Raw genomic sequence first — 138,697 nt, 5'->3', positions numbered from 1 at the left:
GTGTTAGGAGTTAGGATCACCTGCATGAGGTAGAACGGGGGGGCAACAGTTGGGTGGGTGTTTATGTAATATACAGCCAGCAGCGTGAGGAACACAAGCAGGACCAGGGCTGCAACCACGCCCGCGATAATCGCTGTGTGCTCTGGAGCTTCCTCCTCGCCAGGTGGACCTGTGTGCAAGTGGTGGGAAAAAAATCAAATAAAATGAGAATAAAGACAAAAAAAAAACGAGTAGCGCTGTCAGGCGGTATACGTGTTTGGCTGCCGAAAAGAAAATACTGTAAATGTTCCTCGTCCAAACAGCCAGGGAAGAACTTCTGAATGAACAAAAACTCAAAAGACAAAGATTGAGGTTCAGCGCGACATGTTTACGGGGGCCGGCGAGTCAGCAAAATGGCCAATGGCAGTAAGGAGCTTGTCGGAGGCAAATGTAGCGTTAGCAGATAGCTAAGCTGTAGCACGCTGCGTAATGAAATATACTCAGGACAATGGCTGCATTCAAATTCAAGCTTGAACTAAGGTGTGTTTTAGAACACTGGGTTCTACATTATATATTACATAAGGTAATGAAAGCAACCACTGAACTGAACTGAGATTATTAGGAACCACAAATAAACCAATAATCTCATCTGCCACAAAATGTTTTTATGAGGTCAGGTCCCCTCCTCTTACTCACATAAACATCTGCTTAGCTAATTTCATGCTGTAAACGAGATGTGACCACGCTAGGAGCAGCAGCAGGCTGGCCAACTCACCATTGCCATAATGGTGAAAGAGGAGTTTGTTGTCATCTGCAGAGAGAGTGTGTGTTGTACGGAGAGACGGCAGAGCGCAAATGGAGGCAAGAACACCACAAAGAGCAAGTTTAGCAAAGCGCTCATGCAAAAATGCATACAATGCACACAGGACAAGAACAGCTAACATGTTAATGTACATCTTATAAGATTTCAGAGAGCAAGAACAAAGGTAAAGTGTTGCTTTCAAGACAACTTCTGCATAATAAACACAGAAGGCAATAAATGTGCTTGATTTGAGACCCAGCAACTAAAAGCAAACCACTGTTAAAAAATGTAAATGGAGAGAGGCCTTTGTCTAACGACCTTTAGGAATGAAGGCCTTTGACCGTACGGCTACTTTAAACATAGCTGCCATAGACCAGTCTCTTCATGTCCAGCACAGAATTTCAAATCCCAGGGTGTAACCCCATGGAGAGAAGTGCGAGTGGTCCAGGTCTCCCATCCAGCACTGTTCAGACTGTGGCATGACAGGCTGGGCGTGTGTGTGTGCGTGTGGAGCGCTCACCCTCGGTGACAGGGCCACCCGGCCTGGCCGCAGGGGAGGGCGTGGCCTCAGGGGCGGGGGAACTGTATGGGCTGATGGAGCTTTCGGCACCTTCATGAGCGTAGTCTTCACACGTGCCCTCCTTTGCCTGGCGTGAGCAGGTGTAGAGAGGACCATGGAGTGTTAACTGCTCTACAAGTTCGTGCGGGATGTGAGTGGATGGCGTGGATGTAGACATCATCCTACCTCCTCTGAACAGCTGTAGTCAAGCCATTCCTGTCTATGTCTGTCTATTCCATCTGAGCACCTTAAAAACACACACACACACACACACACACACACACACACAAGCAGGGATAAATGGAACGGCACTTCCGTGATACACACTTCCGTGATACACACGTTATTGGCCGGTACCTTTGGAGGACATTGCACCAACCGCAGCCGGACGTGAGGTTGGAGCGGAGGCACCGGTCACAGGTGTTGTGCTGGAGGCAGGCTGAGTGAACCAGCATGGAAGGAACAGAGTAAACATTAACCCAAACATACGTGCCTCTCGCAGGGCAGAGGGGCTTCCGTCTAGAGCCCGGAGTCTACGGCGTAACACGCACTCACTGGGTAATGGGCTGAACTTGAATGCCGAATGGCTCATTATCTTGGTGGTGTCGATTTCCACCCGATGGTATTCGTAGATTGTCCTCTTCTTGGTATCTGCTGCGGTAAGTGTGATGTAACGTATAAAGGCAAAAAAACTGGAGTGCAGAAGATGTTTTGGAAAGACAGAGAAGAGGACGAGGAACTGACCTGGAGCCTGTGGAGAAGAGAGTAGGGCCATGAAGGCGTCGGACAGCCCCACCTTCACTGGGTGCTCCGTTGAGTTGATCTTCTCCACCGGTAAAGGCACCTGAAGATAAAAGACCCACACCAGAGCATCTGTCCAGAGGACCCAAGATGTAGGCTGTATGACGCCTGCGTTATCATTCTGCCAAAGTAAGTGTTACTCATTTCTCTCACTTTAATTAAAGCGATTAATTAAATCCACTGAGTAATCTTTCTCTTTTTCAGGGCAGCCATGGAGTGGGAAAGGTCGCAAAGGCTGACCAATCATACCGCAGCCCTGGACTGACTTTGGGTAAGTCCCTCACTTGAGCAGACAAGGTCAGGGAAAGGGCCAGGTCCGCCTGGTTCGAACTCGCTCGGGGACGGAGTCTGGAACCTTCCAGCTCCAGCATGTTTGAGATCCTGGTGCAGAGGCCTAACGCACTGTTGCCAAGTTGCCTTTTTTCCTTCTCCTGGAGAGGTTTTTATGTGTCTTGGCCCTGCTTCTTGGCACTCACGTCTCTGTAGCCAAAGACGATGGTGCCGTCTCGATGAAGAGCGGCCTGGAAAGTGAAAGCTCCCTCTGTCTCTCTGCCCTGCAGCCGCACTTTATCCCACTGCACCACGAACACCTCTCCTGGGGGGTCAGGTCAATGGTCAGGTGAAAAGTCGCAGTACTCATATCGACAAGGCCTCTGGCTGGCGTCACTCACCGATGTCCAGGTAACACACAGTGGAATTTTTGGAGAAGCTGGGGTCAAAGTTGGCCATCAGTGGAGCGATGTATTGAGTGGCGGTCAACATGCGATGCGTAATCTCACCAGTGAAAATGAAGCCTGAGAGAGGTCAAAGGTCCACAGGTTAGAGGTCCTCATTCAACACTCATTCTGAGCGTTGTGATTAATCAAAGCCATTGTTACCAGTTCAAACCACGTCTTCATAATGTAGAATAATGTCTTACTAAATATTATATTCTTTGGTAATACAAATTTGTTTCCTCTTGTTAATGTCAAAATCATTGTTACAGTGAATTAGTGGTGCAGACTTGTGCCTGGGATTGATTGGGATTGACTGGGAGTGATTCAGATTCACTCTCACGTTTCACATTAGTGAAAAATGGGAGAGAACAACCCTTTCGTTAAAAACCCCTGCTTGCTAGCTTTTCATTTTTCAACCCTCCCTTGCTAGTTTTTCAAATGGGAGGACCACTGTGAAAGTTACGAGGGCAAACTCACACTAGCCTGTAAAGCTTAACTGGACCATCTACCACATTCCTAAAGACACCGATCAAACTCTGTCATGCGCGAGCCCAGCTTCGAGCCTCCAGTACTGTTTGACTTGAACCATCATCCCTCCAGACACACAGAAGACAGGCACCAATGTCCATACAGCTGAGTCTCTGGTTGTCTTCAAACTAGGACTGAAGACTCACCTCTTCACTTAGTCACTGAGCACTTAAACATGCACTTGTCCACACTAGCCAGGCCTGCAGTCTGACAGAACTCTTTAACAGTGCAACGCAGTGGTTAAAGACATGATTAACGCAGCGTGTGCTGTTGCTACAGTGCATGCAGCCCATATTGACCTGCCAGCACTGAGCCCGCAATAACAGGGTCAGTACGGCTTTAGTCACCAGGAGGCCAATGTGGGTTTATATCTAGAGAGGTTTTGTATGTGGTTGGTTTAAAAGTGAACTGGTTGAAGCTGCGTCTGGGAGGGACGACCTCTCTGGTGAGCCTTCTGGAGGTGTCGTGGACTTCATTAGGTGAAACACAGACGAAGGGAGGTGCCTACCTGATGACCCTGTGAAGAACTTGTGAGGTTGTGGTGTCTGTTATGAAGTGGGTGGGCAAGGCCTAATGTGAAGCTCCAATGGTCTACCAGAAGATTTTTGACATGCTGTGTATAATTACAATTACACTGACTGATCTCTTGTTACATGAGGATGTGGATTTGATAGAGACTACGAAGTACTTCTTTAAGTCACTGTGGACAAGGGTGTCTGCCAAACGCCATAAATGTAACTGTAAACTATAGCTAATAAAGGCAATGCAAAGTTGCAAAAGCTCCAGGACACACCCAGAACCTGGTGTCCTTACATGCACTGACATGTTAGGAGCCACAGGTTCACTGTGTGTCTGTGTGTGCTACCTCCGGTTGCTATGGTGATCTGCCTCACTTGGTGTCCGTAGAAAGGGAAGTCAAAGGGGAGAACCACCCGCTGGAGGGAGAGAGAGAGAGAGAGAGTGAGAGAGAGAGAGAGAGAGAGAGAGAGAGAGAGAGAGAGAGGAAAAACAGGAAATGGATGAGTGGATGTAAGCATAGTCAGTGTAGACAATATAATTATGAGGTAAAACAAGACTGTTTGCCCACACATTCATCTGTTGCTTCTAACCAAGGCCATGTGCCCATATGTTAACATTTTACAGATGTATATTTTTAGGTGTGTATGTGTGTGTGTTTGTGTGTGTGTCTGTTTGTGTATGTCTTACTGCTGCCTGTCGGTGTGCGTTAGACAGGATTCCATGTACTTTGACTGGACCCTGCTGCATCGAATGCAGGTCCACCCAGAGCTCCTGAGTCTGTCTGTCACTTGGTCCATAGTACTGCCATGAATAGTACCTCTTAGAGTCCTCCTGAGATGAAGAGAAGGAGGGAGAGATAGACAGAAAGAGAGAGTTGACGTAAGAGAAGCAGACAGACAGACAGACAGAATACACAAGGAGAGAGAAGGAGCCCCAGACCCAGATCACTCTCCCTGCTCCAAACCAAACTGAATTTATTCACTAATGGGACGTGGAACAGGTTCGCTCACATATGGTTTCAATTGGATGCACTCAACACAAAAAAAAAGCACCGCAGTGAATTCTGCTTCGAGATTAAGAAACGTCTAAGTCACGAACATTCTCCGGTCACTGCACTAAGGCAACAAACGGTTCACGTCAGACGCAAGCAGTGAGGTCACCAAGGACAGGCTTTGAAGCGTAGTGGGCCCTCTAGTGTGGGGTAAAGCACGTGTCTCACGCTGCCTGCCAAGACGAGAGTGAGAACGGAGTGTGTTATGCCAAATGAGCGCGTGCGCGTCAAAAGTGCATTCAGTTCCAATCTCCGCCGCGTTAAAAGTGCTCGCGTGTCCAGCTTTCCGCCGTGTTATCGATGCGTTCCCCGGCTGAACGTGATGAAGAAGGATCGCGCCTAGATGGAGGAGAGGTGCATGGAGCATGGAGGAAAGTGGAGCACTTAAGAGAATCCTCTCGGTGCTCCTTCGCTCTTCCCACACGCAGCAGTGCTCCATATAACAGCCCGCGACCCAGATTCTCCGATTCTGTCCCCGCAGAACGGCATCTGTTTCTGGGGGAAGCCTCCAGGTCCAGAGCGGCTGCCATCCTCTCCTTTCACTCTGCCCAGGGACGTTTGGGCCCAAAGCTCCCCACAGAGTGTTTTAGGGCTACCCAGAGAAGTTGGAAAATAGGAGCATAAAAGTCCCACAAAAAACTGTAGAAATGATCATCGCAGGGTTAGTTAAGTGAAGATGTTTTTAAAAGTAAGGTTTATAAAAATGTTTATGTGCAAAGGCAGATGCACACACCCACACACACAGATGAAGCTACATACACAGCTACACGCAAGCTCCAGCATATTTAAAAATTGGCAAAACCAATGAGAAATCTGGTTTGAATTTGTTTTTTGAAGAGTGGGAAGCATAACACAATTTATGAAAGTTATCATTATGTGAATGTTAGACACACACACACACACTCACACACACACACACAACAGAGGAACACTAATAAAGTACAGAGCGGAGGTTGGTGGTAGGTCTCTGTCCTCCCACCAGTATATATAAAGATTTCTTGTTCCCGTTGGCAGGCAGCCTTTCATCCCTGTCAGCTCACGATTCCCCTTACTGGAGCGGCGATCACTGGTTCCCGAGCAGGCAGCCTCGGGATTGTCCGACCTGATTAATACAGACTGTTGATGCTCTTTGGCTGTTCGACTGTTTATGTGGACGGAATAGTTCAGCTGTCGGTGTAGTTGGTGCAGATCTGAAGAATCAGAGTCTGAGACGGCAACTCTCTGAGCTGAACAGCCAGCAAGAGCCAAGCACCCGTTAAAACGCCCCGTGTGGAGTGAATGTTACGGCCGCAGCTGAGCTGAGCCCCCTTGCGGAAGGTGGCATGTATGAGGGGAGAACCTGCATTTGGGGCAGCAGGACAAACCCAAGAACACTCCCCTCCACCTTTGAGGATGTGAGAGAAGACGTAAGGGAGGGAGCGGATGGAGAAAACAAGGGCAGAAGAGAAAGGAAGAAGGGAAGAGAAGAGAAGAGGAGAGAAGAAGAGAAGAGAGGAGAAGAGAAGAAGAGAAGAGAGGAGAAGAGAAGAGAAGAAGAGAAGAGAAGAGAGGAGAAGAAGAGAAGAAGAAAAGAAGAGAAGAAGAGAAGAAGAAGGGAAGGCGAGTGCACTGGTTAGCAGTAACTCAATACCACTTTCGTCATGTTGTCAGGCAGTGTGTCGATGGCGAGGCCGTTCAGGGTCTCCTGCGCCGCCCTGATCTGTGCGCGTCTGGTGCTCGACTCCTGCTGATCTCTCCTGGCTCTCTGCATGTCTGAGGGATCTCCATCCGCCTGCACCGGTCGCCCTGGAGAAACACCAGCTGTCTTAGAAAGAGCCCATGTGCATACATTCCCACCAAAGGACAGTGAGCAGGCGATAATCGTGGGGATGACACTTCAATAATGTGGCTGAAGATTTTGATCACATGCGGTAAAAAGCAGACGTCTGGGAGCACATATCCCAGTTTACAAGTTAAAGAGAAATCCCTGACTTTGAACTTTAAGGCAAAGCCCATTTAGAATAAGAGGTACTTAATTCCTGAAGGGCCAGCCACCCTATTGTGTGTTTCCTGTGTGTGTGTATGTATGTATGTATGTGTGTGTGTGTGTGTGTGTGTGTGTGTGTGTGTGTGTGTGTGTGTGTGTGTGTGTGTGTGTGTTATAGGCTGAGGGAAGACTGGAGCACTGTGTATACAGACTACAAAAACCAGACAGACATGTCTCTTTGGCATGTTTATGTTCTATTGATGATAACACTGTGGTAACCTCATCATAACAAGACTAGAAAAGAGGAGAAGCTCTCTCTCTCTCTCTCTCTCTCTCTCTCTCTCTCTCCCTCTCTCTCTCTCTCACACACACACACACACACACACACACACACACACACACACACACACACACACACACACACACACACACACACACACCACCCAGAACATAGCTTTGCTATTTTCTGGCAGGTGAAATTATGTTTATAAAAGGAATTTCAAAACTGAACTGAAGAACAGGGACTGCAATTAATCTGGCATGCTGCCAAATCCTTTTCACAGGAAAGGGAATGACATCTATTGCAAGGTTTTGCTGAAATCATTTCCAGAGCTTCCCATTACTAGACCTTGGCAGCAAGTGCTGCTGTCCACTGATCATGTCTCCGGTCGTCTGTCCACTGTCTGTCTGATCGTCTCTCTCTTGGTCTCTCTCCTTCTCTCCCTCCCTTTTGATGCAACGCTGATGGCAAACGCTAACCTTGCTGTGAAGGGAACAAAACGTCTTTTAATGTGGTGTGCGGCCATGGCAAAACAGCGCGTGGGTGCAGTCTAATACCGCGTGGCCACACTGAGTCGGTGTCTGGACAGAGAAATGTCGACCTGTGGTGTCGATAAGCCGGATCTGCCGTCCCCATCCTAAAACACCGCCCAGCGCCACCCTGCTCGTAAGCCCTTCAGAAGCTGTTAGTCTGCGAGGACTTGGCCAGAATGTGCAGTAGCCTACATGCAGTGGGCACTTATCACGGGTTCCACTGGCTTTGTGGGTCTGGAGAATTTAATCAACTCTGCTCTTCATGTTAAGTGTAATTAAAAGCTTGGATTTGTGGTCCGGTCCCCCCCCCCCATGCACACACACACACACACACACACACACACACACACATGCACAAACACACACTCAAACACGTGTTCTCTGTGAAAGTGGGTAAGAGCCTGTTGTTTACATCTGGTGTGTGTGGGTTGGCCGGTGGTCCTCGAACTGAGCTAAATGCACAGTTCCTTCTCACTGTCCTGTGAGGCAGCTTGGGGGCTCTGGGGGGTGGAGGGGCAGAGAGGAAAAGAAACCATGCAGGAATGAAAGTGTATGAAAGTGAATGAAAGTGTAGTGCAGAGAGTGAAGGAGCAAATAACAGGAGATGTTTGGCCAAAAAGAGGCTCTGGCGCACACCGTGAAAGGCCATTTCCAATCTCCTCGAGATCTTGCCTCCAGATGGCGGGTTCTGCTTGACCACCTTATTAAAAGCAGATGACGTTGGGCAAGAGCCCCTGGGATGTGGTGTTTAGCCACTAATAAAGCACGATACAGGGTGGGGGCGAGGGATACGGCTCAGGTGCTGTCTTCCCTGCAGAATACCAAGGAAAACACAGGAAAACCGGAGCGACGTACTCTCTGACTTACTCTCAGACTTGACTTAAACAGACAGTGTACAGTGAACGTACAGTGAAGAGGAAATGGCTTGACCTTAGCCTACGCTTTGAGAAAAAACAAAACAAAACTTTCCCTACACAGTAGATTGCAAACCAGCCAATGAATTCCTCCGGCATACGCACTCAGCAGAACAGCAACAAGTGCAATGGCTCGTGTCGAAGGAAATCTAGGACAGAAGTAACACCTCGTTCACGCGTTCCGCAACGAGGTGGACAGTTTAGCGGAAAGCAGACATGATCACAGGTCTGTTCCTGCAGATGGTATTACCGCAGCTTTTCACAGACTGCGGCCCACACAGCGACTTCGCTGTGTTACCACGCAAATCCCAGACAGCAACAATCCATTAGAGCAGGTCTCTGTAGCTTAGATTAAAACGAAAGACTCATATTTCAGGCTGAATGCTCCTCTGGGTGGGAGCACAACACAAGAATGAATAAGGGAAAAACTGGGGAGGTGGTTAAGAAAACGGAAGGATTCATAAGGCCGGGAGGTGGCGGCAGGGTGGTGCTGGAGGCTGGGGAGCTGATTTTAATAACGGGTCTTGTTTGATTTCATAGCCAGAGAAGCTACGCTATTTGAAAAATCAAAGCCTCCTAACTGGGTCACTTAGGCCACGGTGCTGTGAGAACAGACATAGGAGAGAGACAATCAGCCGGAGACAATGAGAGGCCAGGCGTGATGAGGCACAGAGTAGAGCAGGAAAAGAATGGACAACAGAGTGATGAAGGTGGGGATGGAGGAGAGGGGGCACAGTGGAGTAAGAGTCCTCCATAACGCAGCTTAGCCTTCCTGACTACTGCTCTCCCTGCCGCGGTTGGCGTTGGCGCGACCCTTCGGACGGCCAGGTGTGTCAGTGATGGTGCTTTGATGCGCACGTCTGGCCACCAGGGGCCCTCATACCCAGAATTCTAGTGGTCTCCATGGTAGCTGATCTCACTTCACCTGCAGCTTATCTTCATCACTGCTATATAAAGCTTCCAGGACATTGTGAAGTATTGCCATCAGTCTCCATTTGCATGCCAAGCCATTGTGTGTATTTTCTGCAGTTTTGCCTTTCGAACTTGCGCCTGTTCTCTGATTCTGGATTTGTCTGATCCTGGTATATTTTTACCCTTGCACATCTAACCTCTGATTCCAGCCTCTGGCTCTTGTGTGATTTGTTTAGTAAAGATCACTGCACACTCTTCTGTGTCTGAGTTTAATTTGTTACAACGTGAAGCAGCACACAGGCTGACTTGAACTTTTCCTCGATGCAGATGAGCTCGCGGGTCCACGTTGCATCAGCTTCCAGAAATGTCAGCATGGCTGAAACGCAGTGCATGCTCTGGTGGGCCTCTGCAAATTTCCAAACTGAACGACATCTTAATGGTAAAAGTACAGGCTAGGGTGGCAAGGGACGTGCAGAAGACGCACTGCACAGGAAGCGTGAGGGCGCGCGCACACACCCACTTACACACTTGTCCTGTTCTTTCCACTTCAGCAAATCCTAATTGAATCAAACCAACAAGGATCACTACGCTCCTCCCTCACCTATATCCACTCATTTTTTACTTCTACAGAGGAACAGCTGGGTCTTTGGGCTGGTGTGTGTCTGCTTTGGTCCATGCTCTCTCCCTGTGCTCTGCCGAACCGTGGTGCCGTGCCCCAAAGGTAGCTCATCCTGCTGGCTTTTAATGTTCTCAAGTGCAGGCTGCTGTAATTCTACTCTTTAATACCACGCTGTGTATAGTTTCAGGTTTAGAACCCTTTGCGGCATGGCCTGAGAGCAAAAGAGACAAATAATGAGAGAGAGAGAGAATCATCCCCTCAAAGAAAAGGGTTTTTTTGTGGTCTCATAGGATGGTACTTGTGGTGAGTGGGCAGCGGTCTGCTAAGAGGGAACACAGAAGAGGCCTTTATTCCAGCAAGGCTCTTCAGTGAGGATGTAGCTTGGGGTGTTCGGTTCCTAGCGGAGATATTCATGACTTGTTTATACTTTCATTTATTTGCGAACAAGCAAATTGCAGTAGGTCTGCATCTGCAAAAGCTAGAAACTTGATACTGCTTAAAATAATATAAAATAATGTAAAAATATTAGCTAGCTAGCTATCAATCTCAAACTACAGGCTGGTTAGCTAGCTAGCATGTTTGCTGTTCATAACAACTTTCCGATGTGTTTTAATACGTTTTATAAAATTCGACGTCATTGCCGATATCTTTTATTGGATGTGACATGAACTACTTGGACAAAGTCCATCTGACTCACAGACTTTGGTTTGCGTTTGTGGTGTACTGGATACCACACTACTACAGGAACCAGTGCCCGGTGTACGTCGGCTAGAGCCGATGACTAGCCACCGTGTCTGAGAGCTCCCAGTACACCCAGTATACCCAGTATGGCACACACACGCTGTAAATGCGCTAAACATTGCATTGACAGTGCTGCAAGGGGGTTGTGAATTCATCAGCGCTTACATGCGCAAAGCATCCCAGCTCTATACGCGCCCATATTTAATTTATTTATTATTCTTTTTTACATCAATATCGCGAGTTATGTGTTCTGCACAGCAGCTGCATGGCACACGAGAGATCACAAACAGAGTCAGCTGCATTGATAAGCGAAAAGAAGAGAGAAGGCTTGATCGCAAGCTCACTCTGCCTCCAACAGCCAAACCAAAGCTCCTCATAGCGCTACATCTGCTCGTGTGCAAACGGGTTGGCGGAGCTGGAGGTGGAGGTAGGGGTGGGGTGCGGGGTGGAGGTGAAGGTGGGGCGTCATCGTTTGAAAAAAAGAAGGCCCTGTGATCCACATGGGTCACGTGGGCCCGCCCAGCTCGGGCTGTCGACGCCTCTCCGCCTCTCCGCCTCCTGCGCGTATGCTCGGTGTTGCACGGGCCCAGGTTCGGGGGGGGTCGTATGGGACATATGTCCATATAGGTCGCCGGCTAATGCGGGTGCTGCCTCAGGTGTCTCTGAGCTCCCCGGTTTCCCTTTATGGTCCGAATGAGAGCTGCACAGGTCGCCTCACTAAGTATCAAACTATGTCACATGTATGCGCATGCACAGTGGCCTGCACACATATGTTATTTCTCTCTCTCTCTCTCTCACACACACACACACACACACACACACACACACACACACACACACACACACACACGCACAGGAGGGACAGAGGCCAGAGAAAGTAGAGCAAAGCTGCCTGGCAGAAAGAGAAGAACCAGGACTGCTAAAAATACAGCATCTCCAAGGAGGACAAAAATACACACACACACACACACAGGCACATACTCACACACACACACACACACACACAGGCACATACTCACATTCACACACCTATACAAACATCTACTCACATCTACTCAGAAACACACGTGTGCACACCTGCACACACACACTCACACACACAAGGTGTCTACCTCTAAAAGTGTGGATAAAAGAACCCACATGCCTACACTAATCCTAACTCACCTGTTATATACAGTTTTCTAATTATCAGTATACACACTTTTAAAAATGGAAAAATGTGTACAAAGGATGTGGTGTGTTAACAACTGTACTGTGTTCAATCAATCAAGCCTCTATCACCTGGTTTACCTTTACATATCTGAGAGTGTGTCTAGCTTGGCATCTGGAGCACGCACACATATGCACATATAGCATCCGTGTGACTGTGCATGTTGGACTGAGAAATGTTCCCTATGCGTCCTTGTCAGGCCGTCGCTGAGACCGGGACTCTACACACGCACAGCCTTTAGTCCTGAGCTCTGTACATCTTTTCTGAGTCACACAGCTCTTCCAAGAGAAACACACAGGGATTTATACAAGCACTACACACATGCACGCATACGCACGCGCACGCACACACACAGATGCACTCCAGCACACATGCTGAGCAGAACAAAACCCATGCACTCTCAACCAAGAATGTACTAACCCAAACACATAACAACTGCACATGTCATTACTGACCCTCACATGCTGTTTCTAATTTCATGCTGTGAAAAGGCAGGAAGTTACTGCAGCTGGACAATGCAACTCAACCCGCGCTACCTTTACCGTTCTGCCAAGACCGTGTTCGTGAGATGTTCGCCACATGTTTTACGTGCGCTGCTCCGCTCACAGGTCTGTTACCTGTGCGCTCAGGTGTGTGTGTCCAGCTGTTAATTATGTAATTGAGTTCTTACCTGATAGTTCCTGAGTCCACACCCTGGCCAGCTCAGCCTGGGAAAGACAGATGAGTATCACAGCACAAAGACCCATGGTCACCTTCTCTCTGTCTGCTCTCCTTCGCTCGCTCCTCTCCTCTTCTCACTCCTCCTCTCCTCTCCCTCCTCGGCGGCTCCCCTGTCACCTCGCTCCTCTTCCTCTTGTGGGCTTGGACGGACGCTCTTTCTCTTGGACTTTACTCCCCCTCTCCCCCTCTCCCTCTCTCTCTCTCTCTCTCTCTCTCCCTCTCTCACTCTGTCTTGTCCCCCTCTCTCTTCCCTCCCTCAGCTTTCCCCTCCTCTCTCACCCTTTTCCACTCAGAAAAAAAAGGAAAGACGGAGTGTTGTCTACTGTTGATTCCCTGCTTCCGTGCCTTCGTTCACAAAATTCTGGGATTTTGTAGTCATGGTAATGAAAGAGTTCAAGGAGGGACAGTCAGGCAAACAGATCAGGAAAAAGAGTTCTCCTCCCTGTGCACCTCTCTCCTTCCCTCTCTCTCCCTCCCTCTCCATTTCTTCCTCTCTTCCTCTCTCCCTCTCTCTCTCTGGATTTGGGGCAAGCCTGAGATTACCACACATGCAAATATTTATATATTTCTGGTTTTCTCTTTCTTATTCAAAAACAAGACTAGCTCGAACTGGATCTGTAACTAGCACCACCTTGTGGAAATGGGATGATGAAAAGAAAGAATAGAACATCCATCCATCCATCGTGCTGTGTGAGAGTCCCTTAACATCCCTTAACAACAACATGTGTAGGTTTGCATGGAGACCATGTTAAGTGCCTTTCCGAATACAAGCACACTGGTGTATGTAGCGTGTATAATTCACACACACTACCTATGCTAGATTTGTTGTTGTTAAAGTCACCATTTGGACCTACATGTGACAGGACAAAAAGGCCAATGAAAATATTTACCCACCCCTCACGCTGAGACACAGCATATCACCATGGCGACAGTGTAATTCCGTACAGCTTCGCTGGCACAACGAGTGAATCAAGTGGAACAAGTCAAAAGAATCCCACACAGCTGCTGAGTATGACAAACGGCAGTACTCCCACAGAGGGATTAGACTTCCAACATCAGGCACACATACGCACAGTCATGTATTCTCACACACACACACACACACACCCCCACACACTCTTTCAAAGGTACAGATGCAAATCTTAGGTGCCTTTCTCATTTTTGTGAGGGGTGAGTGAACAGGTTGAAGAAAACATTATATCCTGACAAGGCTTTGTCAGAATCTCAATGGTCACAGCAAATCCAATTTATAGTGAAAAGTCAACAAAGAAATGGATAAAAATAATAGAACGCAATTAACTGTCCACATCAAATACCGATGGTTGATCTACCCACCGCATCTGAGAGAAATATGTGGAAGAAAAAACAAATCAAAACTTGTAAAAGCCTATCTAAGATGCAGAAGGGCAATGAGTGTCACTGGGGTCTGTGTAGTTCATGACAGGCCACAGTGGATCGACGAGTTACGCGAGGGCAAGCCTCCCTGTTTCCTGCTCCTTCTGTGTGAGGAGTCTTAGTGTGACATGTCCCTCATTTACTCAGCATGCACGGCTGCAGAAAGGACCATACATGAGCTTCCCCCCCAAGCTATCTGCTCCTCAGAACTTACTTGTATCATGATAGAAGAAACACGAAAACTAGTCTGGGACGAGCATAAGGAGGAAGCACACATGGACGCCTTGTGCTGGTGGAGCGGACGGACCCGCGCTGTCTCCCGCCGTGGGAAACGTCAGATGGCTGTTGTTGGACAGACAAGAGTGGATCGGAGGCGAAATATATTTGCACCCGGACGGGCCCAGCGCGAAAAATTGGGGCATGATCTGTGATGGAGTGAGCGAAACGAGGTCACGCAATCCTCTTTCGCTCGCCCAGTTCCACGGAACGTGCTGCCTGGGAGGGGAAAGGGCTTTTTACAAGACTTCACAAAGCAGTAAAATAGCCCAAATAGTTCCAGGTCAGATCACGATGGCGCAGAAGTTGAGAAGAGTGACTGCAAGTTGCCGTCTTCAGCAGAAACAGATCCAAATAGCGAGGGGCCTGGTTGACAGGTCAGGAGGCCCTCAGAACCGCACTTTAAATCACAGTCTTCCCTTCGGGTCCAGATGACATGGTACATTTGTACGCCTGACATCCGAGCCTAATGACGTGGCGGTCTATGGCGCTGCCATTCCCTGATGCATAAAACTCGATTTCACATGGACGGATGAAGTCAGCTGTGTGAAGTTTTCTACTGTAACTGAAACTCACAGTGGTCACTGGAGTGAAGCAGCTCAGGCAAATGTCTTAGATCCGAGCAGCTCCAATTCAGAGCCAGTCTGCAGCACCTCGAGGAATATTATCATCGCATCAAGTGGTGAAGCCCCCCAGAGTTGTTGATGGTGCTGTGAGCAGAAGCTGGACTGTGATCTGACTACTGACTCCACCCCCAACCCCTCCCCAACCTCCCCACAGTAGCAGACAGTTGGAGCAGGATGAGGAACGGCCACAGGTGCCAGAACTCCGATCGGTCAGAAGCCTGGCCCGGCCCGGTCTCGTCTCTTTTTCCCACGTTGACCCAGCAGAGCAGCATGGTTCCGATTAGAGCAGGAATCCCACTCACCCAGCCATTATTGGAAACACGAAAAGGGAGGCTTGAGCCAGCCCTAGTGCTGGAGCAAAGACGCCAGCAAGCATGGCAGTGTTCCCACTGGAGGACACCCATAACCCTTACGTGACCCGCTTATTAAACCAGTAGAGAAATGTATTGCTACGCAGCCTGTTGACATATTCATTCACATCTGTGAATGACTTATTAAAAAGATACATAATCGTCACTTTCCTAAAATAATGGCCTGAGCCATTTTTTGACCAAAATTATTTTTTGCCTAAATCACCTCCTCACCATGCTGGCCACCTCTGGTAAAATCACCTATGTCCTCAGTTTAACAGATCGTGTGATTCTACCCCTGTAATATAATGGCCTATGTCAAGAGTGTGACTTGGCAATTTTATTTTGCCCAAGTCAAATGACAATTTTAGATGCTTTTCAAAATGGCAGCTGCTCTAAAAAGAACAAAACTCTACCTAGCCCATGAAGCTATTTCCAGGACTCAGGACTCATCCCCTATTGGTAAGTGATGACATTTCCTATAAGATTAATAATACTCTAAATATTATAAATCTTTTTATTCAGTCTCTTTAGCCAACATTTTAGTTAATAAACTAGATAAATCCATGAAGCATTTAGCAAAGAAGAATCTGGGGCTGTGACATGTGATAGGCTTTTTTGTTAACACTTTCTTTTCTGTATTTCATGCACAGTAATAATATTTCTTTCCATATTAAATTTTATAAATCTTGAACATGGTATTAGTCATTCTAAATAAATAATTACTAAAATAATTTGAGCAGTATTATAGTACACCTGTTTTTACAGCTTGCAAGCATGTTCTTGATATAGCTTAACTGCAAATGTATACTTTTTTTGTTTTTAGGAGAATTACTTGACACTGATCATGCTTCTTCCATGGAAGATGACAATGAGACTGTCATGGAAGGGATGAGGCAGCATGGACCAGGCCCAGAGTCTGTTTCAGATGGAGTAGAAAATGCCTTAAAAACACCTATTGATATGGTTGAGAATGCCAAGCAGACAAATCCACAACATGAAGAGGACGTATCTGATGACAACGACGTCATCCGGGATCCAGATTATACGCCATCCCGTGCTGAGTCCTCTGTGCTTAAACATGAAGACAGCCTCACCATGGTGGCAAGTTCTCTAGAACAGGAGCATGTTGATTTAAATTCAGCCAAAAGGTAAATAAATAAACAGCTTAGTCTGGAAACATGGAAGCAAAATGAATCCAAGGAGAAACGCCTCAAAGGAACGTCTTACAGGAGCAAAGGTGGGAAAGAAATAAGTGCCGAGACTTTGGGTCCTCCCTGCGCTTCAAAATTCTGTCAGCGAGCCTCAACTCGAGACTGCCTAGCCATTAGAGAAGAGCAGCGGCAGTACATGTTTCAGAGGTTTTGGACAATGAACACCTGGGAGAATGTTGATTATATGTTACAACAATGGTCACAAAGGTTACCACAAAGCAAAATAAAGTTGCTGAGGGATCCAGACGCAGTTCTTCATTGTCCTACCAACTAAAGATCCAAGATGGAAGGAGTATTAAAGTGTGTTAGGCATTGTTTTTCTCTACTCTTGGTCTCCCTGAAAGAACCATTACACACTGGCTGAACAAAGACTCCATCGTACATGACGAACAAGCAGCAGCACCATCTAAATCTGGACCTCAGAGAGGCAAGCATGCAAAGCTTGAAACTGATGTCAAGGATTTCCTTAAGGACTGGTCGAGGGACCTGCCAACTGTTGAGTCACACTACTGCAGAAGCACAGATACCTACAAACACAAGAAGTTCCTTCACCCAGGCACAACCATCTCCCAACTGCATCGGCAATATCAACAGACAGCTGCAACTGCTGGAGTGAGAGCCGTTGGGATACGATATTTCACAGATGTGTTCCATGAAGATAATTATTCTATATTTATTCCACGAAAAGATCAGTGTGATATTTGTGTTTCATTCAAGCATGTGAATATCAGTATGGCTGACTATGATACCCATGTTACCCAGAAAGCTGAAGCAAGGCAAGAGAAATCCTGTGACAAAGATTCTGTGAATAATGAGAAGTCAGTTTGGACAATGGACCTGCAAGCTGTGCTACTGTGTCCAAAGACCCAAGCCAGCAGCCTGTATCACAAAACAAATCTGCAGGTCCATAACTTTACACTCTTCAAGTACAGTACAGGGTACTGCTACATTTGGGATGAAACAGAAGCCGACCTCAGTAATGAAGTGTTTGCACACCTTCAATATCGCCATTTTGAACGTGTGATTAAAGACCATCCGGAACTGAAAGAGATCATAGTGTGCAACGATGGTTGCGGTTATCAGAACTGCAACATATGTGTAGCCAATGCTAACAATTCTGTGAGCCTGCAAGGAAATATGGGGTTGTAATAACAGAAAAACCTTGTTGCAGGGCACACACAAATGGATTGTGACAGCATGCATAGTACTATTGAATGCAAACTAGTTACTGTTATCTTCACCCCGAGTGACTACCTCATCATACTCCAGAATGCAAGAATCAGGTCATCACCGTACCATGTGAAAATGCTCAGACATGACGTGTTCCTGAAACTGAATGCATCTTACTTTATTAGCATCACACCAGGCAAACAAACTGGAGATCCAACTGTGCATGATTTGCGGGCTCTTCAGTTTAGCAGTGAAGGAAAGGTCCATTTCAAGCTATCCTTCTCAGAAGCAGTGTGGGAAGACCTGCCACAGAGGATACAGGTACCAAATGAGCCAATAGCATGGATTACAATGTTTCCATGTGCTCTGCCAATCAAGGAGAGAAAGTTCCAGGACCTGCAGTCAATGAAACACATACTGCCCATTGACTGCCGACTTCTTTGACAGTTTGCCACATTGAAAGGCATCAGTCAAGAACCCAGCAATAAAAAGCTTGAAGAAGTGATAAGATGCTCATGTTTCCTCAGCATTATGCTTAGTCAGTTCGTTAGTTACTCTTCATTGTTCACAAAGTTGAAAGTTTAAAATGACTTAAGTCACAAAGTAATGTTCAGGAATTTGCCCAAGTTATTTATTTCTCTTATGTTGCATAATTCTTATACATTCTTATAAGTATGCAAAAAGTAATCCATTGTTATTCCCCTTTTCAGTGAAAAAAAGAATAAATATCATATTTTCTATATTTTGTTCAGTTTTTTGTGTTTCCTGAAAAACTTGAAAAAATGACTTTATTTTAGGAAGGTGTCAATATGTTTTACGAGTATCTTATACGCTGGTTTCCTTAGAGGAATACGCCAACATTATTCCTCGGATATCTTTGAAATATTTCGCTTTTATTTGGATGTTGTGAACACTGATGCATCATTTCCACCGCAGCTTAGTACATCAGCATCAATATATTAACACTGAAGACAGTGTTAGGGACAGAAGTATAGGAGAGAAGTATAGGAGATAAGAATGGGCAGAACACCAGATATAAAGGCTTAGCAAGTTTTTGGCTGAATATGTTAAAATATTCCTTCATAAATCACACTAAATTCAGAGGTAATATCAATTATGTGATGCCCTTTTTTTCTTCTTGTATAAAATTGCATAAAACGTGGGGAAATGTGCAGAAATTCTGTGCTTTGATTCAAAAACCCATTTAACATGTTCACAGGAAGTGGTAACTAAAGCTTAAAAATTCATTCATCTGTAATTATTCAGGTTGCCCTGCTCTGACCTTCCCGGCACCGGCCCACAGAAATGTTATCCACCCACCCTAACCAGCCACAGATAGCTACACGGCATGTGCTGCCATGCTCGAGGCAGCGCAACAAAGGCAGATCGGAGGGGAAATATTAGGAGATTCGCAACTCTTCATGCAGTGTTCATGAAAGCCATACTGCCTGTCAAATAAGCAAGAGGCCGCTAAGATAGATGAGAGGGATCCGTGCCTGGAGAAAGTGAATCCAGACAGCGGAGTAGTGCGGCAGCTGAGCGTGCACAACCATGGTGCAATTACACAAGCGCGTGACACGATACGCGGGAGCCAGTCCACTCCTGCAGCTCGATAGAGAGTGCGAGCAACCCCTAGGTCATGGGTTCGATGCCCTCTGAGCACACATACTGTTGTACTGACAAGAGATGTAAGCCGCTCTGGATAAGATCATCTGTCCAATTCTGAAAATGTGATGTAAGCCACTCCTGGGCTCTTACAGAAGACACGACGTGGGAACTGGAGAGATACCCCTCGCGTCCTAACAGTCTGTTACATCATCCTTCCGAAATAACACCACTGACATGACCTGTGGGGAGCAGGGTGTGCCATTATTTTCAAGGATGCGTCTGGGGGTTTTACAGCCGTGGATGAAAGCGCTTGTGATGTTGTCCTGCGATTTTGCCTGTAAAGATGTCAGAGACATTGTGTGCTTGCACCTCTCGCGTTCCAAGCACCAGGGTATGGTTTCCATTACACAGTTATTACTTTAGGTCACAGCAGTCCAAATTTCCCATAAGCTGATGCCAGTGCTGACACACTTGGTTCAAAGCATATAAAACCTTCGTTAAAGAAAAACAAAGCTAAGAACTGAGCCACAGAGCTTAAGAGTTGGTTACCAACAAAGACAAATGCACTTGGTTGTGTTGAAAAAGTGGAAAAACATTTTCTCTCTTCTGTGCCTTCCTTGTAAGCACAAATGCACACAAATCACACACCCACTGCAGGGGCTGTGGATGTATTATATTGGCTTAGTAAGACCGTTGTGTGCTGATCTCTGTCTGGATAACTGTTTGTGAGTATTTAGCAAGACATTTATTACAATGAGATCCGGACCATTACTGGCCATTACTCCACCACAAGGTGCCCATTACGCTGTGTGGGATAAGTGGAGAGAGGTAGAGATAGAGAGATAGAGAAAGAGAGGGAGAGAGAGAAAGAGAGAGAGAGGTTTGCTAAGCAATGTTTAACAATACATTTGCTAAAGTTTGTCTTAGAATGACTTTCATGATAATGAATTTGCACATGAAAATCAACTCTTTCAAAAACCTACTCTGTGAACTGGTTCTCATTTCAGCCTTCATATAATCATCATCACATCTTCATGAGATCTAGGACATTTATTTTGTATAACATAAAACACGTTTAAATGCCAGTGACAACAAAGATAATGCGTGAAGGCCCCAGAGCCTGTGAGCACACTCAGAAACAAACACACAATACACACATTAGCCTACCCATCAGCATAACGGATTCCAACTGCTTTACAATAGCTAAATCTACAGGTTATTTGGAGGTCTCTGACATAACGTTTGCTGCAGTGCTACCTGGGTCAGCCCTTGCTGTGATAACCTAACGAGTCACCGGGTGAGAGCATGCTTAAGAAAGAGTGCTAATGCACCCTGGAGGTCTTTCCCAAGGAAGGTAAACATCTCAGCTTCGAAGATGCGCTGCATCGATTTATTGTCCTGTGGTGGGACGCCATTGTGGGTCCATCCAAATAAACAATCTGCATTGGATTGCACCGCTGGCAAACTTCACCGCTGTTCGCTCAGGAAGTGCCTGTCACCTCATAAATTCATGCACTGTTTACAGAGACACAAACTGTGGCTCGGTTTTATTGTTTTGGTGTCATAAAATCCAGGATGCCTGTTGTGTTGAGGCAACCGCTTAAATTTGCTTTGAAAGATACAGCAGGTAGATACCCTTCTTTCACTGTAATTGTTGTTTTTTTAATATTAAAGCACTGAAGCACTGACTTCTAACAGTTGTAGTCATGATGGCTTAAGACAGAAAAAGATATCCACACATTAAAGACCTGAATAGTGTGTCTCATCTGATGACAGAATGAGCTGCCAGAAACTATGTAAAAATGTATCATTTTTTAATGCAATCTACATAAAACGTGGATATTTTTTTACATTTTAAAAACATTATTATCCGAATAAATGTCTCATTCTGCATGGTAGCCATGATATTCATTTCTGCATGGTAGGTATGCCTGCTAGACACCGTCTCTCACACACACACAGACGCGCTCACACACACACACACACACACACACACACACACACACACACACACACAATATATCTCCCTCGTTGTCAGCACGGTCGTTGTCAATTGATAAGGGCTTTTAATTGTCTCCTAATGAGGCGGCTATGTGGTAGACAGGCTGACTCTCCCAGAGTGGACAGGAGCCTGGTAGTGTCTGTGGAAGGCTGGGACACAACACACACATTTCACACAGCGATGTTGCTCAGGAGGTTTTATCCACGCACTGGTGCTCAACTGCATACTGCATAACTGACTGAACGACAAGGGAACCAAATGGTGCTTTGTTCGTTAAGGTCTGTCACCTCCAGGGACAGGGAGGTGTCCACAGAGTGCTGCTCTGTGCTTTTCACTGCGATTGCATTTCCTGTCAGTTGCTTCTGTAGTCCAAAACATGCTGGACATGTGACATAATATAAAAAAAAACAAGACCAAAAAAACTGGTTAAGCTTGATAGGTGCTGGGAAGAGCAGGCAAATCAGCCAGCGTGGTTTCCAATAGTTTTATGAAGCTAAGACATTTGTCATAGCATTGGTATTCAGCAGGACGGCAGCAGGAAAGCACGCAAAGACATCAGTGAGCGAGAGCGATGCCAACGCTTCATCTGCTCGCCATAGACGAGGCAGACAGGGATCACGTGCTGCAGCTGATAGCTGTGGTAATATCAGCTCCATACAATGAGAAATATTCTTCATCAAAGCTTTTGATGTGGCACTGGAGAAGAAAGGAGAAACTAACTGAAAGAAAAGCAAGTGCTACCTTTTCCACTCTTAGTTGGCCTACATTCTTGAAGAAGGATTACGGTTGCAAATAAATCAATGCTGATCGTTTTGCTGCTAAGACAGATCTGCCTTCAAAACCAAAAAATAGCCTCCTGACCAATCTACCTCCTGCCCCGGTTGGGTACTGCTAAAAGATGCTGATAATTATGTTTAATGGGATCGCCGGGGTTGTCTGGAGAATGTGTTTTGGCTAGTCAATCCCAGCATGGAGATGTTGGGTCTATGGGGGGTCCGTGGCAGGGCAGAGGGGGCTGTTTGTCCAGAGGCAGGGGGATACGGTCAACAGCAAGCAGCCCCCTGGATGGCTCCCCATGTAACTCTGACCCTCTCCATACATGTGTGTGTGTGTGTGTGTGTGTGTGTGTGTGTATGGAGGTAAAGTGATTGTCTGTCTGTTTGCGCAGACAACTGCCCCTCCCTCTTTACCTCTGCAGCTGATAAATTTGCCACCGTGTCCTAAGCACAGGGGGTCAAGGGGGTGGGTGCAAACAAACTTGCTAATCCACTGATGACTAATTGCCTCCTCTCATCCCACGGCTACAATAAACAGAAATACGAGCGGAAGGTTGGCTGCGTTTGGCTATATATAGCAAAGGGGACGGGGACAGTGGTCAGTGGTACGCAGCTGACACAACACGCGCAGGGAACATCACAGGAAGGACAAGCCACTTCTGCTGACTGGCTTTCACTACAGCTTCCCTGCAGCTTTCGGATGGCGCGAGGACTAAAGATGAGCACAGCACCGAGGCTCTTGTGCGTCCTGTGCGTGTACGTGTGCGTGTTGGCTGCGCAGGCTCGGATCTGGGCCTGGATGCTGTCAATACCCTACAGCCCGCCGGAAAAGGGACACGTTGGGCCGACGGACAGGGACACAGAGACGCCCCGCAACAGCTCCAACGGAGACACGGTATGTGTTCTGTGTGTGTTGGAAACAGGATGAGAATGATCTGTGCTATCTGTTGATTTGCACTAGTCTCCCTGAAAGTTAATCTAACAAAAATCAAAATGTGACCTCATTTGTCCTTTACATGCTAATGAAAAAATGTGCCTGATAACCAATTAATAACCAATTAATATTATAGATTATGGGAAATGATCAATTCATTGCCTAGCAGTTACCCTAATTATAGGCAGGTTATTTATTATTTGTAGCTTGCATTACATACAGCAGAGAAATGGGAAAGAAAGAAGAGCTTCAGACACAAGTCAGTCCTGCAATGGGAGGCAGCGACTCCAGCTGCGACACGGAAGTGCCACCGAGCATGCGTGTGCTCGGCTCACGTGCATGTCGCCCTGCTTCAGTCATAAACATGCGCACGTTTCAGGTGGCCTGCAATCAGGACCGTGCTTGTGGGAAGGGTTTCTCCTGTGACCGCCACTTCGGCCTGTGCGTCCCTCTGCGTCAGGAGGGGGGTTACTGCCGGCGAGATGCGCAGTGCGTGCGAGGCCTCGGCTGCATGTTTGGCCGATGCATCCGGAGAATCCCGGAGGGCCAGGAAGGTAAAGGCAATGCTCTCGTCCGTGAAGACAATCAAATCTCCGAGGCCGTAACGCTACGCAGATAAGTCTCACCTGTCGTTGTCTAAGACCTGCCCTTTGCTTTCCCTTGTTTTTAGGGGCCCGGTGTAAAGTAGACAAGGACTGCGAGGCTTCGATGTGCTGTGCCCGTCATCACGGCGAGAGGGTGTGTAAGCAGCGGCTGGCATTGGGCGAAAGCTGCTTCGTGCCAGATGGAGGACTAGCCTTCAGCATCAACCAGATCTGCCCGTGTCAGGAGGGTCTGCTTTGCCGTGGAAATGGGCAACCGAAGAAAAGAGGGTGAGTTCTGTCACCATAGAACTACAACATAAATGACTGTGCAAGAGTTTGATAAGCAGGGCTAGTAATCTGATACACTGATAATGTCTGCTATCATGAAAATACATGCAAAGGTCATTCAAATGAACCAGAATCTGACTAAAATAACATTGTTTTTCCCCTCTTAGGATGGAATTTGTATACTACCCTGAGTTAAATAACTGGACCTGCCAGGTTGCAAAACAGTGAAAACATTCTTCGATAAACTTTATTTATTAGGTCACTGTATATACTGTTTGTATATTGTACATATGAATAAAAGTTTATTCTTTTAAGCTGTGTCTAAAATTTTATGTGAGAAATGCATTATTTATTTATTATTATTTATGCTTTCTCGTTAATGAAATGGTGAACATTCTCATTTTTGTGAGCATGGGCTTTTAAAGCTTACCATACATTTATTTTCTTTACCCATTACATTTAATGGTATCTGAACACTTTATAGTAAGGGCAATTTGATACTTCTAAATTATGTGTAACTACAATTCAGTACAGACATGCCCCTTTTTAAAATGTTATACTATTAAACACTTGAAGTCATAAAATTGTTGTGACAAAGAAACAGAGCTGTAATACAAATACTGCTTCTGCTCCTCCTCCTCCTCCTCCTCCTCCTCCTACTACTACTACTAATAATAATAATTATTATTATATTCCATTTTCAATTCCTTCAGTGGTCCCTCATATCAATGAACATGTAACCAAATGAGAACATAGCCTATATTAAATATAAACCAATTTTTAGCTTTACGAAACAACTGGGAATCGTATTTTTATTAAATTAAACTTGGTGCATACCCGTTGAATACTGTGCGTTTTCTTTAACATCTACATAATCGAAAAATTAAGGAGGAAGCGGGCTATACAGCTATACTCATATATGTCATACGCATGCCTACAGTCTGCTGCTACGGCGTTGACTTTTATTTTGAAATGTGTGAGTAGAAAATAAGTATGTGGATTTTGAGGCTCACTTCACGCTTCCTCAGTGTGGCACTCTCCAAATAAACGCGTCCTCATCCGGTCGCCTGCAGTTGTAACGCCGAAAACAGTGACAATGTCGACGGCGATGAATTTTGGGACCAAGTCGTTCAAACCCAGTCCCCCGGACAAAGGATCGTTCCCATTAGATCATTTCGGTAACCGTAGGAAACGCCTTTTATCCGTATTGGTAATGTCCCTGAGCGAGGACTCTGATACAGCTCACTAACGCGTGAATGTTGTTTGCACTTACAGGTGAATGTAAATCTTTCAAAGAAAAGTTCATGCGGTGCCTCAGAGACAACAAATTTGACAATGCGCTTTGTCGATTACAGTCCAAAGAATACCTGGAATGTAGAATGGACAAGTAAGTGATCTGGGGAGGTGAAATAAACTGCAGTTCATTTACTAAGTGTTTGAACAGAGTCCTGAACCTGCATTATCTGCGTGGTTTAGGCAGCTGATGACTAAGGAACCTCTAGAGAAGCTTGGCTTCAGAGACCTAATGGACCAACCCAAAGAGGACAGCAAAGAGCCAAAAATCTAAGTTTATTATGTCGCTTATTTAGAATTTTTTATTCTTGAATTTCATTGTGAATGTAACACTTAAGTTTGTGAATTGCTGGGCTTGTATAAAAATGTTATTTGCTTTTTCTTGCCGCATTTCCAGTCATTAACTATTAACTGCTATACTGATTATAGCAGTTAGTGTACCTGATGATTAAATATGCTTCCATATTTACAGAGCTGCTCAATGAGGATATAAAACGGGCTACACTTACTACACGTAAGGAATCAGCTCAGGTGGTTTTCTGTTGTGGAGCAAAAGTATGTAGTGGGAAAAGTCAATGAAAAATCCTGAAGCAGTTTGGGTTTGCTCCAGATTATAACAAAGCAGGAAATCCTCTTATTTTTTTCCAACATGCATACATGCTGTCGGATCCCAGAACTGTCTTGTATATTCATTTAATCCTATTTTAAGATTTAACAAAATATTGTCACACATAAATTGACACCCAATATCATGTATTCTGGACAGTATGCCTCATTTAAACACAGTCTACGTTATGCAGCTAATTTAAAAAAAGAACAGGAAATAAACTGAAATATTTACATTACACAAAGCAAGCACATCTACAGTAACTCTTTCAAAACATATTTGCAAGAAGGGTGCAAATATAACCAGGCAAAAATATTAACGAATAAACAACACTCAGTGTTTTGGAACAAAACAAAGCACCCAAAAACAGATGGGGACTTTTCCTCTGAAATAGACTCCAGCCAGTACATGGTGTGGAGAAGATGAGGAGGCATCCAGCTCATCTATCGCGAAGAGTTGGAACTGGAGCGAGACCGGTGCCGACGGCGGCCTGGGGATCGGGAACGAGACCTGCGGCGTGGCGGGGAGCGTCTCCGTGGAGACCGTGACCTATGGCAGCAAACGGAGGCAGTCGGTTAATAAGGCCTCCAACGCGGCTGAACTAAAGCTTGTTCTAAAATAAAGAGTTTTGCTCAGGTCTGGAACGTTCATTAGCACACAATTCCTTCTCATGCACCAAAACCCACAACAAGCACCGGCGGGTCGGACGCTGGGTTAACCTGCGCCTCATGCGGGGTGGGGTTCGTCGCCACATGGGTGGAGGTGGGGGCATTCTGCGCGGGGGGGTGAGTCGGCGTGGAGGAGGGCGCACCCTGGGGGCCAGCACGGCTGTGGCGGTAATCTCTTGGCCATCGATTTGACCTGTGCAGGGCACAGGGTCACTATAATCAAAAACTTTGCCTTCCATGCCAAGTTCTCTCTAGCGTCCACAGTGCTACAACAAGTGCGATATCAGTATTGACCAACCTCCATCCATATGCCTGAGTGCCTTCTCGGCCTCGTCGGCAGTTTCAAACTCCACGTACGCGTAGCCCTTGGAGAGATGAGGGTGCAGTCTGTCCATTGGCATGTCGATCATCTTGATCTTTCCATAGGTCGAGAAGATCTCTTGGATATGTTCCTTAACGAGACGATGAATAAAAGACGATGGGGATGACCTCTCAAGGCAAAAGGCCTGTGACTGTAGGAGATGTTTACATTCATGCAGGCATGTCAAGGTCTTACTTTGATGACGTTTCTAGTTAGACGGCCCAAGTAAACTTTAGTGGGACGGGGACTTGGACTCCTTCTGCGGCGTTCTTTGTCATCCTTCTTGATTGACTTCGACCTATTAAATGATGATAATTAGGCGATCAGTGTCATGGAGAACCATGAGCGTGGGTCAAACTTAAAGGTCACAACATACTTGGAGCGGGAGCGTCGTCGGTTGTCATGCCGACGCCGGCTGGGGCTGGGAGAGCCGGAGGAGCTGGAGGAGCTGGAGGAGCTGGAAGATCCGGAACGACTGGAGGCAGACGAGGAGCTAGATCCGCTCGAGGAGCCAGAGCTGGAACCAGAGCTGCTGCTGGAGCTGGAGCTGCAGTGGTGGGGAGCACGTCACACACACACACACACGTTATCAAAAGATCTTGCAGTAAAATCCCCGGAGGAATAAGAACACTTGTCCCACTGCTCTCCTGGCACGCACTCTTCAACCACCACCATGGAAATGCAGGACTCGCCCTCTGACTGGGTGGCAAGCTTGAAGACCAACCTACTGCTGCCACTAGAAGCGCTTCTCCGTTTCCGGGCCTTCTCCCGACCTCGCTCCTTGTTGGTGTTCTCTTTCGCTCCTGCTTTATCCTTGCCCCTCACCTTGGGCTTGTCCTCAGAGCGGTCCTTCCTTTTGGTTGGAGACGGAGCCCTGACAGGATGGAGGGGCCATATGACGCTTAAATGCATGAACATGGTCTTATGAGCAGCAATACAACTGGGTCACACCAGTTGGGGAAATGCTCTTGTCTTTAACAACCCTCTGCTGGGTTTATGAGGCTGATTTGTTTGGACATGTCTTAGACCTTTGCTTAAACATGTACCATCTCCACGATTAGCTAAACCCTAAATGTCTGCGCTGCAGTCCTAAACAATGCCTAATCTACGGCAGAATCATATAACATGATGTGCTTGTGGCGACGCGGCCAGAGCACTCTAAACTAACCTATGTCGGAGGTAAGTAAGAGAATGCAGCTCTCGTTAGCCAGCCAGCTAATGTTAATAGGGATAAGTCAATACGAAGATGGATTTTTCATTCATCAGACAAACTAAGCGAGTGTAAACAACCGCAACCTCCACACACAGACGTCAGACTGCTGACTGGCCAGAGCTGCAAGATTTCAGTTCAGCGACACAAAATACACGACTACGGTACAATATAGAAAAGGAGAGACAAGCATTCCGCAGCGTTTAAATTTAGAGACTAAACCCCTGTGAAAGATTATAACGGATGACATTACAACTTACATTTCTTGCCACTTTTACGCCTGTCGCACTTTTACATGACGCGGGACGCGCGCTTTTGAATAGACGTCACTTCAAGCGCGCCTTTCTCCGAACGTCTTTTATTCGTGGTTTTGCAGTTAGCTTGTCTAGCGTTTATTAACGTTACGTCTTCACGACTGAACACGTTATATTACATATTCATTCAGAGGACCGAGGAACACCTAAGCAGAGTGCGTTAACCTTGCTGAAACTAGTCAGCATGTTGAATTATGAATGTATCCTCTAAACCGCGAAATCCATGTCAGAGTTTCTGGGGCCCGGAGCCTAAATCCAGCAACACCGCAGCTACACATCAGATTATTATGAGGCAAACGAAAACGTTAGAACAACGCGTCTTTTACACGGTAGCGTGGCCGAGCGGTCTAAGGCGCTGGATTAAGGCTCCAGTCTCTTCGGGGGCGTGGGTTCGAATCCCACCGCTGCCATTAACCTTATTAACTTTTCTTTGACAAATATGTCACCTGTACTGAATAATGCAGCTGCACACTAAATTTGAATGCGATTTCAAAGCCATGCTTTACTGTTCTCACGGTTAACCATGACAATGTTTTTGTAGCGCAAGTGGCAGCAGTAACGACTTTTATTTTGAAAAAAGGAAGCTTAGGTTAAATTTAGAAAGTGATTTTGTGTCTACCTTCATTCCACAGTGTGAAAAAGCCGTGTGAGCTACTTGGTTGATTATTAGGTGGTTGGGGCACTGCTTGTCATTATGTATGACTCAAGCTTTTATATGTAACTCCTTTATTTATTTCAAAAGTTACCTTTCAGTTCGTTTTTTTTTTAATTATTTAAAATGAGTAAAGCTGGTAATGACAGAAAGGGTTGTTCTTTGACTCTGACACTGACCGTGTGTGCTGCTGCTATTGGGGGGACCTTTCAGTATGGTTACAATATTGCAATCATCAACGCACCTACTACATCCATTCAGAAGTTCATTAATGAGACGTGTTTGGAGAGATGGGGCACGGCTCTGACGTCCAGCAAGGTCACGCTGACGTGGACTCTCATTGTTTCTGCGTTCTCGCTCGGTGGGCTGTTGGGATCCTTGCTTGCTGGCCCCATGGCCATCCACTGCGGGAGGAGGCAAACGCTGCTGCTAAACAACTGTTTCCTTATGGCCAGTGCTGTCATGGCCCTGAGCAGCCGGCCCGCAAAGTCCTTCGAGATAATCGTCGTGGCTCGCGTCCTTATCGGCGTGAATGCAGGCGTGAGCATGAACGTCCAGCCCATGTACTTTGGGGAGAGCGCTCCCAAGGCCCTGAGGGGCGCTGTGGCCTTCTCCTGTGCCGTCTTCACCGCCATGGGAATCCTGCTGGGTCAGGTGGTCGGTCTGACCGAGGTGCTGGGCGACGAGGCGCTCTGGCCGTACCTCCTGGCCAGCAATGCCATCCCCGGCCTGCTCCAGCTGCTCACCCTGCCCTGGTTTCCAGAGAGCCCGCGCTACCTGCTCATCGACCGGGGTGACAGGGAGGCGTGTGGCCGCGCCCTCGGCCGCCTGCGGGGCCGTGAGGCGTCCGACGCCGAGATGGAGGAGATCCTGGAGGAGCAGAAGGCCACCGGGGAGGCTCGCGCCAAATCCCCGTGGGAGCTGCTTGCCGACGGCGACCTCCGCCGACAGCTGTGTGTCGTCATGGCAGCCAGCAGCAGCATGATGCTGTGTGGGAACGACTCCATCTACTTCTATGCCTCCTACATCTTCCAGGAGGCTGGCATCGGCGTGGAGAAGATCCAGTACGCCACCATTGGAACGGGCGCTTGCGAGTTTGCCGCCGCCATCATGTCTAACTTGTTGATAGAGAGGGTGGGCCGGCGGAAGCTCCTCCTGGGTGGGTACGTGCTGATGAGTGGCTGGGCTGTGGTCTTTACCCTGTCTCTCTCTTTGCAGGGCAAGGTGGCCGGCATGCCTTACCTGAGCATGGCGTGCATCTTTGCTTACATCCTTAGCTTCGGCATGGGTCCGGCGGGGGTGACCGGGATACTGCCCACCGAACTCTTCGACCAGAAGGCCCGGCCTGCAGCTTATATGCTGGCTGGCTCTATGATGTGGGTTAATCTTTTCCTGGTGGGGATGGCCTTCCCTTTCATAGTGAACAGCCTGGGCCAGTTCTGTTTCGTTCCCTTCTGTGGGATCTGTGTGGTGTCAGCCATCTACATTAGGCTTACCCTACCTGAGACCAAAGGGAAGACTCTGGCTGAAATCACAGCCGAGTTTGACAAGTGCAATATGAAGGGTTTATCCAGTTCAGCACAGAACCAGTTACAGCTGCAGGAGACCCAGCACAGGACTGACCTGACTTCTGTGCATTTGGAGATTGAGGAGATCTGATCAAAGGATAATGGTGTTTCTACACTTTAGCATTTTGTGCTATCTTATCTGGCATTAAGAAATAATTTAAGAAATTATATACACCTATATGCTGAATTATTTTGGGTAACGGTACAGTCAAGTAATTTTTCCCCAATTCTGTAGCCTCTAGAATGTTAGTGAACTTTATTGAACATGGGAGGGAAACTCATGTGAAGCAGCATGTGAGGTATAACAGAGAAACAAAGAATATAAATAAATATGCAAGAAACAAATATGTGCAGAATAGATCAAAAAGACCAGTTATTAAAATGACCAGTTATTGCACATTATCTTGACTGTATAAGTAATGAACAGTGTGTAGTGCACATGTATTGAAGCCCTACTGGAATGGAAGTAACCTGGGATGAGACCTTGGGACTATTCTCTTCTTTAAGATAACTGTAGCACGCCTGACCATTTGGTTTTTATTCGCTGGTCTTCAGTTTTAGACACACTTTATTGACTCTTAGAATTTCATGTTGGATGACATGAATCAGCTTCTATTTATTTATTTATTATTAGAAAACACGAATGTGCCTTTAACCTTTTCAGGTAGCACTATTGTGTATGAAACCTTAAGGAGTCAGGCATGCTGTATTTACATGTATGCACTTGTAGAATATATGTTGGTTACAGTTTGTTACAGTGAGACCTCTCTTCAGATGTTCAGGCCAGGGTGCTGGGTGATGTCTGCTTCATGCCAGGTGTAGTCTGGCTTCCTGCACTAGGAACGCCATTCATGCGCTAACAGAGTCTTGGAATTTGGATGTACTTTAACTGAATTTAGAATAAAAGATTAAGGCTCTTACACTGAAACTACTGCATTTCTAGTTATTCAGGCACTGTGTGCTCTTGAATGCCAAGGCATTGTTTGAATCGACATTTTAATACTCTTCCATTATTTGTTTTGAACAAGTAACATGAACTTTTAACTACTTTTTGACACCAAATGGTGCTTTCCACTTTATCTGGGGTAGGTTTTTATTTAGAGGTTAAAGTGAGGTTTTTAAAGTCAAAGATGACCATTTCAAACAATACTGCAACCAAATGCAACCTTACTGTATATACTGTGCTTTTATTTTTCTTCAGTAGGTGGCGGTGTATCCCAAAGGCACTCTGTCATGCTTGTTGCCTCTATTGGCACTTTATTACTGCGTATGATTGCTGTCTCATCCTGTGAACAAGGTCACCCTCAGCATGCCAGTGAGCTGCCAACAGATGACAGGTTAGCAGGAGCGGAAGGGTGCGTGACTAAACACGCTCATCTGCTCCGCTCTTCCCCTGTAAAGTTGGCCTGCTGTCTCCATTGTACCCCCTGTATGCACAGCAAATGTATTGATTATACTCGGATCAAACTATAAAGTCAATAAAGCCTTACATGTGCACTACATGTCAGAGTCATGTGGTCAGTCAATGAGTCTTCTTTAAAAGAAAGTTCAGAAAGTTCATCACGCTGAATGATTTCGGTCCATTTGCTTAGGCGTCCGTTTCCGTGAGGTGTCTGTCTTTGGGACAGTCTCGCACTGTTTATGCTTAACTGTTTTGCTACAACCAGGCCACTGATTTTGACGTGTAAAGTCCAGCGACAAGGACACTGCAAAAACGTCCCGACAAGCTCTTTGGCATCGTTAGCAGACAGAGACCCCAAATCTGGAGTCGCTGAGACCACATAATGTCAAGAGAGCAGCGGAGTCTTGATGTCGTGAAGCAGAGACTCATGCAAAGTGGCAGAAAGAGACCAACGAGAGCCTCCGCCACACACCACCGTAGAACGGAAGTAATCTGGGCAACATCTTCACACTTATTACAGCTCCGGGCTCCTGTCACGGGGGAGAGAGAGACGAGAACAGAACCTCGCGGTCGAGGCATCCGGACCACGCCGGACGATCGTCTCCGGCCTCCGTTTGATGTGAAATCTTGAAATCTAATGCGCCTCCAGCTAAGGGAGCTGCACTGCACCAAGCCTCTGACTCATACCTGGGTAGCTCGTTACATCACCCGTGCACCTCACGCTATCGCCCAGTCAATTTTAGCCACAAGGCTGTGTAAGAAGTTAAAGGAAGACCCTCTTTAATCACTGCTGATGGCATTGCTTGATTACGTGCTGCATTCAGAAAGGTCTTCTGTGGTGTTTGTAATGCAATCAGGAGGCGAAACGTCCCGGCCTGCTCTGCATTCTTCATGTTTGCCGAGGTTAATAACGAACCGGAAAACGTGTCTGGGAGCCCAGACACAATGTACCGAAAACGGAACCGTTCGGGCTTTTAGTCTTGGCGGTAATGCCAGGAGCTGCGACAGTACCCAGACAGAATCGAAAGAACGAGGCAAAAATAATGAGGAACACCAAAATAGTGTGTGATCTACTGCAGGACCTGATGGTCCTTAGCTTTGCGAAAGCTCCGCTGTACTTGACTTGAACAGTTTGTAATGAGCGGTCCAACCGTTGTTTAGGAAGACTTCACTGACTGTGCAGCCAGTAGGAACGAACACGTGGGGTAGTGCACCTTTTGCCAGCTGCAATGCTATAAGTTGAGTTGTTTTAATGATGGTATTAAAATGGATGTAAATTAGCTGTAACATATTGAATATTATAAAAAAAAAATCTATGTGGAATTATTTCTTTATTTCTTGCTTTCAGGAAGAGAAAAGACAGCAAAGCACAAGCCCCGCAAACCCCGAAACATAAACAGTCCATTCCATTCATAAAAATGTTTCATTGACTAACTACAACAACAAAGCTCAAATTGACAAGAAAAGTACACAAATCTATTCTTAGTCTCATGGCCTGAAGGAAAAGATAAAGGAACACCAAAAAATGTCGTTTACCTCCACTGACACATGTATTTGAAAGTACTTGTAGATGACCAACAGCTCAGCCAGGCTCAAGTGTACTAAAATAATATGAGTTTAAAACCAGATGCTCAGTTTCTTCTCCCTATATCAATTGTCTTCCTAGACTCTTGTGTTAATAATAATAATAATAATAATAATAATAATAATAATAATAATAATAAATAATCAAAAAACAAATCAAAACATCCGTACAGAAAAATAAGTTGCTCTCATTTTCCCCCTACTATTTCATATCCCACCTAAGGGTGATTTGATCACTTCAGGTTGCTGTATTTGGTTGAGCTCCTTTTCTCATGTGGAAAACGTGTGGGCACGGTGGTGATGAGTATCCCTGATGGAACGACCGTGGAAGGGAGGGGTTGTGACCTTATGCTGCCCAAGCCTCCAGTAAGCCTCTGTACTAATGGCAGCATGGTACAGATGCTCAGAGTCGGTCTCAGAACAGCGAGACCGCTTGAGCTGAGCGGAGATGATGGAAGATGCATTAACACTGTGTGCCGCTTAGCTGTATTGCGTTTACAGATAAAGGATCTCCTAAAACATGTTCTCACAATGGAACCAGAACAGAAAGCAGGGGCATCCCTGGCAAAATAAAAGTGTCAGTATACAGAGATAAAGGAGGCATTTTAACATGAGGAATCACATTTGCCTCTTGCAATAACCCCTACATACATTAAATCATACTTTGTCTCAAGAAACCATTTCTCGTATTAGTGTTATATATTTCTCAGAGAGTGATAAAACCCCATCTTCCACATTCAGCAATCCACGGCGGAGTTCTGGCTCTACTAGTTATCACCATCATAATTTCCATAAACTGTAAATGTGCAGACAGCTCCTCTGCCTAATTAGTTTCTCGAGTAGCTAGGAGTGTCATTTCAGATTCGGAGCCGTGGAGAGGGCACAGAGTGGTATTTCTGAAAGCCAGCCTTATATGGATTTGTTTTTACGCACTTAGCCTGCTATGGCCCGTGCCTGTGTTGCTCTGCCCGTGATGTTGCCATGACGGTGCGTCAGGAGGGGGCGGGCTTCTAAGTATGCCTGCGCCAAGCAGGTGACCAACCCGCAGCCACACTGAGACGTTCAAACGGAAACAAAGAGATCGCTTACTTATAGATAGACGGACGGAAAGGCTGACAGGCAGACGACGGATGGATGTCAGGCGATCAGTAGCTTCATTGTCCCCGTGAAGAAATCTGCCGTGCAGCCAGGAGAGATAATATAGGGAGACACATAAAAATAAAAAAAAAACCTGAAGAGGAGGATAAATGGATTAACCTTAATGCAGAAAATGTAAATGACAACACCTCGTAAACATCAAACCCAAGGATCATTCTTAGAGCTTTAGCAGCTGCACATGTTGAGAATATATATATATGCATTCAAAAGAAAATCTGTAACTAAATTCTGGTGTGAGCGTGAGGGAGAAAAATGGGGAAATACAGTGATTGATAGTTGTCTCCACAGCTCCACGCTGACTTAGACTGACAGACAGAAAGTTCAGGTATGACTGCCGGAAGCTGTGATGTTCAGTGCAGGTGTCTATGCTGAGTCTGTCAGTGTACCCCTGGGGCACTGGACCTTGGGCCAGGAGCTATGTTCTGCCTAGGTTCTGCTAGGATATACTAGGTTCTCGTAGATTCTCACAAGATTCTCACAGGTGAATTTGACTATCACAGGAAGGGGTGTCACTAGATATATATGAATAGGGGGCTAAGCCCCTGAGGAGAACTGCAAAAATGGAAACTAATCAAGGCATTTTAGTTGGCTCTTTAAGTAACAATACATTAGCATTTGTTCATCATTTTAGCCCCACTGCAGTTCTCAGGAATATTTAAGCCTGAATGATTTTTGAATGAGGCACAATGCAGGTTAGCCAATCAGAGCAGATTTTTTTTTAGCTCAAAGCCATCTTAACGGCACAGTAACTGAAACAGCAGGTTTAATACTAAGAGATAATGGTTGCAAAATGGTTGTGTAAGATGACTTATGACTGTTTTTGGACCATAAAGCCACACAAACGTCGTAAGTGCACATAGAAAAATATAAAATAAAACAAAAAACTTTAATATGCATCAGTGACAGGAAGATAATTCCAAATGTGTTTATCCAGCAAACCTAATAGCTGTATTTCATACAGATGTCTCTACTTGCTTGTGAAACAGTGCTTCTCAATCATTAATAATAAATACATGATGACTTATCTAGCAATTCCAAATCTAGAGTCCTGCATTTTGTGGCCCTCCCTGAGGTAAAAGTAAAACCAATACATGCCTAACGTGAATTTTTAAAATACCTCTCGTCCTTTGCCTTTTTGTTAAGACACACTGGTGTTGACTACTTGTTAATTGTATGCAAGCAGGCTGCGTCTCCTGGGTTCCTGGGACGGAACAGACCGGATGAAGCTGTGTTTGGAGGTTACAAAAAGCAAAAGACCAATCCCAAGACTATAGCCTGCGGAGATCATCCTCGATCTGCTTAATAAGAGTCAAGGCCTAAATGTCACTTGAAAAAAAACGTTTATCGCAATTAATGTGTCAACATTTTTCCAAATGTTGAATATAGAAATTGTACAAAAATATGTAAAATAACACACACACACACGCACACATACATACACACACACACACACACACACACACACACACACACACACACACACACACACACACACACACACACACACACACACACACACACACATATACACACACCCCCAAAGACAGGAAACTGAAGGTTTGTGGAAAAAATGGTGAAGATATAACTCTGGTGGAGAGCTGCAGTAATGAACCTCAAACACAGGGCAAGTTTTTTTCTCCAGTACATCAGAATTGTTTTGAGGGAAGCTGTCAGTTTTAAAGGATATCCCTAAATCTCTCAGGTTTATACGCTGTTTACTGCCTCTGCTCAAACACCATTCCAGCTCAAAACAAGTCAGAATGTCTGTGTGTTTGGGTGTAATTTAGTTTAGTATAATTTGAGTTATTGGAGATGAATCACCACAGGCTTTGGTTTCTGATCTGCACCGTAGCCAAAGCCCTATGAATAATTGTACTGTGCATATATGAGTTTGCATAGACTCACCACCCACACCTCTTCTCCCCATCCATCTACACCCAGTGACGCTTATGAGGATCTGGGCTTCTGAGTTATCCGTTTACCTCTGAAAGACCCAGGGAAGAGATGGTATGCAATGCTAGGCCAAATACTGATGTAGGACACCCTCCAAGGGGGATGTGGAAAGCATGGCATTAAGATCATTAATAAGAGCGCTGTTTCGAAACTCGGAGTTACTGCTGTACTTATCTTGATTGCTTATAGAAGAGTGCTGAGGCATTAGGGGAATAGCATCCCAGTTGCAATGCCATTGGATCCATTTGTAGCTTTCCGGTACAACTTTTGGTGCAGGAAGAATGAATGAGTTGATCACAGATTCTGTGGATATTGCTTAGGTTAATCTAGTAATCCGTCTGATTACATTTTAGCTCTGGACTCTCCTAGCTGGGCTCTGGGCTCCCCAGGCTGGGTTCTGAGCTCTCCAGGCTGGGTTCTGTGCTCCTATCTGGGATTTGGACTCTCCAGGCTGGGTTCTGGACTCCTACCTGGAATCTGGACACTCCAGGCTGGGTTCTGGACATTCCAGACTGGGTTTTGGACTCTCCTGGATAGGTTCTGAACTCTCCTGGATGGGTTCTGGACTACTATGGCTACTATCTGGTTCTGGGATACTATCTAGGTTATGTACTCTTGTGGACAGGTTCTGTGATCTCCTGCACCTCTGGTACAGGCAGCATGTGGCCTTTTTGAAAATCTGTCTGTTCTAGATTTGTGTTGTGTAAGGGAGCGTAGGTCATGAGTCACGACTTGGCAAAATATTTTATTTTGGTTTCTGACCAATAAATACAATCTTAGCCACCAGTGATGTAGAATTCAATTACATGGAAGCTGTATCAGAACTTCAAGGTCACCTGTCAAGTCCTATTATTCCACAGCACATCTGGCTAAAGAACGATGCTATAAATTCAGACAACTGGCTCAGGAACGGTGCTACAACGTGGAAAAATAATCTCAAAATTATGATCTCAAAGTGGGTAAAGGTTTGGATGCAGCAGAACCAGAACTGCCCGGCACCACTAGAAAACAAACCTGTCCGAATGCCTGGACCTGGTGCGTTTTCCACTACTCCCAGTACAGGGCAGGGATGCGAGTGCAATGGAAATAAAGGGGGAGTCATACAGATGTTTACAACATTGTCGTGAATGACTCAGCCATCACATGCTGACAACTGTAATTACTCATTTTAGACTGGAGCAAATGTGATCAATCTAGGCACAATAGTCAGCACATGCAAATGGCATTTTCACCCAGTTTTGCTCCTTTCTTTTCAGCACACAATGACAGTTGTTTGGTTTTTAGAGGCCTTAGTCTTGCTTTCCTGTGTTATCTACAGCATGAGTGGAGGTGGAAGTTATGGTAATGGTTATCGCCATAGCGATCAGACAAGTCTTAACTCAGCCTTCACCTGCCTTCTGTTGCCTGCATTGATTTTCCTGTCTGCATATGATAAAACACGCAGATGCATGTAATTAGTATTTATGGATTTTTGCATTTATTGAATTGTAGGTGGTTTTATTTATGCATATAAAACTATACAATGTAACAGTATTTCAGTCACTACCTCATTGCTTTAACAAAAGCATAGAAAGAATGACATTTACTGTTTTTTTTTCCTAAATAATGTTATTAACCAAAATACCAAATTATTAACCAAAGTGCTCTGCTTTATATTACATGATTTCTGTTTCAACAGAAGGCACAATGGCTGCAAATGTACAAAATTGAGTATCCAGCAAACTGGGGTCAAGGGCGGAAGTAGAGGGTCATGGGTGTGTTCAGCTAACCAAAACACTGCCTGTGTATTACTGAGCTTACTCTCCCGCTCCAGCTGGAGAGAACCACTGATACCAGGGCCCAGCGGCCTCAGACATGCACACAGCCCTTTCATTTCTGTATTAACCTTTTAGGTTTCTGCCTACGATCTGAGATGCCAAAGCATGCTAGATGAACCTAGCGGACAAATGGAAACTGGTGTATGTTTTTTTTTCTTCTTGAAATTAGGACATGTCTGGAAGCGTGCCCTCTTGGCTGAGGACACTAGGGCAGAGGAAATATTTACAAGCAAAGTGTAATAATAATAGTGAGATTATGGAAGCTCATTAGACATAAATGAATTGTAATCATGGCCACTGGCTTCCAGAGAAGTGCAGGTCCATAACAGAATAAGAGGCCTTAATGGTGAAACACAAACCGGAGGTTAGTGACCTTTTACCCTGACTTGTTAAAAAGACCTATTTGTTGACTAATCGATTCCGAGACGCCGATCCGCTTAAAAGCATTTCAGACCCATTAGATTTTTTTTGTGTGTGCACATGCCAGGGGGCAGACTGGCCCCTATTCAGCTCACTACATCAGACTGGATGAGGAGGGAGCCATAAAACCTGAGAGGGAACTCTAACCCAGCAGCTCTGTATATCTGCCTCACCCTCAGGCTCTGGGCCTTTCTGACACAGGGGAAGAAAAAGGCCACCCTTCAGGTGACTGGATTTTAGAAAAAAACTATTTAATTCATGTGCTCACTTCGTGCATAAAGTGCATGTGCAAATCTGAGCCTTGCCTGTCTGTGTGTGTGTGTGTGTGTGTGTGTGTGTGTGTGTGTGTGTGAATGGGGGGGGGGGGTACAGTGCAGATATGAAATGACACCTCGAGCTGGGCTGTGGTTTGGAACAGAGCATGCTATAATTTTATATATTTGATGCTCGTTCCATTTTCCAAGTAGTGTTTTTTCCCCCATTTGCAGCATTGTTAATGTCAGCTGTATTAGTGCAAGTCCTGTGTGCATTTGGCACAAATCCTTTAGCATGTGTCATTAATCCTAAACGAAAGAGTTCATTTTACCCAAATGTAATGATATCTGAAAACTTGAACAGAAATGCGGTTTGGACCCTCTGTTAATATTCTTACTACCTTTTCCCTGAAACCCAGCTGGAGATCTCATCATGCTGTCCTAGGCAACCCAAGGACATAAACACAAGCCACTGATCGACACACACATTTCCAACCTTATTATTAGAAGTGCTCTTGATAATGAGTAGAGCAACTCTCAGAACATGGACAAATTTATGTTCATGATGTCCAAACACAGTTAACTGGAGCGTAGTTGCTAAAAGAGTACCAGCATACGCATTTGATTGGAAAAAATAAACATATGGAAACTTGACATAATACAAGCAGGCAAGAAAAATAAATGGATATGAAAAATTTATGTCTCATGGTCTCCTTGGCAAGTAGTGAGAAATGAATCTCAGAGGTCATTATATGTAAAACCATCTCCCAACCAACTTGAAATATTGTTTTCATTATGGTTTAATTTGTAGCCTAGTCTCATAATGTTATAAAAATAGGGAATATGACCTTCTCATTTGAATAGAACCAGAAAATGTCAATAATAATGTGACTTGCGTGCCTCTTTCTGTCTCCAGTGACATTTTCACCAACCACCCCCTCCACTGCCCCCAACCCCAACACCCACCCCCCACCCCCAAGGAACTCGGCGCATGTGTGTGAGCGTAGCGACTCAGAACTCTGAGTGCGTGGGAGAGGAAGGGAGCGAGTAGAATTAAGCGTGTCATTAGTGCCAACGCATTGACTTCTCTTCTCTGAGTGTCGTTGTTGAGGGGCGGAGGCGTGCCGAGCTCAAAAGCCTGAGAGCCAGGAGAACATCGCACCGGCCGTGGTGCGGGAAGGTCGGCTCTCTGTGAGGCTGACAGGAACGCAACACACCATTTTCCATCTGGTCTGGGCCAGGGAAGCAGAGGTCAAGGATCATCAATGCCAGAGGGAGGAAGAAATTGGAGGAAGAGAGGAAGAGAGGCTGAGGGGGGAGGAAGAGGAACAGAGATAGCGGAGCGCACGACTGAAAAAGAGAGACGGCAAGAGAGGGACAGAGAGATAGATGGGGAAGAAAGAAGGAGGGAGAGAGGGAGAAAGGAAAGCAATTATAAGGGAGGGACAATATATCTGTCCAGAAAACCTCTTGAAAAATAGCCTTCTGTCTCCGTAATTATAGGGAGGTAAGCATGAAAGCGACTGTTTTCAAGCTGCAATGCTTGGACCCCCTCTCCATATCTCTCTCTCTCTCTCTCTCTCTCTCTCTCTCTCTCTCTCACTCTCTCTCCCCTTCTCTGTCTCTTAATTAGTAAGATTACTGAAGCAGAGGATGGTGTTGGGATGAATTCTGACCCAGAATCACAGCCGTGCCATGCAGACGAGTGACATCTGTCATTTGCTAGGGGCATTGCTGCTGACATACAGATTCAAAAGCATTCCTTCTCTCTCTCTCTCTCTCTCTCTCCCTCTCTCCCTCTCTCTCTCCCTCTTTCCCTCTCTCTCTCTCCCTCTCTCTCTCTCTCTCCCTCTCTCTCTCTCTCTCTCTCTCTCTCTCTCTCTCTCTCTCTCTCTCTCTCTCCCAGCTTACTGTTACTGTCAGTCTAGAGGGTGAAGACAGACACCTGCCTCCCCTGATGTAGGAGCATGAGATTTGCCACCATCTATGTTCGGTCTGGTTGCTAGGCCACATCACTAGAGATTTAACACTGCTGCTGGCGGTTGTAGTGGCATTAAAGATATTCTGTTCCATCTCCTATCAGCACTGGAGGTTTAACACTGGTGGTGCAGTGCTGGATCTATGGGAGCACACAGCCAGCGGGTGGAGTTGTTGGCGGCTGGGCAGACTGGATGTGCCCACCAGCATTCAGCACAGACGGGGCTTGAATCCCCACATCAGTGCTGCTGCCTGCACCACTAAAAGGGTTACAGTGGTGCTTATAACCCATTTTTATAGTGCCCAGTGCAAGCAGGTGCCTTCAGAGCACACTGGATGGTGCGATGAAACAGACGAAGCAGAAAAGGAGAGAGCACATGACTCACCGTACTGACACGATTCCTGACATGGTTCAGCAGTTACGTCCCTCAAGCCTGGTAACGAGAAGGCCACCAAACCGGCAGAGCCACACTGTAGAGCTTCTGTAGTCTCGCCAAGACCAGGCAGGGGAAATTACCACAGCACATCAACCCAGGCAGTAGTTACGCTCTATGACTGATCATTGTACTACACTGGATTAGCATTAAATTAGCCTTAAAATAAGCATGGACAGGAATGCTTTCAAAATGCTGTTCTGTACAAATTACCTTTTACTAAAACTGCCATCAGTAGTGCAATCGGAAGGACTTGCAACCTGCTGGAAACCACAGTATTTTCTTATAGCTGGTGAACAAGTGGCTCCCTGCTGAGTTTTCACCGTATTTCACTGTATTTCCCAGCGGTGGCGACGCATCTCATAAAATGCAAGCGTTTCTTAAGCATTCCTCCATGTTCATCATAAGCCAGCAATGACACCTCATTTTAATTTAAATGGCCTCTTATCTGATTATACGTTGGGAGCAGGGAAAGACTTCATAATGCGGTTTGACAGTTAGTTTGAAAGCAGGGACAGATGCATAATGTTGCATTAACACCAAAATCACTTCCTCCATATGTTATGGTCAGTTAATGCTTACAGTAGTTTAACTAAACAACATGTACTGAGTCTTATATTCCAGAGAACTACTGCCTGATCATGGCTTCTTTACAATAACTATTAGTTCATTACTGATCACATCAACATGAATCGCGCATTTAATGACTCTTACATGCAGCCTGGTGAACTGAATTATTCAAGTAGCTTATTCCAACACTTTGATGTCTAAACACATTTGATTATCTTTATTAATGTGAGCACAAAAAGCGGAGAAGCAAGGGACACCTTACTTTCTACTCATCAGCCTCCTGCCTGTGATTTTTGATGAGCAACCTTATAAGTTTCTGTATATTTGGCGCTGTGTGCATCAGATATCAGCCTACGCATGGAACACTTGTCAAAATAGTCTGAGAATTTGCCTACCTCGCTGTAGTTGGAGAGTTTGCCTACCTCGCTGTAGTTGGAGAGTTTGCTTACCTCGCTGTAATTGGAGAGTTTGCTTACCTTGCTGTAGTCGGAGAGTTTGCTTACCTCGCTGTAGTCGGAGAGTTTGCCTACCTCGCTGTAGTCGGAGAGTTTGCTTACCTCGCTGTAGTCGGAGAGTTTGCCTACCTCAATGTAATTGGGGAGTTTTCTTACCTCGCTGTAATCGGGGAGTTTGCCTACCTCGCTGTAGTTGGAGAGTTTGCCTACCTCGCTGTAGCTGGAGAGTTTGCCTACCTCGCTGTAGTTGGAGAGTTTGCTTACCTTGCTGTAGTCGGAGAGTTTGCTTTCCTCGCTGTAGTCGGAGAGTTTGCCTACCTCGCTGTAGTTGGAGAGTTTGCCTACCTCGCTGTAATCGGGGAGTTTTCTTACCTCTCTGTAGTTGGAGAGTTTGCCTACCTCGCTGTAGTTGGAGAGTTTGCTTACCTTGCTGTAGTCGGAGAGTTTGCCTACCTCGCTGTAGTCGGAGAGTTTGCTTACCTCACTCTTTTGCTGTAAGCGTGCCTGTTTCTACTGAACAGTTATCCTTGGAAGACATTGTTAATAGGAGATGTGTCATGGGAAAATATGATTCACTGTATGTTATGTCTTATCGCCAAGTTTTTCAGAAAATCTCTTTTAAAATATGACCAAATGGATAAATACTCTCTGTTAGATAACAAATGAGGTGTTGTCATGTTCTTCCTTAGGAGCTGATAATGAGTTAGGGTGATACAAGTGAGAACTCACTGTTAATGACAGCGGCGTCACTGCGTTCTTCCTTAGGAGTTAGTGAGGAACAGTATTAAAGAGCGAAAGACCTGTTACCTGTTACCTTGATTTCCAGGCAGTGCAACAAAAGCATATTTTGGGGATATCTCCTTTAGTGACTGACATGCTTTGTTTCTTTCTTGTTTTTCAGCTAACCGTGGCCGATCAGACGTCCACCGCACAGTTATATAGCTAAACACCTATTGTTCTCTCAGAAATGACCTAACAGACCATAGAAAACACATCTCCATATATAAATTAATTCTCTTCATTTATAAATCATTTTCTTATTTATCTATACTTAAACTATTTATTATAGAAGTCAAAACCATGTCCAGTTTCACATGAATATTTTCCCTAATTAATGATCTACAAATTACTATGCGGCATGCAAACAAACCCAAAGACCCATTGTTGAGAATCAGTGTTGATGTCTCAAGCAGGAGACAGGAGTCAGCGAGGTGAGATCAGAGAGCGCAAAGGCCAGAGAGTCCAGCAGTTCTGATGTCACTGACAACACACACGTACACACACACACACAGACACACACACACATACAGAGAGAAAATGTTCTTCAAAGATATTCAATGATACATATTTTTAACTCTTAGCGAAACACTGCTCTACTCAAAACCATTTCTACCATCTCCAAGGTATAGAGTCAGTTGTCACTGAACTCCCATTTCAAACCAGGTTTATTTATGGACAGCAAAATAAACTATGAAATATAAAATAAAAGAAAGAAACATTGTGTGAATAACAGCCATCGATTTATTTTTAATAAGACAGTAAATCACTAAAGTAACTTGGTTGAATTTCTTGCAGAAAACACATTAACAGTCAGTTTTAAAAATGACTAAGAATATGAGCTTCTGTGAGATAATCCTGGGGATATGTCACACGCTCACGAGCTGTTTGAAGCTAAGCAGTGAACAAGATATCGAAATTCAATTATTAATCAATCAACAAGAACAATAATGTGCCTTATGTCATATATCATACTGACATCTTTGGAAATAGTTAAATGTTATCAGAGCATGTGACCCTATGTGTGTTCATGTGTGAGTTAACAAAGTTAACCTCCTGGGACCAAGGTCACAGTGAAACCAAATTTTAAAACTCTACTTATATAAGGATACTCTTTTTCACAAAATTAATTCTTGCTGCGTGCCACACATTTACTGTGCGTGCATGTGTGTGTGCATCTGTGTGTGTGTGGTGTGTATATATCTGTGCGCGTAAGCATGTAAGTCAGAGTGTGTGCATAACCCTGTGAATGTGTGCATGCAAATGCAGATTTCTGCTTATAACATTGTATAACAGGACTGTCTGTTCTGCTTTTCTGAAGACCCCACAGCCAGTGAAACCAGTGAGAGGATAAGCATTCCAGCCCAGCTGTCTCTCCAAAGGAAGAGGGTGATCGCTAAAACAAACGCCCACAACTTCTACGTCACACACTTGTGTCATCCTCTGAGGTGCCCTCAATCAACCAGCGTCTGATAGATTTTGGTCAAAAAGTCACTCTACCTAGGTTGATGCGTTGTGCGCGCGTGTGTGTGTTGCCCATTATGCGGCTATGGCTAAAGTCTGTTCAGAGCAATCACAGTAGTTATTCCGGGTGTCACAGGAGCGGAGGGGAGCAGGGTTGGCCACCACTGCCTTAGTAGAGCTTATGACAGTGTGGGATCTTAGTTACAGGTTTTCTATTTTAGAGCGGAAGTGTGATTTCACATCATAAATCCTGTTTCTGCTGTTAAGACATTAGGTAAATTAGATCAGGTAGAAGTAATGCTCAGACATGCTGAGGAGGCTAAAGATACAGTATCGTGGAAGGACTTTGTTTGGTCAGAGCGAGATGTAATCGTTCTATACTTGAGGTTTTTCCATGGTAACAAAGAAATGGAGCTGAAATTCTCTTTCTCACACACACACACACACACACACACACACACACACACACACACACACACACAAACACACACACACACACAAAGTGACTTTAATAACAGCAAAAGTTAAAAGAAAACAGCAGGAACCTGAGAAAGCAGAGATACGACAGTAATGCCAAACAAGTAGCTGGTGTAAAGTACAGTTGAGTGCAGGTAAAGTAGAGGTAGACATATAAATGCTTGAGTTAATTTTTAAATCAAACCTTTAACTGGATTATTTTATAATCCCTTTTATGATGACATTTTTCACTTGAAGGGGGTAAAAACATCACAATGAACAGCAAGAGAGACAAAGGCCATATCTGAATTTAACTTTTAACTAGAGATTTTTTCCTGGAGATATTTTCTAGTGCCAGCATTATGAGCAGTTGCAATGTGTGAACCAGTGGAGATTACCCAATTAATAAAATGCACACACACACACACACACACACACACACACACACACACACACACACACACGCGCACACACACACACACACACACACACACACACACACACACACACATACACACACACACACACACGTACACACACACACACACACACATACACGCACACACACACACGCACACACACACGCACACACACACACACGCGCACACACGCACACACACACACACACACACATTCTTTAAAGTGCAGATTTTATTATACAGAATTATTTTAAGAACACAAGCATTTTGTAGAATAAGCACTCTGTTATTAGTCCGGAACTTTTCTTGTTCCAGAGCAGCAGGCAGTGGGACTCCCACGGGAGTCATCATTTCTTTGGTGTGAGTTTGCCTGGGAGCCTTGTGGGAGCTCAGAGGCTGAATTGCACAAATGTCTTTGCGCACATCTGCTCATAAATTCAGAAAAAGTGATTTATGAACGATGTGCGTTGACAGTGCGAATGCTTTACGCAGCCCAAAGCCCACCAGCGGCCCTCCATACTTGCACACCCATGAAACTGCAAACACCTTGAACTTGTTTATTTTGCTGCCGTGGTGACAAGGAACTGAGAAATCTCATCAGCTGTCGGAAATGTGGAGGGAAAGATGTCTGTGGGTGTTTCCTTTGGCTCGATAGCTGGCAGTGCCAATGAAACATGAACATCTCTGACCATTTTACTGCTTTTCATAACACTGGCACTGATTACCTGTACGGACAATTTAAATGATTTGAGTTGAAATCATGGAACCTTGAATTCAAATCATGGAAATCATGGCTCCAAACTGGCCATTTGTACTTCTAGGCTAAGGGATAAAAAATTTGGACCCTGATAACTTACAAATCCATGATATAGTTGTTGGTTAGAAGGGCAAATAGAAAAAGAAAATTAGGCATATTGGGAGCAGTGACCTAAAACCACTTAAAAATGAATGATATACAGAAACAATGGCGTTGTCAAAGGTGAACTGTCCAGTGGCAGTTGAGTTCAGAAGAAATCATGTTACTTATGATTTTTGCCACACTTATTGTGGGCTTTGCTATGCTAATCAGGACCCAATGACTAGAATAAATACATGTGCAAGAAGGCAGAGAAGGCAGCTGCAGATCCACGCTAAACACTCCGTCTACCGGCGCCTCTTCTCAGGCCCACTCTCACACTTTAACTCTTCCTCAAGTGGCAGGTACATGGTAGGGAACAAAGGGAAGGTTGTCTTAAGCACCTTTAGGCTTGCTGGACTCTCAGACATGCAATACAGTCATTCTCTCTCTCTCTCTCCAGCTGGGTTGCTGGGATATTTTTAGCATCCTCCTGAAGGACCGAGCCGGGCTCTGAAAACAGTCTTTGTGGCTCTCCATGTGGGGGCGGAAGAAGAAGTAGACTCATGAATTGTGATGCCCATGTGAATTTTAATGGGAACACAAAAGGGGCGGAGAACTCAGCAAGGCAAGAGCATGCACAGCATCGCTGGCCCACAATGAGACCTGAGAGAAGCGCTTATCAGTTAATCAATGAAATATGAATCAATAATTAAACTATTAATAAAGACAGGGACACAATTTGATTTCTCTTTGCGTCTTCATATTTAATACTTTTATTGAAAAGTCAAAAATCTATAAATGCATCTATTAACATACACTGCTTTAAAAATAAAAGTACATATATAGATACAGTGTCTCAGACATACTGTCTGGAAGCAGAAGACCTCCATTGTATACTCGTGGCTTAAAAGCTACATGTAGCATGTCTATTCCTAATTCATAAGTTTATATGGTTGATATTTCAGTTTGGTAATTATTTCTGTGCATGGTTATGTTTTCAAGCTTTTTTAGATTTGCGATGTGAACGCGTTAGCTGCAAAGGTTCAGTGCATGACCTTGTTCACATCTTAGCAGGATTTATGTTGTTTGTGTGCATTTTTGGCCCTTTCAGAAAAGCCAAGAGTACATGTTTACATTAAGTGTGAATCATGATTAGCATGTGTGGTGCCTGTGAAACATAGTGAACACATAGTGCACACATAGTGAACACATAGTGCACACACAGTGAACACATAGTGAACATATAGTGCACACATAGTGAACACATAGTACACATAGTGCACACATAGTGAACATATAGTGCACACATAGTGAACACATAGTGCACACATAGTGAACACATAGTGAACACAGTGCACACATAGTGAACACATAGTGAACACATAGTGCACCACTCATGCCTGGCTTTCTACTTATTTATATTCCTATCAGCAGGTCCATTTCCGGCTGCCGTTTTATCAATGAGTTCTCATGAAGGTGCCCCCTCCCTCTGGATACTGTGCTCTCTTTCTCTCTCTTCTTCCTTCTCTCTCTGTCCTGCTGCTCTCTCGCTCTCTCTCTCTCTCTCTGTCTCTCTCTCTCTCTCTCTCTCTCTCTCTCCCTCTCTCTCTCTCCCTCTCTCAACAGCTGCAGGAACAACAGACAGATATAGCACGACAGCCTCAGCACAGGTTATGGGTATGTATGTGAATCCCATTTCCTTGTATCTCTTACGCTGAATGCAGGGTTCTTCGGTCATTGCTCGGAGCTGGTATTATTTTTAGATCAAGATCAATTAGCCCTAAATGTTTACAGAAATGAGACTAGCCACAGCTTTTTAAGAATACATCTAAAAAGACAATGATAGATAATAGATGCAAAGTTTTGTTAGGATGAAAAGACCTGCTTCTAAAGTATGTACAGACACCCAAATACATTCTGTGTTGGAAAACCAAAGATGTGACATTCAAATACATATCATTATTTTCTGGAATGTTGTACTGTTATTGTACTATTGGCCACAACAGAACAGCACTAATTTAATTACCCATCAAGCCTTTAATGAATTAATTTGTTTGCAGAGATGAAATATGCTAAAAATATGCTAAGAGGTAAAGGGTAAATATGCTAAAATAGATGTAATACTTTTTTAAAATATAAAATACTGGCGTTAAAGTCTTGTTTGCCAGGGCTCAATGTGGAGAATAAGACCTCTGTGATAAAGTACTTCCCTCTGTCACTAACCTTAGAGCAAAAAAACCTCACAGGATACCTGAGTGCTTTCATGAATACTGTACACTCATGCACTCATGCTTTTTATCTTTCCACATTGCCACCAAAAATATATCTCAGCAAGGAGCCATGTAATAACACACACACACACACACACACACACACACACACACACACACACACACACACACACACACACACACACACACACAAAAAAAACGTTGTTCTCCAAAGTCACGTGGACTAGCGGAACTGACAATTAGCACGTTCTTTAATTCTGATGACACTCCCACAATGCCCTGGCAAAGTTTCCGTGTTTCTCACATGCTACGCCATGTGGCCTTCTCTTAATTATAGAAATCACCACATGGAAAAAGGAGTTGGTTTTTTTTCCGTTTTTTTTTTTTTTTTTCCTTTCAGCACTGGTTTTAATGACTTCAGTCTCCTTGCTCACACCTCTCTTCCACTGATCTGCTGTCGGCTCATTACTGAGACCCTGCTCTTCCGCTTATTCCTGTATTCTCAATTTCTGCAGGCAATGACCCCAGGTCAGTGTGCTAAACAGCTCACATCTCATAGTGGAGAGTTTCCTTCAGCGGGGGAAGGCTGGAGCCTGCCGTGTGGCTTTGATCCCACCGTTCCATGGGAGAGACGCCCACAGCAGCGTGAAGGAGACTTGCAGCATCGTCAGGGACCCTGGGAACATCATCACTGGCACTTCCCTCTTTGTGACCTCACATCGAGGTCCTATAATAAGGACAAACACGCAGAGCTAAGCACATCCCCACAGTGTGCGCCTTCTCTAATTCAGCGGCAAGAGCAGTTAGGTGTATTTCAGGCGACACCCTTTTCTCAAGCTGCTGTGAGTCACCTTTTCCTCCTCTCGTGTTTATATACAGCACAGCGAGAGTTTGCAAGGATTCGCGCCCTAAAGACTAATGGGTATAGCGAGCCGTTGAGTGTCCCTTTCTGTTTTGCGGGTACAAAACTTACCTCACAATGAGGCCAAGTTCTCTTCGTCCAGGCCAAGCACAGATGTAGAGGATCCTTCACACACAAAAAATAAAATAAACAACCAAAAGAGCGGTGTCCACATTCCCCTGCTCTGAAACACCCCCGTCCGTTTCTAAACGTAGGTAAGGGTGTCACAGGGTGCCCTGCTCCGAGCCGAAAAAGCCAGTCTCCTTCCTCTTTCTCTTCCGGGCCTGGTGCACCCGCCAGCAGGCGGCTGCCACCAGCAGCATGATGAACCCCATGGCCAACAGCGCCAGCGACACCACCTTGGTCTGCGGCATGGTGTCGAAGGTGAACGTGACGCCCGTACCTGCCATGCCAATCACTAGAGAGATCACGCCGAAGGGGAAGACGCAGCGGTACCAGGACCTCTCGGTGCCACCTGTGGCCTGAGCCAGCCGCTCCAGCGTAGACAGGTGCTCCGGGGTCTGGGGCAGGGGACTGGCGGCGGCCGACATCCCCTCCTGGGTCTGATTGCAGTCAGGGTCCAGCGTGGGTAGCTGTACGGGGGCCGCGGGCTGGCAGGGCGGCCGGCCAGAGGAGCAGCCCATCTCACAGCTGTGATCCAGGGGGACGTGGACGGGGACGCAGCTGCCGGTGTCCAAGCTGCTGCCCAAGCCGCTGCCTCTGTTTCTGGTAGTGTGTCCGCTGCTGGTGGTCGTGCCTGCCTGTCCTGTGTTCGTCAGGAGCGTGCATTCGCCTGGGAGGGGGAAGAAATCTGTGTCAGGGATGATCAGTGGGAATTAGAAAAGAGAGGGATGTGGAGGGAGAGAGGAGAGATGGAGGTAGTGAAGGAAAGGAGATAGTATCATGCCAGAGGGAAGGGAAACACTCACGCGCACCATCGCTGGCTGTGTGTGAGTGGTGGTTGTGTGTGTGTGTGTGTGTGTGTGTGTCTGCTCTGCTTGTAGAAGCAGCACATTGTATGTTTTCTAGTTGAGACGAGTAGAGTATAAGGAGCCAAGGGGTGGGTGGAGCCAAACAGAGGAGAGAGCTCTCAGTTGCCTGATTGGCTGCTTCGCAGCTATGACATCATGTATGGGGGCTAAACATAAGTATAGTGAGCTATGACGGTGCTATCCACAGTGCCCACCACCTACACTACCCCAATCTCTCTCTCTCTCTCTCTCTCTCTCTCTCTCTCTCTCTCTCTCTCTCTCTCTCTCTCTGTGCTTCTCATCCTATCTTATTTTCTTAATGGAAATAATTATTCTTTCACCCCTTTGATACATCATACTGTCATCCTTTCATCCTTTTTATGCCATCTACCTCCAGGTAATCTAGGAAATAAAACTCCAAAATACCCCCCCCCCCCCCAGTGCTATCTCTCTCTCTTCTTTTCTTTAGTATGAGATTTCCCTTAGTCCCTGCTAAGTCCTATTTTGTCTGTCTTAATCTTGAAAAGGTTGTGGATTTTCTTAATACAGCAAAAATATTATATTTTGAAAACATTCTGTGATTTCCTGAGTTGCTACAAAGCCACGTGTAAAAGATAACAAGAGCCTGGCAAATGACCCGCAGAACGTGTATCAATTCCACAGATATTCAAGAAACAAATTAAGAGGGGATTGATATCTTGGCCCTCCAGGATTCCTGCCAGTTCCAAGAAATAGTAGAAAAGAATGGAGAAAATTCATTTTATTCATATCACACCCTGTAAGCACCCATCCAAACCAATTCACACTAATTCATCACACACCCTGATCACTTCTCAGATTCCTATCGCTCACTTATTAGTGTTATCACCCTCACCAGTCCCCTGTTTGTTTCATCCTATTTATTCCTGAGGTCACCAGCCCTGAAGCTTCACATTAGTCTGTGCTCAGATTAACACTATGCTGCATTTATCAATGTTCTCCCCACTCACTGGACTAGTTTCCTTTGTCTTTGTTTCTTTTGGTTTATTGAATAAACTACATTTTCTCCTGACACTCATCCGGAGATGTCACAGAATGCAAAGCCCAAAGACAGAAATGTAGCAAATGTACCATGTACTACCGAAGCATTCAGCTTGCAAAGTGCCACAATAGGTCGCCAACAGCAGGAGCTGGGGGAGTAATGTCTGCAGGTGTGCCAGCTCCAAGCAAGTTTTGAGCATCCAGCTGTGTGGAGGCACTCTCTGTGAGTCCAGAGATCAGTAGCCATGCAAGTCTCGCTGCCTCCGAGTTTCACGCGTACCAATTTACCATCCTGGAGGTCTGTGACCGTGACCGTGAGGGTTGTGAGGGCTTCCTGGTTCTATATTTACACTTTGTATATCAGCCAGTCCTGCCAGAGCATGCCGGAGTGATAAGTCTTACTACGACTCAAACAGTGGTGGAGTTTGCTCTGGATTTCCCTACTGTGGCAGTTGCTAAATGATAGACCTTTTGGGCATGTTCGTGGAGTGCAATGTAAGCCAGGTCCTTAGCTCTATCCTGTGCAATAACTTATATTTCAGGTTGGAGAAGAGTGACTTCCATCTTCCTCGGCTATGTCATCAGCAAGGCATGTTCAAGTTCAAGTTTGGTTTATTTGTCACGTACATAGTCATACACGGTATAACTCACAGTGAAATGGTTTGAGAGTGCTCTGTCCAAACTGAGGAAAAAAAAACAGGGGTGCATAAGGAAATATACATCTCTCTCTCTCTCTCTCTCTCTCTCTCTCTCTCTCTCTTTCTCTCTCTTTCTCTCTCTCTCTCTCTCTCTATATATATATATCTATATATATATATATCTATATATATATATATATATATATATATATATATACACACACAAAAATATATATAACAATATATGTACATTACATATATATAGTATGTATATAAACACAATGTACAATGTATATATGGATATATGTGTATGTATACAATGTACAATTCCATCTTACAAATTTATAGATTTACAGTCACAAGGTGGTGGGGGTCCCCACAGTTTATGAGTTGCCCTGATTCAGGGCCCGAATGACCTGTGGGAAGAAGCTCCTCTTCAGTCTCTCTGCATTGGTCTTCAGGGAGCGAAAGCACTTCCCTGACCTCAACAGAGAGAAGAGCCTGTTGTTGGGATGGGTGGGGTCCTTCACAATCCTCCTGGCCTTGGTCTGGCACCGCTTGTAATAGATGGTCTGCAGGTCAGGAAGTTCCGTATGAGTGATGCGCTCTGCTGAACATGCCACCCTCTGGAGTGCTTGTCTGTCCTGCTTGGTGCTGTTCCCAAACCAGACTGTGATGTTCCCCATGAGGATGCTCTGGATAGTGCAGGTGTAGAAGTTCCGCAGTACCTTGGAGGGAAGTCTGAAATCTCTTAGGCATCTGAGGTGGTAAAGACGCTGACGAGCCTTCTTTGCCAGGGAGTTGGTGTGGCGGGACCAGGACAGGTCCTGTGAGATGTGAACTCCAAGGTACCTGAAACTGTCTACTCTCTCCACCGTGGTTTCATTGATCCTCACAAGTTGGTAGTGCCGCTCCTGCTTCTTGCTGTAGTCCACAATCAGCTCCTTTGTCTTGCTGACATTTAGGAGGAGATTATTTCCCTGGCACCAGTCTTCCAGGTGTTTAATCTCCTCCAGGTAGGCCCTCTCATGGTTGTCCGAGATCAGGCCCATGACGACGGTATCGTCAGCAAACTTGACAATGATGGTGGAGCTGGAAGTGGCTGTGCAGTCGTAGGTGTACAGTGAGTAGAGCAGGGGGCTTAGGACACAACCCTGAGGAGCTCCAGTGCTGAGGGTGAGGGTGGATGAGGCACAGTTGCCCACCCGTACTGATTGTGGTCTGTCTGTTAGGAAGTTGGAGAGCCAGTCACATGTGTAGGGTATGGATGCAGTCTAGCAAGGTTGTGACAGTTGGCCAAGAGGATTACACCAACAGCTGGGCCAACCAACATTAACACTGCCCTGCTGGCAGGCTCTGCATCTCCCTTCAGTCTTGCCCATCTCACACCTTCCTGGGGACCAGGTCATTCAGGAGCAACACATAGGGGCCACTTGGTGTCAGCACACTATTGACGGCTATCCATGGAAAGAGACATTGTGAAATATGCTGTGATATCTACCGTTGCTATACACCCCATCTGCTGACAAGCTACTACCTCTGCCTGTCACCTGCTTTTCTAAGATGGTTTGGTGTGTGTCTCTTGCTACTCTGTCTATAGTGCTCAAAACTTCCAGTTCCTCTTCTTAGCCATGTCTTCCAGCATTTCGGGCTCCCAGAGGACATTGTCTCAGACTAAGGGATACATTTCACATCACAAATGTGGAGGGAATTCTTGGTACCATCCTCAGTCCAACAGTCACTCTAAACAAGTTATCCAGGAGCATCCTATGACTTGACAGCCAGGCTCAGCCTTCCACCTGGAGCACCTACCTGCCCCGGGGAGAGTATACCCAAATCTCCCGATGACACTCATCCGCCAACTCACCCCATTCAAACGCATACTGGGCTTCCATCCCTCACTGTACTCCTGGAACACTCAATCCTCCAATCACCCAGCTGTCCAGGTGTGGTTATATAGACAGCCAGGAGTCATGAAAGGGTGCACACGAAGTCATCACTTCATACAAGACAAAGGCAGATTGACATACGAAAGAAACCCCAGTACCAGCCAGGAGATCACTTGTAGGTGGCCATGCTGGACAACAGGATAGGTCCAGTCAGTGATCATTCCAGGTATGTTGGCCCCTATACCATCCAACACAAGTGGGATGAAGCCAGTGGTTCCAGGTTGCTCAGAGGATCCCAGTCACCTGGATCTTCCACAGCTAGAGGTGGAGGATGACCCATCCTGCAAGGTTAATGCACTGCTGGACTCTAGGAGATGAAGGGCTTGGCTTCAATACTGGGAGTGGTATGGACCTTCCACCTTGCTCATCCAACTAGGCTCTAGTCACCCTGGTTGTCCCCGCACCTGGGCCTTGGAGGGGCCCTTGGGGGGACCCTTGGTTGGGTGGGTGTCATGCCCGGTCAGCACCTAACCAAACCAATTCTCGCACATCCACCAATCACATGCCCCAATCACTTCCCAATCGGCCACTTAGTGTTATCACTGCCACCTACAGTATGTTTGTTTGTTTCACCCTATGTTTGTTTCACTTCAGGTCCCTGGGCTAGATGTTTGCATTAGCCTGCGTTCATACTAATGCTACACCGTGCCTATCAACAGTCTCCTTGCTCGTCTGACTAGTGTTCTCTCCTCAAACCAGATTCCTATGTAATTGTTTTGTTTTGTTTTTTGGCTTATTGAATAAACCACGTTGCTCCTGACACAAGTACCTCGCTTCTTGATTCACTCCCTCAAGTATGTCACAATTCGTTTTGCTTTCTATGTAGAACAACATGAAAAACACAAAATTGTACCATAATACAATATCTCAGAGGAAAAAACCTTTAAGGAAATCATCTTTGTTATGAAAGGGATATTTGCCACAACTATTAATAAATAAATAATCAGAATTATTGGTGCCAATACACCAGTACCGGCTGTTTTGCCAGTATAACACCACTGAACCTTGCTGTACATGGTCCATAACTTGCTATATAAGCTCTGATGAGGATGAATAGCAGAGGCTCAAAGATCATTAATCCAGGCAATAAATCTCCGTTTGCCTTTTGATCTTTGAGCTTTTAGTCTTTGCATATGCAGTCCCCCAAGATAACGCCACAGATCATCGCAGTTTAGGTCAGTTTTCCCTCTTCACACTTCGTGTTCACATGTTTTCTCTGCTGTAGCACACTGTTAACCAGATTGATTAGGCTTGTTAGAGCAGGAGATTCCTGGGAGGACCATTCTTGACAAGTTTAAATCAGAGGAGTAATAGAATGTTATTGCAAATGAGCATGGTTAGGATGACAGTAAAGCCTTTTTGAGAGGATCTGGAGACATGCTTGGATCACTGTTGTGCAGAGGTTTTAGCCACAATGTGAGTGCAGTAAGTTGGACCTCATGCAAGAAAATTTTGTGTATTCTTATTTTACATTTTCTTTACTTTGGTGATAAAGTCACTTCATACAATGGTGCCATGTCACATTCAGCAAAGACTCTTCCGTGTCTTCCGTGTTATATCTATTAATAAACATATGTTACTGTTTTACGTGACTTGTCCCCGCATCCTGCTTTGCCTCCATGCGTTACAGAAACACCGACCGACGAAGGATGTCGGGGAAGGGGACCAAAAGAAGGGAGGAAATGCCCTTCCACAGCCTTCGCAGAGAGACCCTCCATCATCCTGACCTCACTCCATACTCCCACAACAGGAGAGAAGACTACTGGTGGATTTTGGGGGGGCCCTAAGGATTACGGGGAGCAGTAGATTGAGGATCAGTACTCGGAAGTGGGCTCTGCTGGGTCCTACAACCCATACATGGACTATTGTGAGGGTTATGCAGATTGTGGAGGGAACGAGGAGTTCAGCGACGTTAGTCTGCGGTCGGACTTGGGGTTCAACTGTGTGGAGGAATCATCCATGGAGGTGGAGGAGACCCTCTATGGGGATCCTCCCACTGACAGTGGCATTGAGTCTGCAGTCTCCAGGAGTGATGAGCCTCTGGCACCTAAGATACTGCCCAAGGCTCTGCCCAGGAGGTGCCGCTCTGGAGCAAGCAAGTCATCCCATGCGGTGCACATAGTGGCAACCTCGTTGGAGGAAGAAACTCCCTTCACTAGGGCACACAGCCCCTGAACTTGTGTGCCTGTACCTAAGCCTCATAGAGGCAAGAAGGAAGCAACACAAGTACCCACCCCAGAGATGGGCAAAGTAGCTGGTGCACTTCCTGAAAGGAGTCAGTAAAAGTTACTGCCCCCCAAATCGGCTAGGGGCAATCGTCTGTGTGGCCACGCCCTCCCTGTGTTCCACATCTGCTCCTTGTTATGTGTCATTAGTATGCGTGTATAAAACTCTATTGTTTATGTGTGTTGGTGTTTGACTTTGATAGCCTGCAAGCTATGTCTTCCGTGTTATATGTATTAATAATCATATGTTTCTGTTTTACGCGACTCGTCCTAGCAGCCTGCTTTGCCTCCACGCTTTACATTAACAAATTGTCATAAATTACCTTCCTAATCAGTTATGTGTGTACAAACGAATACTTCCATAAGAATTCTGATTGAGAATGATTGATGCTCCTTATAAAGCTAAGCACCCTGCCTGATTTATCCGGACGTACCATTCATAAAAAACAACACTGTGACAACATGGATAATGAAAATAAGAGTTAACAAAGGCAAATAATGCGAAACAAATGTTTCTCGAGTTATTCTCTCCGTTATTTTAGGTTCATATCATCACATACATAAATATGATTGTGTAATAAATAAATAAATATAGCCACAAGAGCAGAGCATGCTTTAGCACGTCTTCCCAACTTGGCAGATAATGTGATAGCACCCCATATTGATGCAAGTTCATCATTCCTTGTTTATTGTTTTGGTGTTTGGCATCACAGGAGTGTTTCCATTTTAAAACTGGCAGTTTTTCTCTATTTATTGTGTAGTCATAATCAGATTTTATAATAATTCTAACGTGGTGCAATCATGAGGTGGACGCATACACTGAGAAAAGCGAGATTTTTTAAGGGCAAATCCATAGTCAGAGTCATTAGAACAGCCCAGGGTCAGTGAGCCAGTATATAATACATAATATATACATAATACAGTGGCGTGAAAAAGTGTTTGCCCCCTTCCTGATATCTTATTTTTTTGCATGTCACACTTAAATGTTTCAGATCATCAAACAAATTTAAATATTAGACAAAGATAAAACAAGTAAACACAAAATGTAGTTTTTAAATGTTTTTTATTATTAAGGGGAAAAAAAACCCCAAACCTACATGGCCCTGTGTGAAAAAGTGATTGCCCCCTAAACCTAATAATTGGTTGGGCCAGCCTTAGCACCAACAATTGTAATCACTTTTTCACACAGGGCCATGTAGGTTTGGATTTCCTTTCCCTTAATAATAAAAATCTTCATTTAAAAAATGCATTTTGTGTTTACTTGTGTTATCTTTGTCTAATATTTCAATTTGTTTGATGATCTGAAATATTTAAATGTGACAAACATGCAAAAAATAAGATATCAGGAAGGGCGCAAACACTTTTTCACACCACTGTATATCATAAGCAAAACACACGATGACAAACAGGAGATGGAGGCAATAACAAAAATACAAGTAATAAGAACTACCAACAAACACTAGCAAATACAAACAAACACAGAGGCTAGTATTTAACACACAGAGGCTAGAACAAACGAAGACTGGAATTAACTAAATGACCAGCCAACAAACGGAACAGTGCGTGGTTTAAATACACATACTAATAAGACTTAACAAGACACAGGTGCTGAAAAGATGGGCGGGGATAAACGAAACATGGAAGCAAAACAAGTACACGAGACGGGGAGAACCATGGCGCCCTCTCGCCTTCATTTGACTGGGACATGAGGATGGGCCAACCGTGACAATAATAATATCATTTTATTATAATATTTTATCATTATTTTGTATAATTATAAATAACTTGTATAATAATAATAATAATACAAATAATTGTATGTGCCTTTGATACAAAACTGAAGACTACAGTACTCTCCAAAGGCTGATTTGAAACACACCAAGTTTGGTGACAATACCACATTCCATGGCCAAGTTTTAACCAAATAATTATGAAAAGTCCTGGTCTTGGAGACTGATATGTAGCAGCCATGATTAAGTGAATGGCCAATGACTAGTTTTAAAATTCGACTTGATGAACAAATGATTTAAGACTTACAGCTCTTTAAGCATACCTTTGAAGGACTGATTAGCATGTAGAGGTCATGCCATGTACAAATGTGAACAAGTTTTAGATTAATCAAACTGTTTCTTGTGAATATTTGATAGCAAATTTGTGTGGACTGGGGAAAAGACAACTTTGCAAAAGTAATTTCATTGCATTTTATATAACGCAAATTTTTTAAAAATCAGGTATGGCAGACAAAAAGTGCATTTATTGAAAAGGTCCCTGGAAATCAGAAAAAAAATGAATGGCTTTATCAGCAACTGTATGTTATTGGTGAGGTCTGACCTTTGGAGACTCCACCATGCTGCTAAAGCCTCACGCATGCTTTCATCCTCCTCTGTACAATGCTCCTGCTCACATGTTGACTATATTCTGGTCGCTAACAAGCTTCATTAACGACAGCATGCATGTACCTCCCAATTGTAATTTTGAATTACGCCTGAATATCTTTTAAGAAAAGCTTTACAAATCATCCCCTCCTCCTTAAACAGTGGTGAAATAACACACAGCCTATTCTTCAAGGAAATAAAGTGAGAGGTGATCAGGCTTAATGAGACATCAGGATCGATAGTGCAGATAGATGCTCAGTGTGCCCCTGTTCACCCCGGGGGCGGATTCATTTAAATACAGAATGTGGCTCACCTTCTGCATCAAAAGCAGAACAAATCCTTTAAGAAGAGAGACGTGTCGTGTATGATTGATTATGAGGCACACAAACTATTAACACATTAGACACATCATGGGGCCCCATGTAAGGTTATCACCCAAATCACATCTCCTTTTCTATCATAGTTTCAGAAAATAAAGAGATAAATAACCGGCAGCCCGAAATGCTGAAAAAGCTTTGGATCGGGTAGAGTGTTGGGATAGCTATGCAAAACGTTGGCAAAATTTGATTTTGAGTATCTTTTAATTCCTGTATAAAGGATCCACCAATTGCTTGTATTCACAACAAATTACACCTTTTCAGACTATTTTTATGTATAAAATGAGAAAATTATTTGGAAATCAATGTTTAATGTTTGTTTTAAAGAATTTCTTGATTTGTGTGGTATACGTTTATTTAGCATGGTCTGTGTCCTTTAGTTCAGGCAGTATTTCTAGAATGTCACACTCTTTGTGTGGATCTGTCTTATTAGCTCCTCCCCTCACTCTCCCCATTAGTCTACAGTCTTTCCTATTGATGCCAGGATTGTTCAATAAACAGTGTGTCTATTATATCGAAAACAGCTTTCTCTGGCTTTTCAATGCTGAAGGCACAAAACGGTTCTTCAAATGCGTGGTCTGATTTGAAATACCTGGTAATCAGTATTACTTCACACATCTCATATTCTTTTCCAAGCAAATTATCTCCTTCTGTTAGAAACGAGCAAACAGGATTACAGGTCCAACTTTTACCCTCACAGGTCAAATTAACCTCATAAAAACGATTGTCCAAACCAAACTGGATACAGCAGAACATCATCATCACCAACATGAATAAAAACTAGATCAGCACTCTCTCACCTTCCACTCAGTATCTGTTCAGCTCAGCTTTACAAATCGTCCTCTCTCACCTTTCACTCGGTTCTTCGGCCTGCTCCCAGCCTCCTCTTCTCCCAGGAAGCATTTTTATCTTCACATCCTCTCTATTCATTCACCTATACACTTAAAAGTTTTCCTTTAAATCACTCCTCAAAGATCTGGCATTTTAGCAGTGCCACAAGATCAGGACTGTTTGTTTCAAAATGGAACATTTTTCTTTTTTTTTTTACCAATTTAATCAAATATATATATTATACAACCAGACTCACTTTTTTAAAATTATTTGCTGCATTCTCAAAATGACCAGCAACCACTATAGTGGATATTCTGCTCAACCCAAACTGTAGTCTTAAAGGCTTAATCTCCAACATACTTTGTCGTTTGTAAAATAAACCTCCAAAGACTAGTTCAACTGGAAGCTAATTGGGAACAAGATATTACAGTGATATCAAACAGTCAGTGGGAGCCAATATTATAACAACTTGTGCTAGACATGGATTAATCCAGTTTACATTTCCTCAGCGTGTTCATATGAGTAAAGCTAAACCAGCAATGATATCCCCTGATGTCAATGATGCCGGATACAGATGTCTCCAGTTGTATCCACATTTTGGAAATGCCCGACGATAGGAAAATTCTGGCTTGGCATTTTTCTTAATTAATTCTTTCAGATACATCCAGTTTGGGTTTTTTTGACATTCCAATAAATAAATGAATAGATAAATAATGTTCAGTTGCTGTCAGTTGTTGTACCCTGCTATCCTATTTCAAGACACATCCTAATGTCACAAAAATATGTGTTACTTTAAAGTTGTTATGTCAACTTGACATCAAAGTTGACAGTTTACCCTTGTTGGAATAAGCATTCAGAAATGTTTATGTATATCTATGTGAGTTGTCATATGTATGGGTTTATATAGGTGTTATGCAGCCTTCAAACAGTGCCCTTCAGTAAAGTGTTACCATTAAAAAAATTCAAACTCAGTACGCAATATTTCAGCTTGATCAAACCAACAGTTGCTGATGAACAGTTATTGGCAAATTACAGCGCCCTCTATTGACAAAGATATGTCACATTTGGTCAGGTACCGCAACCTCATACGTCTTTGAAATCTGATCCATTTGTTCAGCAGCTGTTCATCAAGCTGTTCCATCAGCAGATCAGATGAACAGCTAGTTTAGCGATGTAGTCTGCGAGAGAGAATAGAGTTATCAGTTTGGGGGTATATAAGAGGGAACTCCTCCTTTGTTGCCCTTAATGGATATTCTCTTGCGGGATTTTTTTTTACATGACATAAACTCCAATATTAAGACACAGCAGTTTCCAATGCTTTGCCCACCAATCACTGGTACAAACTGACAACTTTTTTGGCTGTATTAGTAAGCTGTAGATGATCGGACTATTTGAGGAGTCCCTAGTCTAACACTTGCTGGAGTAATAAATGGATTGATCTTCAATAATGGAAGCAGTGAAATAAGAACTGACGGCTTTGTGGGACAGAAGTGTTCAGCAAAGATCTGATGCCATATGTCTTTGCTCAACCTCCTTCAGCTCTTCCCCAGTGACTCAGTGATACAGCTAGCAGGCTGGGTGCAGTGGAAGAGGCCTTAGCATCTCACACAGCCTCGCCTACAGCCCTCGGTGGGTTACTGGCTCCACCTGTCACCCCGTCTGGTATCGGCTACGCCAGCCAAACAGCCGCCCACCAGGGACCAAGGCATCTGCCAAGCCCGTAGTTACCGGTACATTGTCACAGAGTGCTGAGAGACGAGCCGTCCTATCAGACTTCAAGATCATGACTTAACCGTGGACACACACACACACAGTTCAGTGTGATGAATTGGGTTCTCTGGGCAAACTGATGCATAGTTGCAGCACTTCTGCGTCAGAAGCTGTTTGGGTCGTTTGCACTGAGGCACATGGGAGTCCATCGCTCTGCCACTTGCCCACTGCAGGATGGATAAAGAGCAGCAAACAGCTGAAGTTAAACATCGCCTTCCTGTCTCTTACGTTTGGGTGGCACATGGACATCCGCCGCCCCCTCCTCCCTTACTCAAATGTAAGAAAGTGTGTATTTGTAGAAATATGAAAACATGATCAGGTCATGTAACCAAGTCTTGCCTGTCATATTACTTCAGTTAAGTCAGTATGGCTGTTCTCAGAGGGAGCCTAATTCCTGCTGTGAGACCAAAGAAGCATCTTTCATCCACAGCTCACAGCCAGACATGGGTAATATTTAGAATGCAGAGCAGCTAGACACAATTTAAATACTCACACTGATGCTAAATGTGACAGGCCTGCACATATGGGCACGTGCGGGATATCTGCACCGCCACCCGTAACACAGAAGTTAACACACCTGCACTGTGTTTCATAAAGCATTGTTCCTTTGTCTTATATGAATTTCTTAATTGACTGAAAACACACAGCCCTTTGTGAGGGGATGGAGAAGGCAGGCTATGAAGGCCTAAGACTGTTATTTGTGATGTGACTGGTATGTGCTACACTTATTGCACTGATAATCAATCATGTTGATTGTTACCATCAGTGTACTTTCCCTCTAACTCTTCAGGTTTTCTCTTTGACACCATGAGGTGTTTGTTAGTTACAAACTAAGGGCCAGCCTTCCTCAGACAAGCCATTACTGCCAATTGTCTTGTACTTTACAGTGGATTCATTCCAATCTGTTTGGAAATCTGTCAAGCTGATTGATGCAGGTTTCCCTGAGTGACTGACAGGAATGGGGTTCTGATTATGGAGGTGGACGCGTCTTATTGGAGAATTCTCAGAGCTCACCTCTGTTCTGTGGTCGGTCAGAGTCATTGCCCACCTTTACCAAACTGCCTCGCCTCGCCTCAATGCAAGAGCAGAGTGCTCCCCTGCTTAATGGCCCCCCTCCATCAAACCAGGGGTCGCCATGGTTACACGATGCAGGCATCTGGGGAGGATTCCATGCCATTTGGACAGAGGTTTTAAAGTCGCCCTGTTATGATGGCGCTTGTGATTAATGCATCAAAACCAGCAAGCCTTTTAAAGCAGCACTCAGCGTATGGTCGCCACACACAGCCATGACGCACTAACTCAAGGAAAAAAACAAAAAAAGACACCATCAACTTTGAATATCTAATAATAGAAACTTTTGTCCAGCTGCATCTGTTTGCTGCTACTCTCAGGTAGCTGATTCCTTTTTCCCCCCGTCTTGCTCAGCTGCAGAGGAAAAGACACAGACTGGTGAACATTTCCCTCATCTGTTTTTAAGTCAGTTTATTTTTAGGACCACCTCCTAATTAGTGGTGCGCTAGCAACCTGTGGATCTTAATTAATGTTGTTGCTTTCAATTCAGTGGGCTGCATGTTTAATAGTACATAAAATCTTACTACTCCTCAAAAAGGAGCTTTGGAAATAAAAGCATTAATAATGAGCAAATTTCTACCTTCTTTGCCACTACTATGACAGTGGCTTTCAAATTGAGCTTTTAAGTTCAACTGGCATAATAAAAGGCAAATTATGGATAGGAGCAGCTATCATTATTTTATTGCAAAAGCATGCACACAAACACACACACACAGGTGGGATAATGAACAAAGAATCCTGCAATCAAGCACCCTAATTGAAGCGCGGGGTCGACTAATTGTGCATGACTTAAATGATCACACCTTCCTTAGCTGGTTCCCATGCTGCTTATCATCACCTACATGCCAGAGGAATGTCGCTACTGTGTGTGCGACAGCTTTGCCCTGGTTACAGCAGAACCCAGTTTAGTAGTACCATCTCTCCTGATCACGCCAGGAGTACTGACGGTTATAACGGCGTGCCAGCACTAACCTAATAGAGGCCTGTTATGGGTACCCCGGGTAGCAGGCCGATAACAATAAAATCAAGTCAATTTGATGCTTGGAATACCACTATTGTCACAAACAACCCTTAGGACAGTTTTATGGGGCACTACAGGAGAAATGCCATAGAATTTTCCAACCAGGGAAATTACATTATGCATTAATCATATGACATTAATAGAAAACACAAATGTGGCATTCAAATGGTAAGTTCCTGGAATTAAAGAACTTTTATGATTATTGATTATTATAATTCAATTTCTTGGATGTAGTGTGATTCACTTAGTTCGGACTGAATCTTTGCCTGGGAAACCACAACTCTGCCTTGATAAACCGTTTCCTTGGCCACCGACATGAGGTTGAAATATGAACATAAGTCTAAGTCTCATGCAGGGCTGGAAAACAATCCAAATAGTAATTAATTCATTTATTCATTCATTATTTGTTAATTGAATTCCAGCTTTATTAGCTATGTGGGAGACACTAGAATCCATGCGGCTGGTTCTCTGTGCTCAGTGGCCTGTGGAAGGCTGAGTGCTGAAGTGTGTTTGATTTGCTTTGGAGGTAAAGTTGGAAACGCTCTGCTTAAATGCCAAGAGATATCTTTAGACTCGGGCTGAAAGACATCTGAAGGCACAGGTTTACTCTTTAGCATTTACTTTATTTTCATGATTAACATTCATACGAAACATATTATTCCAACAGATTTCTCTGGAATGGTGAATTAAAGAGATGGAAAAATTACTTGATTATATAATAGTTAGTGAACAAAGTAAAGGAGCATACCATTTGTAAACACTTCGTGATTATAGTGTAGGCCTCAGTAAAGTGGTACACAGCCCCCTCCAGTGGTAGAAACACATCACTGCATGGAGCTCTGGGACAACGTATGAAGATTAACTAATGAAAATAATTCCAGGCCTTTGCAAATAGGCTGAATGAATGTACTACACCTAAAGACCCTTTAAAAGTCAATTGGAAAAGAAATTACATCTAAATTGACATCTAAAATTGTATAAAATGTACAACAAATGTTTATTTTCCTTGAGTTTAGTTTTCTAACAAAAATCTAAAACAACAACAAAAAAATATCAGAAAGTACACTTGACGGAAAAGATTTGCCTGAGTAACCACAGTTGTATTTGAATGGAATGTTGTAATGACGCCTTTCTCTTCAGCCATTTATCTTTGTTGCTTGTGGGTGATGGTGAACTTCCAGGTCTCGACTAGCTGGGAAAGCTGGATCTGGTCTGGAAACGCTGCCTCCACATCCAGAGGGATGTCGAGGTTTTTACGCTCCATGTACGAGACCAGGGTGTCTTTAAGGCTGATGAGCAATTAAACAGAGATAGGCAAAAGGTTAACGCTGTAACACGGTGCCATAAACTACGGCTCCCGCACGGCACGTTCCCTGCTTGCTCACCTCCAGTCCGGCCGGAAAGTGTCCGTGGCCTGCTGGCTCTTCAGACACAGCAGCAGGAACTCGTGCATCTCCAACAGCCAAGCGTCCGCCCTGCTCTGGGACAGGAAGCCGGAGAGCAGCTGTTTGGCATCGTCCCCCAGGGCCTGCTGGTACTCAGCTGGGATTCCTGAAAATGGGTCCTGAGAAAAGGGAACAGGACGCGAGAAGTGAGGACACACGCAAACGGAGACCGGAAGGCGTGCGAGTCACGCCGACGCGCATTGTGCCGGTCCGCGATCCGTTACCCTTTTAAGGCGAAGCATGTGCTCGGACTTCAGGGAGGTGAGGAGTTGCCACAGAGCCACGCAGTGATTCAGACAGCATCTGCCCAGAGCCTTCACGTCCGTAGAGACGCCATCCCGTAAATGTCAAGACAAAGGCAAACGTGCAGAATGAACAGATTTCCTACTGCACCTATTACACATGAAAGCCAAAGTGCTCCATCTTGCTCGCACGGAACACCGGCCCACCTTGAGGACGTGAGGGGCCGTGTGATGGCCCATCTGCAGTCTCCTCTCCAGGTACTCCTCCAGAGGCATGTGTTCATCACCTCCGGTCATGGCCAGGAAGCCCAGCGCTACCTCGATGGCCCCCAGGGCCTCGCAGACATCACTGAGGCCCTGTAGCTCCGTCACCAGCCCAGAGGAGATCAGAGGCATCAGGGGCTCCTAATGCACACATACGCAAAGTTCCATTTCAACACTTTTCGCACAAGTGGAATGGTCTTAAACATAGTTTTAGCATTTTAACATGAATCTTAGCTTGAATAATTTGGACAGATGATACAATACCATTGTTTCCTTACCTGAGTTACTTTTTCTCTGATGTCTTTGAAAATGTTCTCATAATTTCTGTCTTGCCTGCTGACTAGAGTTGGGATTCCCTGTAAAGAAAATGATGTCATATTTATAAACTTAATACTAACTACAGTGGAGAGACTGCCAGTGCTATTACATAGTTGTTGTTGTTTTTTTATGTTCTTCATATTCTTGCATATTACTGCAGTGCAGTATATTAACACGAATGAGGAAATGAATGCTTTTTTGTTCGCAGCTAACCCACACGAATGAAGACTGTTAAGAGCAGACTACAGCAGAAGCAGGTCACTCACGGCCAGCGTGATTTGAGGTTTGCCCCGCAGGAGGCGACCGAGGACCTGCTGCTGGATTTTGGGCAAGTCATATTCCGACAGCGTCTCCCGGCCGCGCTCCACGCTGTACTGGCAGTTGGCCACCACCAGGGGGAGGAGATCTCGTTCCACCTCATAGCCAATCACGTGCAGCTCGCTCACCTCCGCCAGGCTCACTTTGTAGCTGCATGCCACAGAGACGCATACTTTCACACCACCCTCCCTTGTTTGACAATCTACATTTTTCCCGCCTGTCCACAAGGTAACGTCAAATGGTGAATTGTTCCTATTTCACTCTGTGCATAAAGAATATGGGTTTAACATTTAAATATGCATGTCTTACACAAATCTTCAACAGCAACAGGTAAATCTGCCATTTTGACATGGCTTTCCTATAATGGCTGTCATATGAAAACCAAAAACTGAATTTACAGCTGAAGGGAATAAAAAACCAGACGTTCATAACATTAACATCTGTGTCACTGGACTAAGAACATTTTATTCCAAGTCATTCTTGACCATTTCTTCTGGTCCACGCATTATGAAATGTGCTCACAATGGAAAAGGCATCTGACATTTTCAAATGGTGCAATAAATTAAAACTCAATAAAAACTCTCCTGACAGTAATGTGTATCTGTGGCGAATCTAGTTTTAAAACGAGCCAGACGTATTTTAACTGTGACATCATATTCTCTGTGGCCGGAGAGCAAAACTCTGTCATGGCAGCGTTCTAACCTGCAGTCCTCGCCTGTGTGCTCCTCCGCTGTGCTGACCAACTGATTGTGGAGGGAGATCAGGTAGCTGAGCAGCGCGGTGGCACACAGCCCTGCTCCCTGTCGCCGGGGGACAAGCACCTGCAGCTCGCTGCCCTCATCCAGGTCTATGCTACAATAATCATCTGGCACTTTCACCTCAACTGCGTGCACACACGCATACGCGCACACACATGCACCACACAACACAACTTGATGCCAAATGCTGCTTTACGTAAATGGAACAGTAATGTGAGACTATGGCGTGGTTTTGTGACTTTTTTTAAAATCAGGAAACTTTGAGGACTTAAATAGTAAGTACTTAAATAGTTTATGTATATTTTGTGATAAACTCACAATTGACCAGGGAAGTTCTAAGTTGGTTCCATGAGTTCAGGAAGATCTGGATGCGCTTCAGGTACCAACTCTTCAGAGATGCTGTTGAAACATGATATTACTCTTCATTAAGTAACTTCCATCATAGAGCATTTGTGAATTGTTATGTGTCCATACACTTTCCTTAGATCAAACACAGCAGCAGTGTCATAAATCAGGATTTAAGTCATGAACCTAAATGTACCTGAATTTTGTTTATCAAGGAAATCCCTGATTGTGCCACTGATCAAATCTGGCAGGTTCTGAAACTTCTTAACCAGGTTTCTCTGCAGAGCCAGTATGTCAGGGAGGAACCTGACCAGCCGGAGCTCTGGCTCCTGCACAGTGAAACAAACAAACACTGCAAATCTGTAACATCAAACCCACCCACTCAAAACCGAGCTGATAAAACAACAACAAATGTCTATGAGTCAGAGGCACGTGGTTAGTTGGAAAAAAAGGTGGCAAAGTTGAGACTCCAATGACCTTCTGCAAGAACCTCCAGAGCAGTGGGAAGTTGTCCTTGCCATCGTTCTGCTCGACGACATGCATGAGGCTGAGCAGAGAGCCGCCCTCCCTGCAGCTCCACACGGCAGAGCTGTGGACCACGGAGCTCTGGGTCACGGAGGACAGGAACAACCTTGGGTCTCCGTACATCAGCTTCAGGATGGGATCGGACGACACACGGGAATCGTCCCGCATGCGGGCGCCCACCTTCTGCAGCTTGCGTTCCAGTTTCTGTTAACCCGACATGACATTCTCATTAAAACCTGATCCGGAGTAGAGGATGGAGGTGACGTTTTAACATGAAGAGCCATGTGGTGTTTCTTTCTGACTGGACCAGTGCTATGTGCTTGCTGTGTGCTAGCTCTCTTGCCTTCAGTTTGGGAGTGATGATGTTCTGAGCCATGGCGACCTCCCAGGCGTTCCTGGCCTCCTTAGTGGAGAGGGTGTTGTCGTAACCAGCAGTCCCTACAGTGACCGCATTTACGCAACGACATTTAAGCAGTGTGCCAAAGGCACTAAGCACTTAGCACGAAGGCAAAGATCAAGTCACTATCATGCTCTACTTAATCGGGCCTGAGAAACACTTAACGGGACCTACACTGGGCAGACTGAGGAGGTTCCAAGGCCCAGCTGAGTAGCAGATGAGCAGCAGTGACAGTCTCATCTGCCCCCTTTCCCACAGCCCTGCTCAGCTGCTCCAAGTCCTTCGCCAGATGTTGCATCAGAAATCCGCAGGGATCTTGTACTGGTGGCCGGATGATGTGTGCTATACTCTGGGGAGTTGTGACAAAAGCAAGGTGAGAATGTGTATGGCAGTTCTTTACTATCATTTCGTCACTCTGGTGCAGCAGTGACGGTACCTGAGGCTGTTCGGTGGCCCCTAGCAGCATGGTCAGGTGGGTTAGCATTCGGATTAGTGTGAAAGGAGTCAGAGACAGGCTTTTGGTGTCCAGGGCTTCTGGGTTGTCTCTTCTTTGTGGGTCTCCTAGAATGTGGCCTCTCTGTGTACGATCCCCCCTGAAAATTTAATTTTATTACTTTTTTTTTTTTTTTAAACACCCTATTTATGACATACAGCCTTGCTGGGCTTTAATGGGGTTTAAAGTCTAATTATTTTCATTCTTCACTGCTATTCCATAAAGAAAAATTCAACTTTATGGATTTATGTTTCATTTACCATCCCTGTCTCAATTTAACACTTGGACTTACATCTGTTGAGTTCGACGAAAGCCATGCACAGCCAAATGGTTCTGGCCTCCCACTGTAGCACCACACTCCAGACATCTGCCCAGCTGGGTGGGCTGGCCACACTGCAGGAAACAGCAGTGACCAGCCTCTTAAAATCATGCTCAGCACCAGTTCACAGTTCACAGCAACCCTGTTAATCTACTGCTGGAGGAAACTGGCCTCTATCCCGATACCCCTTCAGGTGTCTGTCTTTGAAGAAGTCATAAACAGGGCTCTCTGTCTGTGGCTTTGATGTTAATAAGCCCAAAGACCTGCTGAGAGACTTCAAAGCATGCACGATCATGTGAGAAGACCTGGAACCTGGAGCTTACCTTGTCAACAACACAAGGGTGGCCATTGGGACACGCTAAGGGAGGGTGAGAAATATACAACAGCGTAAACAAAAACTAAAAATCCAAAAACCATCATCTCCACTGTGACAATGACACTCAAGCATATTGCAAAACAGGACACATTACAGTGCTTACACCTTTCCAACTGTGTTACACCACAAAAATGAAAAATGCCATCTGCTGCTTGACTTACTATACCACGTGAAGCCAAGAGCCTTTCGTGCCGTGGCAAACATGTCTTCTGGCATGGTGGGAATAAATGCTGCCTATGTAATATAACACAGAAAATATGAATCACAGAGAAGGTAATAACATAAAGATTGAATCTAGCCTAGCTAGTATGTAGTAGTAGTACATAGCATGAGAGTATGTATGCAATATGTAGTATGAGAATAATCAGGGTAGCACACATGCCTGCATGGTAGAAGGGGACAGGCCCAGCTGTGTGAGGGGATGCAGGAGACCATCAGACCCACACAGCAGTACCGCCTTCAGGTGGACGGCGAGCTCAGTGAGTGTGTGTTCCATGTTACTATGCCTCATGTGCACGCTTAAGCTGCCAAGTGTGTTGTTCACCAGGGCTTCGGCAAAGGCCTTCATCTCAGAGGTAGACAAATGCTGCGAGCCACGGACGAAGACCTCAAGGGCTCGGCATTGCTAGAGACCATCAAACATGCTAATGATAATGGGGCCTGTCAAACTGCTAGTATTTAATAATATGGTGAATAGGCCAAATGTGAACATATCTGATTAATGGCCATCTTAAAAAATACTAAGACCCAAAGATTCAGGCCCCTACCTCTGGTTTGGGGTGGAAGACTGGATTAGATGCTCGGAAGAGAGTGGTAACTTCTTGGAACAGTGCCAAAAGAATATAGAAGGACCTTCTCCTTGGAGAACATGTGCATTTCTAAGAACAGATGACAGAGTACACAGTACAACAAAATTACTGCCAGTGAAACAAGGGAAAAACTAAAGAAAACACACTTTAATCCCAAACAGAAAGGATTTACAGAAATGTTTTTTTAAAAACATGGTATGGTATGTGGAGAGCCCTTACACAGTCACTCTAATTCTTAAATCAGTCTCACAGAACAAAACAGTTGTATACCTCCAGGGCAGCATCGATGCTCTGCACTCGGCCTTCAAATACTGCCTTAGCAATCGCCTCACGTACTGTCTTATACTCTTCCCCATACACAAGGTACTGATCCACCTGGCCCACAACCTCTTCCTGAAATGCATAAGGTTTTCAGTATGTAAGAATATTAATAAAGGTCAGTCAGTGGTGGAGTAGAGACAACTGACGTTACTGATAAAGGTCAGTCAGTCAGTGGTGGAGTAGAGACAACTGACGTTACTGATAAAGGTCAGTCAGTGGTGGAGTAGAGACAACTGACGTTACTGATAAAGGTCAGTCAGTCAGTGGTGGAGTAGAGACAACTGACGTTACTGATAAAGGTCAGTCAGTGGTGGAGTAGAGACAACTGACGTTACTGATAAAGGTCAGTCAGTGGTGGAGTAGAGACAACTGACGTTACTGATAAAGGTCAGTCAGTCAGTGGTGGAGTAGAGACAACTGACGTTACTGATAAAGGTCAGTCAGTCAGTGGTGGAGTAGAGACAACTGACGTTACTGATAAAGGTCAGTCAGTGGTGGAGTAGAGACAACTGACGTTACTGATAAAGGTCAGTCAGTGGTGGAGTAGAGACAACTGACGTTACTGATAAAGGTCAGTCAGTGGTGGAGTAGAGACAACTGACGTTACTGATAAAGGTCAGTCAGTCAGTGGTGGAGTAGAGACAACTGACGTTACTGATAAAGGTCAGTCAGTGGTGGAGTAGAGACAACTGACGTTACTGATAAAGGTCAGTCAGTCAGTGGTGGAGTAGAGACAACTGACATTACTGATAAAGGTCAGTCAGTGGTGGAGTAGAGATAACTGACGTTACTAATAAAGGTCAGTCAGTGGTGGAGTAGAGACAACTGACATTACTGATGAAGGTCAGTCAGTGGTGGAGTAGAGACAACTGACGTTACTGAGGAAGGTCAGTCAGTGGTGGAGTAGAGACAACTGACGTTACTGATAAAGGTCAGTCAGTGGTGGAGTAGAGACAACTGACGTTACTGATAAAGGTCAGTCAGTGGTGGAGTAGAGAGAATTGACGTTACTGATAAAGGTCAGTCAGTGGTGGAGTAGAGAGAATTGACGTTACTGATAAAGGTCAGTCAGTGGTGGAGTAGAGAGAACTGACGTTACTGATAAAGGTCAGTCAGTGGTGGAGTAGAGAGAACTGACGTTACTGATAAAGGTCAGTCAGTGGTGGAGTAGAGACAACTGACGTTACTGATAAAGGTCAGTCAGTCAGTGGTGGAGTAGAGACAACTGACGTTACTGATAAAGGTCAGTCAGTGGTGGAGTAGAGACAACTGACGTTACTGATAAAGGTCAGTCAGTCAGTGGTGGAGTAGAGACAACTGACGTTACTGATAAAGGTCAGTCAGTGGTGGAGTAGAGATAACTGACGTTACTAATAAAGGTCAGTCAGTGGTGGAGTAGAGACAACTGACGTTACTGATGAAGGTCAGTCAGTGGTGGAGTAGAGACAACTGACGTTACTGATGAAGGTCAGTCAGTGGTGGAGTAGAGACAACTGACGTTACTGATAAAGGTCAGTCAGTGGTGGAGTAGAGACAACTGATGTTACTGATAAAGGTCAGTCAGTGGTGGAGTAGAGACAACTGACGTTACTGATAAAGGTCAGTCAGTGGTGGAGTAGAGAGAATTGACGTTACTGGTAAAGGTCAGTCAGTGGTGGAGTAGAGACAACTGACATTACTGATAAAGGTCAGTCAGTCAGTAGTGGAGTAGAGACAAATGACGTTACTGATAAAGGTCAGGCAGTGGTGGAGTAGAGACAACTGACGTTACTGATAAAGGTCAGTCAGTGGTGGAGTAGAGACAACTGACGTTCATAATTATGAACGCGGTTACTCATGACACTGCATTCCTGGCTGCTAGTCAAGTTGTGTATTTTGTGATAGTTTTTCATTAATAGTACCAATGCACTAGTTAATCTAACGAATTCTAGGTTTGCGCTAGTGTTAGTTAACTGTTAGCTAACATTCACGTAGTTCGCTAGCTGGTTAACAGCTTGTTTTGTAGCTAATTTAGTGTTTTGGCGAACTGAGCTAGCTAACTAGCGTTAGCTAACTGTTAGCTAGCTAACTTGTTTAGCTAGTAGCTTGCTAGTGTTAGCTAACTAGCTGTGTGTTGTGGTGGTTCTGGCGAAATGAGCGAAGCTCAGGTCGTTGTAATGTGAATAGGAGCTTTTCCTAAGGTTTGATAACTAATTTATGGCTGGATAATATAAAGACCACTGCATTAACTTTTAAAATGCAAGCCTTCTATTTGTTTAAAAACTTTTCCTTTAGTTAACAAAATATTCAAATTTTTTTCTAATGATGTATACTCTACTTTCTATCTGAGCAAGCTAGAGCTGCAACAATGATTGTCATTTTTAATGCCAAATAATTACTGGCTATTTCACAGAGCATTAGTATTTTGTGTTAAGTTGTATTGGGAGGGTTGCTGCTTCACCAATAGCCCCGCCTATAATATTTTTCACCAGCCCCCAGTCTTGGCTGATCAGCTAAATTTGGTGTAGAGGAAAACGTGTAAATCAGATTCGTCACCAAACCTGATTGTTATTTCTGTATTTAGAGCATTTTTGGAACATATATATATTCTTTTACCTGTTGCAAAATCTCCTGTGGGAAAAGCCATCGAAACGAAACTTCCTTTTGCATACTCCGAACAAACTCTACTCCATGCAAACTGCAGATCTTTCTGATCAGGTAAACTCTGTACCAGTCATTCCCACTCTTCTCACAAAGCTCCATCACTGTGTCCAAGAACTCTGTCTGATGTTTCTCCAGGCTCCCTATTAATCACATAATGTTAAGATTGTTTGTTTGACATGGAATGAAACCATCAGCAATCTCTTCACCATATGACAATATTTTCTATTCTGGACAAATTCTTCAGAGGATATGATAAATCTGCAAAATGGAAATGGCACATGTAAGACTAACCATTGTGTGGTAAGGTGGCAATCATCTGTGCACCCATGTCCAAGTACAAGCGTAGTCTTGCAATCTGCTGCAGGGCCTCAATGGAGACCTGCTCTGCATCCACCCGGCCCGTGTGCAGGAAGTAATGCAGGAAGTCCCTACCCTCCTGCAGATGTAATTTCTGCTCTTCTCCAGAGCCCAGATGCTTTTTTTCAAACATAGAATCCTACAGAAACAAGCATGTCAGGAATCTGTTGAATGAAATTTGTTTGTAGATCCTAAAATCCAACTGCTGTTCTTACCTCAAAGCAATTGATGTATAGAGTATACAGTTCACTTTTGTCAGAGTCATCCAGAATTTTGCTCCTCAGTACATCTGTGAGATGATGTTCGAGGTAATCTTTCACATCATCAAAGCTGAAATACATCATTGTGTACAGTTAATCACAGAGCAAAAACCATTCAGTAATACCGTGACCATCTGAATTCCTTTAAATGCTTTTCATGCAGCACCTGTATTTGAGCAGGAGTTTCAGCACCATAGACCGCACAATGGGATTTCTGTCCACACACTCATCGAAGGGTGACAGGGCTTTTGTGAGAATACGGCTGTGCACTGGAAGAGAGGACAGCAGACAAAATGTCTTAACACACAAACATCAGTTAGTGCACACACCTACATAAATACAGAACTATTGTCCACAACGTAGTAATGCCTATGTCATTCCGTATTATATAAGTTGCAGGCACAGTGACACAGATCAAGATGTACACCTTAAAACTTTTAAGGGTGCTTTGCGAGTACAGAGGTGGATCTTACTTTGAGTTAGGGAAGCTGGCTTTGCCTCAACCATGAGGAAGGACAGTAGGTGAAGAATCACACCTCTGGATGGTGGGGAATTGTCCTTGAAGCACACTGTAGACACGACTTCGACAAAAAAGGCATTGCACCGTTGTCTGAACTGAGCATTCAACTTGAAACAGGTCCTGTAATAATCATCATGTCCAGACAGATGGACACATAATCAGTATTATTTTTGTCACATCACTACCCAAATGAACTGAAGGAAGTGTTAGAAGAGAGAAGACCCACCGAACGTCCTCTGACACATTCAGCTGAAAGTCATCTGGCACTGGTTGAGTACACATTGCACAGTACATCTGACCTGGGATCAGCCACCTTTTGATGCAACTCTGACAGAAGATATGGTTACATGGCAACTCCACAGGGTCTTGTGGCTCAGTCCTGCATATAGCACATGACTGGAGACCATACCTCAAAAAGAGAACCATTTAAAACTTCAGAACAGCAAATGATTTACCTCAGTTTCAATGGCAAAGAAAGTTAATTTAAAATTAATAAGTTAAATTAATTTGGGAGTACATCAACAGAGATCTTACTTGAATATGAGGTCACTTGCTCTTTGCTTGCAGGACCTGAGTATTTCAATTACAGCCCCAAAGGTTTTTTCCAATTTCATATCTGGATTTTTTTCAAGTACCTTTGACAAAAGTAGGTTGTAAAAATTAACATGTAAGGATGTAATAAAAATCTGGCATGTCATTGACATACTTTAAAAAGAAGATAATTCTGTTTAAATTATGTTAACCTTTAACTCCGGTGTAAATATTATACCAAAAAAGTCTTGGTAAATAGTATTATTAAATGTGGTACAGAAGCTAGTAATTGATCAATATATGTTAAGAGGCAGATTGTTCATCCAGTTTTGCCCAAGCAAAAACTATCATTCACAGTACGGAAGGAATTTTTAATGGTACAGGAATTAAACATAAAATGTAATTTCAAGCATCAGTGATTTTTTCATCAAAGTGCATAATGAAGCTCTAGGCTATGAAAAGCCCATATATATATATATATATATATATATATATATATATATATATACACACACACACACACACACACACACACACACACACACTCACACACACACACATTTTCTTACCCTCCCTATGTTTCGAGTATGCTCCATGACCAGTGGCGTCAACCTCTCATCTTCACGCTCGATGCCCAACAGTATGTGCTCCACAAACAGAGAGAGCGTGAAGATACGCCTCCAAGCAGTGCTAGGACAAACACGATAAGCTTACATGGATGAAACAAATGAATACAATTACAGTATAATCATAATGCTAATAATGAAAGAAACAGATTCTCTGGACATTTAGCTGTATCCAACAAGGGGCAAGGTTACAGCTACAATTCTGAAACAAAAGCAGTTCTGATATAACACTGGCATTTGCGTGATTCGTCAGTTTGACCACACAGATGTGAACTGATGGTGCTTAACTCTGTGTTATTAATGCATATGGAAGAAAGAAAAGGAAGAAAGGACTAGAAATTGGAAGTGATTGAAGAGCTGCTGAAACTCACTGTATGAACTTCACCATCTCACGACTCCTCTCGCTGTAGTGTTTAAGGCTGCGTTCTGAGCAGACCAGTTCAATGGGCACCTGCAACCTCTTCACTTGTTTCAGCCAAGACTGCCGCTGGAAGTCCCCGTTTAAATCCTGGGGCTCTAGCTGCTCCACACAGGCCAGAGCACCGTAAACATCTAAAATCTTAAGTGGAGTATTAAAATCTTTTTAATGACTCTTATTATAAACACCATGGAAATAAATTCTACCTCAAAAAGTTTTAAATTGTAAACCCCAAAGTAACTTACATATTAAACATGTGCTAAAATGATTTAAGAGGAGTTGTCTATTACTTAGTGAATTCCAGACCATTTAAACATCATGTCACCGAGTGTGTTTGAAATTAAGTTCAGTAAGCACTTTCAAAAGTTAAGCCACATGAAGTAAGATGACAGAGTACACACTGAGAACCAGAACATGTAGATAAGATGTACCATCTCAGCTGGGCCCATAACATGCGGATTCCCCTGCAAGGAAAGGGCCACCTGAGGCAGGATAGACATCATCCTGGAGAAGTTTTGCAAACCTTTCCGGAACTCATGGTAAGCGGAGTGGACCAGCGGTAGGGAGAGCTTGTTTTCCACTGATATGCCTCGCCGTGTACACAGCTCATTCACACAGCTTGCCAGCGCGGCACACAGCAACTGCAAGAGGCAACTCTCCTTAACTACAGACTGATTATGTGAGACCATGCAGAATAAGGACTATAACCCTAAAAAAATGTTTTCGTTAATGACAAAATAAAACAGGAACATTTAGTAGTCTTACTTGCTGTTCAGCAACAGAGGAAACTTTCATTGTCAAAGCAATGAAATCTTGAAGATATCTTTGGAAAAATTCCCTCTGCATTTCTTTGTCCACACTTGCAAAATATTCCCCAAGTACAGTTCTCTTGAAGACCCCCTCAAACTGCCGATGAGATTGACCTGAAAGAGAGGAAAATTTACGATTATTTTCCTTGTTGAAGTATTGATTACATTTTAAATTTCTGAAGTAAAATAAAATGTATATATAATTTAAGATAGATGTGTAAAGACTCAATCACCCTCTCTCTGTAAGGTATACACCCAGAGGTCATCCAAAAGATCTTTGATCCTCCAGCTAAAAGGCATGGTGCAGGACACAGTTCTTCCCACAGATATGTGGCTTTGGATCTGGATGGTTGGGGTCTCCAAGCTATGGAAAAACGGTGAGTATTTTTCGCAATGTATAGAACCAAACATTTGAAAATGAGTTTATTTGTTGTTCAGTTAAACTTGTTTATTTATTGTTCAGTTAAACTGTAGTTAGTGTAATGCAATAAATAATTAAGTAAATTTTGACTTCGTACTTCTCACCTTTGGCCAACTGGAATGTATGGTATATCCAGCATCGCTTTCTCCCCAAATATAAGAAGCCACATATCCTTGACTTCATCCTTACAGTCACTATCCAGCAGAAGGTCCAGATTACAGTTGCGGTCAATGAAAGAAATTAAATGGGCTAGGAAGGGAGTGACCACTGTCTGGACTCTTCGCCATAGGGCATGTCTGTAAGTGAAACAGTAATGGGCAAGGTAAACTGATCAGATGTGGCAAGTTTGCATATGTGAATGCCATCCATAAAAACAAATGTATGTGTAATGGGCATTTAGTGTTTTAGTTCTCAGATATGTAGCGTGCTTACTTAAATGTGCCACCCTCTTGCAGGGCCTCAATATTTGATGCTTCTCTGGTTACCCAGTTCAGGGGCATATCAGCATTGTCTTCACGTGTTTTCAACAGGAGATGAAGGCGCTTTTTTAAGGTCTCCATGAATGAAACTATTACACAAGAAAACATTCCCCAATAAAATGTTCATGTGCAATAACTAATCAAACTAATCAAAACTGTTCTGATTGTGATATTCTAATTGTGATTTTGCCTTTTGTTTTTAACCATTCCTTTTTATATGTTTTTAGTTTCTCTGAAAACTGCCTGGTAAGTTATCACATTAATCTTTGCATTGACTATTAACGAATTATGTTAGTTATGCCTCCATGGCAGCTACCTTCAGAAAGGTTTTGTTTAATGATTTTACACATGAGCTACTGAAATAAAACATACAGATAATTAATATAGCAGAGATATAGATAGCAAAACCTTTCAGCTGGTCACTGTTGTCCATTAGTCTAAGCAAGATCTCTACTCTTCTTGTACTAAGGGTGCCACCATCTTCAGGGTCCCTCAGCATGCTCACAGCATTCTGGACGCAACTGCGTAGCAGCACTGTTGTGTCAAACATACTTTCCAGTACCTGAAACACATCACTGGTAATGACAAATCTTAAAGCTTAAACACAATTACTACTAGAAACTACAATGATATTATACTTACGGACTTATCAAACTCTGACTGCAAAAGCATAGGGTCCTGGACCTCCATTTCTATATAAGCAAATAGTAATTAAAGTAATGAATGAGATAAATAGAAGCAGTTAAAAGCAACATAAAATGTACTGTCAATTCAAGATTCTGAGTACTTATCTAGAGTTACCTTCATATTGGCTTTTATTTTCTTTGAAGAGATCACAAATGGATATGTTTCTTAAATTCTGAACATCAGATACGATGTCTTGAGAACTTCTGAGATCATCGATGTGAACAGATGTCCAATGCCCTAAATAAATCATTTAACATAACTTAATCACAAGTTCTACAGGAACATCTCAATCACAAGTTCTACAGGAACATCTTAATAACAGTTATATGTATGAGTTTTGTATACAAAATACAAACTTCAATATACATTTCTTTTGAACAAAGATTATTTTAAGTGAAACTCACCTCCCTGAAATCCAGTGTAGGAGGTTCCACCCTCTATTCGTTGCAGTTTAGTAATGAAGTACACAAACACCTTGCAAGCACTTATAGGTTTCGATCGGATGATTTCATTCATGCAGGAATACCTGCAAAGAAACCAAGCTATGTCATGGGTTTTGAAATATGCATATTCTCAGTTCCTTTTCACAAATGATGCACTAATTAAATCAATTTGTAATCAGTAATATTCAGAATAAATTTTCTAAAAAAAAGAACACATACCTGGCGGATGCGAGAATATTTGCACTCCCGGAATCTTCACTGAAATCAATTTGGAGAAGAAGAATCTTGTTTGCAGATGGCGTACCAAGAAACTGCCTGGAAATTAAAAAAAAAAAAAAAAAAAAAAAAAAATTTCCTTACTACTAATTCCTTACAGTATTATAGTTGAGTTAGTAGGACAAATGTGTAAAAATTACTCACCTTATTTTTTTGAGGAAGGAAAATTCTGTCTCAAACTGCCTCAGTGATAAAAGATTCATATTGTGAATCCCTGTATGGGACTGAAGTTGCACAACATCTACAGCTGTCAAGAGCCTTGAGAATGTTGTTACCTTCACAGAGAACCAACACATTTATTGTCAATTATATAAATGTTCTTCCTTCACAGTAACTCTCAGTTGAAAGTAAAATAAAGATGTAAGTGATCTTCAATGACTAAGTAAAGAAGAAATGTAAAATCTTACCTCTGTGAAAATGTAATGGTTCCAGTGTCCCTGTTGGATGTGAGAGCCGATGAACTCAGCTAAAGAATGGTGCCGCTGAACCTTGAAGTATGTATTTAGCAATCGTTCTGATTCCACATCTGGCAAGTCAGTGTATTCCAATCGCACCACTGAATCTGGGGTGGCACAATTCAGTAGGACAATCTTAGCTTCTTCCAACACTTGGTCTTGTATATCTGAATGACCAGTTTCATCTCTCAGTTTGTCTATTACTTGCAGTACCACAGAGGAACAAGTATCTGAATGGTAGCCAATGAAAACATCTGGGGGCAAGTACTTGTGTGAACTGCAATGCTGACTTTTGGGAGACACAAAATGTTGGACCCAGTTCTGCAGACATTTGACAATTTCCTTCTCATTACTGTTTAGAACACTGTTGATGTCAATGTAATGTTTTTCTAGTCTGTTAATTAGTGGAATGGGGAACTGTTTGTAAACCACCTCTTTCTCTTCAATGACAATGAGACGGAAGTCCTTGTGGACTCTGCACTTCACACGGTGTGTCCCAAGGCCAAGGTCCACATATTTTAGGCCACCAAGAAAAACATAATACTGATTCAGTGCATCATAGAGACTTTCATACAGGTTTTGAAGGTTCAGTAGCACAACAGCCTGTCCAGTTTCCATGCAGATCTTCACACGGTTGATATTCTTGCAAACTTGTGTGTACTCCTGATCTTTAGGAAAACTTGAGCCAAAGATAATCTCTGGGAGGTTGTTGTCTGAGAAGAAATTCTGCTGAAGAATTTGGAGACCTGCAAAGTTCTTGGTTAGGATAAGAAGGTAGCGACAGTCCTCATCCTGAGTTATTCCATTAATGTTTTGTCCCACAAGATTGATAGTACTAATGCTATCCAAATCAGGTCGAATGTCCAGTTTTTTGGAGAAGATATTTAGAGTGTCCACATTATCCAGGCCACTGAAATTCCTCAGTACTGCATTAACAATTTCTTCTGAAGAAAGACTTGAAGACTTCGAGACAGCATATATCATTTTGATCAAGCTGTAGTAATCACGTAGGCCAAAAAAACCTTTATCTTGTGTTTTACATATCTCCAAGTAAGCACCTGCCAAAGGACAGAAAATATGTCTGATGTTTCCCAAGACCATTGGATCCAAAGAACAAATTCCTGCAGCAGTTAAGATTAGCTCATTCTCGTCTGGGTCACCTCGGGAGACAAATATTCCCCTGTTCATTTTGGCTGGGTCCAAAGCCCAGTTTGAGATGCCAATGAACCCCACCTTCTTATGGGGGAGCGGGTCATCATCAGTACAACCTTCTTCCAACAATGGGTGAAGTGTTTTGAGAGGCATTTTGGGTGAGTCTTCTGCCAGGCCTATCTCATCCAGTACAACAACAGAGACATATTCTTTTAGATTTTTGCCTTCCTGAAAGCGAGCACATTGTTTAAATGTGTTAATGATTCCTTCTGCAGTTGAGTGAGGACTGCACTGGTAAGATGTTAAGTGGACCTGCTTCAAATTCTTGTAGAATTCAGAGTGTGCAGCCTGGCCCTGCATTGCATCTGCCACTAAAGTCTTTGAGAGAGATTTTGAGCTCCCAGGCTTCCCAACTAAGAAGAGAGGGATTCGCAGTTCAATGCACACCACCATCATGAATACATTTTCTTTCAAAGCCTTGTTTTTTGCAATTGTACCACTAAAAGGCACATCATGTAGAAGAAGATCCTGAATGAGAGAGATTTCATTTACCACATTTGCTAATTTGTTGTAATTTGGAAAGAATCTGCAGAGTTTGGTCCAAAATTCCTTTTTCTTTTCCAAGCATGAGTTATAGCACACGGTGACTGCCATCAACAGAGCCCATTCAACTGGGTCTCTGTCCTCTTCATCTGTTATCTTTGATTGTTTTAGCTTTTTCTTCAAGAGCTCTTGGAGTTCTTCAAAAAACATTTTGTAATTAGTGTAGAACCAAACAAATACTTGCATGCAACGTTCCACATCCCTTAAACTGACAAAGCTACATTCATCTTTCCTCTTCCTCATGTAGTGCTGTGACACAGAAAGGATATTAGTCATCATTCCCATATAGTCTCCCTGGATTGAATTGTTTTCAACCACACTCCTAACTATTTGATGAATGTACAATTCTTCCGTGTCATCATTGAGCTGCCCAAAATCCCACACAAGGGGAATCATACTTGGGGGCAATGCGTGAACTCTGTACACCAGCTGACGAAGGGGAATGGATCCTAGTCTATCCTGTGTCTGATCAGCTTTCACTACATATCCCAAACCCGCTCCCTCCAGTCTTTCAATCATCACATCCGAGTGCTTCCTGTAGGGATTACATGCAGCGATAACATGTAGTCCAGTGTGGAGTTTAAGTTTATGACCTTGCACTGTGTGGTCACATAGCACTTCTTTTATGCAACCAATTGCCTCAGTAGTATTGGCTTCATCGAAGAAAATGACAGAATCAAGTTCATGTTTCTCTTTATTCAAGGATGCAATGGCCTCAGCTTCTTGTACATTGGCATAAATGATCTCAGGGGTTGTGCCACCATGAACTTTGACTAATTTCATGTTATCTGCAGGGGTCCCACTGCGTTGCAGCTCACAAAGAAATTTGATGAGTCTTGTCTTTCCACAACCAGTTTCCCCCATAATAATGACTGGAATGCCACATCTGAACCTCATGTGAATTGCCATCATCTTCAGTATGTTGTCCGTAGTCAGCTGGTAGGTCTCATCAGGATCTGATGGCCACTTAACACCAAGAACACTGCACAAATACTCGATCTTTTCACCTCTAGATAGGTCATCAAAATTTATGTTGAAAGGGACCCTGTTAAGCTGGAGACCATCATAAAGCTCTTTTGTCATGATGTTCTTCCTTATCACTTTGTTTGATGATGGATCAATGGCATCAACTCTTTTCTGATTATTTAACCTGAGGTGGAAACCAATAAAGGTCATGGATTCATGATCATCATTGAAAAAAATGTATGGATGAGGTTCTGACTCCCATCTCTTTCTGATATGGAATGGGGCTAGATCTTCTTCATTAACACCTATTAGGTCTACTGTTTGTCTCCCAGGACTTTGATCAGAAATGTTTAGTGATGGCGTGGCAAAATCTTTGGCCATCAAAATCATGAAGTCAACTACAAATTTTCTGAATCCTCCCAAAGTGTCGCCAACAATTTCCATGTTGCAAAAAATAGATGTCTCACAGTCTTTCAACTGAAGATTAAGGAACCAAATGAAATTCCTCAACTCTGTCCATGATGGATCAACAATGCCACAGTAGAGAAACATCATTTGAAGACATTCTTTGTGGGAACCTTCAACTCCAATGAAGGTAAAATTGTCAAGGTCAGTTCCCTCATAGAAACGCTTTAAATATTGGTAAGGCCTCTGATAAGCTTCACTTCTGAAATGCTCATCATCCATAAGTGGGTCCTCAATTTCAAAGCTAGGGTCATCTTCTATTTTAATTTCTAGCTCCAGAACCTCTTTAGGGGGTCTGCACTTCACTCTGGGAAATACCTCAGTGAAGGTGAAAGGCACATTTGAATCCTGTAAATGAAAATGTTTGTTGAAAATGTTGGATATCAATTGTAAATGAAGCACTGAAAACATTAAAACTTATAAATAAAATCTAACTTTTATGAGTAAATTAAAAATGATGAGTAAAGAAGACACTTACCACTCTTGGAACAAATTTTGGGGATTCAGTGGTGTGCTGCAACATTTCAATGACATACAAGTGCTGGCTGCTACGTTTCCACATATGTCCTTCAGTATCCATTAGATAGCCAAGAACCAACAGCTTGAATAAAAACTCATCCAATCCTTTTTGCACCTACAATAATACCATATAATGAATCCCAGTATACTTAATATTTTGTACAGCAACTGTTATGTCTCACCCAACTAAACTCTTACCGATGTTGTAACATCTAAGTGAAAGATCACAAGCCCGTTCTTGTTTGGTGTGTCCAGCAATGACTGCAGGATGCTAATTTCATTGATTGTGGGTTCAATTAGTCGAATGCATCTCAGACATGAAGATCCAGGTCTTTCAGACATTTCAAGCTTTTCGTAAAGCCTCTGAACATACAATGATTTACCTGAAAAAAACAGATACATTTACCTTTTAGATGCATTTACTGAACAAATGAGGGCAAGAATACTTCTGAAAATGGTTCACTTGAGTGAAAATGTTTTCTTACCAACTCCTGCTCGTTCTGAGGACACGATTCCAACAGACTGTTTGTCTTTGAACACAGCTGCAGCACTAGGCAGGTCGGATGGGACTGTATAGTGTTTGGACAGATAAGCTTGAACTCCCTCTAAGGATTCTCTTGGAATCATGTGCAACTTGAACTGGCCAAATGCTGAAGGTATATATGCGTGTTCCGAGCTGCAAATGATCACAAGTTTGAAATCCTTCTTGGATCCAGAATGAAGTCTGTGAAACAACTGTTCCACAGCATAACTGACCTCATAGTTCAATAGGTCAGCATGCAATAAGCAGTATATCTTCTCTCCCATGCATCCACTGGACAAGCATCGTCTGAGAAAAAGTTCCACATGCTCGTAAGGAGTGGCGGCGCTGCATAGTAGGACTTCATCATAGGTGGGAAGTGGCTCATATTCACTGACAGAGTAAATACTGATGCAGGTGGCCAAGACCTCTTCTCTGGGACAAACTATGAGATTGGGACGGCCATTTACCAGACCCTTTGGCAACACACGTCTGATGGGTCTTTTGCTGGGGTGTAAATGCAGGAGTTCTTCCTGGTCCTCATCCTCTGAATCCAAATTCACTGTACTATTCAGTCTACCAAGAAGTCTGGCCAAATTTGGAATTTCCAGTACATCTGGGAGAAATGTTTTCATGTCTGTGACATATTTCTCCCAAATCATATCCAGTGTCCCTAACCCAAAAACCTTATCAGAGATGTCTTGCAGACTTGTGTTTAAGCTTCTGTCAGTCGAAACTGAATTTGCAGTACCCACATTCTGCAAATCTGCATGTACGAGGTTCCATGCTTTCCACACATCATATGTGGTAGATTTGGGATTGATAAAAGAGAGCATCGTTAATGCACTGTCATCTATGTCTTCATTTAAATTTTTCAAAGAGAGCTGCTCACAAAGATAGACAATTTGTTCAGCAGTGAAATAGTTAAGATGGTAGTTCTCAGATCTCTGTTTGTCCATAAACATCTTCCAATCATTTAAGTACCTCTCCATTTTCTTGCAAAGTTCTGGGAGTTGTTCAATTGCATTACCTTCAAGTATTTTGTATGGAATACTACTTAAATTGAAGTTAAGAATAATTCCAGAGTTGCTGTGATGATCTGAGCTTAACACTGCATCAGAGCAGATGATTTTTGCTTCCCAGTGTCTAAACAAAGGGTTTCCAGCAGAAAGCATATCAAGGAAGGTCCCAGCTAGTCTCTGAACATGGTCAAAAACCTTAGATGACAAGATGACATCAATCAACGTCATTTATGAAGCATCGCAGATAAAATCATTGCAAAGACAACGATATGTTTAAATGTAGACCATTTTTACCTCAGTGAAATGTTCCACCTCATTGCTTTGTTCACCTTTTCCAGACATAAGCATGAGTTTATTTTGCAGGTCTCTCACATCTTCAAGAACATAATGACGACTCTCTTGCCCCTCTCCATGTTCCTCAGGGACATCGAGCCTGAGAGCAGTATCCATATTGATCTGTTACCATAAGAGCAGATGAAGTTTTGATACGGCACATAAGTGTGCGTGATATATCACACACACACACACACACACACACACACATACACTAAGTAATGCAGTAGAGAGTATATTCAATTGAACCTTTAATTGAATAAAATAATGCCTTTTTATCAAACTCTCTCCTAAAAGACACAATGCCATTTAACTATCTATTGTAGGTAAATTCCAGTCTTTAACAAAATGACACAAAAGAAACCTTTGTCTGGTATTGTGCACTGATGGTGTATACTCCTCTTGTATTTATGGCTTTGACCAGTGAAATGGAGGACAGTTCCACTGATCCATGACTTTCTTTCACTGTCTTCAGCCAATCCAAGTGCCTGGCAGTATCTCGCTGATATCAAAACAGAGATATATATATAAGATAATTGTTATATATAAGATAATTGTTCATGTATTACAGAAGAAAGCGGTCGTACTATCTAGTATAACTAGCACAGTTCTGTCAACATTTCTGGACCCAAAAATAACTTTCATTGAAGCTGAATATTGATTTAACCTTCTAACTTCTAAATAACATCAAAACAGCCACATACATTACTTGTGATCATAGCTTTGAACAACCTGTACTAATTTTTTATATGAACCCAGAAATTAATTTTAAAAAGTTGTTGATGTAGATTGAATGTTTTTTTGACAGTTTGTCATTGTGTTTTGAGTATTTATGCAGTAACATTTGTGGTTACAAAAATCAAAATATATTTTGATTACCTGATTATTTTAGGCAAGTTTCTTTGCATCTTGTAAACATGGCCCTAGATATTAGTTAGCTACCTATCTTAGCTATAGAGGTATCTAATCTGCCTGGGCTAATTTAAGTCTTAATATGATAAGAAGGTTGTGGGGTAATTATTTTAAATTGGTTCTTAGCTTCCCTTAGCTAACAGATTCTAAAGTGTACCAACTGAGTGTGTGGTCCTAGTACAATTCATGACAAACACCGGCAAAAATATTATGTTGAGCAAATTAGTGCTACGGGGTAATACAATGCTAACATAGTAACTCAGTACTGTGCTCTGTTTTAAGGTGTTTACTGGTTATATATTATTGTACACTACAAGCATACACAATAGACCAAAACAAAACCTCAAATTTTAAAGTTAACATGTTTTAAGTCAATCAGCTATATTTCATCCTACCAGCTTTTTTGTGATGTTACTGTCATTTTCCAGAGCTTGCCAGAGTTTTTGCAGGGCCCTCTTAAAAGCATCAAAGTCAGAGTCAGCGTTAAGGCCATACAGCATGGAGGAATATCCCAGCACAGCGTCATGGAAACAAGCGACACGATCCACATCCATAGCATTCTCCCCAGCAGAGATTGTAGCAAGATCCACAAATACTGTAAGCTGACTGATATCTGCAAAATATCACAAGTATTTAAAACAGTGATGACTTGTTGAATTACTCAAACAAAGGTATAAATTGTAGAAGGAAAAAATAGAAAATTATACTATTGGGGAAAATGGGAGTAAAATGTACTGAATGGGACAAAGGTTGGGTGCAGAGAGCACAACATGCTTAAAACATGCATTATTCTTTTGTTCAGAAATTAGTAATATCCCAGATGCTCACTTCACAGGTTAAAGCCCAGGGTAGGATCTCACCTTTCAATGCTTCTTTGACCCACTCAACCAAATTTCTCCTATGGCCAAGCTCCTGGAGACACAGTCGGCGAGCCTCCGTTATGTCTGCCACGACCTCTTTGGCACTTATCAAGTTGTCATCAATATGATCTAAGGTTTCCTCCTTAAAATCAGCTTCACTCTGAAATATGGTTCATATTTATTTATTTATTTATTTAATATATTTTTTTATGATATCATTAATCTCTAAAACTAAATGTACTAAGTGCACTGAATGTGAAAACTAACCAGGGGCAATTCACCGATATAGTATAAAGACTTATTTAGGTTACTATATAGACACAATGCACATTTTCAAAAATATACATTTGTTGTGATGACTCACAGCATGAAGCAGTCTATCTAGAATTTGGAAATTTCCCATAGGACACAGCACTTTCATGACGTCCACGATCACTTGGGCTGATTCTACTGCAAGATGAAGGTCATGGTACTGCTGGATCTGCTGGATTCTTCTTTTAATCCATCGCTTATCATCCTTTGGATTGATTTTGCACATAATCTCCAGATCTTTTCTAAAATCAGTGTATTTGCCCATGTAGGCCTTGAAGGCACTGTCGACCTCCTGGAATGTGATAGTGCCGCTCTTCAACCTGGTGTAGATGGTTTCATATTGAACGTAGCAAGGCTCAAATACTTCTGTATAGATGAACTCTAATGTGCATTGCTCCATATTTCTCCTTAGCTTTGGTTCAGGATCATCATCATCATAATCATCATCATTATCATTATCACCAATGTTTGAGAGTTTTTGGGCTTGGTTCTCCCAACACATAGCAAAAATATAGCTTTCTTGCAAATCATGCAGACTTTTTGCCATTTTTCTGGTGATGTCACAAAGGTTGAAATATGTGACCATTCCTGTCACTTCTGATGAACTCTGGTCAAACTGATGAACTTCCATGAAATCATCTAGAAGCATGTCCTCTACAGTGTTTTGCTGGGTATTTTCAAGGTCCTTGGTATCAACTGCATAGTTGATTACTTAATTAGTAATTAGTTAAAATTTCCACAAAAATAATTACATTCTCACAAGTTAATGGATTCCTTAATCATTATTAATTATCATAATATTTAACAATTATCATTATATTTTACACACGTCCAGATGTACATATCTAATTAAAGCAAGGATAATGTGAAAGTAAATAGCATACCGTTGATGTACTTTTGGAGTGTGTGGCACACGCGGAGTAGGCATGCCACCATCTCTTTTTCATGGTAGATCTTCTCAACTTCCTCTTTCCTTCTTCTAAGAAGCGTTTTCACAGCCCTGTGGTCTTTACACCGGCCATCATCACAGAGTCCATCTGCAGGGTGTAGACCACACGCTCATATCCCACCATGTGAACATGTGCATATAGTGAGAACAGGTGTTGCTGTTCAGCTGGTCTGTGCGATTACCAATCTTTAGAAGCTCAAAGAACGCATCTTCTCCCTCCAGGATATGATTCAGCATTTTTATTGTAATATTTCCTTGGAAGAACTTTTCTGCAACACAGCTAAACACAGAACTGGCCACAGCCATTTTCTCTCTGGCATTGTCCGAGAGTTGATCGATCAGTCTCCCATTTGCACCTGTGGGAAACAAAACCTACAGTGTTACATAAAACATCAAAACATAAGTTAAATCAGAACACTAGCATCATGCAGAATTCTAGACATTCCCACCTTGCAACTGAAAGATTCTGGTTGCTGTACGCCATGTAAGAAGGTGTTTCACTACTAGCTCATCTCCATCTAGGTATTTTCCGTCTTCAGTCTTTGGCCAAGCTTTGAGTACAATTGTGGATACCAGCAATCCAAATTTACTTAAGTCATGGCTCTTAAGTTTTTCAAATAAATCACTCTCTGAGCCTCCCTGGTTAGTCAAAGCAAGAATGAAAGCTATCAGATATGTAAAAGTTTATTTTGATACATACTAGTAGGTAAATCATTTTCTAAAAAGATTAAGTACCTGGCAAATAGAACTCACAGCCTCCAAAGCACATTTTTCAAGGCAGGAGGATAATACTGGAAACTTAACTGCAATGTTCTCTACCTTGTTGCAGTAAATCTCAATCTGAAATGTTGGCTTTTCCTAAGAACAATACAAGAGAAACACTGCAAGATAGTGGAAATGGAGTACAGTGGCCTCAGATATTTTCTGTAATTCATCTGCAATTATTTTACACTGTATATTTAATAAAAAGCCTGAAGACAGCCACAGTACATATTCCTTACCTGTTTCAGTTTTCCCTCAAACTGATTTAAAAATTCTTGTCTCCATGTTGCACAGAACTCCTTGTCAGCAAAGGTCAGTGATAGCAACTGGCTCCATACCTAAATATTGTTTTTTTTTGCAAGGTACATTAACTATACATCACATTTGTAAACACTTGAAAATTCAGTATAAACACGGAATAAACTGCCTACCTCCATCTCAAAAGTATTAGAGAACGTGGTGTAGCTGTGTGTACTGCTCAATAGACGATTGGAGAAAGTCTTTCGAAGCCATTCTCTTACGATTCTTATCATCCTATAGAACCCCTCTGTGCTCCTGTTTCTCTGGGCCTCAGTTGATTCCTTTGAAATAATAATTTGTAAAGCATTTAAAATAGATCAAGGCTGGTATAAGTACTACATATTCTGAAACATGGAGCAATCAAAGATAGGAAGGTATCATCTCTCGTTCAGCATGTTGTTCAGGCAATGGTAAGTGGGAGTTTCCCAAGCAAGTTGGGCAGAATCCAACTCACAGCTGGGAAAAGGAAACGGGAGCTGCCACCTTCCTCATATTATTACAACATAAGCCACTATATTTGGGAAGTCAAGACTAGTTGGCAACCAATAGCTCAGCAGCTGAAAACAAGTGGTTTGCTTGAGGCTGCTTCAACTAGAAAGTCCACTAGCAGTAGGGCAATGAAAAAAGTTCAAGCTTATGAAAAACAGATGTAAATGAATGTAAAATGTAAAAAAAGTCTACCTGTTCACAAGTAGAACCAATAATCAGACTGAGGAGTTTTAGGTACTCCATAGGAACTTCATAATGACATGGCTCTTTAAAACGGGTACAGATTGAAACCAATACAGTGATAGCCGTTTTCAGGCAGAGTTCATCATATTGACAATCTTTAAACCTAAAAAAAATATTAAAATGAGATTAGTTGGTATGTCATTTTGATTTCCAGCACACTGCAATGGAATTTGGGAAGTGTATTTCAAATCAACTTGTAGAATCAGAGAAACACTGGAGCATACCTGTATTTTTCACCTTCTGTTTTACAGATGAGATGTGAAAGCAACATTTTCAGATTCTATGAGATAAAAAATAAAAAATACATAAACTATTAAAATCTATTTTTCCTTATTTTGGAGATATATATATATATACACACACACACACACACACACACACACACACACACACACACACACACACACACACACACACAGCCTGGCCAAAAAGGTCACCACCTGAATTTAACTAAGCAAATAGGTAAGAGCCTCTCATTGGATAATTACTGTATGGGTGATTATGTTTCAACTGGCAACAAGTTATTTAAACCTAACTGATGCAGTGACTAGCTTCTCATTTGTTAAACAACCATGTCAAAAGACACGTCCTGTGGTTGTGGAAAAGATGTTAATGTTTCAGAAGGGTCAAATTGGCATGCATCAAGCAGAGAAAACATCTAAGGAAACTGAAACTAAAATCGTGTTAAGAACTGTCCAACACATTATTACAAAGTGGAAGGACAGTGGGGAAACATCATCTTCGAGGAAGGAATGTGGTCGGAAAAAAATCTTGAATAATCGTGATCGGCGATCACTTAAACGTGTGGTGAAATCAAATCGTAGAAAAACAGTAGAACTCAGGGATATGTTTAATAGTGAAAGTAAGAGCATTTCCACATGCACATTGTGAAGGGAACTCAAGGGATTGGGACTAAACAGCTGTGCAGTCTTAAGAAAATCACTTATTCAGATTGTGAAAGAGTGGTTCAGGGAGCATGAGACATCATTTTCACACATGGATTGGCCACCAGATTCCAGACCTGAACCCCACTGAGAATCTTTGGGATGTGCTGGAGAAGACTTGTGCAGTGGTCCAAATCTCCCATCATCAATACAAGATGTTTGGGAAAAATTAATGCAACTCTGGACAGAAATAAACATTTGCAGAAACTTGTGGAAACGTTGCCACAGTGAATGCGTGCTGTAATCAAAGCTAAAGGTGATCCAACGAAATATTAAGAGTGTGTGACCTATTTTTTTGGCCAGGCAGTGTGTGTGTGTGTCATTCATTTTATATATATATATATATATATATATATATATATATATATATATATATATATATATATATATATATATATATATATATATATATATATATATATAAATAATTCATTTCATTTATAATAATGCAATTTAACACACAATATTCCAATGCTTTTGACATCAATTTCATTATTTAAAAGCTATGTTAAAATTACTCTGTTCTGTGAGTTGTAGATCAAGGTTCACCTCTTTGGAAATATATAGCATGTTGATGTCAAGACTCTTGCTAATCATGAAAAGGACATCCAACGTATCCACAGAAAACATACATGTGAATTCCAACAAGTTATTGAGGCCCAACACACGCATCCATGAGCGTGCAAGCAGTTGATCGACATGAAGCAAGTGTTTACAGCTTTCCATTACTTTCATTAATGCCCTGTAAAAAACAAAAAAGTGTATAGACTTTCATTTGCTTAACTCAGGAAATTATGTTTTACATGGTAACTTCTTTAAAAAAAAAACAACTTTTAATCATATTATTCAGATAAATGTGATTAAATCAGTTTCGATATTTAGAGGTCAACAGAAAGTGTATCATATATTTATGGATTAACAAATCAAATATATTTGCCTTGTGTGTTGGGAGTCTGTAACATGGACATCAGGAATCCTGAACCTTTTAAGTCCTGCCCAAACATCAAATTCTTGTCCAATGGCAAGTGAGTTTGGCTCAAATGGCTTGCTGTCTCCCTCCAATAAATGCAACAGTGGAATTATAAGGATCCAGGTGGTTGTTTTCTGGTTAATTGCAGTCTCGCAAAACTTTCTGACTGCATCTGCAACACTGGGAAGTTAAAAACAGTTTAAGTGCAATAACAATAATAAACCATGCAACAAGTATTACAGATCCAGATAAACTGAGCATACCCACTACAGCTGATAAATCCCCTGAAGCTATTCTGCCCTACCGTTCTTCTTGTAGAGGCTGGAAGAACTCATCCCAGTAAAAACGAAATCTTTCCTTTGACAGTTCAGGAAGACACAGCATCCAGCCAATTTTAGAATTCACATCTGCTCCCATCATGAGATCATATTTGTTAGAAACCAGCAGACAGGTAATGGCTGCTTTTAGTGGATCTGTCTTCAAGCTATGCCTGTCTGTCTGCTGGAGATACAGCTTCCAGTGCATGAATGATTTGAATAGTTTTTTCACCTAAAATGGAGACATTGAATAGAGGGGATTAACATTACCAGTGAATTTGAGAACCCAATATATAGTATACAAATATGAGATTTTTGTAGAAGCCTATACCTCTTCTTTACCATACTGCAGATTTTGCCATGGTTTTGCTTTGTCTTCATATACATAAGGATTTGAATAAGTTGTGAAAAACTGCTGGAGCTGAGAAAAGAAGTTTCTCAGGTTTATCTTATTCCACTCATGGAGGATATCAAAGATGGTTTCTAGCATCTCATTTCCCGCTATAATTCTTCCTTTCACCAAATCAGGCTTTATGTTTGTAAACCAGCTTTTAAATTTCTCCTTCATGCCATCTGGTGGCCTTGCACATATTATGTCATCATACTGGTGCCATTCACCTGGATGCACAAACATTAGGCTGATCAGTAAAAAACAAACAAACAAAACAAATCTAAAACTAAAAACTAAATGGAATTAAATTGTGTCATTTGTACCCTGTTTGTGTTGTCTTGTAGAAAAATAGTTTAAAAAAAGAAAAACAGTTTGCTGGTTTGATTTCTAACATTTTGCACATTCGGTACACTGACATCACTCCTGGCCTTTGGCTTACATTAACATAATTCTAGCTAGCTATATGTCAAAAAGCAAACAGGCACAATCAGTAAATTACAGAATAAATCAGTGCAAAATAATGGCTTTCATTTGTTTTAAATAGGACACTCACTTCATTAGGAATACATATTTAAAAGGTGACAAAACAGAAAACCATGTTTTAAAACAAAACCTTGGTCATTTCTAAGGAATTTCTCAGAATGAGAACTGTTTCACTACCTTCCTGTGTCAGAAGAGTCCCTTTAATGAAAAGACATCGGTTAACAATGTGTTTGGCCTCTTCTGTGTAGATGTACTCATACTCAGTGTGAAGTGAGTTTTTGTTTTTGCCTTCTTTGTTAACAACATATTTGTAAGGAATAAACTTCCCAACATTCTTTTTGGTTGTCTGCAATTTCCCATGAACAATAAAACCATTTTGTCCCAAGTCTCTGTGGAGGCAAGCAGTTTATTTTTAACACAGCATAAGTTAGAAGGGAGAAAATATTATTTCTATAAAACAACAATAATAAAATACAAACTTTTTAAGTCTACTCAGTGTACTAGCAAATAGTAAAACGAGGATGGCTTGTGTGCTGTCTCTAATACATGAGCCATGTGAACAGACTCATCACTCTGTACCAGTGTCCAACAGTTTGTAGCAAAATGTAAGATAGGAATACAGAATTTTGAATTACTTAAATATCTATCTATCTAAATATTTCTTTTTTGCTCATACAAGTTTTCAGAAACACATGCAGATTGCCTTCACAACTTCACGGTTCTGAACATCTCACCTTGTGATTTCCATTGTCAAAATATCCTTATTCCAGTTTTCTGCTAAACTTCCTGATCTTATAGTAACAAAGTCTTTTGATGGGTCCAGTTTAAAGTCTTTCGATAAGATGGCATGGAAGATAACAGTTATGTCTTTGGGTTCCTCCTGAGGGTTCGATGTGCTAAAATATTGGAAAATGAAACTCAGAATATTTGTAACAGCAATTAGACAAATGAATAATTGTTTTATTTTTAAACATTCTGTCCTTAAACAGTCGAAAGGAAGCAGGAGCGCTGTACTATATAGTGTCTTTACCTTTCTTTTTTTTTCTTTGATGACACTTGTTGAAAAGCTGCATCATCATTTTGGTCTGAAGGCATTCTTTTCCCCTCAGATAAAGGCTTCTCTCTGCATAAGGCATGTTTAACACTCTCTGTTCCTCTATTACTCTGTACAGCATTTGTTTGCTTGTTTTCCACTTTGGACTCTTTAAGGTGGGTTTGCTGTTTACTCTGAATGTTATCTGTTTTGGATTTTGGAACTTCTCTCTATGGTTGGAGAAACAAACAGAAAGCAAACACAAATATGGACATAAGCTAGACATAACCACAAGGAATACATATATAGCAATCTTACCTCAGTAGGGTATGGTCCAAACACTTTCTTGTTAGAGTCATTTTTATTTTTTGAGGTTTCCCCTTGTCCGGTGGTACACTGCAAGGTGTGCGGTTTCTCTGTTCCCTGTTCAGAGGTCTGACTATTGAAACGCCGTGGTGGAATAGAAGATTCTTGGTTTAGATTTGCAGACTGTGCTTTGTCAAGGTCCTCGTAGGGCTGATCAGGCACTTTTGTGGTCCCGTTATCTGTTGGAGGCATGGAGCCTAATGCAGGGCCCTGCATCTGACTGGTAATCACCTCTTTTACTGCTTCTTTTGAATGAGACTGTAACTTAAATCCATTTTGATCTTTTATCAGCAATGGAACAGGAGAGTCAAGCATGGCACTCTGTACAGACTGCATGTCATTATTCTGTTTGGAAGGTGATGGACTGGGAGTTAGAGAATCTGGGTTAAGACATGACATAGCCTCTGGTTCTGAGGAGCAACTGTGCACTTCCTTCTCACACTCTTCAGAGGGTTTGCTGGACGCTTCAGAAGCAGAGAGCGGTACTGGAGATGACTGGCTAGAATGCTCACTTTCCAGACCTATGATCTCGCCAGACATGTCCTTAGACTCATTTCTCGGCAGTACTTGAATACTTGGTAGACCCATAGAGGCAGTTGATGGAGAGTGGACAGAGGTTGTATCCTGGACAAGGACGTGAGTAGAGGATGAAGACTGAGTGTTTTGCGAAGATGTACATACAGACTTGGCAATATTTTCTTCTGTTGCAGTTGGAGAAGACAGACTGTTGCCATTTGGTGGTACATGTTGAACCACCACAGAGCTCCCATTCCCAGTTGTTGTCTCAGTGGCATTATCACCTTCGTGCAGGTGAGTGTTGTCCAGTGATGAGCTAAGGCACGGATCTGAGATTACCTAAGAAAAAAAGAGTGTCCTTCCATCAATGAAACAGTCAGAAATTGTTTTCTACTCTAAACAAAAATGTTAATAAAAAGGTCTTCAGGTCTGGACATTGAATCCAATTTCCCGTCCTGGATTTTGTAATTACTGGTAGTTAATTAAACAGTTATTGCAATTGATTGTCCACTTTGTCATTACACCTGACTTCTAGATAAAGGAGCAGTGGCAAATCCATGGAACCTGGAGCTTGAGGTCTGTAGATTGAATATCCACACTGTATCACGTAAACGTGCTTGTGTTTCCTCTATTCTTCCCTCCACTTCCTCTCTCTTCTCGCACTGACTCTGTCTTGCTCTGTTTATTTGGCTTGTTTATTGTGTTTAGCTTTTTCATTCTGGCTAGCATTTGCTAACTCTGTTAATTCTTTGTCTAGATTTCTCCATTACCCTTGAAATGAGAACAGGTTAGACTGTGCATGCGCCTAGATTTTTCATCTCGTAGGCACGTGTTAACTGTCTATGCACATTAGGCTAGAGAGCAAATCCCACCCCCTGTAATTTTGGGTAGTTTAGCCTAATGTATTTTTTTCTGTATTTAAAGATTAGTCTATTTTCTTAATGTACAGATTAGGATAGCTTCCATCTTCTCTCTCCAAGGTCAGTGTCAAGTCTGCAGACTCCAGCCTGCTTCCCAAAGACTGCATTCCCCATAATCTGTCTGTGCAATCCCAATCCCTAGTCTATTGATTTCACCTGTGTCCAGTTTTCCCTAATGTGTCTCTGTATTTAAACCCCCCTGTTTGTAACTTTCTTTGTAAAGTCTTGCTCTGCTTTGTCCTAGCATGCTCATTACTGGTTTTATTAAACCTAGTTATCTCCACCTGCAACTGACTCCTCTTCTGCCTACCGAACCTGACAAACTCCATCAATATTCCTCACTTTGTCTGTTTGCATGCCTGGCTTGTATATCTATATGTAAATTTGGATATTTGTGTAACACATCACTTGCCATTGCCAGTATATCCTGTTGGGCAATTTGTCTCTTACCTACTAGTCTTTGTTACTGCTCCTGCTCACCCTAGACAACAATCTCTTTAGTGGGACCATAACAACCAGCAATTACAAAATCCATGATCAGATTTTGGATTTGAGGTGCAGAGCATTTAACCTCTGTAAACCTTTGCTTCTGATGTGACCATCCCTGAAATTCAGATGCTTACTCAATCTCTCTCTTTCAGTTTTTATATTTATTCTTATGTTGCATGAATTTTCTACACTAAATATGAGGAGTGCCAGTTGTAGGCAACGGAACACAATTGTTGCCCTATTTCCTTAGAAGCAACTTTGCCCAGCAAAACACACCATTAAATTGGAAACAGTCCTGCAGAGCCAAGGATGAAAACAAAACGTGATATCGTGCCAATGCATTGGCAAAATTGACAGGACACCAACGCTGCTGCTTTTAAACACATCAACACTGTAGGTATAAAATATGCCTGTGAGTATAATGCATGTTGCCAATTCACATTTATACTCTCAGATGACCCTCTCCCCACCACTGTCATGCTGCCTCCCAGTCCTGCTGCTCCAAACTCAACTTCCCACAATTCTTTGGTCAGTCAGGTGGAACTCGTTTCACCGGAATCCACCAATCCAGGAACGCCCCTGCGATCCTCATCGATTGGGTACTAATCTCTATCACCTGTGCCCCATTGTCACTATGTATACAAGATTGTTTAGTTCCCTTCATCATTGCGAGGCGTTGCCTCTTTTACGTAAGCGGTTTCTGTAGTTTGTTAGCGCTCTGTTTTGTTTTCTGGATCATGCCTTTTTGGATTTGCTCCTGTATACTGTTGTATTATAACTTCCTACTTGATTAGTCTGGAAATCTCCTTTAGTGCCCTATTTTCCGTGTTTGACCACTGTCTGTTCTATGATCACGTCTTTGACTTTCCCACACTTCAGTCAAGTTTTACTGTCGGCTTTTATAAGCGGGCTCGGAGTGGTAAATTGACTGGCTGCCTGCATTTGTTGTTTTCTTTCACATTAAGTATTGTAAAAATAAAGTGCTTTACTGCTTGAAATGGACACCTAATGTAATATCAGATAGAAGGATGTGCTGCAGCATATTATGCATTGTGAAGTATATAGCACCTATTATATTATCGTTATGTTTACGCTGTTGCATTACGTTCTGAGTTGTTTCTACTGTGACTCCGTTGTTTTCATTGGGCAATGCATTACGTGCGTCACGTGTTATCTAATGGAGGACTATATTACCATGCTTTGTGGATATCCATAACCATCATCGTTTTCTATACGTCAATCTGATTAAAAGTAAGATAATCAGTGATTGCCCTACAGTAACGGCCCTTATAGAGGGCATTTCGCCAGAGAATGCCGCGAGTTGATCGTCTTTGGATGGCCTGTGGTTAAATGCAAAATGGATCAATAAACCTACGGCTGGTTAACTGTCTCCGAGCCCTGCTCTCTGAGCGGAGCCTCCCGCGTCCAACGCACACTAGGGCGGCACACACTAGAGTACCGACGCCTTTTTTCTTGGGTAGGGCGTTTGTATAAAGGTACCCGCGCTCCTGGCCGATACAGCCACCGCATAATCCGAGGAACTCGTAGTAAACATCGTGAAATAACTACTCGATATATGAGCCTGAAGTGTTAAGTCAGTTTCTCTAGCCAATGTTTTAGATATTTATTTAAAAATACTTAACCTTTTTCTTAACACTGCCTCCTTGCAACTCGGGGGACGTTTCAGACGGTGTGTCGCTGCTGGAGGGTGGAACTATTGGCGTTTGCTCTCTTTGGGACTTTCCGGCTGCGAAGAAAACAATTCAGCAAAGCAAAGGCGATTAAATTGAGGAACAGCATCAGCTAAGCCTGTTAAAAGCGGTGTTTTCCCCCTTTTCGTTTTAGCCCATAGTTATCACTATACACCCAAAGGAAATCTACATGGTTTTATATAGACAGTAAAAATGTCGTTGTTTTCCATAGGCGGCTACTTCTGATAATCCTAGAAACATCGTAGACGTGACAAAGTTCACAATGGAGTAGACGTAGAGCCTGAGCCAATGTTACGTCGAACAAAGGGGGGAAAATACAATGACATTATATCTACACTAAATCCTCTTGAGGACTCATGGAGGAAGCACTGCCATTAGAACTATGCCCTGACCTTACAATAATAATCAATATATGCACTCACCTGAATCACCCAATTGTACGGGCAGTCTCTGTCCACACTCCGGGCAGAATTTGAAGCACGCCTTCAGACTGCAACCACACTGGCATTTCATACTGAGATGAAAAAATAAGATTAATCTTAAATAAGATTAAAGTTTTACTAAAATCTAACCATACGCCTATCCCGTGGCGAATATTTCAAACATTGATATCGCGATCATTATCGCGACACATTTACACACTATTAATAAAAGAAAACGTTCAAATAGAGGCAGTTGCGCGTCAGAGGCGATGTGATCCACCAGCGAGACGAGAACATCACCAGCACTTCTGATACGGCTCCTAACGTCGGCTTCTGCGTAACTCTGTAAGTTTCGTTTTCCATGTAGCCTATAAGATTGCTTTCATTTTCTTCCTCATGTATCACGCAGTGTCCTAGCAAATATTGCGATTTGACGAATCAACACTGCAAATGGCTCAGAGGAGAAGCTTTCATGGTATTTATTTCTTACGTCTGCAGATTAATTTCCGATCTTAACCTGAACATCCAAACGTCGTAAAAAGACCAGAAGACGCAGGTGAACATTGCTGAAAAGGATCGATACATGAAACTTCAGGTTTTCATTCCAACCACAGAAGGCCATACCTGATCCTGATACAGTTTATCAGTTGTTTGAAAACTGAGAGCAGCTGATTGTGTCCAGGTGTCCTACTGCTTGGTTAGAATGAAAACACGCAGCCATACTATGTGGGTAACCTCTAGCCCTGCTGTATCGGAGGTGAATACCATCGGGATTTCAGCGGTCTTCCCCGCCATCACATCTAAATCTGATTACATGGTGAATTCAATGAGGTGTTTCAAAAGGACGTCCCATTTGTGTAGGACTCTGGACATTCAGGAGATGGATTTTCTCTCTCTCTCTGTGTAACAATAAAATCTTTAATGCTCTTTCAATTCCTCTTGACACAGAAACCCATGCAGGCTCAGATCTTCCTTTTTATGTACTGCTGTAATTTTCCACACTGCAGTTTTAATAATATATGGTCCACTAATACTGTCCAGTTACTAAACATTCTGGGTTTTTTGATGACATGAAAATGTTCTTTTCTTTGGTACAATTGCTAGAAAGAGGAACTGTATTAATATGCTAGCATATATGAGAATATGCTAATATTGATTTGATTCCAGTAATGTGTTGTTTGTACAGTTGCTTCCTGCTGTTCTTAAGTGAACACGTTTACATCCTCATTCTACAGCCTATTTATTCATTTAGAAACATTAATAATGTGCAGAGAGCTTCAAGGCTACTGTGCAGAGTAAGGTGGATTATCCCTGTAATAAGAACATAAGTGGAACATAAAATAAACTTATCAGTTTAGGGGAGGGCAAATGACATCTTTTTTTAATGAAAATCTGCTGGGATATAATGGTGTCAAGTCTCAATTTGCATAATGACTGAATAATGAATATTTTTAATATAATGGTCATAACTTCAAAGAGCCTGCCAACTCTATTTTTTCAGGGGCCATTAAAAAGTTGATCCTTAAGATGATTTGAGAGCTATAAAGCATATTCTTGATGCAAGATCTGAAAAGACCCCATAGATACTGCAGATATTCTCTTAAGACTGTCTGAACTTGTCTTAACTCTAAACTGCTTCACCTCTGACTCCAAGTACTGCTCACAAATGAGAGGCATTAGTGTGGGTGCTAAAATGGGATCATCCTATGCAAACCACTTTTTTAACAATATGCTGGACTTGTACCCTTAGTATTTCTGAGATACACTAGTGACAATTTTGTACTGCTACATGCACATTTGAAGAAGTCCAACTGTTTATTTCTTCCTACTCCAAATACCACCAAGTTCAATTAAATATATTTGAACTGTAGCATGTCCTGGCATGAGGAATTTTTTTTTTCGATGTTTCAGTTAAGTCTGAAAATTCTGGTTTAAATACAACCGCTGTTATAAATCTACAGATTCTCATTCTTATTTACATTACAAATCTTCAAATCTTGCCAAAACTCCATCCCTTACTCATGGCTATTTTAAGCACATTCACAATGAGAATGAAGACTTCCTCCAAAAAATGTGTGAATATTTCCATAACTATGGATTTCCTAATAAAGTCATATATGGTGACTTTCCTCGAGTTTTACCTGTTCAGGGAAAGTTGAATTGACCTTTAAACAAATCTGCTGTTAAGAAAACAAGAATTCCTTTGGTGCTCAGTTTTCATCCTACAAATAAAACAGTGGCAACATTATACTTAAACACTTAAAAGGGCAGAAGAAAAAATAATTTGTTGATAAAACATGTAGGACATGTTACAAACACAATCTGGTTAAGCCTTACTTAAAAACAAGACATAAAATTCATTTCGGTTTGCATTTTTTCATACATTTCTCACATATTTTCACATATCTGTGACTTTTGAAAAATATATTCTTTTATTATTCCAAAATCAGAATTGACCTGAAAGTCTAATAACAAAGTGATAACAGATTCAAAGTAGAGAAAAGAGGAGATATATGTAAATGACCATGCAACAGCCATGCAGGAGTGTTGCAAATCTGTGCCTATAGGCTCACCTTTCTGCTTCATGGATTCCTGCTCCCTTCCTTCTCCAAAACGTGTGTTGACTGCACCTTATTTAACCTTTTAACCCAAATTCCCTTACTTATATAATGCATTCTGAAGTTTATTAAATAATTTAATAAAATTTATGAATTCATATTCAGAAAGCCCTACACAAGAAAAAGTCAGCAAGCTCAGAGGAATTAACTACATGCAGATATTTTCACTAATCTCATGAGCCATCAGAAAATCTTTTTTAAAAAACTACCTACCTAGCTTGAGTCTGAATATGGATAATATGCTCTACTTATCTATTGACAGCTACTGTTGAACTTAAATAGCCAACACTGAATATAGGCCTTTTAATTTGACTTCAAGCTATAAAATGCTGTAAAAATATGTGTATATAATTAAAATTAGCTATATTGGCTTAAGTTTAAGATATGTAGCTATAGATGTTGCCAATCACTTCAAATCGAGATGAGAAATACTGTCATAACTTTTACAATTACTCTTATGGTTTGCACTCTCTTCGTCTCCTACTGCGATTTTGTCTTAAACCGAATCCTTTTTTTAAGAGTTAAATGAACAAAAATGTATTTTTTAAATAAATAAAATGTATTAAAGGTTGTTATCACTTATCCACAGAATACAACATTCTGCACTTGTGCACCACCAATGTTTGATGTACACAAAAGATGAAAACGTGGACATCCTCCTCATCCGATATGTAGGGTAGGCCACGCGGGAATAAAGCGCACCACAGACTTCACTCAGGAATAAAGCGCACCACAGACTTCATAAAGCGCACCACAGACTTCACTCAGGAATAAAGCGCACCACAGACTTCACTCAGGAATAAAGCGCACCACAGACTTCACTCAGGAATAAAGCGCACCACAGACTTCACTCAGGAATAAAGCGCACCACAGATTTCACTCAGGAATAAAGCGCACCACAGACTTCACTCAGGAATAAAGCGCACCACAGACTTCACTCAGGAATAAAGCGCACCACAGACTTTACTCAGGAATAAAGCGCACCACAGACTTCACTCAGGAATAAAGCGCACCACAGACTTCACTCAGGAATAAAGCGCACCACAGACTTCACTCAGAAATAAAGCGCACCACAGACTTCACTCAGGAATAAAGCGCACCACAGACTTCATTCAGGAATAAAGCGCACCACAGACTTCATAAAGCGCACCACAGACTTCACTCAGGAATAAAGCGCACCACAGACTTTACTCAGGAATAAAGCGCACCACAGATTTCACTCAGGAATAAAGCGCACCACAGACTTCACTCAGGAATAAAGCGCACCACAGACTTCACTCAGGAATAAAGCGCACCACAGACTTCACTCAGGAATAAAGCGCACCACAGACTTCACTCAGAAATAAAGCGCACCACAGACTTCACTCAGGAATAAAGCGCACCACAGACTTTACTCAGGAATAAAGCGCACCACAGACTTCACTCAGGAATAAAGCGCACCACAGACTTCACTCAGGAATAAAGCGCACCACAGACTTCACTCAGGAATAAAGCGCACCACAGACTTCATAAAGCGCACCACAGACTTCACTCAGGAATAAAGCGCACCACAGACTTCACTCAGGAAGAAAGCGCACCACAGACTTCACTCAGGAATAAAGCGCACCACAGACTTCACTCAGGAATAAAGCGCACCACAGATTTCACTCAGGAATAAAGCGCACCACAGACTTCACTCAGGAATAAAGCGTACCACAGACTTCACTCAGGAATAAAGCGCACCACAGACTTCACTCAGGAATAAAGCGCACCACAGACTTCACTCAGGAATAAAGCGCACCACAGACTTCATAAAGCGCACCACAGACTTCACTCAGGAATAAAGCGCACCACAGACTTCACTCAGGAATAAAGCGCACCACAGACTTCACTCAGGAATAAAGCGCACCACAGACTTCACTCAGGAATAAAGCGCACCACAGACTTCACTCAGGAATAAAGCACACCACAGATTTCACTCAGGAATAAAGCGCACCACAGACTTCACTCAGGAATAAAGCGCACCACAGACTTCACTCAGGAATAAAGCGCACCACAGACTTTACTCAGGAATAAAGCGCACCACAGACTTCACTCAGAAATAAAGCACACCACAGACTTCACTCAGGAATAAAGCGCACCACAGACTTCACTCAGGAATAAAGCGCACCACAGACTTCATAAAGCGCACCACAGACTTCACTCAGGAATAAAGCGCACCACAGACTTCACTCAGGAATAAAGCGCACCAGACTTCACTCAGGAATAAAGCGCACCACAGACTTCACTCAGGAATAAAGCGCACCACAGACTTCACTCAGGAATAAAGCACACCACAGATTTCACTCAGGAATAAAGCGCACCACAGACTTCACTCAGGAATAAAGCGCACCACAGACTTCACTCAGGAATAAAGCGCACCACAGACTTTACTCAGGAATAAAGCGCACCACAGACTTCACTCAGAAATAAAGCACACCACAGACTTCACTCAGGAATAAAGCGCACCACAGACTTCACTCAGGAATAAAGCGCACCACAGACTTCACTCAGGAATAAAGCGCACCACAGACTTCACTCAGGAATAAAGCGCACCACAGACTTCATAAAGCGCACCACAGACTTCACTCAGGAATAAAGCGCACCACAGACTTCGCCTTTACCTTTGGCTCTATACAATAGCTGACGTCTGCGCAATGCATCTGCAAAGGCGCAGGGCCTGCGTGCTACGCAACCAAGAATCCACCAATCACGTCGCAGATGTACGCAGTGAAGTTGCGCAGTTACATCGTGAGGAGTGCAGCCATTATTCTTTGGATCTCAATTAACTACACGTCCGAGACACGGCAAAAAATGGTATAACGCCGTCTCTTATTAACCTGTAACATCTAGAACTCATTTATAGGGTTTTATATGAAAGTATAGGATTTATAGTTGTGATTTATAGCAAAGTAAAATTATCCCCGAATACTATAGCTTAAGCGCGTCTGCTTGTGTGTAGTTGTTATCCCACCATTTCACGGAACTAACTGGCTCTTAACGCGTTAGTAAAATTGCTTAAACGCATAATTTGAGCCCCAGTGTAGCTTAATCATGGACGCATCGCTAAAGATTGAGTCGTCTTCAAGTGTTATACCATCCTGCGATGATACCCCAGCTATAAATGACTCGACTGCAAGCATTTCTTCTGTACTAGCGGCTCATCAGGTCGAGCAAGCAAAGGACCCGACAACTCTTTTACTTTGTGAGTGAACTGAAGTAAATAACTAGCTATAGAGTAGATATTGAGGTAGTAAATTGCAGTGAAGTACACAAGGTTTTCAGAGAAACAGGACCTCTGGCTAAAACATACTGTTTCTCTGGAAACCTTGTGTACGTAAAAAAAAGTTTATATATATATAAAATTTGAAATAATCATCACCCTATGAGATCTTAGATTAAACCTTAAATGTTTGGTTTTCTCATGAATTACAGACCCCATCAGCATAAACAGTGCTGTACCACTGTCACCAGTATTTAGAGACAAGGTCCCCCATGGTGAGAGTGTTGTCTGTTATTTTCTATTATTGATTCTACATAATGCCAGAACAATTCACTACCACATGCAATGTATATTCTTGTTAAGTCGAGTGTTATGAGGCCACGGAAGCACTGAAACATTTGTCTCTGATGTAAACCTTCCACAGTTGGTGGCAGGGAAGAAGTGAGGAAACCCGTTGGGGCTCGGGGCTACAGCGAAGCAGTGTCCACCTCTTCTGAGTTCACCCACCGTGCCATTGTGCATCTGATTGAAGCCATGCACCGATGCTGGGACGTGTACGGTTCCCGTGAGCGCTCCCGTCTCTTCCAGAGTGTTCAGAGTGAGCTGGAGAACCTTGGCCACTCGCTGCCCGTGGAGAAGATCCGACGCAAGTGGAACAACCTTATTGTCACATACAAGAGAGTGAAAGAGCGCAGCAGGTTGGGCGGAGGCCAGGCCAAGACTTCATGGGAGTATTTTGAGGTGTGTGATAATTAGCAGATACATTACATTCAGGATATGATCATGATGATTTTTAATATGATAATGTTGCATCTTCTGTCAGGCAAACCTTGTAGGATCTCTTTTTGATCTTTGTCCTTTTTCTGCGCTTAACACATGACAGATGATGGACAAAGTGTTAGGAAAGACGAAGGTTGATCAACGAGGTCCTGCTTCAGCTACCCTTGTCGGTTTTGCAACCACAGCCAAGGCAGCGGTGAGGTCAGAGGAGAGGCAGCCGCACACGGCCGTGTCAGTAGCTGCAGTCACCACTCCCTGTCTGCTCCCCAACAGCCTCTTCACCACACCTTCCCAGATTCCCACACTGGTCACCTCCCCGGTGCTGTGTAGTGTGCCCCCGAAGCCAAGCACGAGTCCCACTTGCAGCAGTGATAACCCCTTGCCCTCTGCTTCTTCAAAGCCAGCTTCCAGGGTCCTGCGCCAGCCTCTGAAACGGAGGCTGCGGCATCTACAGCTCAGCTCTGTGGCCTCTCGCATTGCTGCCCAGCAGCAGGGGCAGGCAGGGGAACGCACCGCCCTGCTCCGGAACTTCCTCACCTCTCAGGAAGAGCGCGTGCACCTGGAGGAGCAGCGACAGCGCAAGAAGGAGGCACGCGAGCGGCGCCAGGAAAGGACGCTCGGCAGTATGGCTGAAGCGCTGGGAAGAATGTCAACAGCGTTGGAGTTAATCTCATCCAAACAAGACACCATCATTGCATTACTTCAGAGACTGGCTGATAAGTACTGAGAGGATGCTTTTGTTGTTGCTGTTGTGGTTGTGCTTTTTTTTTTGACTGGAATTCTGCCAGTGTATGTTGTTTTTGCATTTATTTTTGATTACATGCAGAAGTGGAAATAATGCTTAAAGATATAGGCCTGTAGTAGAACTGCTTTCTTCAGAGAAAGTTCTAAATTGAAGTGGACTAGGTCATCTGTGAAGTAAAAAGGAAAAAGTAAGTTCCTAATAGTAAGTAAAAGAATAACCTTGCTAATGTTCATATTTAGTTTTTTTTTTGTTTGGTTTTTTTTGCCGCAGTGCTGTGAATAAAATAAAAAAAAAAGCCAACTTGAAGTGTGTAAAACGCTGTAGCGTTAGTTAGTACGCTGTGGTATGCGAAAGGACATTCACGAGCGTATGTGGCTAACTAGCTAGCTCGCTTTACTTTCAAACATGCCACTTATTCTAATGCAGTTGTATATTAGTGTAGATGCACTTTCTTTAACTGTACTTTAGAATATGTACTGTATTTCGAATATGTACAATATGTGTTCATTGTGCTTGTACATTGACCGCGTGGCCTAATGGATAAGGCGTCTGACTTCGGATCAGAAGATTGAGGGTTCGAGTCCCTTCGTGGTCGTTGTTTTTTTTTTTTAAGTCTTTTCTCTTTGGCCATGGTTACGAGGTCTTATGAATGAACTCCAGCTCTCTCGTTTTGCGATCCTCAATATGACGTGCGATGAAATATTTAAGAATAAGCAGCATATATTGTGTATTATCAGATACAATAGATCAAACATTTCATCATAGCAGAGTGGCGCAGCGGAAGCGTGCTGGGCCCATAACCCAGAGGTCGATGGATCGAAACCATCCTCTGCTATTTTACTCCTGCTAGTGAACATCTGCAGTTATTGACAGACATTTATACGCGTATATAGACAGTTATATGATTATATAGACAAGTATGTCGTCATAGCAGAGTGGCGCAGCGGAAGCGTGCTGGGCCCATAACCCAGAGGTCGATGGATCGAAACCATCCTCTGCTATTTTTATCACTGCTAGTGAACGTGTACAGTTATTGACACAATTAAACGACGCGTAAAAAAAGTCCTTTTGATGCATGCTTGGCGTGACCAGGTTCTAACCTGGTTCTCATATATATATATATATGTGTGTGTGTGTGTGTGTGTGTGATTATATTATCTCAGATACAGGGCACTTGCAATTATTAATTATTAATCAGATGAGCAAAAATCAGAACTGAATAATGAAGCTTGTAATGTGAACAAAGCCGTTGAAGAGTGCCATCCAGACTATTATGTGGACCCCTTAAACATCCTAAATTAAATACACTATTCTTCTATGTTACTTCTGTGTTTTGTGCAACTCCCATACACGTCTGACAGATGTTATTCAGACTTTGCATCAGAATTAAGCATCAGCCTACTATTTGAAAGGACACCACTATTTGTAATTAATGGGACAATTCAATGACAGGAATAATATACATTATAATATACAGGAATAATATACATTAATATCAATCAGGTTGATTCCTTAAATCAACTGATACACTCAAATCTTAAACTGCTGCATTTGTCTGTTTTATATAATACATATCATAGAGAGGCACTACAGTTTGTAGTGAAAAAATTCCATTCATTTTCAAAATAGATGAACACATGAACAAATGCAACATATTACAAATAACACAAAGTCACAATGTACAGAGTATAGTTAAGAAAAAGAGAAGAAATCTATCTGAGCTGACATTCAAAATTCCCAGATGAGTAACTTAATTCAGTCAAAATCAGCTTGTCGTGCTCGCTTTGTTGCTGAATGGATCTTCTTCTCTTTAAGCCTTTGCAGATTTCTTTTCTTTAACCTACACACAGATGGGTAAATGAATGATAACATATACAAAACACACTAAACTTTAAGACTTTTATCTAAGATATTCATGATTGGTCTTTGTCAGGCTCACCTTTGAATCCTCAGGGCAACATCGTCCGCTGACGGCTCAGTTGGCCGCTGGCTTGCCTCCGTGATCATCTCTGAGATTTTATGCAAACAGTCTTCCAGGTTCTTGTGTTGGCTCCTGCTGACCTCTGAGGTCACTATTAATTCTCCAGCTTTGTTTATCCGAGTTTTGTTCTACAAATGCGAAGGGAACAGAAAACATATGGATAAATATTTAACTGGATAAAGAATGACGTTTGAATAATTCCCGCATTGATCCATACCTTATTAAAGCCCCTTTGCTGCTTCTAACTGGGCCTAAACACAGGTGATCATTTAAGCCTCCAAAAACCCTAATAAATATTTTTCAAAAAACAGGAAACAGTAGTCAAGTGTTTCTGTGTATTTTATGCCTTTTCAGAACATGCTTTGAGTAACACTGGGCTTTACATTGTATTTGGGTTTTAGAAATACTCGGACTTGTGTGAGCAGGCATAATAATTTAGTGTTTGCTTCTGTAGGTGAAGCCTGATTAAAAAGCTAGGCTTTCTCCAATATGTTGACGACAGTGTATTTAAAACAGCTTACTTTTAAGAGAATCTCATTTCTGACTTCCTCTGGTATCCATTCTGCCGTCTGAACATGGAAGCGGACTGCTGCCTTTGAATTGACTATGACAAGACAGACATAAGACATCCCGTGTCAAGGCTTATCTACCGGCACCATGGATCCTGTTGGTCCCCTAGTTCCACTAGTACCCCTGACCTGAACCTCATTATACGACCTTTGTTTACATGTTGACCGCCCGGCCCACCGCTTCGGCTATAAGTTATTTTCAGCTTATCTGTAATAAAACAACACAGTTAACATTTGCGTAAATGAAGCATTTGATGGTTGTCGTATCTAGTAAGTTACTTTGTAAATGCGGCGTACCGACTGGAATGGCAGCAGTTTGGTCAACCTGTTAAATTTAAGATCAAAATAAAAGAGCGGTAGTGAGTGACTTTATACCAAGGTTTTTAAATCTAGTTTGATACATTTTACAGTCATATAACCAGTAAACATCGCTGCAACGTTAGCTATCTTACTGACAAAACTTGCCTGTGAAATATCCGTATGCTTGTTCCTGTTTTCCTGGGTAGTGCCAACATATCTGATTACACTTCTGTCTATGCTTTTGAAGAGCTGTGACAATTCACTACTGCGTGAAAATGCGACGGCTCGAGAATAACGTAACCAGCGTGCTGTTATGGTGCCCGCCATGCTGCACTGGAAGACAACTTCCGGGGTAATTGAAAATGGGTGACACGCCAGAATGTTTTGCAGAAGCACAAACACAAACGGTCGTTTTCAATACGTCTGCAGTTAAAAAAAAACATGGGACACATATGGCTATATGGCTATATTTTTACTGGAGAAATAATAGAAAGGTTCCACCGAGATTTGAACTCGGATCGCTGGATTCAGAGTCCAGAGTGCTAACCATTACACCATGGAACCTCCTATTAAAAAAAATGCCTTTCCTTATCATTTTCTGAAAAAATAATAATATGATTTATTAGTAGGTTTAGTACATGTCCTTGTGGCTTTACAGAACTTCAACAGACATGCATTCAAAGCTCTTCTCTATTCTGGTACCCAGGTGGTGGAATGATCTTCCAATGGTTGTATGTACAGATCTTAGAGGTATGCTTTGTGTTCAAGTGCCAGTGTTATGTTTACCTACTTAATCAGTAGTCAGTAGAAGTGGTGTTTTATGAACCTTTACTAATAAACCTTTAATTTAAAACGTCCCTATGTCAGTTAACACTCGATAGCCGTGAAAAGTCATAGTTGGAGATGACAGTGATTTCTTGATAGGACAAATGACTTTAAAACAACATAGAAGTAACAATCACTGCAGTTTTATGTGGTGTCAAATTATTGCCACTGCCAGAGGATATTCGTAGCCGTTGGTCACGGAGACACCAGATCGGTTGCTGAGGAACATGACATTACATGCTCAAAGACCACAGAAATCTTTCACCCTCTGCAGCGGCATAATCACCACAGCAATCGCGAAGTGTATACGCAGAATTGTAGACAACAAACGTTAGTTTCATTAGCAACGATTCATAATGTGAAAACATGTCACTCCCACCCCAGATGGGACTCGAACCCACAATCCCTGGCTTAGGAGGCCAGTGCCTTATCCATTAGGCCACTGGGGCTACAACAAAAGTTCGTTTTAAAGGTCGGTTTTAAACGTGAATTAAATGTAATGTTATATACTTGCAAAATGCTACGTAGATACCTTGCTAACTTGGTAGGTAGCTGATTAGAATTATGCTTCATACAAGAGTAAGAACGGCTAAAATAATTGCTGCCACACGCACAATGTCTGAAACCGAGCAAAGAACTGACGAATTACATAAACACAAGCCCACTCAAATCAGTACAGAAATCACTCTTAGTTATCCTGCGTTTGTAAAATGCAGGTGGTCAGATCTGTTGCTCTCGTTGATTTCTATTTCCTGTAAGTGAGGAAGGAGGGACCGTCGGCTCTTTGCCAGGGCTCTGGGGATATAGCGCTAGCTGGCTAACTCTTAGCAAGTCAAACGCCATCCTCGAAAGGTAGCCAAAGGAATGGTGTCTTTTGGCTAAACGCAAGTGGGTAGTTGCAGCCATTTAGCTAGAAAGATAAACACTTTACGCGCACCATGAATTTACTGCCATCCAATCCCCACGGAAACGGACTTCTCTACGCTGGGTTCAACCAAGACCATGGTAGCTGTGGTGTTTACATGTTTTGCTAGTTAGCTAGTAAGCTAACGTAATTCTAGCTACCGCTGGGAATATAGTTAACCAGCTATTGAGATCGGCAGTACGCATTTGACCTTCTAGTTATAGTTAGACAGTTACATGTAGTGTTTTTGTGACGGTCGTGCTAACTTAGTGTCACACTTCTATGGTACTTGGCTAGAGTAGGTTAGTTTATGTATCTAGCTAGCTGGCAAGGGTTGTGCCAGACCCACTAACGCTATATGGACAGCAAGATTTTGAGGCACACACGATTAACAAACTAACAATCATGTTAGTGTAAAGTACGTGAGTGGGGATTAAAGTACGTATATAAAAAAACGTTTCAGTCGTTTACTACGCTAGTTGGCTAATGCCATGAGATGTACTACATTAGCTAATTTGCTACCTAGGTAGCTAACCTAGCTAGATTGGTGGTCGTTTTACAAAATGACTGTGCAGATAGCTACTAGACTACGAGTGTTTTAAGCACATCAATTTATAAACAAGAAACTGTGTATTTTTTATATCTTTGCAGGGTGCTTTGCATGTGGAATGGAAAATGGATTCAGAGTGTACAACACAGATCCACTTAAAGAGAAAGAAAAGCAAGGTGACTGGTGCTATACATGAGACCCATCCGTTCTCCAAAATAACTCCTAACTAGTAATCGACTGTTATAAGAGAGAACCTATTATTGTGTAATGTAAATTTTTAGTAGTAGTTCATTTCATCAGTAAAATAAAGCAGTGCATAAATTACTCTTTTGCTCCAGAAAGTGCTAAGGAAGGATGTAAGAGGAAGTTAATTATTTAAGTCTGCAGCCCAGCACATGTGATTTTCCAGAGTGTCTTCTAATACTACACTTAAAAACACACACACACACACATATCCCCTCTCAGGGCCCACATAGGACAGTTCATCAGGATGTTTGCAGATATTTTCTCCCACAATTTATATTAACCACAGTTTTGTTGACATCATTCTGGTTTTGTGGTAGTGGTTATAATTTTTGGTGCTGTGAACTAGTTATAGAGATCTATCTGTAACATAAACAAAGGAATTGGTAATCCCTGGACTGGTACATTTTTCAATGCCCATACATTATTTTGCAGAAGTCAGTGTGAAGCAGGCAGGTTTATCATTATCTGGTGAAAGGGATCTCATTGTAGGCTTTGTTGCTGAGGCATTGTCTTTTACTTTCAGAGTTTCTTGAGGGAGGGGTCGGCCATGTGGAGATGCTTTTTCGATGCAACTACCTTGCACTTGTTGGTGGAGGCAAGAAACCCAAGTATCCCCCTAATAAAGGTATGTTCTGTTTAGTGTTTCACAATATGGCAAAATAATATTGTGACATTGCTGCATATCATGATCGAAAAGTGACTTGCAGTATGATGCAACAAACAGTTCAGTAATTTTGCATTACACAATAATGACTTGGGGCACACTTCATGTTCACGTGTAGTTGCATTTAAAGTTGTTAGAGCAACGTGTGTGTGTGTGTGTGTGTGTTGTCTTCCATGTTTTTTTCCAAGTGATGATCTGGGATGATCTCAAGAAAAAAACAGTGATTGAGATTGAGTTTTCCACAGAAGTCAAAGCAGTTAAACTACGACGAGACAGGTATTCAAGGTTTTGAAGTCCCTTGTTAAAAAACAAGATTTTTTTTCCAGAATAATAAAGATACATAGTGCAGTTGTAAAATGAACCCTAGATGTGATGTGTTTAAAGTCTGTCTGGCATTAATTGTGAATATATTTGCTCCAAGTTAGAATGTTCCTTTGGATTGCTTTTCTGGAATGCCTGAGATTGGTGATTTGTTTACAGGGCTCATTTCCAGTATGTCAATATTGCAGATGTCAATATGGTGATGATGATTAACAAACAGCACATTATGCAGCCCAAGTCTGTTCTACTCTAAGGCTTCTATATGAAACCTTTCTACCTCTTGTTTTTTCCATTATCTGTGAATATTAATTGGTGTTAAGCAACATGAACAGAAGTGATATCACTTTGTGTCTAGTGTGATTTTCTCTGTTGTGATCGAATTCTATATTGACTTCAGTAGTACTGAGTATGTAGGGTGAAGTCTCATGTTTTAACTACAGCTCACTTGGTGTTAGCTACGTGTGTAGCTGTAGCTAGTTACCCTTTGTTTCTTATTTCTATTTCAGATTAGGGTGCACTATCAAGGATGCTCTTTCAGATTGTTTGTAAACGTCCAAGTATACTGGAATAGCACACGCTCATGGTTATGGACAGATTCTGATTTACAAGCACACCATAGAGTTTTATTGCATTCTGTAGGCTTGTGTTTACGAACACATTACGTTGAATGTCCAGATGTATTAAGACAGTGCAAAATTATTAACGTAACAAATATCTTTGTCTGTTTTCAGAATTGTGGTGGTGTTGGATTCAATGATCAAAGTCTTTACTTTTACACATAACCCTCACCAGCTGCATGTCTTTGAAACATGCTACAATCCCAAAGGTGAGTATTGTATGTTGGGCAGCAAAGAGAATGAGGTATAGAGTTGCACAGATAGGGTGTCCCTCACTGATGATGATTGTCATCATGTTGTGTGTGAAATGTTCTTTTTTTAATTGTTTTTTGGTGTATTATTGAATATTTTCTAAAATATTAGCCAGAAAAGCAAATAAAGCTTTAATGCTTATACCTGTGTGTTCTTAGTAGTCCTAATTTTGCCCTCTTATGGCCAGTGTTTACATTATTGATGCAGTCTTCCCGTATGTTTGCAGGTCTGTGCGTCTTGTGTCCAAACAGCAACAACTCATTGCTAGCGTTTCCTGGCACTCATTCTGGGCATGTGCAGATAGTAGACCTGGCCAACACGGAGAGGCCCCCGGTCGACATTCCAGCCCATGAGGGAGCTTTGTGCTGCATTGCCCTTAACCTCCAGGGAACGCGGATAGCCACGGCTTCTGAAAAAGTGAGTGCTGAGTGGATGTGTTTGGTGACTGGAAACAAATGAACATGTCTTCTCAAAGCTCTGCATTCACTGAATTTATTTATCATATCTTATGTACAATGTCCTTGGCTTTGAGATGTGCTTTTACATTGATTCAAAAATGTATTATTAGAAGTAATCCACAAGCCATCTCTCATGTCAGAAATACTTTTTTTTTTTTTTTTTTTTTTTAGCAAAGAAATCAGAGTTGTTACAAATTTGAGTTTAAAAAAAGATATAGTATATCAGGTTTAACTAGGACCAAAAACTCTCCCACAAAATACAAATATTTGTGAACAGTGTAGATATTTATGGTTGCTTAGATAGGGTGGGTAATTGAGCTTTCATCTGTCCAGGGGACTCTGATCAGAATATTTGACACATCAGCGGGTCATCTGATTCAAGAGTTAAGACGGGGATCACAAACAGCAAACATATACTGGTGAGTTGTTGCCATTACTGAACTGTTATATGTAACCCCAAATCAGGTCTTAATACTGTTAAAATACTGCTGTATATAGTAGGTCATATATTAAATAGCTTTCCCCCCCCCCCCTCTCAGCATTAATTTCAACCAGGATGCATCTCTCATCTGTGTGTCAAGTGACCATGGTACTGTCCACATATTTGCTGCAGAAGACCCCAAAAGGAACAAGCAGTCAAGGTTATACAGGGAATAACGAAGGCATTTGATAGAAATGTTTCATTTGACTAGTTTTCTTTCTTTACTGGAAAAAAAAATTCTTATTTGTTTTTGATTTGTGTCTTTTTTTATTTGTTATAGTTTGGCCTCAGCCAGTTTCCTTCCCAAGTATTTCAGCTCCAAGTGGAGTTTCTCCAAGTTCCAAGTACCGTCTGGCTCTCCCTGTGTCTGTGCCTTTGGAACTGAGCCCAACGCAGTCATAGGTGCAGTGGAGCTGTGTGTTATTTCTAGAACATCTGGTTGAGAATTAACTAAAATAACCTAGCTCTGGCTCTGAGTAATGGGGTGGTAATAACCCTAGCCATTTCCATTTTTACTTGAACATATTGCTAAGCATTGCATGGACTGGAAATGAACGAGTCTTATTTAGATGGGAAAGAATGTGTTGTTGATCATGTGACTTGAATGAGTGGTATTTATTTATATGAGACAATGTGGTCTTGATCATGTGACTTGTTTACTGAGTTCACTTTTCCTTCCCTATCCCAGCCATTTGTGCTGATGGCAGCTACTACAAGTTCCTGTTCAACCAAAAAGGGGAGTGTTCGAGGGACGTATATGCCCAGTTCTTGGAAATGACTGACGAGAAGATCTGAGCACGGATACCCCCCTAAAGCCCCCCATCCCCCGGATTTGCGATAATTTTCTTTCTGACATCTACATATTTGCAGAATGTCAGTGGACCTACTGTACTCTGCATTTATGACCCTGTGCCATGGCTGAGAGGCGAACCATATCAGGGACCTCCTGGTCAAAAGGAGAGACAGATCTGTATGCTCACTTTGTGTGTGTGTCTGTATGGGTGTGTGTGTGGGTGTGGTTGGTTGGTTGTTTGTTTTTTTGTTTTTTGTTTTTTGTTTTTTGTTTTTTTTCTACCCTCTACCTAAAAGAAACTCTGGAGAGATGACACACATTGACTGTGGTCTACTTATTCAGTTGCAATGAGAGGAGGGAAACTTTTTTTTTTGAAAAGACAACAGTTACTTTTAAAAGGTCTTCCAAGGGGAGTGCTGTTTTTTTAAGTGTAAAGTTGGCTATACAGATGTCCTTATGTACACTAATACAACTTACCCTAGTGGACGGAGTGCCTCCATCATTACGTAAGAGGGGTGATGAGTGTACGTGTTCATCATTCATAATATCAATGTATGTACAAATGATTAGTGTTAGGTTTTGTTTTACTTTTCATACATACACAAAATGCCAGACAGCCCATGTAACTACAGAGACAAATGCAAGGGAAAAAATATGAAGTAATTTTTTTTTCAATTTTATGTTACATGTATGTGCAATATTTTTTTTCTGTTTATTGGGGGTTAATCTGTTTAACTGAATCAAATTATTTGCTTAATGCATTATAATAGTATGCATAGCAATCATGTGCTCAATACATGAAACACGGAAGAAAGACATATTCAAGTCATCGGGCCGAGGGGAGCATTCTGTTAAATCAAAAAATGATCTGGAACACAAGTGGGATCTTAGGAATTGTTAAAATGTCTAGACAGAGTTCTGTGGTTTAAGGTTAAAAAACTGTTGAGGATTAATTAAGCATGTGACTGCTCCTAGTGTACAGCATTTCATGTGAATATGGACTTTAATGGCCAATACTACTTAAGTGGGGGATCAATTTTGAAGATGAGAAAGGATGAAAATGAATGTCAGCTTCTTTAACTACAGAAATAATAAACACTTAGGCGTAGTGTAGTAATGGTAGGGCAGTTTTAGTCAGCGAAATGAAAGCAGTCATTTTTCCCACTAATGCTCTCTACATTTTTAAAAAAAAACTCAGCAAAGATTACCAAAGTGTCGAATAACCCATCATAAATTTATTGCTTTCAGTTTTGTATTTTTCGATATATGCTGATTAGAACTTTTCATGCTTTTGCTGTGGTTGTAACGTGACTACACCTGACGCAGCGTGATGTATATATTGTCCGCTTTGACTGAGGTGTGCGGGGAAACAGGACAGTTTATCATGTGACACATTAAACAGGATTGCGAATTCAAGGCCGGAAATTCTTTAATTGGCGTCTGTCCCTATTGGCTGTTCATAATGTTTTGCCACACCCGCCTGTGACGTCACTGTTTACTAACAATAGTAGCCCCTTAAATAGCTTTTCCCAGCTATAAAAGTCCAGAATCACGTCAGTTTTTGTGGTAAAATATAAAATGAAGGTATAATTTATTAGCAATGCAGACATTACACCTGTAACAAAAAAGCTGTAGCGTTCATTTTGGGGATGGTAAAGGACTAAAATAGCTACAACTGACCAACTTCAGCTTTGCTTCCACCTCTGGATAAATGTCTTTTGCTTAAAAACTGCACTGAAAACCTTTTGGCCAGACAGACTCTTGCAAGAGAGCCGGACTGTCAAACTGAATCTTCCTAACTGACAGTATTATTTACTTCCAGCAAACTGCATCTCAACAGATGAATTCGAGACATTACACATCTACATTCGAGATTCAGTTCGCCCGATTATTTTTTAATACTGTCGGACGCTCCCTAAAACAGCGCTTGGGTTGAAGGCATTTTATATACAGCTACACGTCTTAAAAACCGTACAGTCCATATCTCCAATCCGTCTCCTCCAACACGCCATTTACATGCGTGTCAAGATCACCGCGCAACCAACCTCAGCACATTACAATCTCGCTCCGTTCCGGTTCGAACCGGCGAAAGGCCACGTCCGACAACATCATCTTCATGTCGATTGGTCCGTGGCGCTGTCACTCGTGCGTGTCCCGCCCCCCGCGCTTGTGTGGTAGGTTTCACCCCGTTCTCTTTCTCTCTGTTGCGGCGGTGGGTCGGTGCCGCTGTCCCCGTGCTGGCACGCTCCTCCGCGTTTACCGTTTATCTTTCGATTTGATTCCCCCCTCCCCCCTTTACGGCTAAATTTCGAAATTAGTTGCCCACTCATAACAGCAATCACCAAATTCCCTTTCTAAATAGCAAATCGGCGTCAAAAAGAGTGAGATCTAAAAAGATGGCGGTGAGCGGGACGTCGGGGTCGGCGGTCGCCCGGCTGGAGGGCCGCGAGTTCGAGTACCTGATGAAGAAGCGCTCGGTGACGGTGGGCCGGAACTCGTCGCAGGGCTCCGTGGACGTGAGCATGGGCCACTCCAGCTTCATCTCGCGGCGGCACCTGGAGATCTTCACCGCGGCCGAGGACGGAGCCGGCGGCGGCGGAGACTTCTACCTGCGGTGCCTCGGCAAAAACGGGGTGTTCGTGGACGGGGTGTTTCAGAGGCGAGGGGCTGCCCCTCTGCAGCTGCCCCGAGTGTAAGGGCATCAGCGTTACCCGGCACTTTAAATAACGAACCCCAGTGCACGTCCTTAGTCGCGGTTTTTGTTTTGTTTTTGCGACGTAGCACGTGTTGATTGTGACAAGCAGCACGGGGCTCGTGTTGCCTGCTCGTGGAGCAGCGCTTCGTGTGTAACCTGCAGTGCGAGCCTGAGTTCAGGTCTAACGCTGCGATGGAGTCCGTGTGCGCCTGTGTTGCCTTATAAACGGTTAAAGCTCGTCGTGAAAAGGAGACTGGCTCTAGCAAAAGGGTCACATCCTGTCCCTTAGCCATGGTGTCTTCAAAGGTGTGTCAGTGAGTGATGGTTCACTGCATATGTAGTAGATCTGGAGCGGTTGTCAACTTTGCTCTTTCGGGTAAAAAACAGGATATTGAGTGCCATTATATGTGAACCGTTCGTTGCCAAACCGCAATACTTGTATGATTATGCACATGCATCTTAATGTTAGAGTTTACGTAAAATGTTCGTGGTCTACAAGTACTGCATAATACACTGAAGACTTCACTGAAATGACGTTGTTGCTGTGGTGTGGGACCGCTTGTTTTGAGTTTACCAGTCATGAATTTGAAACGAGGGGGGCAGACTTTTTTTTTTTTTTTTTGACCTTTCAAACCTATCGTCATTGTTCTGGGCTGCATAGTATTACAGGTTTGGGAGGCTCAGTGCCAGATTATATTATCGTATTCAGATCCATTAAATTAACATTTTATCTCAATGATCTGTGTTTGTATGTCTGTGTATAGTTTAATTACAAATTGAATGAAGGGTTCTTTACGTCTCCTTTAAGATGAGCCTTAGGGTTGAGTAGCTTAGGTTCAAATATATCTGTCTGTGTTAATAAAAAAAGTCTCTTATGCAACCTAGTCATGCTGGTGCCCATATATAAACCACAGATACCTTATGGTTTATGTTACTGGTTGGCATTTAGGCCTGTACCTTGTTTACTAGTCAGCTAGCTTGTGTCCCAGTAACACAAAGTTAAACTTATTTTATATTAAAACAATTCTTTTTTTTTTTTTTTTTTTGGTTCAGCTAATGTCAGTGAAACGCAGTACATGCTAAAAGTTTAAAAAGTGTGCAAATGACGCAATGGCCTATGAATGACCTCCTCTTTTTTTTAAAGGTGCACGTTCCGATTTCCCAGCACAAACATCAAGATCACGTTCACCGCCCTGTCAAACAACAAAAAAGACAGGAGGAACGCCCCGGAGTCTCCTGTGAAGTCGGTCCAACCCCAGATCTCACCGCTAACCATTAACATTCCAGACAACATTGCCCACCTGATGAGTCCCCTGCCTTCTCCCACCGGCACGATCAGGTGAATCCACATGTTAATATTCCATTTGTTGCGTCATGTTCTTCAGTGTCAAACACCGCCTAATGCGTCTGATCGTCTCCTCACGCTTTTAAAGGTTTTGGTCCTTTTGGACTTCGTGCAGGAGTACGGGATGGCCATCTAACTCGCAGGGCGAGACAGCCCCTGTAATATTTAAATGAGGGAGAATTGACTTGAGACTCCACTAAACCAGTTTTTAACTAATTTATAAATACTGACTTGTAAAACATGCAAGGTTGAGGTTAATCGTTAAGAACATAAACTAGGCCTGTTATTTTTTGTCTTTTGTTCTTCCCTTAACTAGGGCTCCATAATAAATCTTTTCTGTAGTCTTAATGTAATACTTGGCTTTGCAACATTAAATATGTGGAAAGCTACAGTATACAAATGGACCCTCTAACAAAGGACAAACTACTACTTGTGTGGTGGGAACGTTTAGACAGACCTGACCTTCTGGTGTTCTGTGGATGTTTGTGGTGAATTACGACATTCAGTTGATTGTGCAAAAGGAAATTATTAAAATAAAAAGAATGCAGGCAAATCTCTAATTAGATGACCAATCAAAGGTTCAGTAGGGTCACTTAAAATATCGCAAAGCTTATCTTTGGTGGATAGTGCTTCAACGAAAATGTTTATTGGTAGTATTTCACCTTAATGTTGTGATATCGGGTGCACCGGTCATGTGGAAACATGTCTCCTTTGTGGATCTTTTGGAAATACCGGTGCTACCCACACCAAGTAAGTGGGGTGTTTTTTACAAGGCACAGTGCCGTAAAAGTCCTGGATATGAGACCTTTTTCCATTAGTCTTTCTTCCTTATTTAAAAGCCTGTTAATGGTACCTGAATTAACTACCACATGAGTGCTCAGAGGCACAACACACACATGCTCCTGGCAACGCCACAGCTTGCAAGCAAGGTCTCAGAGTTTAGGAAGTAAGAGAAACTGGAACGTGTTTCCAACTTTCCCCTCCCTGCCTCTGTACTCCAGCATTTTCTTGCATTTAAGGAATTTGCTGGAATTCTAGCATGGCTTGTATATCCCCCCAGTATTTAGACAGTTGGGTTTGCAGCTGTTTCTTCTTAGGCAGGATGGTTTGTTTGCAGTCACAGTGGAAGCACAAGATGGGTAGTCTTTATTTTAGCTTTTGCTTTTGTTTTCTTCGAGCTGGCTGTTGGTGAGGCTGAAGCCTCCTTACACATCAATCTGAGAAATAAACGCAGTAGTCTCGCTGGTGACATCAGCACATGGTTAAGGGTAAAACCCAGTAGCAGGAAATTACTACAGCACATAACAGAAGAATGCTTTTACTATAACAAAGGCCCCCGCCCGAGTGGTGGAGTGCAGATATGTGACATGCAGAAATCAGAACTAGCATACAGACGACAGATTAATATCGCTTTGCGGGAACCTACCTGTATCTGCCCGCTCTGCTGTGCAAAGAAGTACCATGAATAGCCGAGGTATGTGCTCTGACCGCAGTCAGGTGTCTCAAAAGCAGCGAAGTGGTGGCCCCGTTACGGTACTTCAGAAGTCCTGCTGGACAGGGTTGAGGTCATGGCGCCCTTCTAACATATAAAGTGCTCTAAATGCAATGAGTGACGATCAGGGATTTGAAGAGCCACATTTAAGAACTGAAAATGGGACGTGAACACGCAGTGGAAAAACCTCCAGGTTTCTACTACAAGAGAAGGCAGAGAGATCTCCATCTAATAGAGATCGTTGACGGTCAGTGGGAAAATGTCATAATTGTTGCTGTTTTCTCCAGAATGAAGAGGGAGGCAAAATGTGGGGAAAAATATGGGAGCAGCCCATTAGCTGTAGCATCCTGGCTTTGTCTGGGAAAACTGGCGGAGCCTGGTGTTCTGCTCTAGGCATGGCCAGCATGTCTTAATTGAGATGACTGTGGCTGATCAGAGTGGGATGAATCCCAAAGCCTTCCGGAAAATACTGTCAGAGTCCTTTTGATCTGTCCTGTTAATCAAGGAGCAGTTCAGGGTCAGAAGGTGGAAAAAGTCACTGGAAAAAAATTGGATTATAATATTTCAGTAGTGCTTCCACATAGCATGTTGATGCTGAAGACTAAAAGCAGGACTGGAGAAGGCGGATATGCCGCGTTGAATTTATCCGATGTTCCACATAAAAAGTGTACCTCTGTCTCCGGAAATGGGAAGTTCTTAAATGGGTGTAAGCTTGTACGTGAAAACTGGAATTGTGCCCGTTAACCCCCCAGAGTACCTTGTTGGGAGTACCTTTAAAGCCATCCATATGATTTTCAAAGTGGCAGTATTTCGGGATATGACTATTTGCTTGATTAATTTCTTTGATTGTTCTGGTCCAGATTTCTTGTTGGCAGGGCTCCCTCTCTCTAGCTGTGCACAAAGCCATTTTTTGTTTGTTGTTTTTTTACCTTAACATTTTAAAACTGTGGCTTCTCTTCATTGTCTCTTTGCAGCGCTGCCAACTCATGTCCCTCCAGTCCTCGGGGGGCAGGGCTGTCCAGCTACAGGGTGGGCCGCGGCCTTGCAGCCGAGCTCATTGGCGACAACTCCCAGTCTGAAAATGATAAAGAAGCCTCTGGCGGGGACAGTCCAAAGGTACGACGTCCTACGCCTCCGTCCTTATCGCAGTTTTGCTATCAAAACGAGTGAGGAGTTTTGTTTTCACCAAAGGTGTTTTTAAAAAAAAAAACCAAAAAAACCCCCCCCAAAAACAAATCTGAAGGTGTTTGACTTGGCGGACTCTCGAGCGGTTGTCTGCCGCACTGGTACTTGTGTTGTGCAGCGTCAGACCATAAGCTGTAATCGCTTCTGCGTAGTGCAGTTATGCAGCAGTAAATATTAAGACAATCGCGCACACAACAAAACGTAGACCACTAAATCCAACTCCCTCCTTTGGAGTAATTTAAAAAATACAAACATATATGCTGCAATGCAGGGGAAAGTTGGTGCGGTTGAAGAGGAATGATAGGAGACGAGTTGTTTTTGTGACTGTTTGCATGATCTTAACAAATGATTGACATTTATCACAGTGTTGCGTGTGCATTCGCTCTGTCATAATTCAGAGGCCGTTTAGACAGGTGGAACCTTGAACAGGAAGAGTGGGTCTAGATTTTACTGAACCACATGACTTATATTGTTTGGCTTTGGTAACTAGCACTCTGATGTTGATTTTAAAGTATTCCTATATGGTGAAATTGATCAAAGTAACCATGTAGTGTTTTGGACTCTTGATTGTAGTTTTTGCAAATTTTGTAATTGTTCTGCATTATGCAGAAGTCTCGGGATTTTTATGACATCAGATGAATATTAATGTGAATTTGCAAAAGCATCCCTAGTTTCAACGAGGAATACAAAGCAGTTTACCATCTGACGTGACTCTGTGTATGAGGACGTGGAGTGGGGCCTCCCCTTTCTGCATTAGAGCATTGTGCGGAATCAGACCTGCCGCATGATTGATGGTTTTTCCAAGACCTCCTTGCCAGTCTTGACAATTCAAGTCTTAATTAAAGTAAATTTTTCTGAATTACTCCTGCTTTAACGAAATTAAAGACTCTACTATGTTTTAATTAAAAAAATATTATCAGGAATAAAGATTGCTGAACACTCTTAATATATTAAAAATAAATGTATTTTGGGGTTTGCTAAACATTCTTTTTTCTTTGTGCTTCCAATAGGATGATTCCAAACCACCATATTCTTATGCACAACTGATTGTTCAAGCAATTACCATGGCCCCAGATAAACAACTCACTTTGAATGGTATATACACCCACATCACCAAGAACTACCCATACTACAGAACAGCAGACAAGGGCTGGCAGGTTAGTATTTATTTACTTTTAAAACATCAATTACCATTTCAAACATCTGTCAGATTTGAATTTCAGACACGCATAAACACATGTAAAGAGGTTTTTTTTTAATTATTATTATTATTATTTTATAATATTGTTCAGTGTGCAGGATCAAAATGTCCTTCCTGTGATGTCCCCCCCCCCCCCCCCATTTCAGAATTCTATTCGCCACAATCTGTCCTTAAACCGTTACTTCATCAAAGTGCCGAGATCTCAAGAGGAGCCAGGCAAGGGCTCCTTCTGGAGGATAGACCCCTCCACGGAGAGCAAGCTCATCGACCAGGCCTTCCGCAAGCGCCGGCCGCGTGGTGTGCCCTGCTTCAGGACGCCCCTTGGGCCCTTGTCCTCCAGGTGACCGGCTGCTGGCCGCGACGGTGTTCTCACCGTTGCACTCGCTGCAGGTGTCTCATGTCCTGTCTTTCCGACCTTGTCCCGCCCAGGAGTGCCCCCGCTTCTCCTAACCACACGGGGGTGCTGTCCGCCCACTCCAGCGGCGTGCAGACTCCGGACAGCCTGTCGCGGGAAGGCTCACCCGTTCCGGCCGATCCAGAGCCCATTCCTGCCCCCGCTCCAGCTGCCACCGTTCAGCCGAAACTAGCCGTCATCCAGGAGGCGCGTTTCGCGCAGAACACACCAGGTTTGTTTAGGGCTCACTGCCACTTCTTATAATAATCATAGTATAGATTTCAAGGCCAGACTTGTGGAAAGTCTCAGCAAAACAAAAGTATTAATTGAAAGATGAAGAGTACCATATTATGATTCTGTTGCTGTGTTCTTTTAAACAAATTTGTTGGATCATGAGAAGGTCATGTTTCATAAACATGGTCAGAGATCACACTGTTTCTACATCAGAGATTGGTCAGGATACTTGAAGCAGCCAAGAAAAAAAAAATTAAGTTTCTTGCAGAGGTCATTTGCACTAAATCTGAAATGCACTAGGCCAAAATTATGATAACGATTAACAAAAAAATGATCGTCCAGCCCTATTGGAACATTTTTGAGAGGTACCAAGTTGCCCTCGTGTCTGTCACTCGGCTCTCACCGTGGTCCGTTTTCTGGCAGGCTCGCCAGTCACCAGCCAGCCAGTGCTGATTGCCGTACAGAGGCAGCTCCCTCAGACGCTGAAACCCATGACGTACGCCGTTACCACGGCGCCTGCCACCACCACCTCCGCCGGCCAGCAGCCCGTCGTGCAGACAGTCCACGTTGTGCACCAGATCCCCACCGTTTCCGTCGCTGCCGTGGCGGGCTTCGCTGCGCCGGCCGACGGCCAGGCGGACCCGCAGGAGAACGGCGACCACCAAGAAGTCAAAGGTGAGGAGTGCGGGTGCGAAACGGCAAGCGGTAAGTCATAGGGACCTGAGTCACACCTCCCACCCTCCTCCTTCTGTGTCCAGTGAAAGTCGAAGCCATGCCCACCACCATCACGACGACCTCTATAGGTGGAGCCAGTCGTATCCTTCAGACATCCCAAGCCACGCCCATACAGACGGTCACAATAGTGCAGCAAGCGCCGCTGGGTCAGCACCAGCTCCCTGTGAAGGCCATAACACAAAATGGCACCCATGTGGTGGCTGCAATCCAAGGATCCACATCCACGGGTAAGCGATCCGCCGCGTCCCAGCTTTCAAATTCCGAAGTGTCTTACGAAACTGCCCGTCGAGCGCTAGCATGTGGTGTGAGCTTTCCCTTTGCTTGTGTCCTGTCGTCGTGCACTAGCGAGTCCCCTCCACATGCTGGCCACCCACGCCTCGGCCTCCGCCTCGCTGCCCACCAAGCGGATGAGCGGCGAGCTGGCCGAGCCACCCGAGCCCAAGCGCCACAAGGCCGACGACGGCGGGGACGCCGCGGCAGAGAGGGACGCCACCGCCTAGGGACGCCGCAGCCGTGACCTTTGGCCTCACAGACCGTTTTTCCGTAGTTGAGCCCGCCCGCCACACCTCCGTCATCCGTCATTCAGTCCAAGGTGCCAAAGGGTGAAGCAAGAGGCAGGAGAGGATTGCGGAGTGAAATTCCGAAGATGGTAGGGACATGCAGTACTCAAGGAAGTAGTTCCCGAGGCTGTTGCGAGGAGGACAACTGAACGTGGACAGTAGGAGAGCATCAGGAGGCCTTTTAAAGAAATATTTAATTACACACAGACATATGCATATATATATATTGACATGGCGTACTTAAAGCTACAGAATATATTTTAGATCAAACCTGGGCACAACCTCGTAGGAAGTCCCATGCCTCCATCTCTACTACCTCTGGGCAGAACTTGGATAGTGGAGAGATCTTGACCAAGATGGATTTTGCTTTCCCCAGAAGAACTGCTGGCAGCCTAACGAGCTGGAAGTTCAATTGAAATGAATCCGTTTAAAATTGCCTGGGGCTCCAGGTATCCTCCAAGCATTTCTGTGTATGCAGGTAATTATTCCTTCTGGGCTCATCAACTATGGTTTTCCTTAACTGTAGCATAACTACTCGATGGATTTACATTGTATATACAGTAGATCTAATTTATAGGCACAAGTCCTATCCAACAGGTTGTTGAATATACTGAGCATATGGGGAGAAGACAAGAATTTTTGAAGAGGTCAGATAAGAACTTGCCAAACAGTAAATGACAAACCTACACACAGTGGCAACCTATGGGTTGTTTTTGGTGTTCTTTTTGTTTTTAGTCTTTGAACATGAGCTTGGTTCTCTTTGGTAATGGTAGAATGGGGAACTTTTCCCCTATCATGGCAGCTAGCCTCAATGTCGACCTACCTACCTAATGCAGTCTTTAGTAGATATGCAGTAATTTGTTGTACATGTGTATCTTATGATATTATTTGTCTGTATTGTTCTCCATGGCACAGATATTCAACAACAAGAACAACAACAACAAAAAAAAAAACCGCAATGTTAACGTGAGGTCATTGGCATTTTATAAAAACATGGACTCGGATGTTTATGAAAATGAATGTAGTAGCTTCCTCAAAAAAACACTATTCATAGAGGACTTGTGTTACTTCTGTTGAATCAAATCCAGATGTTTTCTCACATTCTCAGTTTTTTTTTTCTTCCATTTTTCATTTTAAACAAATAACCTATGAGATAAGAAATATATTTCCACTTGTATTTCATTAAAATATTTCATCCAAGCTTGCATGAAAAATGTGTAGAGAAAAATATACAGTACCTGAGTTGGTTCCTTAGAAAGGAAGTGGGAAGGAAGAAGGGACATGAGACTTGAGAAGACCTGCCTCCCATATGGACCATTACTGCACTTAAATCGTTAATGCCATTTCCTTTGCTCCCTCAACCCTGTTTATGTTTCCAGTATGTCCTTGGCTGTGTGTTAACTATGTGTTACAGTTGACGGTCTCTTTGCCTGTTTAATATTATTTTACTTTGTTCAGACAGCTGAAAAAGTTCACTCAGACCATACGTGTTCCACAAAAAAAAAGTACTAGATGTTCTTCAGCTTTGGTGGGTAAATGCATTTTTTACATAAATTAAAAGCTCCATAATTTCTGTTCTCATTCTGTGTGCTACTGATGTCTCGCGAACACCCTGGAACGCTTTGTGCGATGGAGCATTTGCAATTGGAAGAGTTCTGGCCAGAATATGGATATGACCAATAACTAGCAGGCACGTTCTCTAGATGGCGTTAGACACCCACATTCTGATTGCATGGTCATATGCGAGCTGCATGCAAGATTTTCTCCAGAACCCTCATATAATTGAAGGCATTCGGGTAAACACATCCTGCTTTTTACCAAATACCTGTTACTAAATTTGTGTTCAAAAACCCTTACTGTTGTTAAAGGTAAGGTTGTAAATCACTCTATGGCAAATACCTCAGAGGGGCAAAAAACCCCAAAGCAACCTGCAGTGATATTGTTGCTTTGAGTGTTTAATCTCTTTTAAAGATTGGATGGCCAATTTACAAGAAAAGTCCCTAAAGCTTTAAAATTTAAAAACGAAACTGTTTACTTGCTTTGGTTAACCAGTAATCCTAGATATTGATGAGAGCAGAAGTTAAAAGCTGCAAAATTCTACACCATTGGTTCTTCTGCTCAAAGCTATTTACAAGAACTGCAATGGCTTGACAGGCAGCTAAGACCTGCTTAAAAGGAGTTTGCTGAATCTCAGATGATGTAACAGCTACTAAGGCCATGATACTGCCCTCGTCTTACACTTAGTGATGGCTGTCACCTGTAAAAGACAAAGGAAGATATACAAATATAGCCTGACATCAGAGATCTGAACTTGTTCTCCCCAAAATTACTTAACATTAGGCACTTTTAAAGATCATTATTGCTCGGTCTTTCCAATTATACACAGTGATATTGTTAATGTTCCCCTGTAATGTTCTTTTTTGGCAGATTGGCAGTTGTCCTGATACTCAGGTGAATAGGAGCTAAGAAAATAATTTCAGTACATGAAATAACCTTTAAAACATATGGAACAAACATGACTGAAATGAGTAAAGATAATTCCAAATACCCCCCCCCCCCCCCAATGTGATTTTTACTAGAGAATTAAGTAATTAAGTAATTAAGTACGCTGCTGTCAATAGCTGTTTATACCAGTTGAGGTCATGACAGACCTTACGAAACATTTTTGTGTGTATACCATATATACCCAGACCTTTGTTCTGGATTGGGGGTGGCTCATTATTTGTTGAAATCATTGGTTCTATTAATAATTACCATACAATTCTTCAGTGCAATGAGGGCAGCATGATTAGCATCTATGCTGAGTGAAGAATTAACGAGTTACAGTATTTTCTTTTTGTTTTCCGAGTGAACCAAAGAAACCTTTTTTAAAATTTTTTATTCAAGATATTTCAAATGCAAACATTGGTGATGTAATCAGTTATGTCTTTATGCTGCAAGTAGGCAGGCAAGGTAGTTACATATTGACTTCTGGATTGTCACAACTTGCCAAAATGTTTATTTATATATATATATATATATATATATATATATATATATATATATATAATATAATAAAACACACACACACACAAAATGCCATCCTAATTGTTTCAGACACCCACTAACAGGTGCAAATCGATTACCTGGCCATGCAGATACAATGGCAGTAGAATAGATTGTACTGAAGAGCTCAGGGACTTGGAAATGTATCATTGTTATAGTATACCACCTTTGGCAAAAGTAAGCCTTCTTAGGTCAAACCTGTAAGTGCCGTTGTGAAATGGGAGAGTCAACAGCTCAGCCTCGGCGTGGTGGACCATGCAAACTCTCAAAGCAGAGCTTCTGAGCACCCCAGTGCATAGTGTGTAAGAGTTGCCTATCCTCTTGCATCATTCACTAGAGACTTCCAAACTGCCTCTGGAAGCAACATCAGCACAAAGGAACTGTGCATCCCAAGCTTCATGAAATAGATTTCCATGGCTGAGCAGTTGTGCATCAGCCTGAGCACATTGCCAAGCATTAGCTGGAGTGGTGCAGAGCACAGTGCTGCTGGACCCTGGAACGGTGGGAACGTGTTCTCTGGAGTGATGAATCACGCTTCACTGTCTGGCAGGCTGATGTGTGAATCTAGGTTTGGCAGATACCAGGAGAATGCTATGTACTGGAATGCATAGGGCCAACTGTAAAGTTTGTTGGAGGAAGGATAACGGTCTGGTGCTGTTTTTTCTTAGTCCCTTAATTCTAGTGAAGGCTAATGTTTATGGTACAACACAAAGACATTTTAAATAATTATTTGTTTCCGTCTTTGTGGCATCAGTTACCTGTTTCATGGTGGTGCACAAAACGAGGTCCATAAAAATAAGATGAGTTTGGTGTGCAGGAGGCCTGTACAAAGCCTTGACCTTAAGAACATTGAACACCTTTCGCATGAACTGACATGCTGATTGCAGGCTGAGTCTTCTTGTCCAACATCAGTGCCTGACCTCACAAACGCTCTTATGACTGAAAAGACAAATTCTGATGCACTCCAAAATCTTGTAGCGAGTCTTTCCAGCAAAATGGAGGCTATTCCAGCTGCAAAGAGACAGGCAACTCCATATTAATGCCCAAGGTTTTTGGAATTGGATGTCCAAAAAGCGCATGTAGTTGTGCAGTTCGGGTGGCCATACACTGCGTGCCATATTGTGTACCATACCAAAACTGAAGATTTTCCCCTTCCTAAATGGAAACGCCCACATTCATTGCCCCTCTTAGTTTCAGCTCCACACTACACCCACACGCCCTAAACCCGACAGTCTTGTTTCTCATCAGGATATGTATTGCAAACGGTTGACAGTGACACGCGCCCACTATCCACCAGCGGGGGGACGGCGTGTTGATGCGCACTCGGCAGAGCGAGATGTCCCGTTACGCTCTTTGCTCCTGCTTGGGCGTTGGTTTGAATTATTAATTGGAAAAATATTGCACTCGGTCTCTAGGCTACTGCATAGCATGTTTGGTTGGGGTCCAAAGTAAAGCCAGCGGACAACCTGCAAGTCCAGTATCAGCGAGTCTTCTATATTTGATGGATGTAATATTTGCTAAGGGATACTGTAAATGGCATTAGAAGAATTCATTGTTGAGCCAGAACTGATTGTGAAATTCTAGACAGCACCTTATTGTAAAAAGCAGGTGCAAAGAGGTAATTACAGAAAATGGGCCAAAACAAATTCATAGAAGAAATTCTTAAAAGGAATTGTCTTTCATGTAAAGGAGAAGGATGACAATGAAAAGTGAGAAGTCTAATGTACGCACACATACCACTCAGAGCCCATTATATGGAAGCTGGGTATGTTTGTTCTGTCAGCAGAAGACTTCACCACGCTACGAGTCTCAAAGCTGACACACCTCAGTGTCTTGTTCAGGTGCTACACGCATCGTGTTGCACTGTTCGGAAGGTGTCTTATTTAGATATCCGGATGCCTGGTTGACACATCTGGTGTGAAGAGGAAACCGGACCTCTAAACTCATCTGGGTTTTCCCACAATGCTGCGCACTCATCACAAAGGCTGTATGATTTCATGATAGCCTGCTAACCTCACGGATGAATTAGTAATAGGAGTCTGTGTCTCCATACTTCTCTTATTCTCATAACTAGAAAGGGGTTGAATGGCCATTAAAAGTGGCTGAATTTCCTGGAAAGTCTTATGTTTACAGTAAACATAGGAACAGGTTTGTCACTGGTGCACTCTGTAAGTGTGCAACACCATGAACTTACTAAAGCCAAACATAGTAGTATGATGTAACAGATCTTTGTTTTTAAATTTGACATGTATGAAATAGGAAGGCATCAGAATATAATGCCACACTAATGTTTTGTCAAGTTTTCAAAAAAATTGAATATTAATATTGCCTTTTCAGTTTTACAATTCGATAACAAGATCATTAGAAAAATAAAATGTAGGAATTCAGCTCCATTGAGTAAGCTTTCACATTAAGATATCCATGTGTTTCTAGTGGTTATTGTGTATGCTTGTATTGTCTATGTGCTGAGATTCTCAAAAAAGCTGTGGCTCAAATATCTGTACCTACAGTGACTGGGTGTGCCCTGAGGAAAACCTGTTTTATTGGTTGCTAGATGCCAACTTAACGTTCATATTTCAGGTAGAAATATTTGTTCCACAAAAATACTGATGTCCAGTATTTACCCTTGTCCATCTTAATCTTAGAGGTTAGAGAAAAGGGCCTGACAATGTTAGGTAATCTCTAGAGATTAACAGCAGTCTGTCCACTATGGGTTTCAGTATTGTACTTCTGTCCCACTTGTGTAAAGTAGTTTTACATGTTTTCTGAGCTTTACTGAAACATTTAACAACCAGCGATTTGCAAGATTTGCAAGAAACGTGCCGACCTTATTCTTAAACTCACTAGTCACTTGTACGCACACACTTCAGAGAGATGCAGTTACAGACGTCAACCCATGTGATGCCACCCAAGACACCCAATGCCACCCAACTTCTCGTCACAGACCCACCCAATGCCACCAACTTCTCATCACAGTCCCACCCAATGCCACCCAACTTCTCATCACAGACCCACCCAATGCCACCCAACTTCTCATCACAGACCCACCCAATGCCACCCAACTTCTCATCACAGACCCACCCAATGCCACCCAACTTCTCGTCACAGACCCACTGTTGACTTTGCATTAGTTAGCTGGGTGAAACATTTTCAACAGATGACGATACACATGCTAGAGTAGTGGGTGTGGTACTGATGCACACAGGCACCACAGCCTTGCTAGTTTTTATACACATTAAGTGCCACTACTTGACAGTGAGAGTGGCAGGCCGCACAAAAACTAGAAATGTTCTGTGGATAGAAACTTGATAGGAGTTAAAAATAGCTAACAGGAATTATGCTCAGGCACAGGTAGCATTTAACTGACCGCGTATAAGGTGTTCCTACAAGATGTCTGAGTGAATGAAGTTGATGAGGGTATAATTACCTGCAACTGAGTTACATAGTTTCATTTCATTACATAACATAGTTTCAAAACATTTGGAGAGGTCTTACTTAGTTCAACTGAGGCCAATACAATACTTCATAGATAAAGTAGTTCTAGATCAAACTTTCTGGAAGGGGACATTAAATGCCATCATCAAAGACCAAATCTTTGATAAGAGAACCAAACTTTGTGTCATCTCCTTTTTGTCTTCTTATCCATAATTAAATCTGAGGCACTCACATCAGTGAGATCAGAAAGTGAGCTCACATATATTTAAAAAATCCAAAAGTCAAAACAGGAGAACAGAAACAGGTTATAGCAGTTCTCTGAAGCCCGAAGATGCAGTAGCCACCAGAGTGAAGATAGCAAGGCTCCAAAATGGCCCTCACCACAAAGAGGACCAGACGCTGGACAGGAACCGGAACAGGACTTCCTTTAGCAGAACAGCCACATATTTTTAGGACAAATAGGACAAACGAAAGACAATCAAATATGAATAAATGCAACATATTTGTTCTAACAAAGGCCAATACAGCAAATGAATTCCTGCTGCTCGCAAACAAATAGGAGAAGAGATTTTATAAAACTACCTCGACTGTTATCATTAGTTACTCTAATGTATGGTGACATGGCAGGAGAACCAAACTGAGCACACGGTGTGGTTTTGGCATTAGCTGATGTTTAAGACTATTCTTAGAGCAAAAGAGCAGCAGCACAGTTCAGAGGTTTCCAACACACCGAAGAAAGAATCCACCCTCTGCTGAAAAGTCATCCTAGGAGCCATGAACACCCAAACCACCAGCAGATGAAATGCACAAAAAAGCTCTAAACATTTGCCTAGGTTTGCACAATTCATAAACATCAAAACAGAAGAACTTCCTAGGAAGAACTTCCAGAACATCAAAACTTCCTATAAACATTTGTAAGTTACCTTAGCCACCAGACATCATCTTTGAGACCCATTTTAAATTTGACATTAACAAAAGGGATTTACATTATATAAATGTAGCTCAATATTCACACTGTTCAGTGTGTATTATATACAAAACACACAATGCTGCAGGATGCCAACTAGTGAAAGAAAGTGCATTACCTTATTTAGGACATCATTTTTATTTCATACAGAAGACAAATACACACGTAAAAGCAATATTATAAAACCATTACATATATCCATTAAAAAGCACAGTAAAAACAATTTGTGCAATATTTGTGCAATACTAAAATATTCATCCCTGAATAAGTGCAGTCCGCTTCTACCCAAATGTTCAGCTCACACAGCCAGAAGATAACTGTGAAAAAGGAAAAAGGAAAAAATATACAAGGAAATTAGAGTTGGTCTGGTCCCAATCAAAAGAGTTTTGGCTCAGTGATAAGGCAGTGTACAGTCATAGCACACACTTTAGATAGAATTTATCATTTCATCATTTATAAATATATACAGATAGCACACATCAGTTTAAATGTCACAAAGTTAATAAATCTCCTAAACTTAAAAAACATTCCAGATTGTGGTTTAAACAAATTCGGTCATGAGCAGAGGTGGGTAGTAACTCATTACATTCACTTGACTGCTTAAGTAAAAGTTGGATGGATTAGTATTTTTAAATTGTTACTTTTTTTTTTTTTTTTTTTACAGTCAAGTTTAATTGTGAGGAAATTAATATGCTTTTTATTTAGTTACATTGTCATTCCTTTTAGTGACTGACTAATTTATCATTATAAATAATAATAATAGCAGCATCTGGACTGCTTTGCTGTTGGTCATACCGCTCACATTCTCAAAACTCATTTTATTTTAGACATACATACATACATACATACATACACATTATATATATATATATATATATATATATATATATATATATAAATATATATATAAATTTGTGCTAAAATGTTCTACTCATTTCTAGTCCTACTCACACCCTGCCTCTATCCACATCTTAGTTTAACTGAAGTACCTCTGCTTGCTACTTTAGCATGACATTAGCCTACCCAGCTCAGGTCTTAGGTACACTGTTAACCGAACCTCTCCCCAGGCAAACAGCAACAAATCTGCCTTGCTTTGTCCATTATCACCACATTTGTACACTAATTAAAGTGAAAAGAGAGAAAGGTTTTCAAGTACAGTAATTGATTAAAGCAGAACTGGTGAAATAGTAAGATTGAACTTTAGTTCAAGGCACAGTTTGATGGATTGGTGTGAATTAAGTGTATTAAATGAGATTATATATATATATATATATATATATATATATATATATATATAAACTCATATCCTAAATTGAGCCATATCACTTTTGCAACATGCTTGAAATGGATCTAACATTATGGGAAAATACAACCTTTGAATACAAATTATATAGTTTTTTCATTAAAAAGTAGAATGAGTAGCACCTTCATACAGGCACAGACACCAGTAACATAAGGTGTGAATAGGCTCAAGCTGAAAACCTCATTCTAATTCCTTTTGCAGAGGGAGCACGAGCAAATTCACAATATCTAGCCACATTTACAAATTCTTTGTTTAACATAAATCTCTACTGTGGAACATCTTATCTGAAGGCTACAGAGAAGGCTTACAAACAGATTATGAGAATGACTATAGTTAAAGGGGCGAACACCACCCGAATCCAAACGTCTGATACCATAAGCAGACCTACCACTCTGGTCCAAGCAGCCAAAAATGCCAAGGAAACACAGTCAGCAGAACAGAATCGTAAATATTTAGGTATTATGCCTACCAATAACGTATACCAGTCGTCTGTCACAGTAGTCTTTCTGGTTTGCCATTCACACCAGCATTCAGGAGCATCTCGGAGTTCTTCAGAATAGCAAGCTCCACTGTTTTTTCATTTGCCGACATGTCAAAACTTCGGTCGAAAGCGTCATTATCATAGCCTGTCACACCTGGGCTTCGCCACGTTAGTCGTGTCGGCACATGGACGGGCAAAGTTCCTTTCAGCGAATCTTTGCCATCACCGATACACTTCTCACCCACTTCCAGAGTTTTGACACTGTTTTTTGAAAGTCGCTTCGAGAGTTTGCGAGCCCAGTGCGCTAAATTGTCCAAGGTACTTTTCTCAAGCTCGTCAGAAGCAACCGTAATGGTTCCAGTGTACCACAAGACCCACCAAATAAGACTGAGAAAAACAATGATGGAACCAGTATAGATAAGAAAATCTCCATAGAATCTGCCATCTAAGCGCAAATTCGCAAAAATTCCGACGAGTAGGATTACTAAACCGACCACATCAAAGGCAACGCCGAGAATAAATAACGGTACACAACCCCCAATGCACTTTGGGTTCATGGTAAATATATGTCTGCATATAACTGAAAAAATCAACTTGTTTTCCACTGGTTAGCTATATTTCCTTTTCGTACACCTGTGAAACGTACACCTGTTTGTAGCCACGCCCTAAAGTGACGTCAATATCCTGGAGCGCACGCGTTTTGTGTGCCCAGCCTTTGTCCTGAAATCTCTACCGCCAGGCCGGGCTGCGCAACCTTATGGCTGTTCATTTTAACGGGGATTTGATGTGTGCGCAGTGTGCCAAGGAAGACGCAATAAATGTAGCGTAAATAGTTTGGCTCCTTAAACATATTTAGTCTGCGCCTTACCAAAAACAAAAGTGTTCATTAGGCCTATCAAAAGGTTTGATAAAAAAAAAAAAAAAAAAAAAAAAAAAAAAGATTTTCCTATGGAGTCAAACATTTTCTATGCCTAACATTTTATTCACTGGAAAGTCTTTACAGTTTTAAATTGCTCTTCTCATCAGTGTGCCGAATGTACACTTGTGGCATTCTCTCTGGGTAAGAGCATCTGCCAAATGACTCTACGTAAACTTTAACCCGAGGCTAGGCGCAGTTACTGCGGGATCAGGAAATCGTGAAAACGATGGGATTATACACCAAAGGTTTGTTTTTCGCCATCGGTAGATGGCGGTAGTAAACTACACAAAAACTAAAAAAGTAGACCCTGTTTACACATAAAAAATAATTATGGCGACACAAAATCCAAAAAGCAAACAAATATTGATTTATTTGTGATCCGTACTGATTCATTTGAGTTCCAATTACAATTATAATCTCCAAAGTTTTTAGAAGCATTAAAGGTAAGAAAATATGAGAAATATTATTTGAAATGATAAAAGAATTCACTCCCCGGTGGGTAGATGTGTAGTCCTGTTCTTCATGGCTATGTACAATTGATTCGGGGAATGAAGGTCAGGACTGTGATTAATTCATAACGTGTCTGAAATAACTGCGTCCTCGGAGACTGGTCAAATAACGGGCCTGGGTGGGTACCCCGAATACTGGAGCATTACCAGATGTCTTTCTCACTAACAACATGCACCAGGTAAACTTTCAACGCAGTCCTTTTCCAGACAAGATTATTAAAATGGTGATGTCAGACATAAATCACGATGTTTATGTAAGTTTAGCACAGAACTGCAAAGGAAAACGTATTTTTATTTAAATGTGACAGGCTAAGAATGATTTGAGGTAAATAGACACAAAATTACCCCCTGGGAAAAACGACTGCTGTTCGTTCGCCTTACCGATTATTTAATAAATGCATAGTCAGCACTATAACTTGTATCATAAAATATGCTGCATTACACACGACAGTGCCTTAAAAACGTGTGAAGCCGGCTTCCCATCACGGCACTGCAGTACCAGGCTTTCTGTTTGAAGTCTAAAGTTTGCCCTCGTCGAACAAAATGGCTAATTCTGTAATTTGAAAAGAAGTTTATACGTGATTGAAATCTTCATCATTGATAAGAGTTAGGATAATGAATGCAGACTGAGCCATTAAAAAAAAAAAAAAACAACTCCAGATCAGTTAAAGGTTCCCAGAGGAATCCTAGAAGATGTGAGCTCTTCTGAGCTTGGGGAGCGTAATGAAGTAATGACTAGAGCTGCTGCTGCCATCTTCTGTTCACTAATAAAATCCTTCATTATCAGCGTTAAACGCAATCATTACAATTAAGCTACAACCTTCAAGGTTATTTTTAACAAGCTTTTTTAAAAAAAAAAACAAAAAAAAAAACAAGTTTCATTCTAGCAGACTGATGAAAGCTTATACGTCTGTCATGTTTTTATAAATGTGCGTGTTTCCTTTCCATGCGCGAGGTGTTTCACCGAAGCTGTGGCTCACGCGAGTAGCATATGCGCGTGTATTAGGTCGTGCAGCGAAGGGTAATCACCCGCGCGCACGCCTCGCATATGGACAAACTCATCACAATCAATTTAAATTTTGCGGGTCCTTCGCTGAGTGCAAATAAAGTCCCCCACCAGCTCCTTTCATTAGGAGGCATAGAAACGGTTTAAAGGTAACAATGACTAATATCCATTTAGAAACTAAAGCTGGGGTCAAACCTTTGCTTTTCAGAGAACAGGTTGCTGGTTTTTGTGGGTCACAGATCTATATGTTTAGTAGTCAGAATTTAAATGTGATGGATATAGCAGTCTCTAGAAACAGTTGTAAGGGAATATCTTGGTGTGAAGAGCTGTGTGACAGAGCTTACTAGAAAAAAAAATCAGAACTCTAATGAAGCTTAACTACAGATTTCAGCTGACTGCAGGTGGTCTGGCATGCTGGCATTTAAGAATGCGCGGAATTGAAGATCTTTCCAAAGAGGCTGCTTTTTTCCTCATCCCCGATTTCCCAGTAGGTCTGCAGCCCAGACGTACTAGAACTTGCTCCAGCATTTCAAGGAGACGTTCCCACAGCCTGTGATCAAAGACGCTGCACCTGCTGATTTCAGCTTCTTTCAGCTTCTTACCTCCAGTGAGGCAAAGAGGGGGAGGGGTGAGGGAGTCACACGCTTTCCTCCAGCCTGGAATTATTTTTACATAATGCCTGATGTAATATTACAAGTGTGATTTCAGAGTCCAGCTGTCCCAGTTCTGACTGTACAGTGCTAAAAGCAAGTATGTTTTGGGGTTGATGTCAAGAGTGGCCTGAAATTTCTTGATGTGACTGTTGACGCTTGGGGCATGGAATGGTGAAGTAGATTGTCAGTGGCTGTCTGTGAGTTGCTGCAGTCAGAATGCATTGCTTCTGCAAGACAAGTATTCCTCAGCAAAAAATAAATAAAATAAAAAATGTCCCCTAGGTCATTTGTGCATTGACGACCGTGAAGAGTCATCTTTTAGTGGTGACCACCAAGGAGAGCAGAATCCAGTAAAAGCTCCATTCTTCACTTGTGCCTAAGCATCTAATGTCAGCTACCCCAGAGTCGAATAAATCAGGACGGGGGGTGGGGGGCAGCTTGAGGTGGAGGTGGAGGGTGAAGAGAAGGAAGCTAATTTGTATTTTCATTATTCTGTTCAAGGTCAACTTAGTAAATGGGATTTGTGTGGTTGCTGAGGCAAACCACTTGGGTGTGTGCGTGTGTGTATATGTGTGTGTGTATGTGAGCCGAAGTGGTTGGGTGCCAAAGATTTGCAATTTATTGGTGCATGTATATAACCCTCATTCATCTTAACTGACATAGACCTGGTGTATGTCACATCTTTCCTTGTATCTTATCAAACTGAAAGATGATATGGTGTCATCTCACTTAGGCTTTTTTCCAGGGCAAGCAGAAAGAACAGGTTTGGCTGCTACACACAGGTGTTGATTAAATGTGCTGTATGTGGAGCTCACTGGCACCCAATAAAATGTATCTTCCCCTCACTAAGGGAAACCAGAGTGTGGTCCTGTTCTACCCAACCACTAAAGCCGGGGTTTTGATTCATTGTGTTTGGTGGGGGAACAGGGCCTGAAGCTCAGGAAGGAAGTGGAAGATTTGTCTTATCTTGCCGGGCAGAGTCTCGTTTGGCAGTTTTATCTGGCCTTGTGTATACCCATGTGAAGCGTTGATTCATCTAGCCTGGAGAAGATTAAGGCTTTTTCACAGGCCCTGGCTGATCCTTCGCATGCTAAGGGATGTTCTTTAGACTCGCACACCTATTAGAGATTGTGCTGGACAGACGCCGATGCTTCTGCCTCTACACCTGCCTCAGTGCCTGCCTCCACACCTCCCCGCCTGCCTCCACACCTGCCTCTGTGACTGTTTCCGTGACTGCCTCCATGCCTGCCTCCTTGCCTGCCTC

General features: G+C 42.7%; 12 protein-coding genes, 2 long non-coding RNA genes and 6 other non-coding genes across 29 annotated transcripts in view; 12 read left to right on the top strand and 8 right to left on the bottom strand.

Moving 5' to 3' along the window:
* plxdc1 (plexin domain containing 1) overlaps nt 1-13,335 on the bottom strand; it is a 14,174-nt gene extending 839 nt beyond the window's left edge. Inside the window, exons 1-13 of one of the 4 annotated variants that reach the window (XM_027031931.3) lie at nt 12,801-13,335; nt 6,586-6,740; nt 4,592-4,735; nt 4,251-4,320; nt 2,813-2,935; nt 2,618-2,736; nt 2,085-2,184; nt 1,896-1,994; nt 1,698-1,779; nt 1,527-1,587; nt 1,302-1,428; nt 755-790; nt 21-169 (exon numbers count right to left, since the gene is read on the bottom strand). In XM_027031931.3, the coding sequence (XP_026887732.2) occupies nt 21-169; nt 755-790; nt 1,302-1,428; nt 1,527-1,587; nt 1,698-1,779; nt 1,896-1,994; nt 2,085-2,184; nt 2,618-2,736; nt 2,813-2,935; nt 4,251-4,320; nt 4,592-4,735; nt 6,586-6,740; nt 12,801-12,876 (1,341 nt within the window). In that variant the 5' untranslated portion in view covers nt 12,877-13,335. The remainder of the gene's footprint in view (nt 1-20; nt 170-754; nt 791-1,301; nt 1,429-1,526; nt 1,588-1,697; nt 1,780-1,895; nt 1,995-2,084; nt 2,185-2,617; nt 2,737-2,812; nt 2,936-4,250; nt 4,321-4,591; nt 4,736-6,585; nt 6,741-12,800) is intronic. The other 3 variants (XM_027031932.3, XM_027031933.3, XM_027031934.3) reach the window with 3 other exon arrangements.
* A 9,575-nt stretch (nt 13,336-22,910) lies between these two features.
* Nucleotides 22,911-24,329, top strand: LOC113591431 (dickkopf-related protein 1-like). Its single transcript, XM_027031916.3, has 4 exons — nt 22,911-23,162; nt 23,581-23,755; nt 23,872-24,073; nt 24,241-24,329. Exons 1-4 carry the CDS (start codon nt 22,968-22,970, stop codon nt 24,299-24,301), a joined length of 633 nt encoding a protein of 210 aa, XP_026887717.3. The 5' UTR covers nt 22,911-22,967; the 3' UTR covers nt 24,302-24,329.
* A 762-nt stretch (nt 24,330-25,091) lies between these two features.
* cox19 (cytochrome c oxidase assembly factor COX19) lies at nt 25,092-25,747 on the top strand. Its single transcript, XM_027031925.3, has 3 exons — nt 25,092-25,251; nt 25,349-25,460; nt 25,550-25,747. The coding sequence occupies exons 1-3, from the start codon at nt 25,170-25,172 to the stop codon at nt 25,638-25,640; spliced, it is 285 nt and encodes a 94-aa protein (XP_026887726.1). The 5' UTR covers nt 25,092-25,169; the 3' UTR covers nt 25,641-25,747.
* A 355-nt stretch (nt 25,748-26,102) lies between these two features.
* On the bottom strand, nt 26,103-28,626 carry LOC113591434 (RNA-binding protein with serine-rich domain 1-like). 5 transcript variants are annotated; one of them, XM_027031920.3, is made up of 7 exons: nt 28,473-28,626; nt 27,661-27,876; nt 27,379-27,549; nt 27,198-27,300; nt 26,940-27,093; nt 26,660-26,834; nt 26,103-26,522 (listed from the first exon to the last, which is right to left on the bottom strand). In XM_027031920.3, coding segments are annotated over exons 1-7 (927 nt in total). In that variant the 5' UTR covers nt 28,475-28,626; the 3' UTR covers nt 26,103-26,416. The 5 variants fall into 5 exon arrangements, with proteins under 5 accessions (XP_026887721.2, XP_026887722.2, XP_026887724.1 ...); XM_027031921.3 differs by having other exon boundaries at nt 26,669-26,834; XM_027031923.3 differs by having other exon boundaries at nt 27,727-27,876; nt 28,473-28,625.
* A 153-nt stretch (nt 28,627-28,779) lies between these two features.
* LOC113591433 (solute carrier family 2, facilitated glucose transporter member 11) lies at nt 28,780-32,259 on the top strand. The gene has a single exon (XM_027031919.3). It carries the CDS (start codon nt 29,305-29,307, stop codon nt 30,835-30,837), a length of 1,533 nt encoding a protein of 510 aa, XP_026887720.2. The 5' UTR covers nt 28,780-29,304; the 3' UTR covers nt 30,838-32,259.
* trnal-aag (transfer RNA leucine (anticodon AAG)) lies at nt 28,855-28,936 on the top strand. Its single transcript has one exon. It is a non-coding gene; the product is annotated as a tRNA-Leu (tRNA).
* An 8,134-nt stretch (nt 32,260-40,393) lies between the features above and the next one.
* On the top strand, nt 40,394-47,611 carry LOC118242445 (uncharacterized). The gene is made up of 4 exons (XR_014117308.1): nt 40,394-40,841; nt 41,241-41,293; nt 44,869-44,995; nt 47,185-47,611. It is a non-coding gene; the product is annotated as an uncharacterized LOC118242445 (long non-coding RNA).
* Nucleotides 47,612-49,390: 1,779 nt separating this feature from the next.
* Nucleotides 49,391-50,500, bottom strand: LOC113591439 (transmembrane protein 100). 3 transcript variants are annotated; one of them, XM_081698159.1, is made up of 3 exons: nt 50,260-50,500; nt 49,929-49,982; nt 49,391-49,682 (listed from the first exon to the last, which is right to left on the bottom strand). In XM_081698159.1, the coding sequence occupies exons 1-2, from the start codon at nt 50,498-50,500 to the stop codon at nt 49,930-49,932; spliced, it is 294 nt and encodes a 97-aa protein (XP_081554285.1). In that variant the 3' UTR covers nt 49,391-49,682; nt 49,929. The 3 variants fall into 3 exon arrangements, 2 of the variants coding, with proteins under 2 accessions (XP_081554285.1, XP_081554284.1); XR_014117307.1 differs by having other exon boundaries at nt 49,929-50,500; XM_081698158.1 differs by having other exon boundaries at nt 49,391-50,500.
* A 14,206-nt stretch (nt 50,501-64,706) lies between these two features.
* LOC113591432 (E3 ubiquitin-protein ligase rnf213-alpha-like) lies at nt 64,707-99,213 on the bottom strand. The gene is made up of 66 exons (XM_081697338.1): nt 98,930-99,213; nt 98,439-98,542; nt 94,823-95,725; nt 94,502-94,734; nt 94,206-94,367; nt 93,649-93,860; nt 92,929-93,215; nt 92,585-92,829; nt 92,248-92,460; nt 91,860-92,052; nt 90,591-90,646; nt 90,316-90,469; nt 89,766-89,915; nt 89,574-89,672; nt 89,308-89,430; nt 89,022-89,211; nt 88,755-88,928; nt 88,508-88,660; nt 87,676-88,319; nt 87,312-87,471; nt 86,847-87,064; nt 85,904-86,041; nt 85,501-85,662; nt 84,150-85,401; nt 83,863-84,047; nt 83,624-83,779; nt 79,912-83,493; nt 79,649-79,779; nt 79,448-79,543; nt 79,190-79,311; nt 78,900-79,022; nt 78,741-78,790; nt 78,507-78,660; nt 78,052-78,187; nt 77,724-77,915; nt 77,432-77,562; nt 77,155-77,312; nt 76,821-77,030; nt 76,343-76,530; nt 75,915-76,035; nt 75,349-75,449; nt 75,041-75,223; nt 74,768-74,934; nt 74,461-74,563; nt 74,250-74,364; nt 73,969-74,173; nt 73,630-73,817; nt 70,984-71,106; nt 70,672-70,782; nt 70,283-70,529; nt 70,066-70,134; nt 69,852-69,886; nt 69,502-69,602; nt 69,153-69,309; nt 68,891-69,065; nt 68,663-68,757; nt 68,272-68,523; nt 67,991-68,123; nt 67,768-67,848; nt 67,394-67,574; nt 66,640-66,841; nt 66,334-66,411; nt 65,999-66,196; nt 65,774-65,863; nt 65,490-65,668; nt 64,707-65,393 (listed from the first exon to the last, which is right to left on the bottom strand). Exons 1-66 carry the CDS (start codon nt 99,018-99,020, stop codon nt 65,249-65,251), a joined length of 15,765 nt encoding a protein of 5,254 aa, XP_081553464.1. The 5' UTR covers nt 99,021-99,213; the 3' UTR covers nt 64,707-65,248.
* On the top strand, nt 99,136-99,856 carry LOC145651287 (uncharacterized). Its single transcript, XR_014117154.1, has 2 exons — nt 99,136-99,274; nt 99,428-99,856. It is a non-coding gene; the product is annotated as an uncharacterized LOC145651287 (long non-coding RNA).
* A 4,454-nt stretch (nt 99,857-104,310) lies between these two features.
* si:ch1073-357b18.4 (uncharacterized) lies at nt 104,311-106,835 on the top strand. The gene is made up of 4 exons (XM_026999661.3): nt 104,311-104,770; nt 105,001-105,063; nt 105,213-105,529; nt 105,672-106,835. Exons 1-4 carry the CDS (start codon nt 104,620-104,622, stop codon nt 106,293-106,295), a joined length of 1,155 nt encoding a protein of 384 aa, XP_026855462.2. The 5' UTR covers nt 104,311-104,619; the 3' UTR covers nt 106,296-106,835.
* Nucleotides 106,548-109,505, bottom strand: mrpl58 (mitochondrial ribosomal protein L58). The gene is made up of 6 exons (XM_026999651.3): nt 109,329-109,505; nt 109,161-109,188; nt 109,012-109,071; nt 108,816-108,898; nt 108,253-108,422; nt 106,548-108,153 (listed from the first exon to the last, which is right to left on the bottom strand). The coding sequence occupies exons 1-6, from the start codon at nt 109,488-109,490 to the stop codon at nt 108,069-108,071; spliced, it is 588 nt and encodes a 195-aa protein (XP_026855452.3). The 5' UTR covers nt 109,491-109,505; the 3' UTR covers nt 106,548-108,068.
* Nucleotides 106,836-106,908, top strand: trnar-ucg (transfer RNA arginine (anticodon UCG)). The gene has a single exon. It is a non-coding gene; the product is annotated as a tRNA-Arg (tRNA).
* Nucleotides 107,077-107,148, top strand: trnam-cau (transfer RNA methionine (anticodon CAU)). The gene has a single exon. It is a non-coding gene; the product is annotated as a tRNA-Met (tRNA).
* Nucleotides 107,243-107,314, top strand: trnam-cau (transfer RNA methionine (anticodon CAU)). Its single transcript has one exon. It is a non-coding gene; the product is annotated as a tRNA-Met (tRNA).
* Nucleotides 109,506-109,655: 150 nt separating the features above from the next.
* On the bottom strand, nt 109,656-109,727 carry trnaq-cug (transfer RNA glutamine (anticodon CUG)). Its single transcript has one exon. It is a non-coding gene; the product is annotated as a tRNA-Gln (tRNA).
* A 637-nt stretch (nt 109,728-110,364) lies between these two features.
* On the bottom strand, nt 110,365-110,437 carry trnar-ccu (transfer RNA arginine (anticodon CCU)). The gene has a single exon. It is a non-coding gene; the product is annotated as a tRNA-Arg (tRNA).
* A 316-nt stretch (nt 110,438-110,753) lies between these two features.
* wdr45b (WD repeat domain 45B) lies at nt 110,754-116,690 on the top strand. The gene is made up of 10 exons (XM_026999682.3): nt 110,754-110,993; nt 111,544-111,618; nt 112,212-112,313; nt 112,541-112,628; nt 113,405-113,499; nt 113,769-113,959; nt 114,334-114,419; nt 114,540-114,641; nt 114,762-114,883; nt 115,170-116,690. Exons 1-10 carry the CDS (start codon nt 110,927-110,929, stop codon nt 115,274-115,276), a joined length of 1,035 nt encoding a protein of 344 aa, XP_026855483.1. The 5' UTR covers nt 110,754-110,926; the 3' UTR covers nt 115,277-116,690.
* Nucleotides 116,691-117,473: 783 nt separating this feature from the next.
* On the top strand, nt 117,474-126,696 carry foxk2a (forkhead box K2a). The gene is made up of 9 exons (XM_035533568.2): nt 117,474-117,966; nt 119,114-119,308; nt 121,781-121,922; nt 123,002-123,148; nt 123,339-123,532; nt 123,622-123,818; nt 124,244-124,495; nt 124,579-124,782; nt 124,901-126,696. The coding sequence occupies exons 1-9, from the start codon at nt 117,671-117,673 to the stop codon at nt 125,053-125,055; spliced, it is 1,782 nt and encodes a 593-aa protein (XP_035389461.1). The 5' UTR covers nt 117,474-117,670; the 3' UTR covers nt 125,056-126,696.
* Nucleotides 126,697-132,686: 5,990 nt separating this feature from the next.
* On the bottom strand, nt 132,687-135,019 carry LOC113570961 (transmembrane protein 238-like). The gene is made up of 2 exons (XM_026999686.3): nt 134,335-135,019; nt 132,687-132,879 (listed from the first exon to the last, which is right to left on the bottom strand). The coding sequence occupies exon 1, from the start codon at nt 134,901-134,903 to the stop codon at nt 134,358-134,360; it is 546 nt and encodes a 181-aa protein (XP_026855487.2). The 5' UTR covers nt 134,904-135,019; the 3' UTR covers nt 132,687-132,879; nt 134,335-134,357.
* Nucleotides 135,020-138,697: the final 3,678 nt, after the last annotated feature.

This window comes from Electrophorus electricus, chromosome 15 (genome assembly GCF_041902795.1).
Source record: "Electrophorus electricus isolate QZ-2024a chromosome 15, ASM4190279v1, whole genome shotgun sequence".
NCBI lineage: Eukaryota > Metazoa > Chordata > Actinopteri > Gymnotiformes > Gymnotidae > Electrophorus > Electrophorus electricus.
Note: the sequence above shows the minus strand (reverse complement) of the source record. Positions and strands in the feature narration are given on the sequence as shown.

What these genes read in the sequence shown, in the direction of transcription:
- LOC113591431 (XM_027031916.3), top strand. Translation starts at nt 22,968, where the DNA reads ATGGCGCGAGGACTAAAGATGAGCACAGCACCGAGGCTCTTGTGCGTC. An exon ending in ACAGCTCCAACGGAGACACG is followed by an intron (nt 23,163 to 23,580) that starts GTATGTGTTCTG and finishes CGCACGTTTCAG; the next exon opens with GTGGCCTGCAATCAGGACCG. An exon ending in GGGCAACCGAAGAAAAGAGG is followed by an intron (nt 24,074 to 24,240) that starts GTGAGTTCTGTC and finishes TTCCCCTCTTAG; the next exon opens with GATGGAATTTGTATACTACC.
- cox19 (XM_027031925.3), top strand. Translation starts at nt 25,170, where the DNA reads ATGTCGACGGCGATGAATTTTGGGACCAAGTCGTTCAAACCCAGTCCC. An exon ending in GTTCCCATTAGATCATTTCG is followed by an intron (nt 25,252 to 25,348) that starts GTAACCGTAGGA and finishes TTGCACTTACAG; the next exon opens with GTGAATGTAAATCTTTCAAA. An exon ending in CTGGAATGTAGAATGGACAA is followed by an intron (nt 25,461 to 25,549) that starts GTAAGTGATCTG and finishes TGCGTGGTTTAG; the next exon opens with GCAGCTGATGACTAAGGAAC.
- LOC113591434 (XM_027031920.3), bottom strand. An exon ending in TCCATGGTGGTGGTTGAAGA is followed by an intron (nt 27,550 to 27,660) that starts GTGCGTGCCAGG and finishes CCACCACTGCAG; the next exon opens with CTCCAGCTCCAGCAGCAGCT. An exon ending in CCGACCCGCCGGTGCTTGTT is followed by an intron (nt 26,523 to 26,659) that starts GTGGGTTTTGGT and finishes TTGCTGCCATAG; the next exon opens with GTCACGGTCTCCACGGAGAC.
- LOC113591433 (XM_027031919.3), top strand. Translation starts at nt 29,305, where the DNA reads ATGAGTAAAGCTGGTAATGACAGAAAGGGTTGTTCTTTGACTCTGACA.
- LOC113591439 (XM_081698158.1), bottom strand. Translation starts at nt 50,500, where the DNA reads ATGGGCTGCTCCTCTGGCCGGCCGCCCTGCCAGCCCGCGGCCCCCGTA.
- LOC113591432 (XM_081697338.1), bottom strand. Translation starts at nt 99,020, where the DNA reads ATGAAATGCCAGTGTGGTTGCAGTCTGAAGGCGTGCTTCAAATTCTGC. An exon ending in TTGGACCATACCCTACTGAG is followed by an intron (nt 94,735 to 94,822) that starts GTAAGATTGCTA and finishes CTCCAACCATAG; the next exon opens with AGAGAAGTTCCAAAATCCAA. An exon ending in CACAGGAGATTTTGCAACAG is followed by an intron (nt 71,107 to 73,629) that starts GTAAAAGAATAT and finishes TATGCATTTCAG; the next exon opens with GAAGAGGTTGTGGGCCAGGT.
- si:ch1073-357b18.4 (XM_026999661.3), top strand. Translation starts at nt 104,620, where the DNA reads ATGGACGCATCGCTAAAGATTGAGTCGTCTTCAAGTGTTATACCATCC. An exon ending in TAGAGACAAGGTCCCCCATG is followed by an intron (nt 105,064 to 105,212) that starts GTGAGAGTGTTG and finishes AACCTTCCACAG; the next exon opens with TTGGTGGCAGGGAAGAAGTG. An exon ending in CTTCATGGGAGTATTTTGAG is followed by an intron (nt 105,530 to 105,671) that starts GTGTGTGATAAT and finishes AACACATGACAG; the next exon opens with ATGATGGACAAAGTGTTAGG.
- mrpl58 (XM_026999651.3), bottom strand. Translation starts at nt 109,490, where the DNA reads ATGGCGGGCACCATAACAGCACGCTGGTTACGTTATTCTCGAGCCGTC. An exon ending in CGGTCAACATGTAAACAAAG is followed by an intron (nt 108,899 to 109,011) that starts GTCGTATAATGA and finishes GTCTTGTCATAG; the next exon opens with TCAATTCAAAGGCAGCAGTC. An exon ending in GTTGCCCTGAGGATTCAAAG is followed by an intron (nt 108,154 to 108,252) that starts GTGAGCCTGACA and finishes ATCTGTGTGTAG; the next exon opens with GTTAAAGAAAAGAAATCTGC.
- wdr45b (XM_026999682.3), top strand. Translation starts at nt 110,927, where the DNA reads ATGAATTTACTGCCATCCAATCCCCACGGAAACGGACTTCTCTACGCT. An exon ending in GTTAAACTACGACGAGACAG is followed by an intron (nt 112,629 to 113,404) that starts GTATTCAAGGTT and finishes GTCTGTTTTCAG; the next exon opens with AATTGTGGTGGTGTTGGATT. An exon ending in AACATGCTACAATCCCAAAG is followed by an intron (nt 113,500 to 113,768) that starts GTGAGTATTGTA and finishes GTATGTTTGCAG; the next exon opens with GTCTGTGCGTCTTGTGTCCA.
- foxk2a (XM_035533568.2), top strand. Translation starts at nt 117,671, where the DNA reads ATGGCGGTGAGCGGGACGTCGGGGTCGGCGGTCGCCCGGCTGGAGGGC. An exon ending in CCTCTGCAGCTGCCCCGAGT is followed by an intron (nt 117,967 to 119,113) that starts GTAAGGGCATCA and finishes TTTTTTTTAAAG; the next exon opens with GTGCACGTTCCGATTTCCCA. An exon ending in CCAAGGATCCACATCCACGG is followed by an intron (nt 124,783 to 124,900) that starts GTAAGCGATCCG and finishes GTCGTGCACTAG; the next exon opens with CGAGTCCCCTCCACATGCTG.
- LOC113570961 (XM_026999686.3), bottom strand. Translation starts at nt 134,903, where the DNA reads ATGAACCCAAAGTGCATTGGGGGTTGTGTACCGTTATTTATTCTCGGC.